Source organism: Dendrobates tinctorius, unplaced genomic scaffold (genome assembly GCF_039654945.1).
Source record: "Dendrobates tinctorius isolate UK_male_01 unplaced genomic scaffold, ASM3965494v1 ptg000104l, whole genome shotgun sequence".
NCBI classification, from domain to species: Eukaryota; Metazoa; Chordata; class Amphibia; order Anura; family Dendrobatidae; genus Dendrobates; species Dendrobates tinctorius.
Genome location: NW_027361772.1, coordinates 8150560 through 8272455, shown reverse-complemented (window position 1 = coordinate 8272455; position 121896 = coordinate 8150560). Strand labels below are relative to the sequence as shown.

General features: G+C 46.9%; 4 protein-coding genes across 4 annotated transcripts; 2 read left to right on the top strand and 2 right to left on the bottom strand.

Moving 5' to 3' along the window:
* Positions 1 to 2338: 2338 nt before the first annotated feature.
* CUNH2orf68 (chromosome unknown C2orf68 homolog) lies at positions 2339 to 10369 on the bottom strand. Its single transcript, XM_073588703.1, has 4 exons — positions 10179 to 10369; positions 6506 to 6621; positions 4641 to 4786; positions 2339 to 2860 (listed from the first exon to the last, which is right to left on the bottom strand). Exons 1-4 carry the CDS (start codon positions 10277 to 10279, stop codon positions 2738 to 2740), a joined length of 486 nt encoding a protein of 161 aa, XP_073444804.1. The 5' UTR covers positions 10280 to 10369; the 3' UTR covers positions 2339 to 2737.
* An 85-nt stretch (positions 10370 to 10454) lies between these two features.
* On the top strand, positions 10455 to 52235 carry USP39 (ubiquitin specific peptidase 39). Its single transcript, XM_073588702.1, has 13 exons — positions 10455 to 10617; positions 13463 to 13538; positions 14343 to 14437; positions 14525 to 14661; positions 20590 to 20742; positions 21016 to 21241; positions 22341 to 22415; positions 40078 to 40145; positions 40741 to 40929; positions 41878 to 42020; positions 42324 to 42459; positions 50396 to 50482; positions 51633 to 52235. Exons 1-13 carry the CDS (start codon positions 10560 to 10562, stop codon positions 51678 to 51680), a joined length of 1491 nt encoding a protein of 496 aa, XP_073444803.1. The 5' UTR covers positions 10455 to 10559; the 3' UTR covers positions 51681 to 52235.
* A 2114-nt stretch (positions 52236 to 54349) lies between these two features.
* LOC141100313 (uncharacterized) lies at positions 54350 to 60713 on the top strand. Its single transcript, XM_073588701.1, has 2 exons — positions 54350 to 56675; positions 58971 to 60713. Exon 1 carries the CDS (start codon positions 55396 to 55398, stop codon positions 56536 to 56538), a length of 1143 nt encoding a protein of 380 aa, XP_073444802.1. The 5' UTR covers positions 54350 to 55395; the 3' UTR covers positions 56539 to 56675; positions 58971 to 60713.
* An 8320-nt stretch (positions 60714 to 69033) lies between these two features.
* Positions 69034 to 82991, bottom strand: SFTPB (surfactant protein B). The gene is made up of 10 exons (XM_073588700.1): positions 82874 to 82991; positions 81512 to 81583; positions 78044 to 78163; positions 76896 to 77045; positions 76661 to 76747; positions 76370 to 76553; positions 76091 to 76254; positions 72221 to 72301; positions 69906 to 70013; positions 69034 to 69162 (listed from the first exon to the last, which is right to left on the bottom strand). Exons 1-10 carry the CDS (start codon positions 82910 to 82912, stop codon positions 69127 to 69129), a joined length of 1041 nt encoding a protein of 346 aa, XP_073444801.1. The 5' UTR covers positions 82913 to 82991; the 3' UTR covers positions 69034 to 69126.
* Positions 82992 to 121896: the final 38905 nt, after the last annotated feature.

Below are 121896 nucleotides of genomic sequence, written 5' to 3'. Positions count from 1 at the left end.
CTTCCACTACCAATCTGTGCAGCTGGCAAAATGCAATCAGGCCCCAACTCAGTACATCAGATGCCAGATAGAGACGCGTGATCCATTATTGCACAGAACACGTTTCCTCCAATCTCCAGTGGTGGCAGATTTACACCACTTCATCCGGCGCTCCGCATTGTGCTTGGTGATTTAAGGCTGCATGTAGCTGCTCGGCCATGACACTCCCGGCGGGGGCGCTGCGTTTGTGGTGATGTTCATACCAGAGCAGGTTTGGACTCTGCAGTTATGGAGTCAGCAGAGCGGTGGTGACTTTTCTGTCCTCTGCTCCTCAGCACTCGGTGACCACGCTCTGTAACATTACGGGGTCTCCACTTCCTGGCTGAGAAGCTGCGGTTCCTTCTATTTCCCAAAAATATCACTCACAGGTGATGGTGAATAATAAGGAGGGAAGAAATGTCATGTACTGCCTTGTTACACCAGTGACCCCTATTACAGGACTGTGCCGGTATCTGGGAGCTCTTTACCACCAGCCATTCTGGAACGTTAGAAGACGCAGGAGGCCGGAGGTTATACACAAGGGTCAATGGGACTGAAGACAAAAACTGAATTCAATGAATAAGACATGTGCCTCATACTTTTTGTCCAGGGTCTAGTATTTATTAAAAGGGTTTGGGGGCTGGAAAAAAAAAAAAATTCTGTGTTCACTCTATGTGACTATCAAATCGTAACATTTTGGGATGCTTTCCCCAAAAGGGTGGCGATGTGACCGCATGTCTTCGATCTCCATATTTGTGGTCACAAGCCGACCTTATTCTTTTCCTCTTCTCTCAATTGAACATTGTGCAAAGAGGCTGAGAACCCAGTCAGCAGGTGACCACAGGTATGTAAATTGCCACCTACACGGGGAATAGTCAGTGTGCTCATCACGGCCTACAATCACGCTGACTGCAGACTTTTCAGTCTGGAAAACCCCTTTAATATCAAAACCTCAGCGCAGGTGACCAGGGTGCCTCTGGTCGAAATACAACTGTCAGGAATCTACAGTATCTGAATGCGACCGTACTACATCTACAGGTACAACCCCCAGGGTCAAGACAGTGGACCTGCAAGTATCAAGATTGTGTCTTCAAGGCAGTACATCTGGATGAGAAGCTGAAGAGGTTATTCCCAATCTCAGGTATTCATGGGAATATCTGCCTCTATACTGTGTACACAGGAGCAAAGGACTTTGCCAACAGCCGAGCGGGCTCAACCATGATTTGTCTAGAACTCCTATTCACTTCTTTGATCACTAAGGATACAGCGGCTCTTTCTGTAGACCCAGCGGTGAGATTCATGGCCGTTTCACACAGTACAACACCTTGTCAGGACAATTTAGGCCCTGACAATGCGCTCTGCTTTGCGAAACGCTCTTTAGGCTTTTTTTTCCCACGTTCCTATACTGCTGATTTAATAAATTGTCTATTTATTCTCACATCCTCTCATCCACACTAGACCTTAATGAAATTGTGATTGTAGCCCAGACATCTTAAATGCAACCTGTCATGTCCTTTGTAGCATGTGAAGTGTCCCCAGTGCATTGTTAGTGATGCAATGTGCATCACTAACATGTTTTTTCCCATGAAAATCGCTGCTGGAATACTTATAAAATCCCACTTTATATAGTTATATCTTACCTACTCGTTTATTCACAGGGGCGCCCTTCATCGATCAGTCAGGCTTGTCCTCCCGCACAATTTGAATTGTTCCCGGGATTGCGCCGATGTTACTGTATATCCCGCGCATGCGCAGAGTTTATTCTTTTCCGTGCTTACATAGTGTGTACTGTGGACGCCGCGCTTGTGCAGCATGTTGTTGAACCGATCTTGCGCATTGTCCATTGGCGATCCGCGATTGCACTGCGACGAGCCGCTCCCTGTCGAACAGCTGTGAGACAAGCAGCTGCAGGGACTCGAACATATTATTCGAGCACGCCGAAGACACTCGGTTAGCACCCGAGCATGCTCCGATAACACTTTATCCCACTCATCACTAAATTCTTGGTTTCTTTTTTATGACTACCGCCATGTATAAAAGAAAAGTTTTATGGCAACCTCTAGTCTCGTGCTGATCATTTCCATCTTTGTCTGGTGGCCGGCTGAAGAAGACCCTCGTTTTATGGCCGAGAGTGCTGGCCTTCATGTTGGCATTTTGCCTTACTGTAAACAGTGCAAATGGGGGGAGAGGCTCCTGCTGCAGGTAGTTGTCTAACATACACAGGGCAATGAGAGGACATAGCTGAGCTCTGGAGACATATAGATTTTTTTTTAAATGAGATTGTTGCATGAGACAAAATGAAATAAAAAGATTAAAAAGGTAACTAGCACTGGGAAAGTTTTTATTTTTGTGCATTTTCTGTGACATGTCATATGTCCAATAGATGCAGGTTCCCACCGCTGAGCAATTTTGGAAACAGAAAAAGAAAAACTTGAATTAAACAACACAAACCAATGCATCACTCTTCCGGAAACTAGTGGACCATGTAAAGCACTACTGTGCCGATTCCCCCACACTTCCTAAGACTTAAACAGGGTCTTACTCCCAGAGCAGTAAATCTGACATAACACAGGCGCCCCTTCATTACTGGCACGGCGGGAGCGGCTCATATAGGTTCTCCGGCTCCTCGGTATATCCAACTCCTTTGTTTGCCCAACACTGGAGAATACGGCGGTGTCAACACAGGAATAACCAGACCCCCAATGATGGAGGAGGGGATTCAGCGATGTACACTTCTTTTAGCGATTTCCTCTTGAATCCGTTTTTTCAGAGCCTCCTTCATTCTGGTCTCCAGTTGGTTCTCCACTGAGATTTTTGTCGCAATCTTCTCAGCGTCATCATCCTGCATAAGATGGAATAAAAAAAAAAAAAAAATATATGGAAGGTGTATAAACGTATGATCTTTGGTGTCAGTGTGTAATACGTAGCAGAGCTCCGCTCTCGGAAGCAATATATAGAATATTCTGTGTGTGTAGAGCAAGAACCGACAGAGATTATTGGAAACCCAGGCTGACTCCAACATAAACCATCTTTTCATATATAACATGAATTTCTCCTTTAAGAGCAGCCCTTTGGACACACTCGCACGGAGTGATAACTTGCTATCTTACTAGAACCCTTTAAAAGGGGTTGTCCGATGCTGCTCACTTCCGTAACGGAAGATGAGCGGCGCCCACGACGATGCATTTGCACTGGTGATTGTGCAGGTGCCCACGCAGACAGGACTCGATCGGCACTGCTAACTTTACTTGTCCGTTTATATACCTGACACTTCTTGGTTCCTGCAATGTTCATTCACTCTTAAAAACTGCTCAAATCTGTCTACAGTTCTGTCTTCAGTGAGGGATCTAATTACACCTGCTGCCTATAAAAGTCTATTGAGAAGGGAGGGCAAGAAGCAGAAAAAACATATAATGGCCAGAAATAGTTTTATTCCTCATACACATCGCAGTCAGGGGACTCTCACCTAGCCAAATCTGATTTCATGGCTTTCAATGATGAGGGGCAACACCCTGAAACATTTGTCTGCAAATTGAGATTCTGGTTTGGCTTTTATCCTAGGTCATGTGGCAAGGCTCGATAAAGGGTCGATACTGACTTAGGATCGCTACTTACAATAGGTGGCCTAGAGTTCAAATCCTCCTCATCTGTGAAGAGGTCATTTACATATCCCTCACACACATGACAAGGTATATTTGAAAGCCAAAACCCAAGATAGAAACAAAATGAACATATACCCCGCTGTAAGTAAAGCAACAGTGCATATAAATAACATTGGGTACACCGATTTTGATTGAAAAAAACAAAAAAAAAAAAAAACTTGAAAGCCATCCCACCAGCGACAAGGTGACCCCAGTCGGGATGGTCTTAACCTCTACCACTTAGAACAGGTAAGGATGTGACCTTCCTTTCTTTCTTTGAGCTGGGCATTACACATATATTTATATAGCTTCCCGTTGCTGGGTGTCCTTAGTCGTGTCCCGATCCTTCTCTGCCATTATTCACATTAAGGTCGTTTTTGACACATGGTAAGGTTTTAATACTAGATATTAGGACCATCCTGATTGGGTCACCTTGTCGCTGGTGGGATGGCTTTTACTTTTTTTTGTGTAACCATAAGTATTGTTTACCCAGTTTCCCATGTTATATGTATGCGCTATTGCCTTTTATTACAGCAGGGTATGTGCTCATTTTCTTTCTGTTATGTATGGGGGGGGGGGGGAGGAAATGAGAAAGGAAATGAAGGGTCTTCTCCTCAATGGGGATGGTTTCCCCTTAGTTTTCAGCAGTATGATGGTTGATCCTAGTACTTATGAAGTCGGTCAACATATTCCTGCCGTGCTTAGATTTTATGAAGTGCAGCATGTGGACACATATGGAAATAATATGTATATAGGTCTATAGCAATCCGCACATAACAATCAGTACAGGATAATATCAGTGGTGCAACTCGACGTTTATAGGCCCCAACGCAAAATCTTCACCGGGGCCCAAAACCATCATGGATCCTTATTAGTACCGGGTCTTCTCATATGGGCCAGAAGGACCTTTTGGGCCCTCCTGGGCTCTATGACCCCTGCGCCCACTGTCGTTACACCCATGATACTTCCTACGACACCCACCTCATACACCACAACAGATGTGACTTTGCCTCCGTCGGCCTCAAACTCCAAGCAGAAGAGCTGATTTGCAGGGGTCTCGGGGTCAGTACTGGAGTCACTGTCGGTCAGGTCATCATCCGCCCGATCGGTAGTGCGGCTCGGCCTCTCTGAGAGAAGGGATGGGATGAAACACATTACTTCTAAATTATTAACTGGTCGGTTTCCAAAACTGTCTGCAGTCATTGACAGCAGAACATAGGGGGCAGTGTAGGTTCAGGACAAAAGGCATAATTTACTAAGAAATGCCCCAAAAGTCTGCTCTAATGGGCACCAAAAACGGTCTCATAATGCCAATGTGATAAAACTGGTGCGTTTTAAGACAGTGTAGTCTAAGTTTACGCCGTCTTTATTAATTCAGCCCAAATCTGAAGTGTAAAGTCCAGAATGAGCGGTCATGTGCGCTCATGAGAGAACACCATTTCTGGCCATTCTAGGACTTGTGTCCCTCATTATTATGAAGTTTTCCCCTCTTTAGGCACCAACAGCCGCAGCCTTTCTCCCTCCAGCTTATTCCCCCTTCACCGGTCCCACAGTCTTCTATTCTGATCCCTCACTGCAGACAGATTTGTAGACAGATTTGAGTAGTTTTTGAGAGCAGGATTTACTATTATTATTTCTTATTATTAAAAAGTTCAGATAAAGGGGTTGTCCAGTCAGAAGATATTAACGACCTACTCCTAGGGCAAGTCAAAAATAGCAGATTGGCACCACTAACTGATCAGCCTCCAGATGTAACCACATGGGACGGAGCGCAGCCCCATTCATTGTGTATCGTCCGCTGCCAAGTACTGCAGAGCGGCTCCTGTAGGAATAACTGTCCTGCGGTGCCTGGCGGAGGCTGTTCAGCAAATTTTCACGTGTTTACATCCAGCTCCCATAGACAGTTACAGCTGATCGGTGGGGCGGCCAGGTTTAGGACCCCCCACAGACCCAATATTGATGACTTGTCCTAGGGATAAATCATCAATACCCTCTCACTGGACGATCCCTTTAATGTTTAAAGCAGCAGTTCTTGCGGCTGATCGTACCAATTTCAGTGCAACTCAAAAAATGGCTGGGTTACCAGACATCTATCAGAAGGACTAGCCCTTCGATCGTACGAGATTATCTCCCCTCTATATAAAGGGGTTGTCTCATCTTAATAAAATTGCAGAGGCATCCCTGTCTTCATAAGACCAATGGGAGAGAGCAAAGTTCAGGCCAGCGGCAGCCGCACCACGCGCATGGATTGGCGGTTTGTTAGGCAGGTCGAACAGCTGTGTGACATGCAGGCACAGGGACTCGAACATATTGTTCGAGCACGCCGAAGACATATTGTTAGCACCCGAGCATGCTGAGATAACACCTTATCCGAGCACGTTCGCTCATCACTAGAAGTCACTTTTCAGACAAAGGGTGAAGGGTCCCTTTAAATACTGATCACACATCTTCAGGATGGGCCACTAATTTATGACCCCGTGTGTGTGCACATGCTGCGGATTGTCCTGAGGATTTTTCAGCGTGGATTTGTCAAAAACCGCAGGTAAATCCGCAGGTCAAAAGACCTGCGGTTTATCTGCAGTTTAGCCTACGGTTTTCCCTTGCGGTTTGACACCTGCCATGGAGCGCAGCTCCGGTATGAGCGCAGGGCGGGTATGGGTCCGTACATCCCTCTGTGCGTACGTACTCCTGCTCCTCCAGGTCTTGTTGCTTCAGAGCAGTGTCCCGAGACCCCACTAATTGTAACACGGTTATGTATAATGTCAAAAATAATTTCAAATGACAGGTAGACGCTAACACGGAAGCCCCAGAAAACCTCCGAGCCCTCATCTACATACAGCTCTCACCTCGTGGACGGGGGTGGTAGACCTGTCGGTCTGGCTTCCGAGGTCGGGACGGTCCTGGGGTGTGCCTTTTCCTTTGCTTCTCTTTAGCTTGTTTCACCTCCTTATCGTAATCATCTCTAAGAAAAAGTAAAAAAACCAAATCTTATTAAAAATGTACAATAGTCTTGCATGGGGCGGGCAGGGCGAGTAATCAGACATTACATTATATAAGAACTCATATTAACACAGGGCCAAATACACGGTGTAAGGGATCAGCTCTGTGGTAGGCGCTTGTGCACACACAAGGATCCGGATCTTTGGCTCAAAACAAACGAGCGGTTTAATAAATGTCCATAAACCGTCTAGATGAACAAAACAGCCTTATCCGCCACAAAGGGATAACAGTAAATATTCCTTTTAGAGGTACGAGCTCACTCGTCCAGACACACTCACAGTTTGTCAAGATCTGACTAACACCAACAGAGGTGTTTCCACCTCTACTGCAAGACACTGAGACAGATGAACTGCCTTGTAAAGCTCACTCCAAATCCAGAAACCGGAGGTAATGGAACGGCCAGTCCCACCCAGCTCTATGGCCGTTCCTAAAACCTGGGCCAAAAGTCCGGACCCATTAAAAAGCACCTCTTACCACTATACGAACTGGAGCCGGTTTCCCTGGGTCCTACATCACCGAATCTTGGCACTTCGGCGACACATACAGTCATGGCTGAAAGTGTCGGCACCCTTGAAATGTTTCAATAAAATGAAGTATTTTCTCCCGTCAAATTATTGCAATTAGACATTTTGGTATAGACATGTTTATTTCCTTTGTGTGCATTGGAATGCAAAAAAAAAAAAAACACGTGTAAAAAGGCGAATTTGACATAATTTCACACAAAACCCCAAGAATGGACAGGACAAAATTGTGGGTAAACAACTCTGTTTCAAGCATGTGATGCTCGTTCAAACTCACCTGTGGCAAGTAACAGGTGTGGGCAATATGAAAATCACACCGGTAACTAGATTAAAAGGGGAGTAGTTGACTCATTCTTTGCATTGTGTGTCTGTGTGGCCACACTAAGCATGGAGAACAGAAAGAAGACAACTGTGAGGCCTTAAGAACCCAAATTGTTGAAAAATATCAACAATCTCAAGACTAAAAGTCCATCTCCAGAGATCTTGATGTTCCTTTGTTCACGGTGCAGGTGAACAAGAAGTTTACAACCCATGGAACTGTAGCTAATCTGCCTGGACGGCAAAGAAACATTGATGAAAGGATGCAAAGCAGGATAGACCGGATGGTGGATAAGCAGCCCCAATCAAGTTCCAAAGAAATTCAAGAAGTCCTGCAGGCTCAAAGTGCATCCATGTCAGCGCAAACTATCCGTAAACATTTTAAGTAAACGCCACAGCAAGAGACCCAGGAGGTCCCCCCTGCTGGCACAGCGACATAAAAAAGCCAGTCTGCAGTTTGCCAAAGTGTACATGAGCAAGCCAAAATTCTTTTGGGTAAGCGTCTTGTGGACAAATGAGACCCAAGACAGAGCTTTTTTGGTAAAGCACATCAGCCTCCTGTATACTGAAAACAGATTGAGAAAAGAACACAGTACCTACAGTCAAATATGGTGGAGGCTCAAAGATGTTTTGAGGTGTTTATGTTGCCTCGGGCACTGGGTACGTTGACCGGTGTTATAAAGCTGGGTTTGCATCGTAGATCATGGGTCTTCCAGTAGGACAATGACTCCAAACATAGTTCAAGAAGCTCTCAGAAATGGAAGGAAACAACGCGCTGGAGAGTTCTGAAGTGGCCAGCAATGAGTGCGGATCTAAATCTCATTGATCAATTGTGGAGAGATCTTAAAATTGCTGTTGGGAGAAGGCACCTTGAAATATGAGAGACCTGGAGCAGTTTGCAAAAGAGTCATCCAAAATTCCAATTGCGAGATACAAGAAGCTTGATGATGGTTATAGGAATCTGTTGATTGCAGTTATTTATTCCAAAGGCTGTGCAACCAAATATTAAGCTGAAGGTGCCAACAATTTTGTCCAGCCCATTTTGGGGGTTGTGTGTGAAATTATGTCCAATCTGCATTTTTTTCTGTTTTTTTTTGTGTTGTTCCAATATACACAAAGGAAATAAGCATGTGTAATTGCAATAATAATCACCGCTAGCGTGGTGACTAGAGTTAAGTGACTTTGGTCGGATCGGGTTTCGTGAAACCCGAATGAAGCAAAATTTGAGTCGGATGAAACTGGTCCAACTAGGGCAAAAAAAAGTCGGAGTTTCGTCCGAAACCCGACCCCAATGCAAGTCAATGGGGAATAAAAGTCAGCATTGAGCGGAGTGGTCATAAACCACTGTTTGGGCGCACGGCAGGGCTCAGAAGGGAAGGAGCGCCATTTAACATTTTGAATGGAAAATATGCTGGAATATTTAGCGGTTGCCATGTAGCGTTTGGAGAGCCTCTGTGTGCCTAAACATTGGAGCTCCCCCACAAGTGACCTCATTTTGGAAACTAGACCCCCTAAGGAACTTATCTAGATGTGTGGTGAGCACTTTTAACCCCGACGTGCTTCACAGAAGTTTATAACGCAGAGCCGTGAAAATAAAAAAAATCATTTTTTTTCCTCAAAAATGATTTTTAGCCCGCAATTTTATATTTTCACATAGGTAACAGGAGAAATTGGACCCCAAAAGATGTTGTCCACTTCTTGTACAGGGCCCCCATATACCGCTCTTGTACAGGGCCCCCATATACCGCTCTTGTACAGGGCCCCCCCATATACCGCTCATGCACAGGGCCCCCCCCATATACCGCTCATGCACAGGGCCCCCCCCATATACCGCTCATGCACAGGGCCCCCCCATATACCGCTCTTGTACAGGGCCCCCATATACCGCTCTTGTACAGGGCCCCCCCATATACCGCTCATGCACAGGGCCCCCCCCATATACCGCTCATGCACAGGGCCCCCCCCATATACCGCTCATGCACAGGGCCCCCCCCCTATACCGCTCTTGTACAGGGCCCCCCCCCCTATACCGCTCTTGTACAGGGCCCCCCCCCTATACCGCTCTTGTACAGGGCCCCCCCCCATACCGCTCTTGTACAGGGCCCCCCCCCTATACCGCTCGGCCCCCCTATACCGCTCTTGTACAGGGCCCCCCCATATACCGCTCATGCACAGGGCCCCCCCATATACCGCTCATGCACAGGGCCCCCCTATATACCGCTCTTGTACAGGGCCCCCCCATATACCGCTCATGCACAGGGCCCCCCCATATACCGCTCATGCACAGGGCCCCCCCATATACCGCTCATGCACAGGGCCCCCCCATATACCGCTCATGCACAGGGCCCCCCCATATACCGCTCATGCACAGGGCCCCCCCCATATACTGCTCATGCACAGGGGTCCCTGCCTGTATCCCCCCTGCCCCAGAGATCAGCAGCGTTGTCATGGTGACACAGGAAGTCACCGTCTTGATATCTTTTCATTTTCCTTTATGTCTGCGCCAAAAAATGGGGAAAACTTGTGATAAAACCCGGCAGATGGGATGTTTCAGCAAGGTCTGAAAACTGCGAAATATTCCGCCTCACAGGAATATCTGTATGATGTGCAGTGAGAGAACTACAACTCCCAGCATGCCCCTCCGCCAATAGCGTAAGCACAACGACACCGAGCCGCTCACCGAGCTTTCTGGTTCCTCCGGATATGATGAACGAACCCATGATTCATGTCCAGCCGTCCGCCGGGCCCGGCTCTCACCCGCGACTCCGCGTCTTCCTCCATCCCCCTCCGATCATCACTGGCTGTCCCGCAGTCCCCAAATCCCCTTTCTGTGCGGGTTAATGCTCCTTCTGGCTGATTGGCTGGAAGACCCAGCAGAACTCAAAGATGATTGGTGACCGGGTCAAACGTTACACGAATCGAACCAATGAGAGGCCAGAACTTAACTGCGTTTCAAACCTCGCTTTAATTCTGCATCGACCAATCAATGATCTCTGCACTAAGGGGGCGGGTCGTTTAGCAGATTCGAGGCTCGGTACGCAACGGTGGCTGTGTGAGAAAAATGAACGTGGTGAAACGGCTTAAACGTGAAGCGGTGGAGGAGCAGGCGGTGGCTGTAGGTGTGTACACTGGGGTTATGACTCGGGCTGTAGTGACGTGCGGGTCCCTGGCATCTACCCGATCTAAATTATATCAACCAATAAGCAATCAGTTTGTAGTTTCTATGCTGTTGTACGCATATGCAAGCTGACCTGTGATTGGTTGTTCTGGACATCACTACTCCTGATGTAATAAACAACATGGCTGCTTACACTGCCACTCTACTGTGGGGGTAACCTGTGTTACAGGTGGGAGACTCGCTGCAGACTGTAGGAGGTGAGTAATGAGAGCCCCCACAATAATTCTAAGTGAAGATCACTACAAGTCCAGACATCATTTCTGGTCACTTTAAAAAGCTGTGGCGAGAATGGAATTCTTAATGAAGCCGTCGCCCTCCTCCTCCCATCAAAGGTTGTATCCTCCAAATGTATTGCAGTCCTCACATTATACAGCGCTGTGTACTTACAAGTGTTCATTTTGCCTTTCTACCCAGCTAATTCTTCTCTATTCTCTGCTCCATGTATAAACAGGAAGTCTCTTGTCCCAGCATTTATCCTTCCCCTCTTCACCTCCTGACCCAGCTGCTCCCTTCTCCTCCTGCCATTGACTTTTGCAGTGACTCATTCAGGAAAAATAGACCTCCTGTTTCTACATAGAGCTTAGACGGAGTCAGCTCATCAGTTATTAATCATGTGATGTCATAGACCTAATGGAAAAGAGAAGAATTATCTGGGTTGAAAGACAAAATGAGCAATTGTAAGTACACAGTGCCGTGTAATATGATGACTGCAATATATTAAGAGGATAACAACTGATGGCAGGAGGAGGATGAGGGCGGCTTCATTATATGGCATCCGTTCAGATCAATAAGTGACTATGTAATACTCGGTCTTACCAAATACCCCAGAGCAGGACTCGTGTTTTACAGCAGATCCACCATTTTTTATAATAGGGGACCCAGCAGCGCAATGGTAAAGATGGAAACAGCTTGTCCTGATGGGACATTTACTACTCTAGGAAAAAAATGTGACCCTGATCAGTGGTACTCCGGCTGTTGTACAGTCACAACTCCCATCATTCTCTAAGTCTGTTACTGATCCCATTACTTTCACGGCCTTTGGAAATGGAGCGTGATTTACCTGACAGGTTCCGTCCAGATAGGTCGTCAATATGAGATTTGTGGGGACTGATACTCAGCACCCCCACGAGTCGGCAGCAGCTCTGACCTAGCCAGACCTTATTCAATCTCTGTGCAATGTTTGCATCCAGCTGTCGGGGTCTTTTCACCTCCCCCCCCATTCTGTTACTGAAAACGTATCCTTAGGATAACTCTTGCATATTAGATGCCTGGACAACCCCTTTAGCGGTGGAGATCTAGTCACAAAGAATGGCTTCTGAAGGGTCTGTCATCGGGCTTTTAGACCCCTACACCAACTTCATCTATGGTAATGCATCTGAAATGTTGGTTATTTCTATAATTTTATATTACAAGTCTGATTCTTTGTTCTCTAGAAATACATTGACGAATGTTTATGCAAATGAGTCGCAAGTATCGGGGGCTTGGCGCTGCACTTACCGCTCTCTTCCGCGGTCTCTCTTTTTTTTCTGTGGCCGGCTCCCCCGCCCGAGATCTCATACAGGCGCCGTTATCAGGGGTGGCGTATGCGTAGATGCATATCTGGCTTTAACACCATCATCAAGACCTTACTGTGTCCCCCCCCCGGTAATGACGGTGGCTGCGCAAGCGCTCGTCCAAGCCCTTTGCACTTGTGAGCTCATTTGCATAAGCGTTCTCCAAAGAATTTCCAGAATATTACACCCATGGACTCATAATGCAAAGATGATGTCGGTTTAGGGTCTGAAAACCTGCAGACAGTTTCCTGGTGTGGAGGCCCCTGTACACACAGCGCTGGGGCTTCAGTCTTACAATTCACTGTTGCAAAAAAAAAAAAAGTAGCATTGGACACATTCCCCGCAGGTGCCTTAAAGGGGTTCTCCACTACTTTTTCACTGATGGGATATGTCATCAATGTCTGACCAGTTGGGGTCCGACACCCAGCACCGCCACCAATCAGCTGTTCTCACAGGTGGGAAATACTCCCTTGCGGAGCTTCTTCGTCTTCTGATATTTTCTGCCTCGGGGTACTGCACATACACCCCCTATTCGAATCAGTAGTAGGCAGATGTGCCGTACCCTGCCGCGACCACTGTCGGAAAACGGAACAGCTCCACTAGTGAGTATTTTTGGCCAGCGGCCGCCACCACCAACAACAGCTTATCGTCAGGGTTTGTGGACTCCCACTAGTCAGACATTGATGACCTATCCTAAGGAAGGGTCACCAGTGAAATAGTAGTGGACATCCCCTTTAATTATGTTTCTAGCATTAGCTGCCAGAAGAGCTCAGAGAAAGTTCACCGTGTTGACCGTATCTTACATCTTTATGAGGCATCTCCGTTAATAAGCTCTTGGGGTATATGAATATCTTAGGGGGTCACGGTTGGTTTATGAGACACATTGGAGAGAAGGTCGGCCACTTACCAACACTGTAGGGAAAATTCCTGTTAGGCAGCGACGTCTCCAGGAAGAATCGGCTGTTTTCCAGATTGCTGATAACATTAGTGGCGACTGTTAAATACGGATTGTTTGAGATGACAAATCCCCTTTAATTTAACGGGGAAAATCCGGTCATAATAATCTTGTGATTTATCAGATACATTGGTGAGGTCTCTGATCTTGGACCACCACTAATTTCCAGAATCTCCTAATTAAAGTGTCTCAGTACAGACTCCTCAGAGATAGTTTTGTATTGATTTCTATAATACTTCCTGTACATGAACAGAAAGTCGCTATGTTATATCTTTCAGTTAAAGCCAAGTACAGTCGTAATGAGCAAAAGGATCGACGCAGCCGGCATTGTCCGTATCTGGACACTATCAACAGGTCAGTATTAGGCTGCGCTCACACATCCGTGGGCAACATAAGGGCTGTCCAATTTTTATTTATTTTTTTATTTAATTTGTTTTTTTGTCAATGAATTTTACTTAGTGGGGAAAAAAGTATTTGGTCAGCTACTAATTGTGCAAGTTCTCCCACTTAAAAAGATGAGAGAGTCCTGTAATTGACCTCATAGGTAGACCACAACTATGAGAGTCAAAATGAGAAAACAAATCCAGAAAATCACCTTGTCTGATTTGGTAAGATTTATTTTTCAAATTATGATGGAAAATAAGTATTTGGTCACCAAACATGCAAGATTTCTGGCTCTCACAGACCTGCAACTCCTTCTTTAAGAGGCTCCTCTGTCCTCCACTCATTACCTGTAGTGATGGCACCTGTTTGAACTTATAGGTATAACAGACACCTGTTCACAATCTCAAACAGTCAGGGTTTTCTGGATTTGTTTTTCCATTTTGACTCTCATAGTTGTGGTCTACCTATGATGTCAATTACAGGCCTCGCTCATCTTTTTAAGTGGGAGAACTTGCACAATTGGTGGCTGACTAAATACTTTTTTTCCCCACTGTATATTTGATGTATTCAAACATGCATTATAATCACAGATTCAGGAGACTCGGATCAGGTCCTATTCTGATCCTATTTTGTTGGTCAGAATCGGCCCTTAAAGTCTGTGGGGATCCTGAAGACACGGATGTGATGTGTGACTGGTGCCTTACTGTGAGATGAGTGGACAGGTAATGTTGTAGAAGTTTCCGTTCCCACCTTACGCTCTGACTCTTCTTACAGGAGCGTCTTGGATTTTGACTTTGAGAAGTTGTGCTCTATATCCCTGTCCCACATTAATGCCTACGCCTGCCTGGTGTGCGGGAAGTACTTCCAGGGTAAGTGACCGGCTCCAGATGATTAGTGTCTGCCCCAGGGGGGACAGAGTGTTACCCCCTGAATCCTTCTCTCTTCTCCATCCGCAGGTCGGGGGCTGAAGTCTCATGCATACATCCACAGCGTTCAGTTTAGTCACCACGTTTTCCTAAATCTGCACACCCTAATGTTTTATTGTCTGCCCGATAACTACAAAATCATCGACTCCTCCCTGGAAGACATTACGGTACGTGGCTGCAATGTTGGGGGTGGGGGGGGATATAAAAGGAGTTTGTCTTTTGGGTAGACCCCTTTAATGTCGGGTACCAAACAAAAGCAAGTCAGTGATTTAACAACTTTTATAGTCCACACCCAACATAGAAATAGTGTCCAGCCTGGGTTATTGAGGTCCCAAGCACAATCAGCCATTTCCATTGAGCACCTTCCTTTCCATGGAGCCCTGGACCGTTCAGAGGATGACCGAGGGGCTTAACTACCACAACAACACCCAATTATCTCATTACATCCGCATTCTTTTTTTTTTTTCTTCAATATTTTTCTCCTTATCAATCCATTTAACCCGTGGCGCGTACTCAAGAGTCGAGCCTGCACTAAATCCAGGAGATAACTGGAACGGCAATAACCGGAACTTGCTGTACAACCATATAATTGCTGATGGGTCACAACAGCCCCCCCCCTCACCCGACCGCATGATCAGAGGGTACCAAAGAATTGTCATGGCAACCAAAGGCCTGCTAAAGACACCCTTGGCTGCCATCTTAGACACCCTTGGCTGCCATCTGGCTGCCTGTGGCTCGACTTCATAAGGGTACAGTATTTTCTGTATTGCTGTTTGTACCTTAGAACAACCGATCAAACAATCGTAAGTTCAAGTCCTCTAAAAATCCTATAAAACAAAGAAAAAAACACATCACCCCCCCCCCCCCATTCCCTTAGAAATAAACAATGAGAAATACATATATATATGCGATATCACCATGTCTGGATAGGTTCTATCAAACTATAGAGCAAGGAGAAAAAAAAATCCTTTTTCCTGCACAATAAATTCTGTAACAAAAAAAAAGCAGTGACAAAAAAACACACACTGGCAGAATTGTGCGTATTTCTTCAATCCCTCTCATAACTCTTCACTTGGAATTTTTTCCCATTTCTCAAAACATTATATGGTAAAATGAACAGTTTTCATTCAAAAGTACAACTCTTCTCACAAAAGAGGAAAAAAAAGCCCTCATACATCTGCGCCTGCTGATAATAAAAAAATAAAACAAGTCATGGCGCCTGGAAGAAGGGGAGGGAATTTTTTTTGCAAGTTTTCCCACCTACAAAGAATATAGGTCTGTAATTTTTATTGTAGGTACACTGCAACTGTGAGAGACAGAATCGTAAAATAAAATCCAGAAAATCACATTGTATGATTATTACATAATTAATTTGCATTTTATTGCATGAAATAAGTATTTCAGTAGAAAAACAGAACTTATTAAACAGAAACCTTCTGTTTGCAGTCACAGAGGTAAGACGTTTTCTGTAGTTTTTGACAAAGTGGGGTTCATGCTGGAATCCCCAGCCACAACCCATCTTCAATGCTCTTACTGAGGGAAGGAGGTCGTCTGACCACTGTAATTGCAAACAAAAGGTTTCTGTGACAAATATTAACTTTTGTTTTTTTTACTGACATGTCGTATATACTCACGTATAAGCCGAGATTTTTCAGCCCATTTTTTGGGGCTGAAAGTCCCCCTCTCGGCTTATATGCGAGTCATATATGCCAGGGTGTCGGCGGGGGAGGTAGAGCGGGGGTGTCAGATCATACTTACCCCCCTGGCGCGGTCTCTGCAGCCCCCCGCATCTCCCACGGTCTCAGGCTCCTTTCTTCAGCAGTCACGTGGTACCGCTCATTAAAGTCATGAATATGCACATATTCATGACTTTAATGAGTGGTACTACGTGACCGCTGAAGGAAGGAATAGCTGCTGGAGACTGCGCCAGGTGGGGCTGCAGAGACCGCGCCAGGAGGGGGTAAGTATATGCGATATTCACCTGTCCCCAGTCCACTGCTGCGCGCTGCTCTGTCCTCCGCGTCCTCTGGCTGTGATGTTCAGGTCAGAGGGCGCGGTGACGTAGTTGGTGTGCGCCGTGCCCTCTCCCTGAACAGTCACTGGCAGAGGTACCCGGAAGACAGCAGCGCCCTGGGATGGTCCGGGGACAGGTGAATATCTCAGGTGCTGGGGCCCTGAGCCAGCGGTGACAGCGGCACCTGTACCCCATAGCGCGCCAGTGTCCCCGCCTGCTTAGGACACCGGCACCTGGCTCCCTGCGACAAGAGGTATGTTTTTTTTTTTTTTTTATTTGCAGCTGCATATGGGGGCATAATCTATGGGGCATTTTATGGGGCAGCATTTGGAGCATAATCTATGGAGCATCTTATGGGGGCCTATTCCATGGAACATCTTATGGGGCCATAACCTTTATGGAGCAGCATATGGGGCACATTATTCTATGGAGCATCTTATAGGGGCATTATTAACCTTTGTGCTGCATTACATGGGGTGTATTTTGTATGGAGCATCTTATGGGGCCCATCATAAACTGTATGGTGCATTATATGGGGCTCCTGATGGATGTTCAAAAACATTTAACCTACTGATGTCTCAATTAATTTTACTTTTATTGGTATCAATTTTTATTTTTGAAATTTCCCAGTAGCTGCTGCATTTTCCACCCTAGGCTTATACTCGAGTCAATAAGTTTTCCCAGTTTTTTGTGGCAAAATTAGGGGGGTCGGCTTATACTCGAGTATATACGGTACTTATTTCCTGCAATAAAATACTATGTAATTATGTAATATTCATACAATGTGATTTTCTGGATTTTATGTTTAGATTCTGTCTCTCACAGGTGAAGTGTACCTACGATAAAAATGACAGACCTCTTCATTCTTTGTAGGTGGGAAAACTTATAAAATTGGCAGTGTATCAAATACTTCTATTCCCCTCTGTATAGGTTCTCAAGAATTATTTTCTGATCTCTTGGAGGGACAAATGGTGTTAAAAAAATAAAATAAAAAAACTGTGCTTACCCACAAACAATATACAAAAAAAATTACTAGTTTTGAGCGAATGTGGTCTGATAAGGCATTATCCAAGCATGCTCAGGTGATAACCGAGTGACTTTGTGCTCGAATAATAAGTTCGATCCCTGCTCCAGCACGTCTCGTGGCTGTTCGACAGCTGCAACACATGCGGGGATTACCTGTTTGTTAGGCAGTCCTTGCATGTGTTGCAGCTGTCGAACAGCCACGAGACGTGTAGGAGCGGGGATCGAACTTATTATTCAAGCTCAAAGTCACTCGGTTAGCACATGAGCATGCTCAGATAACACCTTATCCAAGCACATTCGCTTATCACTATTCATTAAGGTACTTTCATGCCTGGTCATTATGGAGTTAATGTATCTCACTAAAGTGGATTGTTACACTGGGTTCAGGAGACAAATAGGCAGAAAATTGGCCGATATTTTTAATTTTAACATGACCATTAGTGATGAGCGAACATGATCGGATAAGATGTTATCGAGCATGCTCTGGTATTATCCGAGTATCTTGGGAGTGCTTGTATATCATGTTCGAGTTCCCACAGCTGCATGATTTGCGGCTGTTAGACAGCCCGAACACATGTGGGAATGGCCTAACAAACTGGCAACACCCTTATCTGAGCACGTTCGCCCATCACTAATGACCATGCATCCATTACAGTTGAGCCCCAGTTACAAGGAAATACTAAAGCATCCATTGGAGCCCCAGTTACAGGGGAATACGAAAGCATCCATAGGAGCCACAGTTACTACTGCATATCATGAGCGTTCGTTTGTGCCTGTTAACCATGTGCACACTGCAATATGTCTGAAAGATGAAGGTCATTGTATGACCGAAACGTTACTTAATTTTACTTTGTGCAGGCAATCCAAAAATAATCTGCTTACATTTACCTGAGTGCCAAGTTTTCTACAAGATTTACATGGGATAGGATCCTACTTGGACACCATCCACAGCAGTGGTGTAATTACCATTTTTGACAAGGAAATACTAAAGCATCCATTGGAGCCCCAGTTACTGGGGAATACAAAAGCATCCATACTTGCCCCAGTTACAGGGGAAATACTAAAGCCTCCATAGTTGCCCCTGTTACCGGGGAATGCTAAAGCATCCATTGGAGCCCCAGTTACTGGGGAACACGAAAGCATCCATTGGAGCCCCAGTTATTGGTGAATACAGCCCCCAGCTGTACCATACATCGCTGATATAATAGGACCCAGCAGTTCTGTTTGCCAGAGACCTGATCTGCTCCTTGATTTCAGGCACTGGTGCGCCAGGACCAGTTGCTGTAAATTTATAGCGTCTGACCTCCCCTTCTCCACCTCACCTACCACTAGGGGGTGCCATAGTTTTAGGAGCCCTACAAATGGAGTAAAATGGATAAGCCAAAGACAATATTTATCAAATATCAACAGGATAGATGACACATGTATGATAACTGGGTCACAAGAACGGGGGTCCCATCTCCCTGGGAGCCATGGTCTGCATGTGTGACCACAGCTCCATTAATCTAGGGAAGCGGAGGTCAGGCACATGCTCCACCTTTACCTTAGGCCACACATGTAAAACTCTGGGCCATCTGGGCTATCATCGGCATTCTGGATGCCAATACAGTTGAAAGCAATGATGGAGGAAGTGTCAGCTGAAGCTCCCTCCACCATCATTCTCCCTCTGCATCTGACATCTCAGCGCAGTTGGTGCGATGTCATTACAATGCACCCGCTGTGCCGAGCAGTGCAGAGGATCAGACGATGCACTGTAGAGAACAGAGTTTTTATTTATGGAGTACTGTTGGCCCATTATAGTGCATGGAAGGCAATGCTGGGCCCATTATACTATATGTAGAACTATGTAGGACCATTATACTGTATGGAGAACTATGTTTGCACATTATACTGTATGGAGAACTATGTGGGGCCATTATACTGTATGGAGAACTATGTAGGGCCATTATACTGTATGGAGGACTATTTGTGCCCTTTATACTGTATGGAAGGCAATGCAGGACCCATTATGTTGAATGGAGGACTATGTCGGGCCATTATACTGTATGGAGAACTATGTCGGGCCACGATACTGTATGGAGGACTATTAAAAACACATGTGACATGCGCAAATGTGAACAAGTCGGTCGGACAGTGTTCACGCCACCCACTGACTGAAACACAAAAAGAAAGCACAAAATAACAAATGTGCAAAAATGTTGCAAAATGTTATTCTGTGCGTTCTTTTTGTTTTTTGTATGGAGGACTATGCAGGGGCCACTATACTGTATGAAAGGCAATGCAGGGCTTATTATACTGTATTGAGGACTATGGGACTATGTGGGGCCATTATTCTGTATGGAGTACTTTGTGGGGTCCGTTTTATTGTGTGAGGATTTTAGTTGGGGAATCATATTGTGATGGGGTCTCCATACTTTGCCTTGGTGAGGGGTTGCTGAGGGCGGTATAGTAGGGTCATCATACCGTGCGTGTGGAGGAACGCACTGTGGGGATATCATACTGTGTGTACGGGGCTTTTTTGTTAGCATCTTACTTTATTTGCATTATTAAAAGTTTTTTATCCTTTGTTATTACAGATTTAAAATAGGCCATGGGCCATATGCTTTTTACTGTTTTTACATAACATTATATTATTCCAATATAAAAAGATCTATTAATTAAAATGTACTTTGTTCATGGGACAAGCTCTTTAAATTTGTTTCCATATGAAAAGTGTCATCGTTATATTTCGTAAAGAAAACCTTCCTCAATTGTAGACATTTTCTTAATATATTACAAGGTTGGCCCACGACTTGGTCCAAGCTGTTAATTTTGTCCCTCTGTATATTTAAATATGCAAGTGCTTTGCTGCTCCATTTACGCTGGAATTGGGGACCCTTGTTCTCGTTGGTGGTCACAAAGATTAGACCCCCCCCCCCCCAGTGATCGGACATTTATCACCTATCCTCATGCTACCATTTTGCCGCGACTGCTAGGTGACCAGAAGTGACCTTTGTAGCCATAGCCCATGGGTCCCACTCCTCCATGATCTGTGCTTTTTTCCTATCTTCCTCAGTACGTATTGAAGCCAACATTCACCAAAGCTCAAATCAGTCATCTGGACAAACAAGCCAAGTTGTCCCGAGCGTACGATGGCACCACCTACCTACCAGGCATTGTGGGGCTCAACAACATCAAAGCTAATGACTACGCCAATGCCGTACTGCAGGTGAGTGTGAGATCATGACTGATGAACTTGTAAGGGAGTTGTAGTTATGAAAGAGCAGGAGAGCCAACACTTGGAGACCTTGGAATATAGGGAAAAGGAGCCTGATGTCAGGATCAGTGAATGACATTCGATAAAGGAGAACCAGCTGTCACAGTTGGTTCATCAATTATTATTAATCTAGTTCCATTATGCCAGATGCCCGGTCACCGGCACAGCAGCTTCCGCGTTTCTTGATGCTTTGTTTTCATTATATGTTTTGTATATCTATTCTAGGCATTATCCAATGTTCCCCCACTGAGGAACTACTTTTTGGAGGAAGAGAACTACTGTGGAATTCAGCGCCCTCCAGGGGACATAATGTTCCTTTTGGTGCAGAGGTTCGGAGAACTGATGCGTAAATCGTGGAATCCCAGAAACTTTAAGGCGCACGTGTCCCCACATGAGATGCTGCAGGCTGTCGTTCTTTGCAGCAAGAAGAACTTTCAGATCACCAAGCAGGGTGAGTCTGGAGCACTTGCGTCGGCGCCTGTGAGTCTGGAGCGCTTGCGTCGGCGCCTGTGAGTCTGGAGCGCTTGCGTCGGCGCCTGTGAGTCTGGAGCGCTTGCGTCGGCGCCTGTGAGTCTGGAGCGCTTGCGTCGGCGCCTGTGAGTCTGGAGCGCTTGCGTCGGCGCCTGTGAGTCTGGAGCGCTTGCGTCGGCGCCTGTGAGTCTGGAGCGCTTGCGTCGGCGCCTGTGAGTCTGGAGCGCTTGCGTCGGCGCCTGTGAGTCCTGGGCGCTTGCGTCGGCGCCTGTGAGTCCTGGGCGCTTGCGTCGGCGCCTGTGAGTCCGGAGCGCTTGCGTCGGCGCCTTCTTGTTTGTCCAGATACATTTTAATTTGACCATGTAACACAATTTTCTATTCTCTGCGTGACCTGAAGCTTCAGCTGTTGCAAGAAGCTGGTTTCTATGTTACCAGTAATTATGAAGTCTTCTCAGAGACGCTGTCCATTCAGTTGGTTTTATGGCAGTGAAAATGCTAGTTAGAATTGAGCTCGGCCTCCTCTCTCTTTTTGCTCAAACCTTCAAGTTACAACATCCCCAGGTTAGATTGTTTTCAACGTTAAATTGCTCCTTGGAAAAGAAAACCACATTCGTACTGCTATCTAGTCTCATCAGAACAGGGCTACGTGCGCTACTGTGTGCCTGCGCCACTGGGTGCCTGGGCTACGAGTGCCGCTGGGCGCCTGGGCCGCATGCGCTGCTGGGTGCCTGGGCTATGTGTGCCACTGTGCTCCTGGGCTGCGTGCGCCCCTGGGTGCCTGGGCCGCATGCGCCGCTGGGTGCCTGGGCTGCGGGTGCCACTGGGCTGCGTGCGCCCCTGTGCTCCTGGGCTGCGTGCGCCCCTGGATGCCTGGCCTACGTGTGCCGCAACACTTTTCAGGACACCAGCTGTGGGTTTTTATTATGCTTGTACTGTGTGAAGACTGCGCAGCACCCTAACACGCTCCTGTCCTCCTGCATAGAATATAGCACGATGGGTCTGGCTGGTCCCGGGCCTCGCAGCCTTTAATGTATAGCATTTGTAATTGGAGCCTTGCTTATTGTTTGTGTGTTTTCTAGGTGATGGCGTCGACTTTCTCTCTTGGTTCTTAAATGCTTTGAACTCTGCTCTCGGTGGCACCAAAAAAAAGAGAAGTAAGTAAATGCTCTTCATACAGTTGGGAAGGCAGTGTAATTTGGCTGAACACATCCTAGTATATAGATGGACAATATTTTTGTGGCTTTTCATTATTAACCCCTTCATGATGGGGCCAATGTCTGTTTTTCTTCCCAGAGCCAAAACTTATATTTTTCAGTCCACACAGAGATATGAGGGCTTGTTTTTTGGAGGGATGAGTTGTACTTTTGAATGACGCCATTAATTTGTCCACATGGTGTAAATTCCAGGTGGGGAGAATTTTTGAGGAAAAAAAACTACAATTCTGACATTTTTGGGGGGATTTTTTTTTACAGTGTACAGTTTGTGGTAAAAATGACCTTGCAATATGATTCAGCTCATCAGTACGATTACAGTCATACCAAACATGTCCCGTTCCAGGTTTTTTTTTTTGATCATTTTAGTAATGGGAAAAAAATGTCACAAGTTTGCAAACAAAAATTTGCTTTTTTTTGTGTGTGTGGGGGGGGGGGGACAGATGTTTTTATTGATACCATTTTGAGATAGATATGACGTTTAATCGCCTGTTAGAGCATTTTTTATGGGATTGCAGCAACCAAGAAAACATAATTTTGGCGTTCTTGATTTACTTATCTTAAAGTGGTGATATCACATGTATTTTTTTTATAACTTTATTTTCAATGGGGGGAAAGTGGGTGATTTGAACTTTTATTGGTTTATTTTCATTTTTTTTTTTTTTTTTTTTTTTTTTTTTTAAAACATTTTTTTCCACTGTTAATGTTAGCCCCCTTAGGGGACTGGAAGCTGTGACCTTCTGATCGGCCACAGGCTGGGTGTCAAAGGAGCTCTATAATAGTAACATAGTTTTGAAGGCTGAAGGAAGACCTTATGTCCATCTAGTTCAGCTGAAGGAAGACCTTATGTCCATCTAGTTCAGCCTATTTTTAGTGCAGCTGTTCTGCATTGTTGATCTTGGGGAAGGCAAAAAACCCACAGAGTAGAAGCCAATTTTCTCCATAGGGAAAAAAATTCCTTCCCCTAAGCTGGGTCAACCATCTACCTATAATATTCTGTTATTGGTAACCTTCTATACTGTTACTCACAAGAAAAGCATCCATTCCTTTCTTAAATTCATTCAGTGAGTTGGCCATCACCACTTCCTCAGGAGGAGAATTCCAGAGTCTCACTGCTCTTACCCTGAAGAACCCTCTTCTATGCTGGTGCAGAAATTGTCTTTCCTCCAAACGAAGAGAATGCCCCCTTGTTCTTGTCACAGTCCTTGGTACAAACAGTTCATTGGAGAGATCTCTGTATTGCCCTCTGATATACTTGTACATATATATTAGGTCTCCCCTAAGTCTTCTCTTTTCTAGAGTAAATAGACCTAATTTTGATAACCTTTCTGGGTATTGTAGTGAACCAACTCCATTTATCATTTTAGTAGCCCGCCTTTGAACCCTTTCAAGTTCAGTAATGTCTTTCATGAGCACCGGCGTCCAAAATTGCCCACAATACTCCAAGTGTGGTCTGACGAGTGATTTGTACAGAGGGAGAATTATGTTTTCATCTCGTGTCCCCAGACCTCTTCTAATGCATCCCATGACCCTATTTGCTTTGGTGGCAGCTGCCTGACACTGCGCACTCCAATTTAGCTTCTTATTGACTAAGATGCCTAAGTCTTTTTCCATGTCTGATTTCCCCAGCAGTTTCCCATTTAGTAAGTAATTGTAGCATCTGTTTCTCCTTCCCATGTGCATAACCTTACACTTATCTGTGTTAAACCTCATTTGACATTTTTCAGCCCAATTCTCCAATTTGCTCAAATCTGTCTGTAGTTGCAAACTGTCCTCCTTTGTGTTAACTACCTTACATAGTTTTGTATCATCTGCAAATACTGATATTTTACTGTGTAAGCCATCCACTAGATCATTAATAAATATATTAAATAGTAGGGGGCCCAATACAGAACCCTGTGGTACCCCACTAGTAACCCTGGCCCAATCTGAGTATGCCCCATTAATAACCACTCTTTGTTTTCTATCACTAAGCCAGCTACCTACCCATCCACACACATTTTCCCCTAGCCCAAGCTTTCTCATCTTACTTACCAATCTTTTATGTGGGACAGTGTCAAATGCTTTAGAGAAGTTGAGATAAATGACATCCAATGATTCTCCTTGGTCCATTTGAGAGCTTACATCCTCATAGAAGCTGATCAGGTTAGTTTGACAGGAGCGATCCTTCATAAATCCATGTTGATATGGAGTTAAACATTTATTAACATAGAGATATTCCATAATGACAAGCACAGCGGTCTTTAGCAGACCCCCAGCTGTCATAGCATCCCGCAGTCGCGTCACATTCAAATGACGCACCCCAATGTGCCGCTTTCACAGAGTTTGACAGCAGCATTTAACAGGTTGACAGGTGGGCTCCACTCCACCTGTGATTGTTAGAGGCCGGTCCTGACTGTAACACCCAGCCAAGATCTGCCGGTTATGGGGCGGACTCTCCCTGTACCTGCTTAACAGGAGCAGCGGCTGCAGGGAGAACTTTAAGTCATTTCCTCCCTGCAGCCACTTGTTTCCAGTTATCGGGCGGTAAGGCGAGCGGTTACAGTCTCTGCTCTCTTTACAGTGAGCGCGCTGTTATCACTCCCCAGCATATTGATTGACATTCTGCTTTACAGCCCATCTGACTGTGTGCAGTGCCGGCTGTCAGTCATTATACCAGGGAGAGATTCTGGCGCTCTTAGGCTGGGTTCACACGTAACGGAACTCTCGCGGAAATTACTGCGCGAATTCCGGAATTCCATTCCACGGGAAAATCGCATTTTAAATTCCAGCGGAAAAACTAGCATTTTGCAAGCGTAATTAACTTGCAGAATACTAGCGTTTTCCAAGCGATCTGGAGCATCGCTTAGAGAACTGATTGACAGGTTGGTCACACTCGTCAAACATAGTGTTTGACGAGTGTGACCAACTTTTTACTATTGAGGCCGCAATATTGTTATTCTCACCTTCCGACGTCCCGCGCAGCCTTCCCGCCTCTCTCCACGCTCCTGATCCCAGTAATCCTTTGTGCGAATTACCGCGATGACGTCCGTTCTCGCGGGATCGCGATGTTTCGCGATGACCGCGAGACTTCGCGATCCCACGAGAACGAACGTCATCGCTCGCAAAAGCTGACTGGGAACGGGAGCGTGGAGAGAAGCGGGAAGGCTGCGCGGGACGTCGGAAGGTGAGAATAACAATATTTTTTATTTTAAATTCTATTTTTTACAGGGATATGGTACCCAAAGCCCGGAGGACAGTCTCCTCTCGTCCGGACCGTGGGTACCATCCGCAAATGTTCTGCTTACTTTTCGCATGGTGTGCACAGCCACATGCGGAAAGTAAGCAGAACAATGCATTCCTATGGGTGCGGGATCTCCGCGATTCCGCGAAATTAATGAGCATGCTGCGTTTTTTACCGCGAAGCGATTCCGCCGCGATAAAAACCGCAGCATTAACACAGCATTGCGGAATCCCATAGGAATGCATAGGATGCTTATTTTTCGCGGCAAAATCGCGCGGTTAAAACCGCCGCGGAAACGCGAAAAAACTGCAACGTGTGAACTCAGCCTTACTGTATAGCAGGCGGAGACTAAACACTCTATGATTCCTGGATGCCAGCGGCTGCAGGGAGGTTATAATCTCATTTTCTCCTGGTAGCTGAGGGATTTTAAAGCAATTTACCTGTAGAGTAACCCTATATCTGCAGGAAAATACACTTTTGGGACATGACAGATTTCCTTTAACTAAATATGAAGGTTCTTGTTATCTAACTAGCCTAAAGTGACAATCTGGTGATCCATATGGGTCGTCATCTGTGCTCCTGGTACTGTACAAGTATCCCATATTTTCTGACAACGTTGCCCGACCCCTGATTTCAACTGTAGAGTGAACGAAACCACATGTTGATTTGTTGGTGTACTGTCTCTTTAAGTGAATCTTGGGGGAAAAAAATGTTTTCTTAAAATATGTTTGAAATGTGCGTCGTTCAATATGATCCTCATTTTCCAAAGTAGTGTTTTATGACCCCCATGATGGTGGACGCTTCCTACATCTAATAACTGGTGACGGCTGCTGGCAGGGATGGTCAGACTCTGACTTATTCCTCCTCACATTGCACCCCCCACTGTGGGGGTCTCGGATCATGCTCGCGTCCGCCATCACTTCCCCTTACATTCATATTGCCCGGGTGATTAGGACTCTTGTCGGGAGACTCCATGCTGACATCCATCCCCTGCCCAGTGAGACGCAGCCATTTTGTTCACACTTCGTGGCCCTTACGTCCGCAGGTTATTTTTACAAATGAGCGATTGAGCCGGGAAGGACATTTTCCTCTTTATCTCAGATATAAACTTCTTTGTCGTCCTATGACGAGTAAGTATGCCAGTCATGCCACAACGCGATATAACATTTTTGAAAGGGTTAATCTCCTCTACGTAGATGGATAGTACTTGGAAAAACGTACAATTTTGCCATTTACTGCATGTCAAAATTTGTAGCCATTCTGAAGATATTAACTGTTTTTCTTTTTTGTTTTAACCCCTTGACGACCAGGGGTATTTTTGGTTTTGCATTTTCGTTTTCTTTATCGCCTCATTACCATGGGTGTATGCTGCTGCTGCTGCTGCTAGGAGGCTGACACTATGCAAAACGAGAAAATTAGCTCCTCCCCGGCAGTACACACCCACCGACAGGCACCAAGCACCTCAGTTTGTGCTTAGTGTCTGTAGGAGGAGGACCGAGATCTACCCAGATCCGCAGTTAACTATCCTTTTTTCCTTACAGGTTTTAGTTGTGTTATTAATCTTTTCCATTTGTTTTCCAGATATAGCGTCAGGAAACAGGGTGTAATTTCTCACCCTGCCTTCCCATATCAGGCGGCTGAGCGAGCAATGTGGTGTCGCCCACATCGCACCTCTCAGTACCGCAGGCAGGACCCTTTCCCTATCACCGTTCGGGTGCTACGGGCTGATGTCAGGTGGCTGGTCCTAGCCAATTCCCCTCCTCACCTCTCTAGCGGGACAGGGCTGAGAGGAAGATGGTGGTCACCGGCGGTGGCCTTCCCCCTTCTAGCAAGGGGTTGACGCCGTCTTCTGCACTGCTCGGACGCAGTGCGGGTATAGAGGATCTTCCTTCCCAGCGGCCTTTCCCCTATTCGTGGGGCCCCTGTGGTCATCCTCTTCGCATTCAAGATGTGGGCGTCAGGTAAGTGATCTGACTGCCCCCACCGGCCCCGTGCTCCTTCACATAGAAGCCATCGGCGCCGCTGTTAACCCCTCAGTGCCCGCACTTCCTTTTATTTAAAAAAAAAAAAATAAAAATTTGCGCCCTTTCTTTTCCCAGGCACGAGCTTCACCAGATTCTTTGTTCACCGGCCGCAGCCAGGAGCTCAGCAAGGGTCCCCCACAGCTACTGCCAGTACCTACTGTCATCGGGGGCAGCAAGCCAGTCTCCGGGCGGTTTGTAAATTTCACTTTCGTTTGCGGGCGGGCAGTGTCATCAGCTCACGCCCCCCGCTCTGCGCACGCTCTTTTCGCGCTTCTTTTTAGCCTATCACAGAGCTGCTTTCGATTTGCAGATTCCTCTTTCCCCTTAACCGCGCCCCCCCGTGTTGTTAATACAATCGCGTGGCACGGCCGCTAAGCTCTGCCCACTCGCGCGACACGACCGCTAAGCTCTGCCCACTCGCGCGGCACGCCCGCTAAGCTCCGCCCACCGTTCAGGTCCTTCTTCTGGAATCTCGCGTTCCTCTTTGCAAGGAGCTCTGCTGGGGGACACATCTACTCGGCTCTGCTGCGCATAAGGCTACGGTAGGCTCTGCTTTTCCTGGGGCTCTAATTTGCTCCCCTCGGCAGTACTCACTCCCCTCCCTGCAGTACTTTCACCAGATACGTTCTGCTATACTGCCGCAGACTCCACATATGCCCGACCCTGCAAGGGCTCCCTATTCTAGGCCCACCGCTACTCACTACGCCTGCGTGCGCTGTAAAAAGAAGTGGGCATCTGGTCAGTCGTCACCTTTCTGCCCGTCCTGCAGTCCTTCTACTATGTCTGCCCCTCAGGAGCACACCGAATTCCGGGATGAGAGCTCCCCCCCCGCCCCCAGAGTGGGCTGTTGCAATGTCTCAGTCGGTCGCGGACCTGACTAAAGTGTCTCAGTCCCTGGACCAGGTCTTAGAACGATTACCTCAGCTATCTACAGCCACCTGTGCTCCGACCGCCTCTCACGGTGAGTCGTCCGCACCTGACCGCGACCTCCAGAGGGACAGACCGGTTAGGAGTTCCAGGAAGCGGGCCCTGTCTGGCTCTTCTTCCAGCTCACAAGGCCCCTCCGCATCATCCAGGCTGCTCTCCTCGCCTCCGTCCCCTTCTTCAGAGAAAGACATTGGCTCAAACGTAGACTTCCCAATCGGGGTCTGACTCAGATTCGGACCACATGTCCAAAACACAGGACATGGTAGATAGTCTCATATCAGTGATTACCCAAACAAGAATGCTCTGTCCCCTTCAAACGAACGAAACCTCCCCCCGAACCTATCCTAATCACAAGGAGTTCGAGACTACGTTAACCAAACACTGGGAGCATCCTGAAAAGCGGTTCCCTGGACACAGGCACCTAGACGTGCTATATCCCTTTAATGCGGACCTTCTCGCGAAATGGGCCAAAGCTCCCGAGGTGGACCCACCAGTCTCCCGTCTTTCCTCAAAAATGGTTCTATCCCTTCCGGACGGCGCATCACTTAAGGATTCAAAGGACAGGCAGATCGAATCACTGGCCAAATCGATTTTTGAGGCAACTGGCGCCTCTCTCTGTCCCAGTTTCGCCTCCGCATGGGTAGCGAAAGCCATTTCATCCTGGGCAAAAATTCTTCACAAGGGCATTTTAGCATCAGCTCCTCAGGACGAGCTAGCGGAGCTGGCTGACCAAATTAATCATGCTGGTAAATACCTCTTGGCCGCCTCTTTGGATGCAGCCGGGTGTTCAGCAAGAGCTAACAGCAACATAGTTGCCATACGCCGAATCCTTTGGTTGAAGACATGGAGTGCAGACTCCACCTCTAAGAAGTCACTCACTAACCTAGCCTTTCAGGGATCTAGGCTCTTTGGCGCCAGGCTGGATCAGATAATTTCTGATGCCACCGGAGGTAAAAGTACCTCCCTTCCTCAGTCTCGGCCTAGACGTTTTTTCCTCTTCGCCACGACAGCACCCACTGAGAGAGGGGATCCGCCCCAGGAACAGGAAACCTACAGAGAGATAAATGGGGCGGTCCCCCTCGCTCCCTCAGTTTGGTTTCCTGTTCCTAGGAAGGAACCCGCAGAAGAGGATACCTGGTCTGGTAGCCGCCTGCCTGCATAATATGAGCAGCAGGGGCCCCAGGACCGGAGGCAGCGTCGGGCGGAGAGGTGATGGTTCTCCCCCCCCCCCCCAGAGCTGGTAATGCAGGTGAGGCCGGAGGTAAGAAGGTGCCAAGGCTCACTGAGGGGACAGGGGCGTATATTTCCCCCCCCCAGGAAGGGGACGAATCGCATCACACAATGCCATTAGGCATATCACGGATGGTGGCCGCGCGCCCCCCCCCCCCTCCCCCGAGAGAGACAGAAGAGCCTGAGCGTTGTGCCAGGCAGCGCTACCGGGGGTCATACCTGCAGGGGTTAACGTGTGGGCCGTGTGCGTGGTGTCACTGTCGGGGCCGCGGCATCAGCGCTTCCAGCGGCGCTCCCAGGCAGGCAACCCGGAAGTAAGGGCATGGAAGACTTCCGGGATCAGCGCAGGAGGCGGCGCTCGCGAGAGAACGCCCGCGCAGGCGCAGAAGAGGCTAAAAAAAATGGAGGATGAGGAAAAAAAATGGTAAGGTTATAAAAGGAAGCCACGGAGGCAGCACCAGTGCGCAGTCATGTCATCCATAGATGACCCAGCTTCGCTCCCGCTAAGTCAGCCAGTGGAATCCCCACATGGCAGCAGACAAAGCGGTGCTACTAGGAGAAGCAGCAGCACCAGAAGAAGTGGCAGCTCCAGGAAAGAATCTAGTGGACCTTCCAGGCAAATTGAGCCCCTGGAGAAAAAACGGAAGGAGAAGAAATCATCCCACGCCTCGCCTCAGCTTGAGGCGTGGACCCCGCAGCCGGTAGTTTGCTGACGAGACTCATGGGTGAGTGTGTTTAGTCAGAATAAATAACTGATGGCCCTCTTTTTTCTGGTCCATACCCCCCTTTAGGCCAAAAGAACAGAGAAGGCGAAAAATAGAGAGTGTGCCTTATGTTCTCAGCCCCTCCCAGACGGCCACCCTAAAAGATTATGACAAGCGTGTATTGAGGAGGCCTTACAAGAGGAATCCTCACGGAAAAAAGAGGATATCCGAGCGATAATTAGGGAAGAGTTACGGGCCTTGGGCAGCACCAGTAGTCTGGGGGGGTCACTCCTCCGTGAGACAGATAAGTTCACCAAGAGGAGGAGCTTCGCCGGCGTCAAGGTCGCCATCAGAATCCGGGGAGCTAGACACTGATAGATCCCAGGAATACCCTTCCTCAGAGGATGAGGAGCAGGCGTGTTTCCCTACGGACAGCGTCAGTAACTTAGTTAAGTCTGTCCGAAATACCATGGGGCTACCTGAGAGTAAGGACCCCAAGACTCCACAAGACATAATGTTTGCAGGCATTTCCCATAGGAAGGTCCGAGCATTCCCAGTGGTCCCAGCTATAAAAGAGCTGGTGAAAAGGGAGTGGGAAAAACAGGGGCAGAGAACCTTCCTGCCCTTAACGTCAAAGCGTAAATATCCGTTTGACGATGAGGAATTGACAGCTTGGTCGAGAGCCCCCAAAGTGGATGCGGCAGTGGCCTCTACCTCTCGTAGATCCTCCCTGCCGGTAGAGGATTCAGGAACTTTGGCTGACTCATCAGATCGTAAGACCGATACACTACTTAAACGATCCTGGGAAGCATGTGCGGCAGCTTTTAAGCCCGCAATAGCAGCCACGTGCACAGCAAGATCATTGTTGGTATGGCTAAATGACCTAGAGGACAATATTAAAAACAGAGTGGCCAGGAATAAACTCCTGTCCTCTATGCCCCTCATAAAAGGAGCAGCGGCCTTCCTCTCCGATTCCTCGGCGGACTCTCTCCGTTTATCGGCTAGAGCAGCGGGGCTAACCAATGCAGGCCGGCGGGCCTTATGGTTGAAAGGGTGGAAAGGGGACACGCAGACAAAAACTAAACTGTGTGCTATACCCTGCCAGGGTAAGTACCTATTTGGCACGGAACTGGACGAGATTTTAACAAAAGCGGGAGAGAGAAAAAATGGTTTTCCTAACCCGTATATTCCCTTTAATAGGAGGTCCTACAGGAAGCCGCCGTTTGGCAAAAAGAAGGACTTTAAACCCCAGGATCGCTGGGGAAATAAGGACCCCAAACAGAGGGGCAATCTATTCGGGAAGCGTCCCTTCAGAGGAGACAGGTTCCGCTAATACCAGTACACCGGTAGGTGGCAGACTACTGAAATTCAGCCACCAATGGGGGAAGGTAACATCAAACCCATGGGCCATTGATATAGTCTCATCAGGCCTAAAACTAGAATTTGTTCGGCATCCACCGAACTTCTTCCTATTGACTTCCATGAAGTCCCAGATACAGCAGGAAGCACTGGAGATGGAGATTGCAGTATTACTAACTAAACAGGTCCTAATAGAGGTCACAGGGGACGAAGAAGGAATGGGCTTTTATTCTCCTCTATTTTTAGTCCCAAAACCAGATGGCTCTTTTAGGACCATAATAAATTTAAAGAAGCTTAATACCTTCTTAAGGCTGAGGCCATTTAAGATGGAGTCAATAAACTCTGCAATAAAACTTTTGTTTGCCAGGTGTTACATGGCAGTTTTGGACCTAAAGGATGCCTATTACCATCTACCCATATACCGAGAGCACCAGAAGTTCCTGCGGGTAGCGGTCTGGTTCAAGGGTTGAGTTCAGCATTTCCAGTTTGTGGCAATGCCATTCGGGCTATCCATGGCTCCTCGGGTATTTACCAAATTGATGCTGGAAGTGATGTCGTATGTAAGGCTGAATGACACCCTAGTGATCCCTTACTTGGACGACCTACTGGTAGTGAGGAATTCTGTTTCTCAGTGCAAAACAAGAATGACCAAGATTATCTCATCCCTACAAACGCTAGGATGGCTAATCAACTGGGAGAAGTCCAGACTAGAACCAGTTACCTGTCAGAGGTTCCTAGGCCTGCAAGTAGATTCTGTAAGTCAGAAATGCTTTCTGCCAGACGCTAAAGCAGTGGCCATAATCAATAAGATACGGAATACTACAGAAAGACCCGTAATATCATTAAGACAGGGTATGTCTTTGCTGGGGTCCCTGATATCGTGCATCCCAGCGGTGCAATGGGCCCAGTTCCACTCTAGAACACTACAGTGGGCTATTCTGCAGGAAACAGAGACTGCAGGGGCGGTTGGAAGGGAGGATGTCCCTATCGCCAGAAGTTGTTAAATCCCTAAAGTGGTGGTTAAATCCTACCAATTTGTCTAAGGGAGTGCAATGGTGGGTAACTCCCTCCAAGGCGCTCACCACGGACGCTAGCCCCTGGGGCTGGGGGGCCACCTGGAGGAGCACATGATACAAGGCCGGTGGGGTAAACATGAGATAGAAACCTCCTCTAATGTAAAGGAGCTAAAAGCAATTTACTATGCGATCTCAATTTCTCCCGCAGTTAAGAGGAACCCACGTGAGAATCCAGACAGACAATACCACCGCAGTGGCCTATATAAACCGACAGGGAGGTAAGCGGTCGAGACCGTTGATGTCTATCGCGGAAGAGATCCTAGAAATAGCCGAGGTACATCTTCACTCCTTGTCGGCACTCCACATAAGAGGAGTGGACAACTCTCAAGCAGACTATCTCAGTCGCCAGGTCCTATATCAGGGCGAGTGGGTCCTCAGCAGGCACGTCTTCGAGACGATAGCGACAGAATGGGGCAGACCGGAAATAGACCTGTTTGCTACCAGAGCCAACAGACGCGTAAAGAGGTTCGCTTCGCTCTACAGGTCAGACAACCCAGACATTCTAGATGCCCTCCAAGCACCCTGGGCATTCCGGCTAGCCTATGCCTTTCCTCCAATGGTTCTACTTCCATCGGTAATCAGGAAAATAAGACAAGAGAGGGCGAGGGTCATCTTGATAGCCCCGTTTTGGCCCAAAAGGCTGTGGTTTTCATGGCTGAGAGCCATGTCAATAACCGACCCGTGGATCCTGCCGCTGCACCAGGACCTTCTCTCGCAGGGACCCTGCTACCATCCACAGGCCAAAGCCCTACACCTAGCGGCCTGGAATTTGAAAGGGAACTATTGAAGCAGAAGGGCTTTTCTGAAAACCTAATTAATACCCTGCTACAAAGTAGGAAAGAGTCTACTACAAGAATATACGCTAAGGTGTGGAGGAAATTCCTAGCCTTTCACCCAGCAGAGCTAGCCGGTGAAGTACCCATTACGCCCATCTTAGAGTTTCTTCAAAGAGGCCGAGAATTGGGCCTCTCAGTTAATACTCTAAAGGTCCATATATCGGCCCTAGGAGCCCTATTTAACTATAACGTGGCAGCAAATAGATGGGTAAACCGTTTTGTTTCAGCTTGTCAACGGTCAGAACCGGTGCATATTCCTCGGCTTCCGGCATGGAACCTTACTCTGGTCTTGGATGCCTTTACTCAGGCCCCGTTTGAGCCCATAAGCTCGACATCAGTGAAGTGCCTCTCATTAAAAACTGCTACATTAGTAGCTTTAGTATCAGCTAGAAGAGTAAGTGATCTTCATGCTTTATCAGTAGACCCTCCGTTCCTGTCAATAACTCGAGACAGACTGATTTTGAAGACAGACCCGGCCTACCTTCCCAAACGGGCAACTAAGTTTCATAGGTCTCAGGAGATATGCCTACCCTCCTTCTATGAGAACCCGTCAAACCAGGACGAGCTGAAATATCACACCTTAGATGTAAGAAGAGCGGTACTAGCCTACCTTGATAGGACCAGTCCCTGGAGGCAGAGTAGGTCTCTTTTTGTCTCCTTCCAGGGCAGCAGAAAGGGGTCTGGAGTCACAACAGGCACATTATCCAGATGGATCAGAGATGCGATCACAATGGCATATCTGGCTAAAGGAGAAGAACCTCCGCTGGGGATTAAGGCGCACTCTACTAGAGCCATATCCTCCTGGGCCGAGAGGGCAAACGTCCCAATTGAACAAATATGTAAGGCTGCAACCTGGTCTTCTCCATCTACCTTCTATAGTCACTATAGACTAGATTTGTCCTCTACAGAGGATTTGACCTTTGGTAGATCGGTCCTTAACACGGTGTGCCCTCCCAAGTGATTATCTCTCAGTGGGTGCTGTCGTGGCGAAGAGGAAAAACCGGATTACTTACCGGTAATACTCTTTTGTAGAGTCCACGACAGCACCCGCTCACTTCCCCCCGTAAAAATTTTTCACACATGGGTCTCCTTGGTGGTGGAGATTGTAATTAGAATTTAATATGTGATTAAACTTAGCGAATCTAAAGGCTATATGGGTAAGATATATGAATCGCCCAAGCAAAATGACTAAAACATGTATGGCGGTTCCTCCGTTGTTCTCGGTAATACAAACTGAGGGAGCGAGGGGGACCGCCCCATTTATCTCTCTGTAGGTTTCCTGTTCCTGGGGCGGATCCCCTCTCTCAGTGGGTGCTGTCGGGACTCTACAAAAGAGTATTACCGGTAAGTAATCCGGTTTTTCAACAGAAAAGCTCCTCGTCAGTTTAGGTCCTTTCGCCCCTTTCCTTCCTCGGAAAATTCCTCCCAGCAGGACCGGCCCTCTACCTCCGGGGGAACGGAGAAAACCATCGTATAAACCCACACCCTGCTGGAGACCAAAGAGCTGACCCTCCAAGCCCTCAGGATCCCGCTCCGGTAGATTTTCCTCCAAGTGACGGGTCACCCCCACCTGGAAGTTCTTCCAGGGTGGGAGGCAGGCTTTCTACTTTCAAAGATGCTTGGCTGTCTGTTGTCAACGACGCATGGGTCAGGGAAATCATCACATCCGGCTACAAAATCAAATTTTCTTCCCTCCCAAAGAGACGCTTCTTTCTGTCTCATCCTCCCAAACAACCGTCCCTCACCCCAGGGTTCCTCCAGGCCGCCTCTTCCCTCCTATCCACCGGAGTAATTGTTCCCGTTCCTCCAAACGAACAGTTTTCGGGGTTCTACTCAAATCTCTTCGTAGTCCCGAAAAAAGACGGCTCGCTTCGTCCAATCTTGGACCTCAAACTACTCAATCGCCACGTGAGGATCCTTCACTTCAAGATGGAGTCCCTTTGCTCGGTAATCGCCTCAATGGAGTTTCTCTGCTCTGTAGACATACAGGATGCCTACCTCCACATCCCTGTTTGTATGCAACATCAGAGGTTTCTTCGCTTTGCGATTCAGGAGGATCACTACCAATTCACGGCCCTCCCCTTTGGCCTAGCCTCGGCTCCTCGCGTCCTCACAAAGGTCATGGCAGCCGTCATGGCCATCTTTCGCTCCAGGGGGATCCTCATAATGCCTTACCTGGACGATCTGTTGATCAAGGGCTTGTCCCGCCGAGACTGCCTTCAGATTACCCTGGATACTCTCACACGTCTCGGTTGGATAATCAACAGAGAGAAGTCCAACCTGCTCCCAACTCAGCGTCTGACATTCCTGGGCATGGAGTTCGACACGAACCTGGCGCGGGTGTTCCTTCCGAGGGACAAATTTTCAGCTCTCTGCAAAGGAATCCGATCGCTGAAGCGGACAGTCCCAGTTCCCCTTCGGTTCTGCATGAGGGTCCTGGGGAAGATGATAGCCTCCATGGAGGCCGTCCCCTTTGCCCAATTCCACACTTGTCCCCTTCAGCTGTCCCTCCTTTCATTCTGGGACAAGACTTCAGTCTCCCTGGACCGCCCCATACTCCTGCCTCCCAGAGTGAGGCAATCACTAACTTGGTGGACAATGCCTTCGTCAGTCCTGCAAGGGAGGTCCTTTCTTCCTCTTCAGTGGCAAGTCATCACCACCGATGCCAGTCTTCTCGGGTGGAGAGCGGTTTTCCATGGAAGACCGCCCAAGGGCGTTGGAACACCCAAGAGTCTCTACTCCCCATCAACCTGCTGAAAATCAGAGCGATCTTCCTTGCTCTCCTCAGCTGGCAGCCTCTTCTCGCGGACAAACCAGTCCGAATCCAATCAGACAACGCCACGGCTGTGGCGTACATAAACCATCAGGGTGGTACTCACAGCAAACAAGTAATGGCTGAAGTAGCAAAGATTCTACATTTAGCAGAGCGTTACGTTCCGGCAGTCTCCGCCGTTCACATTCCAGGGGTGGAAAATTGGGCAGCCGACTTCCTAAGTCGTCAGGGCCTAGCATCAGGCGAATGGTCTATCCACCTCACGGTCTTCAATCAGATGCCAGCGTTGGGGCACTCCAGACGTCGACCTCATGGCGTCTCGGATGAACCACCAAAGTTCCCCGCTTCGTAGCCTGGTCCAGGGACCCTCTGGCCGTCGGTTGCGACGCTCTGGTAATCCTGTGGCCTCAGTTCCGACTCCCTTACTTGTTTCCTCCACTGGCCTTGCTTCCAAGGGTGGTCAAGAAAATAAAATCAGAAGGCATCCCAGTAATTCTGGTAGCCCCAGACTGGCCAAGACGTCCTTGGTATGCGGAGCTGGTGAATTTGCTTTCGGACGTCCCCTGTAGACTTCCAGACCTTCCAGATCTTCTCTCACAAGGCTCCCTTTACCACCAGAGCTCTCAGTCTCTGAGTTTAACGGCATGGCTGTTGAGGCCGCGATTCTAAGACAATCAGGTTTTTCCAACCAGGTCATTCAGACCATGATTAGAGCTAGAAAACCAGCCTCCTCCCGCATTTACCATAGGTAGTGGAAGGCCTTTTTCCGTTGGTGCGACGACAACAATGTTTTTCCAATGTCGTTCTCTATTCCATTCATACTTGGCTTCGTTCAATCCGGCCTAGATGCAGGCCTGTCCCTCAGTACTCTCAAAGGCCAGGTTTCAGCTCTGGCAATTCTTTTCCAGAAGGATCTGGCCCCCTTGCCTCAAGTCAAGACCTTTATCCAGGGAGTTGCCCACGTTGTCCCTCCTCACCATTCTCCGATAGATCTGTGGGATCTTAATCTCGTTCTCGGCGCTCTCCAAAGTGCACCTTTCGAGCCTATCCAGGACATTCCTCTTTCCCTTCTCTCATGGAAGGTGACTTTTCTGATTGCCATTACATCCATTAGGAGAGTTTCTGAGCTAGCGGCTTTATCCTGTCGTTCTCCGTACCTAATCCTTCATCAGGATAAGGTCGTTCTCAGGCCCGTTCCCTCCTTCCTTCCCAAGGTGGTATCTTCCTTCCACATTAATGAGGACATCACCCCCCCCCTCCTTTTGTCCTTCGCCTGTTCACCCGCTGGAAAAGTCACTCCACAAGCTGGATGTGGTGAGAGTCATGCGGGTCTATCTGGCCAGGACCGCTTTTTTTCGTCAATCCTATTCCCTGCTTGTCATCCCTGAAGGTCGCCGGAAAGGATTCCCGGCATCCAAGTCCACTAACTCTCACTGGGTTCGTTCTACTATCCTGGAAGCTTACTGCGTTCAGGTAAAACGGCCCACTCCACCCGGGCTGTAGGTGCTTCTTGGGCTGTCCGACACCAGGCTTTGGCTTTACAACCTTGCAGGGCCGCGACCTGGTCGTCCTTGCACACCTTTGCGAGGTTCTACAAGGTTCATACCCAGGCCTCGTCTGATGCAGGCTTAGGTAGGAAGGTTCTGCAGGCGGTAGTAGCACACTGGCCGACCTAAGTCCTGTCTTCACGTTCCCCTAAGCTCTCTTCCCACCCTTGGGACTGCTTTGGGACATCCCATGGTAACCTGTGTCCCTCAATGAGGTGATAGAAGGATTTTTGGTTCTTACCGTAAAATCTTTCTTGAAGCCTTCATTGGGGGACACAGCAACCTCCCTGTTTAAGTTGTACCGTGTTGGGCCTACGAGTCCCTTGTTTGGTTGGTACATATTTTCAGAGTTATTTGTTGCTTCTCCTACTGCTTGTTACACCAACTGAGGTACTTGGTGCCTGTCGGTGGGTGTATACTGCCGGGGAGGAGCTAATTTTCTCGTTTTGCATAGTGTCAGCCTCCTAGCAGCAGCAGCATACACCCATGGTAACCTGTGTGCCCCAATGAAGGCTTCAAGAAAGAGATTTTACGGTAAGAACCAAAAATCCCTCTTCTCCCTCCCCTTCTTCCCATAGCCATATCTTTTTCTATTTTTCCATCAATATGGCCATGTGAGGGCTTATTTTTTGCGGGACAAATTGCTCTTTTGAACACCACCATTGGTTTTACCATGTCGTGTACCACAAAACGGGAAAAAAATTCCAAGTGCAGTGAAATTGAAAAAAGTGCAATCCCACATGTGTTTTTTGCTTGGCTTTTTTGCTAGGTTCACTAAATGCTAAAAGTGACCTTCCATTATGATTCTCCAGGTCATTACGAGTTCATAGACACCAAACATGTCTAGGTTCTCTTTTATCTAAGTGTTGAAAAGAAATTCCAAAGTTTGTTAAAAAAATAAATAAAAAAATTGCGCCATCTTCCGAGACCTGTAGCATCTCCATTTTTCGTGATCTGGGGTCGGGTGAGGGCTTAGTTTTTTGGCACCGAGCTGGCGTTTTTAATGATACCTCTTCTGTACAGATATGATGTTTTGATCACCCGTTATTGCATTATAATGCAATGTCACAGTGACCAAAAATAACTTAATTCTGGTGTTTTGATTTTTTTTCTTGCTACGCCAGTTAGCGATGGGGTTAATCCTTTTCTTTTTATTGATAGATCGGGCGATTCTGAAGGTGGCGATACCTAATATGTGTGTTTTTTTTTTTAATTTTATTTTATTTTGAATGGGGCGAAGGGGGGTGATTTAAACTTTTATATTTAATTTTTTTCATATTTTTTAAAACATTTTTTAAAAAATGTTGGCATGCTTCAATAGCCTGCGCCTATTGCGGGCACGTCAGCTGTTCAAAACAGCTGACATGTCCCCGCTTTGATGCGAGCTCACCGCCGGAGCCCTCATCAAAGCGGGGGGAGACGTTCATTGGACTTTAAGGGGTTAATCTCGTTGTCTAGGAAACTGACCACTGCTGTCTAGCTGGTAAGCACTGCTCTGTACCGGGATTAGGAAGTAAATGCGCACTTCAAAGATCCTGTCCAGCTTCAAAACAATGCTTACAAGCTCAAAAGAATTTGTAAGCACTGTGCATGTTCTGCTCTCCAGCAACGGTGGTCGGTCTCCAAGGCAACTAGCTGTAAACAAAAGTGTTAATATCTCAACAATGGCTAAAAATTTTAACAAGCAGTAAATTGAAAAAAGACTTCTGTTTGCAAGCACTATCCGACAGTACCCATGTATGAAGATGGGAAAAGACCTTTATAAGTCCTAAGACGAAACTGTGGACATTAGAAGAAAACAGCCATGCTTTCCTAGCAGCGACCTGGAATGTAATGATGGTTTTATTTTACGTTGCTGTCACCCACTAAACGTGTGCAATTCTGCATATATTTTTAATTTCTGCAGCCATTGTAACAGACGTATTCCAGGGATCGATGCGGATTTTCACCAAGAAGCTGCCACATCCTGATCTGGTAAGAATTAAAAAAAAAAAAAAATAATAATCAGTTTCTTCTGTGCACCTGGACTTTCCTTTTTCCAGAACACTCAATAATTGAAAAATTCTATTATTACCCATTTTGGACATAGGACTTTTTCCATCTTTCATAATTACACCACTGTCTGAATTAAAGGGGTTTTCCAGCCCAAACTAGTGACCACTTATCCAGTGGTGATAACTATTAAATCTGTGGACCCCTATGATCACCAGAATGCCCCCTTATTCCCTTAGCTGCATGAATGTCAAAGAGATGTTTAATGGAGCGGCAGCGAGCGAGGATGTCAGTGTGTGGGGTCCCCTGCTGCAGACCCTCTCTCTGTCAGCCAGAATGACAAGCAGCAGCTCTCCTACTGGCACTCATGAGTCATTCATATATGAGATCGACGGCCACATCGATCAATGGCTTCCATGCAGTACTACAGTAACCCTGCAATGGAGCTGTCTGGGAAAAACAGCTGTTTACTGGAGGAATGTGTGACCATCATCTGCTCCATTATTGAAAGGGTGACATGAATACAATGACGAGACAAGCCCCATTAGCTTCCATAACTGGTGTCTTCTGCCCACAGCCAGCCGAGGAAAAGGAGGCGCTACTGGACAACGAAGAGTACCATGAGAAAACATTGGAGTCACCCTTTATGTACCTGACTCTGGACCTTCCCACTGCCCCTCTCTACAAGGACGAGAAGGAGCAGCTCATCATCCCCCAAGTGCCGCTCTTCAGTATCCTGGCCAAGTTTAATGGCATCACAGAAAAGGTATAAAGCGACAAATGGCGCCCTACTCTGTTGTCTGTAGGCAGCCAATCATCAGCTGGAGGAACAGAGGTCACCATTACACCCACACCCGGCTTTCACAACACTGGTCACTTAAAGGGGGCCATAGAGGTTATGAGAAAAACGTTAAAAGGCAAGAGTAGATGAAATTCTAAGACTTTTCTCCATTACATGTCATTAGTAAAAACGAGAATTTCCCTCGGTATCACAGGGATGTAGGTTTTACTTTCATTTTAACAGAGTACAAAATCTAGTGAGATTCTTTTCCCTCAGAGATGCCGGCTCTGAGGGGGGGCTGATTGTACACAGCATCTGAATGGTAAATGGGGTCCTGTGCTCAGATCTGGCAGCAATTAGGCCGTTTTGCTGGGTTTTTTTTTTTTTTGTTGGTCCATAGACTATAATGGAGAAAATCAATTTGTGATTGATTTTGCTTTTATTAAATATATGAGAAAACAGATAAACAAGGAGAATTATTATTTCACTATTGCATCCCAATGTAACTCCAACCAGGAGCCTGATACAGAAAGATGTCCCTTTTGTAAAGAAGTAGTCTAGAGCTGCTTCTAAAGAGGAGGACATAGCTGCTTATAAAGGATTAATCTGCAAAATAATGATTCAGAGTTAATCTGAGTATCTCACTACATAGGCACACAGGAGGCTGTGACAAAATTCTGTTTCTAGGCTTTGCTTCCTTCAGCTCCATAATACACAGGAATCCATCTTACATTGCCCCTGTATAATAAATATAGGTGTGAAGTATGGCACATCTCCCCTGTATTTCCATGCTGCACACTACCACTAGAGAGTGATATCCTTCAGCTCAGTCTGAACAGTGAGCCCAATTTCAGCCCTTCTTAAAGGGCCAGTGCCATTATGTTCTTCCTATAAGCCCGACAGGTGGCCTATTAATCCAGCATGTCTTTTCAGGAGTACAAGACCTACAAGGAGAACTTCCTGAAGCGTTTCCAGCTGACCAAGCTGCCACCGTACCTGATATTCTGTATAAAGCGTTTTACCAAGAACAACTTTTTTGTGGAGAAAAACCCAACTATAGTGAATTTCCCCATCACGTGAGTATCTCGCACCGTATGGTGGCCACAGTGCCGTATTATGGCGCTGGATGACTGAGCGGGGCCGTGTATTAATAAAGGCGGCTCCCTAGTGATGGGTGATTGCTCATTCATTGCACGGTGACAGGTGGAGTCTGATCCATCACCACGGACCACATTGTGGCTTTTGTGTGTATATTTTACCACGAGGAATATCGCCATTGAATCACTACAGATTTATTAGGCATTTTAATGTGAAGAGGATGTTTCTGGGTTTTAGTGATTCCCAATGTTGGATTCTTACCCCTTTATTTGTTTTCCTAGGAACGTGGATCTCCGAGAGTATCTGGCAGACGAATGTCAGACTCTGCACAAGAACACGACATATGACCTTATAGCAAACATAGTGCATGATGGGAAACCCAACGAAGGCTCATACCGGATCCACGTTCTCCACCATGTGCGTATACTGTGACTTTCACTTTCATATTGTCATGTAGTCACCACATGTTATTAGCACCACGTCTTGTGCAATCAAAGTTGTCATGGAGGTCACAACAACAGTACAATATTGCAAATTAAACTTCCGTAGAAAAACAATAAATGGAATCGGTCAGCAGGATTTTGTTATTTAATCTGAGAGCAGCGCGATGTAGGGGCAGAGACCCTGATTCCAGCAATATACTGCTTAGTTTATTGGGTGCAGCAGTTGTGATAGAATCACTGTTTTCTCTGCTGCAGAACTAGCAGAGCTCAGAATGCTGAGCCCTGTTTATCCCTGCCCACAGCACTGATTGTCAACTTAGTGTGCAATCAGTGGTGGGGGTGTGCTGGTACCCGGAGGCATAAGACACCTAGTCCTGTGGTGATAATGTCCTGCTGATAAAACACTTGATTGTATTGAAATAACAGTAAAACACAGCCTAATGAGTGATACATCTCTGGAATCATGGTCTCTGTGTCAAAATCACGCTGGTCTCAGATTACATAGCAAAAAACTGCTGACAGATTCCCTTTAAGAAAAAATTTAGTGAAATGGTGAAAAAAAACTTGTATTATAGGATTTTTCTTGTGCAGTGAAAACAACTTAATAGCGTGATTATTGGGGTAAGCACAATTATAGTGGTTTTAAAATATTTCCAAAAAGAATGGCTCATGTTGCCATATTCCGAGACCCATAGCTATTCTTTTTCTGTCAACGGACAGGTGTAAGAAATTACTTTTTAGTGTGCCGATCAGATGATTTCAGTGGTACCATTTTCGGCTACGTGCGACTTTTTGATTACACTTTTTGGGGAAGACGAGACCAATTGGTTGTCTTGTGAGATGCCCCTCTGCCCTTGGCTGTTGTGAATTCGCTTTCTGGCCTACCTCTGGTTACTGCTGAAGGTGGTGGAGCTGGTCAGGTTGACGGAGGGGTTGCAAGTTCTCTTTCTGGGCTCCCTCTGGTGGTTACTGGAGGTAATGGAGCTGATCTGATTAACAGAGGCTTGCCACCTGATAATGATGATGACGATTGGAGATCTGGGGTTTCTGACTGGATTTAAGATTGCCGACTCCCTCTATCCCTGCTGGTGATTTTTTTCCTGCCTCCTGAGGTCTCCATTTCCAGCTCAGTCCCTGCATGCTCAGCTAAGTGTTCTTTTGCTATTCTGTTCACATTTGATCTGGTTTTGTCCATTTTAGTTTTGTGTGGTCAGCCAGCCCCGGCTGGGGCTGTCCTGACTTTCCATCCTTATGTTACTGCTTGTGCCAGTTTGTTTTTGTCCCTTATTAGAGTGGCCTCTTTTTGCTCTGCTTTTAGAATATACCAGAGTGCTGATATAGTGGGCGAAGTCGTGCGACTTCAGTATTTTTGCATCAGACGTGTTGGACCTTTTCGCAGGTTTTTTTGCAGACAGTGTCTTTCTTTTCCTGTCCTGTCTAGTCAGTGTGGGCCCCATCGTTTGCTCAGTCTATTTTCCTACCTGCGTTTGTGTTTTGATCTTGTCTCACCGACAGTATATGTTTGGGGGCAAGCTATTCCTTTGAGGTCTGCTCTGGAGCAGTTTAGATTTCCCCTTTCTTGCTTTAGGCTTATTTAGTCCTCCAGCCGTGACGAGGCGTCTAGGATCATCGTAGGCACGCTCCACGGCTACTGCTAGTTGTGTGGATAGGATCAGGGGTCTGCAATTCGCTTAGTTACCAACCTCTCTGGTTTTCTGTGGCTTAGCTTGGTCTTGCTTACCTCCTCGGTGACCCAGTCATAACAGAATCACCAACCTAACCGCAGATTCTAGGGTACTCAAAAGAAGGAAAGAATTGTAAAAAAAAAAAAAAAAAAAAAAAAAAGTGTCAGAATTTTTTAATATATTTTTTTTCTCTGGGGCCGTAGGAAGATTTTTCCTTTAATGGAGATTAAGCAATTGTCTGATCGTGTGGAGCAGCTCGCTGCTGAAGTGCGGGGAATTGAGCGAGATAGGCGTAAATCATCTGCTGTTGAACAAAAAATCCCTACTCCTGATGTGTTTTCTGGGGATCGGTCTAAATTTTTGAATTTTAAGAATAATTGTAAACTATTTCTTGCCTTGAAGCCTAACTTATCGGGGAGCTCGGCGCAGCAGGTTAAAATTGTCATCTCCCTGCTGTGCGGCGATCCCCAGGATTGGGCTTTTTCTCTGACACCTGAAAATCCTATTCTGACTAATGTGGATGCATTTTTTCAAGCCCTGGGGTTGTTGTATGATGAACCTAATGCTATTGATCAAGCTGAGAAAACCCTGTTGGCATTGAACCAGGGTCAGGATTCTGCAGAGTTATACTGTCAAAAATTCCGAAAGTGGGCGGTCCTTCCTAAATGGGATGACAATGCCCTAGCAGCTCTCTTTCGGAAGGGTTTGGCAGAAACTGTAAAAGATGTTATGGTGGGATTTCCTGTTCCCTCTGATCTCGACGATTCTATGTCCTTGGCCATTCAAGTTGATCGGCATTTACGTGAACGTAAAACTACACGAGAGGTGGTGGCGCCTTTTGAACGAACGTCTGAACCCATGCAATGTGATAGGTTTTTGTCTAGGGCGAAACGTCAGGAGTTTAGAAGGTGTAATAAGCTGTGTTTTTTCTGTGGAGACGTCTCTCATACTAATTCTGTCTGCCTTAAACGAGAAAAACGTTTTGCTCACGCATTTGCGGTGGGCAGTGTACAGCCTAAGTTCCTTTAGGTAATTACTCTGATCTGCTCCTTGTCTACATTTTCTGCTAAGTCTTTTGTAGATTCAGGAGCAGCTTTGAATCTGATGGATTTAGACTTTGCTAAATGTTGTGGTTTCCCCATGATATACCCCTGCGGACTCCTATCCCTTTGAGGGGTATTGATGCTACTCCTTTGGCAGAGAATAAACCTCCGTTTTGGACCCAGGTGACAATGCGAGTTGCCCCAGACCACCAAGAAATTGTAAATTTTTGGTGCTGCACAATTTGCATGATACTATTCTGGGTTTTCCTTGGTTGCAAATTCATAATCCAGTTTTGGATTGGAAATCTGTGTCTGTGGTGAGTTGGGGTTGTCAATGTGTTCTTAGGGACGCTCCTGTTTTCTCCACCTCTCCCCAGTCTCAAGATGTTCCTGACTATTTGGCTGATTTTTCTGATGTATTTAGTGAGAGTAAGTCTGCGTCTTTGCCTCCTCATAGGAGTTATGACTGTGCAATTGAGTTAATGCCTGGGTGTAAATTTCCCAAGGGTCGGCTTTTCAACTTATCTGTACCCGAGCATGAGGCTATGCGATCTTAAATCAAGTCGTTGGAGAAGGGTCATATTAGACCATCCTCTTCACCTTTAGGTGCTGTTTTTTTGGTTTTTTTTGTGGCCAAGAAAGGTGGTTCATTAAGACCGTGTATTGACTATCGTTCCCTTAACAAAATCACTGTTAAATATCAGTACCCATTACCCCTGATTTTTGATTTATTTTCCAGAGTTAAAAGTGCTTGTTGGTTTACCAAGCTTGACCTCAGGGGGGCGTATAATCTTATTCACATCAAGCACGGGGATGAATGGAAGACGGCGTTTAATACTCCGGAGGGACATTTTGAGTACCTGGTGATGCCTTTTGGGCTCACTAATGCCCCTTCTGTCTTCCAATCTTTTATGAACGATATTTTCCGGGACTTTGTGGATAAGTTTTGGATCATTTATCTGGATAATATTTTGATCTTTTCCAGTGATTGGGATTGTCAAGTGGAACATGTCTGGACTCTGTTCCGGATTTTGAGAGAAAATTCTCTGTATGTTAAGGGATCGAAGTGCCTCTTTGGTGTACAGAGGATTTCATTTTTGGGATTTATTTCGTCTCCGTCAACTATTGAAATGGACCCGGCCAAGGTACAAGCCATTTATGATTGGGTTCAGCCCACTTCTTTGAAGGCTCTCCAGAAGTTTTTGGGTTTTGCTAATTTCTACTGTAAATTTATAAGTAATTTTTCTGGTTTTGTTAAACCACTGACTGATCTGACCAAAAAGGGCGCTGATGTGGTGAATTGGTCTCCAGAGGCAGTCTCGGCATTTCAGGAGCTTAAGCGGAGATTCACTTCTGCTCCGGTTCTACGGCAACCTGATGTCTCACTCCCATTTCAGGTGGAGGTAGATGCTTCTGAGATTGGTACAGGAGCCGTTTTGTCCCAAAAAGATCTGGTGAATTCTAAGATGAATCCCTGTGCCTTCTTTTCTCGAAAATTCTCCCCATCTGAACGTAACTATGACGTGGGGAATCGGGAGTTGTTGACCATGAAATGGGCATTTGAAGAGTAGAAACATTGGTTGGAGGGAGCTAAACATCAAGTTGTGGTCCTCGCCGACCACAAGAATTTGATTTATCTTGAATCAGCCAAACGCTTGAATCCTAGACAGGCTAGGTGAGCCTTGTTTTTCACACGTTTTAATTTTGTGGACTCTTTTCTTCCGGGCACTAAGAATGTTAAGGCGGACACCCTTTCTAGGAGTTTCTTTGCGGATTCTCTTATTGTGACCGAGCCTACTACCATTCTAAATGAAGGGGTAGTTCTTTCCGCCATCTCACCCGATTTGAGACGTGCCCTGGAGGAATTTCAGGAGGACAAACCTGAACGTTGCCCTATTGGAAAATTGTATGTTCCAGATCAGTGGAGGAAGAGAGTAATGTCTGAAGTTCATTGTTCCCCGTTGGCTGGTCATCCAGGTATTTTTGGTACCAGAGATTTGGTGAGTTGGTCTTTTTGGTGGCCTGCCTTATCTCGTGATGTCAGGAATTTTGTGCAGTCCTGTGGGACTTGTTAACCCTGTTCTCATTCTAGTGGGTTGTTGATGCCCCTGCCGGTGCCCAAGAGGCCATGGACCCATATCACAGTGGATTCTATTTCCGATCTTCCTGTCTCTCAGAGAATGACTGTTATCTGGGTGATTTGTGATAGATTTTCTAAGATGATCCATCTTGTACCACTCCCAAAGTTGCCATCTTCTGAGTTGGTGCCCTTGTTTTTACAACAGGTGGTTCGGTTGCACGGGATTCCTGAGAACATTGTGTCGGACAGAGGAGTCCTGTTTGTTTCCAGATTTTGGAGAGCTTTCTGTTCCAAACTGGGAATTCAGTTATCTTTCTCCTCTGCATTTCATCCTCAGACCAATGGGCAGACTGAGAGAACAAACCAGACTTTGGAGTCCTATTTGAGATGTTTTATATCAGCTGATCAGGATGACTGGGTCTCATTTTTGCCCTTGGCCGAATTCACGCTAAACAATAGAGCTAGTTCTGCCACTTTGATGTCGCCCTTTTTCTGTAACTTTCATCCTCGATTTTCTTCAGGGCAAGTTGAATCTTCGACCTTCCCAAGTGTGGACACTGTGGTAGAGAGAATGCAGCAGATTTGGGACCAAGTGATGGATAAGTTGTCCCACTCTCAGGAAGAAGCCCAATGGTTTTCCAACCGGCATAGGACCATTGGTCCCCGGTTTAAAGTGGGTGATATGGTTTGGTTGTCGTCAAAGAATATTCCTATGAAAGTTGCGTCTCCAAAGTTCAAGCCAAGATTCATTGGACCTTTATCAGATTTTGGAGATTCTTAATCCCGTTTTTTTCCGATTGGCTCTTCCAGCTACGTTTAAGATCCATAACGTGTTTCATAAATCTCTGTTGAAGAGGTTTGTGGAGCCAGTAGTTCCTATGGCGGCGCCTCCTGACCCTGTATTGGTTAAAGGCAATGTGGAATATGAGGTAGAGAAAATATTGGATTCTCGTTTGGCTAGATGGAGACTCCAGTACTTGGTCAAATGGAAGGGTTATGGCCAGGAGGATAATTCTTGGGTCTCTGCTTCTGCCATTCATGCCGATAGATTGGTTCGTGCTTTTCACCGGGCCCATCCTGATCGGCCTGGTGGCGTGGATGAGGGTTCGGTGACCCCCTCCTCAAGGGGGGGGGTACTATTGTGAATTCGCTTTCTGGCCTACCTCTGGTTACTGCTGAAGGTGGTGGAGCTGGTCAGGTTGACGGAGGGGTTGCAAGTTCTCTTTCTGGGCTCCCTCTGGTGGTTACTGGAGGTAATGGAGCTGATCTGATTAACGGAGGCTTGCCACCTGATAATGAGGACAACGATTGGAGATCTGGGGTTTCAGATTGGGATTTAAGACTGCCAACGCCCTCTATCCCTGCTGGTGATTTTTTCCTGCCTCCTGAGGTCTTAGTTTCCAGCTCAGTCCCTGCATGCTCAGCTAAGTGTTCTTTTTGCTATTCTGTTCACATTTGATCTGGTTTTGTGTGGCACTTAGAACAATGAGGGTAATGTACTAATTAAAAATAATAAAAAAAAAAAAAATGAAAATCCACAACCCCTCTAGAAATATGGATGGCAGACCATCCGGTAAAAGAACCCAATACCAATGAGTATGGTGGAAGATGATACTGACAGAGTGCCAAGAAGAAATAATATACTGTATACAGCAACACGTGAGGATAGATAAAAACACCTTTATTAATATATAAATGGGTGTACACTTAAAATAAAAAATAATAAAAAGGCATCCCAAATAAATGCGTAATATTGGATTATGATATCCTACAACATAGGGTAAAATGTATACCCATAAGGCAAGGCTCGAAAGGAATATGAAAAAGGAAGGAAGGAAGTTTTATTCCGAAACGCGCGTCGGGGCGCGTTCACAGGCATCCCCAGGCATCATTCTCCGGCTCATTAGGTATTATTTTATTTTCCGCTCCCATTACTTCTTTCCCCTCTCACATTGTGTGACACTCTCGTAGTGTCTTTTTTTTGTTCACTGCACTATTTTTTTTTTTTTTATTATTGCACGGTTCATTTTACACATTATTTGCACAGCTGTTGTTGTTTTTATTCTTTATTATTTTTTGTATACTGTGTTTACACAATTTTTGGATATTCATTATTACATGGTGCACTGTATACACAATTCCTTTTGGGGGATTTATTAAGGTTCCATTATTATTTATTTTAATTTTCTTTTTTCATATTCCTTTCGAGCCTTGCCTTATGGGTATACATTTTACCCTATGTTGTAGGATATCATAATCCAATATTACGCATTTATTTGGGATGCCTTTTTATTATTTTTTATTTTATTTAAGTGTACACCCATTTATATATTAATAAAGGTGTTTTTATCTATCCTCACGTGTTGCTGTATACAGTATATTATTTCTTCTTGGCACTCTGTCAGTATCATCTTCCACCATACTCATTGGTATTGGGTTCTGGTTTTGTGTGGGTCAGCCAGCTCCGGCTGGGGCTGTGCTGAATCACCATCCATATGTTACTGCTTGTGCTTGTTTGTTTTTGTCCCTTATTAGATTGACCTCTTTTTGCTCTGCTTTCAGAATATACCAGAGTGCTGATATTGTGGGCGAAGTCGTGCGACTTCAGTATTTTTGCATCAGACGTGTTGGACCTTTTTGCAGGGTTTTTTGCGTGATTGCAGACAGAGTCTTTCCTTTCCTGTCCTGTCTAGTTAGTGTGGGCCCCATTGTTTGCTCAGTCTATTTTCCTACCTGCGTTTGTGTTTTGATCTTGTCTTACCGACAATATATGTTTGGGGGCTATCTATTCCTTTGGGGTCTGCTCTGGGGCAGTTTAGATTTCCCCTTTCTTGCTTTAGGCTTAGTTAGCTCTCCGGCTGTGTCGAGGTGTCTAGGATCATCGTAGGTACGCTCCACGGCTACTGCTAGTTGTGTGGATAGGATCAGGGGTCTGCAGTCCGCTTAGTTACCAGCCTTTCTGGTTTTCTGTGACTTAGCTTGGGCTTGCTCTCCTCCTCGGTGACCCAATCATAACACTCGGCTCTTTATTTAAAGCTTTAATGAAAGTGAACCGTGCGGTTCTTCAATATCCGGGTAACTTATTCCTTCCTCTGTATTTAGGGAACTGGGAAATGGTACGAGCTGCAGGACTTGCAAGTCACAGACATCCTGCCACAAATGATCACACTGTCGGAGGCCTACATCCAGGTACGTGCTTCCCGTTTGTGCGCGGTCACACTGAGGAAACCTCGTACTTCAGACGTGGAGAGGTCTCATGTCTGAGTAATATCTCTGGAATGTGGTTCCACTATCTGAAGAGACCCAAGGAACCGGCACTTCGGGCCGAGATGTTTGACTGCTCAGGTCCTTTATATGCCAAAAATTGAGCAATAGTTCTTTGCAAAGTGGAAAAACAAGTCACTTTTGCAATTTATCGCTTATTAAAAATCAACTTTCTCAAGAACCGAAGGATTTAATTTTACAGTTTTATTTCTCATTGCAGAGGTCACCGACCATCTTTAGTGTCCGCTTTTCATGGGGCATCGTTAGTGTCTCCATGCTTCTTTTGGTGCTGCATTAAATAGCCTGCAGACTGGGGCAGCGGCTCAGCTGTGCCCTCAGTCCTTACTGTCTGTCTCCAAGAGCATAGCGTTCCCCTGGAGGCAGAGGAGCAGTTCGTACCTGAAGAATTGAGATGTTCTCTTTAATAGAGCCTTCTTTTTTTTTTTTTTTTTTTTTAACTTGGTCCTCGCATGCTTTAAAGAGGTTTGTCCGGCCTTTGAGTACAAGTCTGCAGTCACTCCGTGAGTTCAGTCTTGAGTCCTCTCATCGCACATACTGTACACTGTAAGGATTCTCCAGTGCTGGCGTTGAAACCAGGCGGGCACGTGACTGCAAGTATGTGATTTGCATACATGCAGCTATGTGCCGACTAGACGTACACAGCCTCCCTTAATGCAAGTCTAGTTGGAATGTGACCGTAAGTATGCAAATCACATACTTGCTGTCACATGGCTGACTGCTACCTGCACTGGAGAATCCCCATAGCACATAGTGAGAAGTTGTACCCAAACGCTGGACAACCCCTTTAAATCATTGAAATGCACAAAAAACTATGTACAAATCCGTATCCGAGATCAGTAATCTTCAGCACTCGACTGTTGTCAAACTACAACTCCCAGCTTTCCGTGATGGCCATAGGCTGCCGGGGCACGATGGAAGCTGTAGGTTTCCAGCAGCTGCAGCGCCGAAGGTTATAAATCCCTGTCCTCGATCACGCTTCATCAGATGGAAATCGTACACTATTCTGCCGCCACAGACGGCTCCTTGGTTATGAGCAGTCATTTCTCATCTACAGATCTGGAAGCGACGAGAAGATGGTGACCAGAACCAGGACGGAGCATGAAACGCGCACATCTACCGTACAACTATGGAAGGTTGAGGAGAGGGTCGCAGGAGTATTCTGGCAGCTGTACCCCTGTCCTCTACTCATCCACCTCCTCTGGTGCCATGGCTTTAAAGAAGGAAATGAACCTGTTTTCCATGCTGGATCCTGGCTGCCCTTCTTCTGTACCTGGAAGCCCAGAATATTCAGTGTGTTCCCAATGCAGGTGACAATGGCGGACCTACCCAAGACCCCCGGGATGTCTCTCTGCACCTGCGTCACTTGCTGTTGAGCAAAGGCCGGAACGTTTTCAGGACGCTGCTTAGTTTCCCGTGACGTGGCTGAAACTTTATTCATCAAGGAATCGAAAATATTCCCTAATGAGTAACTACAGCGGGAAACGCCTGAATTCATCTACTTGGACAATGGAGGGGGGGTGCGCTGTCCTTATTGTCCCACCATAGATGAGCCGACCTGATCCCGTGCACCGTGTGATTGTATATATTTGTATCTAGGAGGAGACATGTTCACATTATATTTTTTGTTGTTTTGAACATTAAACCTGTTTTTCTTCCAGTCTTTTTTTGCTTCTTTCCCTCCGGTTCAGAGGTCACACTATCACCCTGAGGTTTCCTTGATACTATGTGCAGCCATAATAGTCGTATGTCGTCCGGTAATACAGGGAGACTGACAATCTCGCACTTGTTCATAGCATTGAACTGTTGTTAACGGGAGACTGTCAGCATAAATTGACTGTTCAAACCAAGCACACACTCCCTATTAACTCTAGCCTGGCCGGATTAAGAGAATAGTGCTGCACAATTGGGTTATATCTGATGTGCTGGGACACTAAATCTAGTATGAATGAACTAGAAGCGGGACACTAGCACTAGTTAGTTGGCCCCATGTCCCTAAAATGCCGAGTCACATAATGGATGATCTACAGGCACAATGTGAATTTACCCTCCTTATAGCTGTTCTTTCTGTTGTATTTTAGGTATGTGAATAACAAGAAATGGGATTATATCACAAAAAGAGGTCATAATTGCTAATAAAAGGGCAGGGCCCGGCTCACACACTGATTCTCAGCAGTACTCAGAGACCGTAGAGCTACATTGGAGAGGTGACAAATAGTGATGAGCAAATGTGCTTAGATAAGGTGTTTTCTTGGCATGCTCGGGTGCTAACCGAGTGACTTCGGCGTGCTTGAATAATATGTTTGAGTCCCCGTGCCTGCATGTCGCATTGCTGTTCGACAGCCGCAACACATGCAGGGATTGCCTGTTTGTTAGTTAATCCCCATGCATGTGTTACAACTGTCAAACAGCAGTGCGACATGCAGACACGGGGACTCGAACATATCACGCCCGAGCATGCTAAGAGAACACATTATGCCAGCACACTCAATCATCACTAGTGAGGATGCAAATGCACACACCTATCATCCATGGTGGCGGGATGCTTGGTGTTATACTCGCATATAGATGAGGCTTCTTTGGTGTTCTGCTGTATGTCGTGCACCATGCCGGCTTACAGCCTATTAGGGACACCCATGCTATTAGATCAGGTGGGCTTCCGAGCCCCTACCAAGTGCACTACACACAGCACTGATATTACAGGAACAGATTACAGCCTGTTAAAATTAGAAAGCTTGAAGCTGCATTAACTTATATTGGCTTATATAGCCAGGACATGTTGGGAAAGAGGCCCGAAATACGCAGGATTATTGTTAACCTTTTGTAGTACTGCGAAAATCAGAGTACAGGTTTAAACATCTGGGTGCTGTGGTCTGGCATAAGATATCATGACCCGAACTTGACAGTCTCATATACAGTGGGTACGGAAAGTATTCAGACCCCTTACATTTTTCACTCTTTGTTTCATTGCAGCCATTTGGTAAATTCAAAAAAGTTCATTTCTTTCTCATTAATGTACACTCTGCACCCCATCTTGACTGAAAAAAACAAATGTAGAAATTTTTGCAAATTTATTAAAAAAGAAAAACTGAAATATCACATGGCCATAAGTATTCAGACCCTTTCCTCAGTATTGAGTAGAAGCACCTTTTGAGCTAGTACAGCCATGAGTCGTCTTGTGAATGATGCAACAAGTTTTTCACACCTGGATTTGGGGATCCTCTGCCATTCTTCCTTGCAGATCCTCTCCAGTTCCATCAGGTTAGATGGTGGACAGCCATATTCAGGTCTCTCCAGAGATGCTCAATTGGGTTTAGGTCAGTGCTCTGGCTGGAAAAGTCAAGAATGGTCACAGAGTTGTTCTGAAGCCACTCCTTTGTTATTTTAGCTGTGTGCTTAGGGTCATTGTCTTGTTGGAAGGTGAACCTTCGGCCAAGTCTGAGGTCCAGAGCACTCTGGAAGAGGCTTTCATCCAGGATATCTCTGTACTTGGCTGCATTCTGGCAGACACCGTACTGAATAAGGATGGTGCCTCTGACTGTAGAGCCCCCATGGATTTGATGATAAGTAAACTCTGTGCAGTGCCTCCTCCTCTCACACTAATCCCCCTCCCCAGGTGATTAGGACGCCCCACGGACCAATGGAAAGTGAATGGAAGGGGCGTCCGGCCATACCCCCAGGGGTTAAATTCAGATGCTGGGTGGGGGTCTCTCTCTTTCCTCCCTGGCTGATACCTAGAAGCTTTTAAAAAAAAAAAAAAAATGTTTTCCTGAGGACCCTGGAGCCATGTCTGAGGCAGTGATTGCGGCCCTGCGGCAGAGAGCAGCACAGGTGGGTGATCCATGTATTTTAGCTCTTTTATCTGAATTAGATTATCACCCACCTGTGCCCTCTCTTAATCCCCTGTCACCGCTGGCCTCTCCTTTATCCCCCGAGGCTCAATCCACTCCAAGACCACAGGGTCCTTTGTCTCCCCCCGCTCCGGTGATGCCTGCAGCACACGCAGCCCCTGTGTCTCCCACTCCTTCTTCCCTGCCTCTGCATGCCTCCCTTGTAGTCTCACATGCGCCGTCCTCTGCTGGCCCGTCCACTGCGTCCCCTCCGGCTCCTTTGTCGGCCCCGGCGCTGCCCTTTGTACAAGCCGCCCCTGAGTTACCCACCACGCCTGCTCTGCCTCCGAATGCTTCCCCTCTATCCTTGCATGTCCCGTCCTCCCCTGGCCCGTCCACCTGCCGCCCAGTTCTTATACTGTCCTCTCCCCTGCCATCTCCAGTTAGTCGGGCACACGCTGCTCCCACCACCTCCTCTCAGAGGCCGCGCTCCAGCAGACGCTCATTCAGAACTAAGCGCCAGCCTGAGCGTCTGCATGTGGGCGAGATTTCTGCTGTTCGGCGTCGCGCCCGGGCTGCTGCTCAGATACAGGATTCTTCCCCACTTGTATCAGCCCGGGGCGTCGCATGTAGGCCGCAGAACCGGACGCCATTACTGTGTTCTTCTAGTGGTGTGAGTCGGACGGTGGCTCCGCCCACTTCTTCCCCCGGCGTTACGCCCACCAGTTCTCTCTGCTCGGTCCTGGGCGGGTGCATCAGACAGTGGCTCCGCCCACTTCCTCCCACAATCGTCCTCCCACTCACACACCCACCCCTTCACTTTTGCTGGGACCTGGGCATCATAGCCGGCCTGTAGCTCCACCCACTTCAGCCCAGCGTCACCGTATAGGCCCGCCCATCTCCAGTCCCACCCCTAATCCTTTGTTTAGGGCCAGGCATCTGAGCCGGCCCCTAGATCCACCCAAACAGCGTCCCATCTCTACTTCCTCTATGTCTGCAGCAATGGCAAGTCCTGTAGAGCAGCCTCTACAGAGGAGGCCGCGCAGCCACTCCAATAGCCAGCCATCTCAGGTACACCCGGTCTGCAACATCATCCCTGCGGGCGCAGCTCTGCCGCCCGTGCGGGACGACGTGGGATGCAGAAGAAACAATGCTGCGGCCGAGCGCGCTGTCCGGACCAATCCGACCGTTCAGCGCGCTCTGCTCCAACAACAAGGTGAAACATGTATAGCAAGCACAACACACTATACACCGCCGACCCCTCCAATGAGCCAATCCCGCTCTGCACACCCCACATTATTGGCGGATATTACGCCATCCTCCCTGCTAAACGCCACACAGACAGCAATCGCCCAGAGCCCTCTGAATATTCCTCTTCAACTGGTACCAGAAACTACCCTTAGGCAAACACCAAGTCAGCATATAAGCTCTAACCTTGGTAGTCGAAATTCCATGCACCGCAGGTCTTTATCCCCCTCCTCAGGGGATTCCCATCACCATTCTCGCTGTCCCTCTGTCTGTCGCTGTTCCCGTTTCAGTCAAAAGCGAAGCTCCAATAGAAGCCGTCACAGATCGCGGTCATCCAGGTGGCGGTCACCTTCTACTTCTGAACAGTCCGACGCACCCGAGAGTTGTCGCAGCAGGCGGTCGGGGGCATCCAGAAGACGGCGTACGAGATCTCCGTCCCAGTCAGCCAGACGGAGGGCCTCCTCAACACCAATTGGGACCTCCGGTCAGATAGTGGTCGGAACCAGTGCGCAGCTATCATCGACAGCATATCCACCACGGGCAGACAGCAGTCATCAGCTGCCACATGCTCCAGCATCATATCCACCACGGGCAGACAGCAGTCATCGGCTGCCACATGCTCCACCATCATATCCACCACGGGCAGACAGCAGTCATCGGCCGCCACATGCTCCACCGTCATACCCACCACGGGCAGACAGCAGTCATCGGCTGCCACATGCTCCACTATCATCCACCACGGGCAGACAGCAGTCATCGGCTGCCACATGCTCCACCATCACATCCACCACAGGCAGACAGCAGTCATCGGCTGCCACATGCTCCACCATTGCCCACAAGCCGGGAAGAGCTATCACTTCAACCCATTTCAGGTTCCGTTTCTGAGATGGAAGTCCAGCAACATTCAACGGGTCTTGGGAGCGCAGAGACATCAAAGGTCACCAGTCATGGGCAGGACATCACCACCACCGGAGTCGGGGTACCTCCATCTCCTGGAGACTCTCGATCAGCGAGGAACAGCGGTGAGTTTGGCGTAATCAACGCATCTAATAATACACATGACGCTGTGGAAAACAGCCTGGTATCTGCTATCAGGGCGCTAGTTGACCACTTACACCAGCCGGGAGGTCAAACCGTTACTAGGAATATACCTCAATTAGCTAGTTTACACAAAGATGCTTTTTTCTGTGGAATTAGTCCACTAGGTACACACATAGACCAAGATACAAAAGAAAAAATTTGGAATAATGATTACGTTGACATATGGTCTCTGTTATCAGCAGACCAGCAGTCAGTAGATAAGGAAAGGAGGACTGGCGAATGGTCATACGATAGAAATAGAGGTAAAATAGCGCATACCATGAACAACTGGCTGCAGGCCTTCGCAGTCCTAGGATGTATTATGGGTCAAAAACACCCAGAACGTTGCTCTGAGTTATTTATATACCAGGATTTAATATATAACTCCTATAAGTCTCATGGCGGTGTTGCTTGGAGGCGCTATGACGAGGAGTTCCGCAGGCGGCTGGCCCTGCAACCAGATCTAGGATGGGGAGTAAAAGCCACAGATGTCTGGCTACGATTAATGCTTACACAAAAACACCCCCCCTTTTCATCATCGGCCACTAGTTTGTCAGCAGCCGCAGGCCAGAACTCAGTGGTCGTACGGAGACCAGGGGCCTGCTTGTTATACAATGAAGGAAACTGTCGCTTTCAGGCGGCATGCAGATATAGACATCATTGCGCAACCTGCGGTGGCGGACACCCTGCATCAAGGTGTACACGCTTCGCAAACGCAAATTCTACGAGGCAAAACCCCGGTGAGCGTAGCCGCCATGGGCCCCTGGCTAAGCCTTTACCCCAATAAAGAAGCTGCTCAGCAATTATCTGACGGTTTTAGGTCCGGTTTTTTCATCCCCTTTAAATTTAACCAAGCACCAACATCAGCTAAGAATCTAAATTCAGCTCGGGAGTTCCCGGAGGTCTTACAACAAAAAATCATGAAAGAGGTCGAACTCGGCAGGATGGCGGGCCCAATTCAATCATTACCATTTAAAAATTTCAGGATTTCGCCCTTAGGTATTGTGCCCAAAAAAGAACCCGGTAAATATCGGCTAATTCACCACCTATCTTACCCAAAAGGCGATTCGGTCAACGACGCAATTCCCCCCGAAGACTCGTCGGTAACTTACGCGTCGTTCGACAGAGCAATTGAGCTTGTGCGAGCAGCGGGGCCCGGTGCCCTGTTGGCAAAGACCGATATAGAGTCAGCTTTCCGTCTATTACCCGTGCACCCCGAATGCTTTCATTTGTTGGGTTGTAAGGTGGACCAGCTTTTTTATTTCGACATGTGCCTGCCCATGGGCTGCTCCATTTCCTGTCACTATTTCGAACTTTTCAGCACCTTCTTAGACTGGGTAATACGTCACGAAACAGGCAGCAATTCCACAATCCACTACCTCGATGATTTTTTGTTTGTGGGTCCCAAGGAATCTAAACTCTGTTCTTTTCTGCTTCAAAAGTTTAAATTTATTTCGAGGCTTTTCGGTGTCCCACTATCGCCGGAGAAAACGCTCGGTCCGTGTAATGTTCTCCCTTTCCTTGGTATTGAAATAGACACAAACGAGATGATTTTTCGTTTACCGGCGGATAAAATCGAAAAAACACTCCAAATGGTTAAAAGTTTCCTCGTGGTAAAGAAAGTCACCCTCCAGCAGATGCAGTCCTTACTAGGTCTACTCAACTTTGCTTGCCGGGTAATGCCAGTTGGCAGGGCTTTCTCACGCAGGTTATCATTAGCTACAAAGGGCATCGCCCAGCCGGGCCACAGAATCAGAATTAATCGGTCAATGAGAGCGGATTTGTCCGTGTGGAATGCATTCTTGGAATACTACAATGGGCATACATGTGTCATGTCTCAGGAAACGCTAAACAGCGCCCTAGGTCTACTGGTGGGCGCAGATCTCACAAATGGTTTTGTTGCAATCTATCGCAACCAATGGTGCAAAAGCAGATGGCCGGACATATGGACCTCTGCCAACTGGGGCTGCAACCCCGTCTTGTGGGAGATATTTGCTATAGTTACATCTGTCGAACTATGGGGTGACAAACTAAAAAATGTAAATCTCAGATTTCTAATCAAAAATCCGGGAACTGCCAAATGCTTGAACAGTATGTCTTCCTCATCACCACCGATTCTTGCGCTGTTGCGCCGCCTTGCACTATTATGCCTTAGACACAACATCTGGTGCCGAGCCAGAGTGACGCCTACTGTGGATGATAAAATGGTTAACTCTCTGTTGTCTTCCGATTGGCAGGCCTTCAAAGTCTTCCTTCCCAGCGCAGAACCAACGGGCCTACTGTGTCCTCCCTCCCTCTGGGACACAGTGGCCAATCACTGATGCCCTTGATTCGAGCCTCAGTGACACCGGCTACCTGGCAGGTCTATGGTAAGGCATGGGAAGAGTGGTGCTCGCTAGTAAAAGGGAGGCCAGTTGATACGTGTGTTCGGGCGAGATGCGACGTGGTGGTAGAACTCCTGAATCTGCTCAAGAGTAGAGGTGCGTCGGGTACATTAGCGCAGCGTAATTTAACGGGAATAGCCTTTTTCTTTCAGCTAATGGGATGGGCCGACGTAACTAAATATTTTTTCATAAAGCAAGCCGTTAAAGGCTGGAGAAGGCTCCAACCCAGTCAGGAATGTCGTCGCCCCATTTCTTTAAGTCTGTTGCACGATATTATAACAAAATCTGAAACGGTGTGCAAGTCTCAATACGAATCTGCCCTAATATCTACAGCGTTTGCAATCGCATTCTTCGGGGCGCTGCGGATTAGTGAACTGGTGCCGCATTCTAAAACAGCACTAATAGGCGGGTTAATTAATGAGGATCTCGTAATATGCAGCGACGCTCTGCGCATTTGAGTGCGGAAATCCAAATGCGATCCCACCGGTAGAGGGTCGTGGGTCCTGGTCAAGGCTCTAGAAGGCCCCATATGCCCTGTTAAAATAGTAAGACACTACGCGGTTATAAGACACGAAAGTCGTTTTTTCCTCTCACACACCGACGGGTCCCCACTTACTAAATTTCAATTTCACACAATTTTTAAAAAATGTCTACAAGCTGTCGGTGTAGACCCCAAAGAATACGGAACACATTCTTTTAGAATCGGAGCAGCCACTGAAGCAGCTAGGGCCGGTGCAGCTGAAGCTGAAGTACAGAGATTGGGTCGTTGGAAATCCGCATGCTTTGCAAGATACATAAGATCAGACCTGCTCTAACACATCTTGTTTCTTACAGGAGATTATAAGCCCACTGTTTGGGTGTTGGGACATTCTTTTATTTATTGGGCGTGCAAAAGAGCCGAGATACGCCCCGGTGGAAAGAATTTTTACTTCCCACAACTAGAGGTCAACTGGAGAGGCATCCGAGGGCTCCAGTGGGAGCAGATTTTCCCGGAGTTGGTTAAAATTTCTAAATCGGCTAAAGGGCCGCTGATATTGGTATTACATGCTGGTGGTAATGATTTGTGCAAGACAACAGAAGCGGAGCTCTTCACGACAATGAAAACCGACATAAAGCAGGCTGTTTGTCTTATACCAGATATGGTGGTGGTGTGGTCTGATATAATATCACGAACAGTCTGGCACGGAGCTAAAGACCCTAAAGCCATTGACAAGTCAAGGAGAAAGATAAACTCGAAAATGGCAAAGTTTGTCAAAGAGAACTTCGGCATCGTGGTTCACCACCACAATCTGGAAGAAAACATCTCACCCCTCCTGAGACCGGACGGCGTTCATCTAACAGATAACGGGCTAGATATGTTCTAATTAAACTTGCAGGACGGGGTTGAACAGGCCTTAATGATGTTGTGTGGGGGTCGGAGTCCTGTGTAGGTCATACACATGATCCTCCGTGGCGGTAGTGTAGAGGGGGGCAAGGTTCGTAACCTCTCATCAGCCGACGTGCCCAGCGGTCGCGGGCCTACAGCTGTGAGTCTGTTGCGAATTGTACTTGCCTCACTCTGCTTATTAATAAACTGTGACCGACCTGTTCAACCCATCCATGCTTGTCGGTGTTTTGTTATTACGGGATTGGTGGGAGGCGGGATGGCACTGCTTACGACACACAGGTCTCTGCAGTCTGGCAGGCACCGTACTGAATAAGGATGGTGCCTCTGACTGTAGAGCCCCCATGGATTTGATGATAAGTAAACTCTGTGCAGTGCCTCCTCCTCTCACACTAATCCCCCTCCCCAGGTGATTAGGACGCCCCACGGACCAATGGAAAGTGAATGGAAGGGGCGTCCGGCCATACCCCCAGGGGTTAAATTCAGATGCTGGGTGGGGGTCTCTCTCTTTCCTCCCTGGCTGATACCTAGAAGCTTTTGTCCCACCCTCCCTCCCTTAAAGATTAGAAGATATGCGGTGGTTTTGTATTAAAATCTATAATTTCAACAAAAAAAAAAACACAATGTATATATATTTTTACATAATTGGTTGTGCACATATATTATTCATGTTATCTGGTTACTATGTCACAGCGGTAGTGTAGAGGGGGGAAAGGTTCGTAACCTCTCATCAGCCGACGTGCCCAGCGGTCGCGGGCCTACAGCTGTGAGTCTGTTGCGAATTGTACTTGCCTCACTCTGCTTATTAATAAACTGTGACCGACCTGTTCAACCCATCCATGCTTGTCGGTGTTTTGTTATTACGGGATTGGTGGGAGGCGGGATGGCACTGCTTACGACACACAGGTCTCTGCAGTCATGTTTCCTTCAATTGCAACCAGTCGTCCAGTCCCTGCAGCTGAAAAACACCCCCATAGCATAATGTTGCCACCACCATGTTTTACTGTTGGGATTGTATTGGACAGGTGATGAGCAGTGCCTGGTTTTCTCCACACATACCACTTAGAATTATCACCAAAAAGTTCTATCTTCGTTTCATCAGACCAGAGAATCTTATTTCTCATAGTCTGAGAGTCCTTAACGTGTTTTTTAGCAAACTCTATGCGGGCTTTCATATGTCTGGCACTGAGGAGAGGCTTCCTTTGGGCCACTCTGCCATAAAGGCCCGACTGGTGGAGGGCTGCAGTGATAGTTGACTTTCTCCCATCTCCCTACTGCATCTGTGGAGCTCAGCCGCAGTGATCTTGGGGTTCTTCTTTACCTCTCTCACCAAGGCTCTTCTCCCACGATTGCTCAGTTTGGCTGGACAGCCTGGTCTAGGAAGACTTCTGGTGGTCCAAAACTTCTTCCATTTAAGGATTATGGAGGCCACTGTGCTCTTAGGAACCTTGAATACTGCAGAAATTCTTCTGTAACCTTGGCCAGATCTGTGCCTTGCCACAATTCTGTCTCTGAGCTCCTTGGCTAGTTCCTTTGACCTCATGATTCTCATTTGGTCTGACATGCACTGTGAGCTGTGAGGTCTTATATAGACAGGTGTGTGCCTTTACTAATCAAGTCCTATCAGTTTAATTAAACACAGCTGCACTCCAATGAAGGAGTAGAACCATATCAAGGAGGATCACAAGGAAATGGACAGCATGTGACTTATATTTGAGTGTCTGAGTAAAGGGTCTGAATACTTATGAACATGGGATATTTTGTTTTTTGCTAAATTTGCAAAAATTTCTACATTTCTGTTTTTTTCAGTCAAGATGGGGTAGAGAGTGTACATTAATGAGAAAAAAATGAACTTTTTTGAATTTACCAAATGGCTGCAATGAAACAGAGTGTAAAATGTAAAGGGTTTGAATACTTTCCGTACCCACGGTATGCCTATGAAGATGTTGATTTCTGGTTCAGAGACCATGACACAGATGTGTGCAGCTGCAGTATCTCTGCAAGATTGTATTTTGTGAGAGAGGAAGGCATCTGACTTAAAGGGAAGGTGCCGTGTTTTTTCAGAATTTAATGTAAAAAAGAAAATAGTATATGTAACACCTGCTCAGGGAATTGTCAGAGCATCTACCGACATATTGGAACTTACAGACCCTAAGAAGAGTTTTGCAGTGCCTGTTAAACAGGGACCTACAGACACTAATCGTTTTTCTCCTGAGTGGCAGAAGACTACAATTTCCAGATACCCTTGTTTCAGTGAGATGATGGAAGAAGAGAGGAGGGACTTGGGGGAGGACGCTGTGAAGAAAGTGAAAGTAAATGTGCAGAGGAGGGAGAATGTGGCTGCTGCTTGCTATGAGAGACAGAGCGGTGTGGATCTTGATTCCCCTAAGTTGCAGAGTGTGGGGGACCCCGCGGAGATACCTGTGTTGCTGGAGAGAGCAAAGATCCAGAGTCCGGTCAGCACTCCCATTGCATAAAGGTCTAAATCCTGTAGCCCCCAGCTGGAGTTCAAAGAATCCTCCGGCCGTTAGAGACACAGTGAGTGCCCTTCTGAGACTTGTGGTTCTATCAGGGCTATTTACAGTGAGTACACGGCAACCTAGACAATTGACAGCAACATTCATCTAAGTGCACCCACGGTTGCTATTTTGCGCGCCAACATCCGCGGCAACTGGGTCCCAATGTTTGGACTGAGTCAGTACAAAAGTGGGGGAACCTGCCACGTTATAGTTGCAGGGTTGGAGTTGAATTAAATTGTGATGTGTATATGACTTTTATAGAGCACCGTTAATTGCATTGTATGTTTATCCCTTTAAACACACCTCAATTCTGCTGCATAGCAATAAATCTGTTAAACTGTTTTACTCCTGTTTCCTGAGTGTGTACCGAACTGTGGCAGGGCTTCCCGAATCAGCCCCTGCAGCCCAGAGACAGAGCTCCAATCAAGATTCGGGTGGAGGCACAGCGCCCTAGAGAGGTGAGACCCCCCCATAACACCCAGGGTACCGTGGTAGCCCTAAAGGGGTGTTACAGTGGAGGCACTGCTGAGATCAGAACTAACACAGGAGTATTTACTATGGAGACTTTAACAGAGCGAGAAGCGTATTTGTGGTGCAGAGAGATGGATGTTACAGCTAAACAAAGCTTTGCAGTGAGTGGTGAGCTCCGTGATGCGTCTGATGAGGAAACACTGAAAATAGTCAACCGACTCACTGTACTTGCCCACCCTAACAGATTTATTGCTATGCAGCAGAATTGAGGTGGGTTTAAAGGGATAAACATACAATGCAATTAACGGTGCTCTATAAAAGTCATATACACATCACAATCTAATTCAACTCCAACCCTGCAAATATAACGTGGCAGGTTCCCCCTCTTTTGTATTGACTCAGTCCAAACGTTGGGGCCCAGTTGCTGCGAATGTTGGTGCACAAAATAGCAACCGTGGGTGCACTTAGATGAATGTTGCTGTCAATAGTCTAGGTTGCCGTGTACTCACTGTAAATAGCGCTGATAGAAACACAAGTCTCAGAAGGGCACTCGCTGTGTCTCTAACGGCAGGAGGATTCTTTGGACTCCAGCTGGGGGCTGCAGGATTTAGACCTTTATGTGATGGGAGTGCCAGCAGGACTCACTGGATCTTTGCTCTCTCCAGCAACACGGGTATCTCCGCGGGGTCCCCCACACTCTGCAACTTGGGAATCAGGATCCACACCGCTCTGTCTCTCATAGCAAGCAGCAGCCACGTTCTCCCTCCTCTGCACATTTACTTTAACTTTCTTCACAGCGTCCTCCCCTAAGTCCCTCCTTCTCTCTTCTTCTATCATCTCACTGAAACAAGGGTCCCTGGGAGTTGTAGTCGTCTGCCACTCAGGAGAAAAACGATTAGTGTCTGTAGGTCCCTGTTTAACAGCCACTGCAAAACTCTTCTTAGGGTCTGTAAGTTCCAATATGTTGGTAGATGCTCTGACAGTTCCCTGTGCAGGTGTTACATATAAAAAGATATTGTCCCCAAGCTTGACTCAGTGGTGTGTATGTTTTTGCTTTTTTTTTTCTGTAGTAATGCAGCCACTGGGGGCTGCCATCTTACCTTTCTGGCTGCTGAACGACACTTTCCATGCTCATTTACGGAAGCTCAATTCACAACTGTAGGTGTGGCCAGGCGCCATCTTATTAGAGCCCAGTGCTTTCCTTTTAGCTCCATTTACACTCAATTGCAAGCCCTGGATGCTGTACTGTTCCACCATAACAGGGCTTGGATGTTCACTCTGCACATACCAGCTGCAGGAGAGGGATACAGGATGAGCTCCTGGAGATCGAGCTGCTCTTTCCAAAACACCCGACCAGCTGCTGCCCCTGCTCTTGCAAAACATAGGAGGCGCTGCTCCCTGCTGTTTCAAAACACTTGGCAATCTGCTGGACATCTAATCCTCTCCTGTGAGATACTGACTGCTGAGCCGTGTATCTAATCCTATCATGTGTGTTACTGACTGCTGAGCTTTGTATCTAACCCTATCCTGTGTGATACTGACTGCTGAGCTGTGTATCTAATCCTCTCCTGTGTGATACTGACTGCTGAGCTGTGTATCTAACCCTATCCTGTGTGATACGGACTGCTGAGCTGTGTATCTAATCCTCTCCTGTGTGATACTGACTGCTGAGACGTGTATCTAACCCTTTCCTGTGTGATACTGTGTGCTGAGCTGTGTATCTAATCCAATCCTGTGTGATGCTGACTGCTGAGCCGTGTATCTAATCCTATCCTGTGTGATACTGACTGCTGAGCCATGAATGTATTCCTATCCTGTGTGATACTGACTGCTGAGCCATGTATCTAACCCTATCCTGTGTGATACTGTGTGCTGAGCTGTGTATCTAATCCTATCCTGTGTGATGCTGACTGCTGAGCCGTGTATCTAATCCTATCCTGTGTGATACTGACTGCTGAGCCGTGTATCTAATCCTCTCCTGTGTGATGCTGTGTGCTGAGCTGTGTATCTAATCCTATCCTGTGTGATACTGACTGCTGAACCGTGTATCTAATCCTATCCTGTGTGATACTGACTGCTGAGCTGTGTATCTAATCCTATCCTATATGATTCTGACTGCTGAGCTGTGTATCTAATCCTGTCCTGTGTGATACTGACTGCTGAGCTGTGTATCTAATCCTATCCTGTGTGATACTGACTGCTGAGCCGTGTATCTAATCCTCTCCTGTGTGATACTGACTGCTGAGCTGTGTATCTAATCCTATCCTGTGTGATACTGACTGCTGAGCCGTGTATCTTATCCTATCCTGAGTGATACTGACTGCTGAGCTGTGTATCTAATCCTATCCTGTGTGATACTGCCTGCTGAGCCATGTGTCTAATCCTCTCCTGTGTGATGCTGTCTGCTGAGCCGTGTATCTAATCCTATCCTGTGTGATACTGCTGAGCCGTGTATCTAATCCTATCCTGTGTGATACTGACTGCTGAGCCGTGTATCTAATCCTATCCTGTGTGATACTGCCTGCTGAGCCATGTGTCTAATCCTCTCCTGTGTGATGCTGTCTGCTGAGCCGTGTATCTAATCCTATCCTGCGTGATACTGCTGAGCTGTGTATCTAATCCTATCCTGAGTGATACTGACTGCTGAGCTGTGTATCTAATCCTATCCTGTGTGATACTGCCTGCTGAGCCATGTGTCTAATCCTCTCCTGTGTGATACTGACTGCTGAGCCGTGTATCTAATCCTCTCCTGTGTGATGCTGTGTGCTGATCTGTGTATCTAATCCTATCCTGTGTGATACTGACTGCTGAGCCGTGTATCTAATCCTATCCCGTGTGATGCTGACTGCTGAGCCGTGTATCAAATCCTCTCCCGTGTGATACTGACTGCTGAGCCGTGTATCTACTCCTCTCCTGTGTGATGCTGTGTGCTGATCTGTGTATCTAATCCTATCCTGTGTGATACTGACTGCTGAGCCATGTATCTAATCCTATCCCGTGTGATGCTGACTGCTGAGCCGTGTATCTAATCCTATCCTGTGTGATACTGACTGCTGAGCCGTGTATCTAATCCTATCCTGTGTGATACTGCTGAGCCGTATATCTAATCCTATCCTGTGTGATACTGACTGCTGAGCCGTGTATCTAATCCTCTCCAGTGTGATACTGACTGCTGAGCCGTGTATCTAATCCTATCCTGTGTGATGCTGTGTGCTGATCTGTGTATCTAATCCTATCCTGTGTGATACTGACTGCTGAGCCGTGTATCTAATCCTATCCTGTGTGATACTGCTGAGCCGTGTATCTAATCCTACCCTGTGTGATACTGACTGCTGAGCCGTGTATCTAATCCTATCCTGAGTGATACTGACTGCTGAGCTGTGTATCTAATCCTATCCTGTGTGATACTGCCTGCTGAGCCATGTGTCTAATCCTCTCCTGTGTGATACTGACTGCTGAGCCGTGTATCTAATCCTCTCCTGTGTGATGCTGTGTGCTGATCTGTGTATCTAATCCTATCCTGTGTGATACTGACTGCTGAGCCGTGTATCTAATCCTCTCCATTGTGGTACTGACTGCTGAGCCGTGTATCTAATCCTATCCTGTGTGATACTGACTGCTGAGCCGTGTATCTAATCCTATCCTGTGTGATACTGACTGCTGAGCCGTGTATCTAATCCTATCCCGTGTGATGCTGACTGCTGAGACGTGTATCTAATCCTCTCCCGTGTGATACTGACTGCTGAGCCGTGTATCTAATCCTCTCCTGTGTGATGCTGTGTGCTGATCTGTGTATCTAATCCTATCCTGTGTGATACTGACTGCTGAGCCGTGTATCTAATCCTCTCCTGTGTGATGCTGTGTGCTGAGCCGTGTATCTAATATTATCCTGTGTGATACTGACTGCTGAGCCGTGTATCTAATCCTCTCCAGTGTGATACTGACTGCTGAGCCGTGTATCTAATCCTATCCTGTGTGATACTGACTGCTGAGCCGTATATCTAATCCTATCCTGTGTGATACTGACTGCTGAGCCGTGTATCTAATCCTATCCTGTGTGATGCTGACTGCTGAGCCGTGTATCTAATCCTATTCTGTGTGTTACTGCTCTCCTGAAATACTCTGTGCTGCTGTCACCCTGCTCCTCCACCATATATCTCCCTCTGTGCCCCCTATAGACCAGTACACTGCTCTCCTGAAATACTCTGTGCTGCTGTCTCCCTGCTCCCCCCGATATATCTCCCTTTGTGCCCCCCATAGACCAGCACACTGCTCCCCTGAAATACTCTGTGCTGCTGTCTCCCTGCTCCTCCACCATATATCTCCCTCTGTGCCCCCTATAGACCAGTACACCGCTCTCCTGAAATACTCTTCCTGGTATAATGTCCCCCATCCTGGGCCCCTTCCTGGTATAATGTCCCCCATCCTGGGCCCCTTCCTGGTATAATGTCCCCCATCCTGGGCCCCTTCCTGGTATAATGTCCCCCATCCTGGGCCCCTTCCTGTAATGTCCTCCATCCTGGGCCCCTTCCTGTAATGTCCTCCATCCTGGGCCCCTTCCTGTAATGTCCTCCATCCTGGGCCACTTCCTGGTATAATGTCCCCCACCCTGGGCCTCTTCCTGTAATGTCCCCCATCCTGGGCCCCTTCCTGGTATAATGTCCCCCACCCTGGGCCCCTTCCTGTAATGTCCTCCATCCTGGGCCACTTCCTGGTATAATGTCCCCCACCCTGGGCCTCTTCCTGTAATGTCCTCCATCCTGGGCCCCTTCCTGGTATAATGTCCCCCATCCTGGGCACCTTCCTAGTATAATGTCCCCCACCCTGGGCCACTTCCTGTAATGTCCCCCATCCTGGGCCCCTTCCTGGTATAATGTCCGCCATCCTGGACCCCTTCCTGGTATAATGTCCCCCACCCTGGGCCTCTTCCATTTGACTCCAGCACATTTTTTATAAGAAACCTATTCTTCTTACTTTTCTATTTTCTCCCAGTGGCTGCACTTTCAGTAAGGTGACCGGGCAGCCATATCTGCAGGTAAATAATGTTTTCTGAGGTGACCGGTTCCCTTTAAGTAGCCCTTATGCATTAGAATAAGTGGGATCGGCCGAGTAATGTGTATGCATGGGACCTCTTGCCTTTAGCTGGACAGGTGATGTTGGGGGAGGGAAAGATCCCAGACATTGGAATTTCAGTGGCTGATCCCTTTTATTTGCTGAGGACCCTGAGAACAGAAGAGTGCACGGCTCGGCTTCCCTTTGTATGGGAGAGATGGCTGTCCGGTGAATGATCATTTGACAGCCGATACGCATGAGGGTCATAAGTCAGATGATGGTGCAGGAGAAGAGAGATAAGTTGGGATGATTCACTGGAAACCCCTCCTGCCGGACAGGACTGCGGTACGTCAAGGCTGTGGAAGTTAAATGGTCCAAAATTTTTCATGGAAACCCATTACAAAAATAAATTGTAGCTAAAAAAAAAAAAAAACCATGTCCCAAACCCATGATCTGATTACAATGAAGACGCAATAGAGGAGATTACTGATCTTATTGAAGAGATAGCCGTTTATTGAGATATCAGGGGTAGAGCCGTTTTCACAAAGGATTGGGTACAAATGATTGGAGAGCAGGATGGACTTCAGTGCCAAACATGTGTCAGACAGTGCCCGATGGCCTGGAAGATAAAACCAGGATTTATTACAATATCAAAAAAATTAGCATTTCTGCAGGCCAGTCTATCTTGGTGCCAGTTTACCTATCCAAATCTGGTCCTTATAACCCAGTAGCCAAAGGCACCACCTGGACTGAGGCCAAGTGGTCGTGGGCCTTGAATTTCTCTCACCAGTCGGACGTGACTAGCTCCATGTACTTGTCTGCATAGTGGACGGCCACAGGAGCGTTCTGCATTTACATGCATTAGTCTGATCCATAAATCGGACCAGACTGGCTCATGTGGCGATTAATTCATGTGGACCTCCTTGTGAGCTGTAGCCCACCTGCTTAACGGTTAGGCCAACGTTGGTCCATGTCTGGTCCATTGTTCACACAGACCAGAAACCTTTGTAAACTTGGCATTTGGCCAAATTTAGAAGTTCGTGAGACTGGTGTACGGACCGTGGTGTACATACGGCTGTGGGTCTCCAGACCTAAACTTAGTTTCCTAAAGGCCTGAGGCTGTTGAGTTTGGAATGGGGAGACCCTCAGCTCGTCAGTGTACATAGATATCTGAATTTGGCTGAAAGCTGCTCGCTAATAGTGATGAGCCAGTGTGCTCGTGTCGACAGCTGTTGGTTAGGTAATCCATGCATAAGCCTTATGGTTCCCATGAAGACTGGGGTTTTGTCTGGGACGATGAAGATGATGTTTGATATTGCTTTGGACACTCTTGCTCTTTCCTCAGTCTCAGTCATCACGTACCTTACATTCTCTTGCATTGTCCAGGCTTTGGCACCAGTATGAGGGTCCAGCTATGCAGGGGGCGTCCACCGTAATGGTTGTAGAAGGAGCTGGACAGGCGCCCAGTGTCTACAGGCATGAGATAGGGATTGTATAATATATACTACAACAATACAATTTAACCAGCTCCATTCACAGTCAGTTAATAACTTCAGCCCCTTTGGTTAATATGGCTTAAAGGGAATCTGTCACCATGTTTTTGCTACCTCATCTTAGAGCAGTATGATTAGGGGTGGAGACCCTGATTCCAATGATGTGTCACTTAACAGGCTGCTTGCTGTGGTTTTGATAAAATCCCTGTTTTATCTGATGCATATCTACCAGCTCCCTGAATGAGGAGCTGTGTATAACCCTGCCCACACTGTTGATTGGCTGGTTTCTGTGTAAACTGTGCATAGACAGAAAGCTGTCAATCAGTGGTGGGGGTCTGGTTATATACAGTGGGTACGGAAAGTATTGAGACCCCTTTAAATGTTTCACTCTTTGTTTCATTGCAGCCATTTGGTAAATTCAAAAAAGTTCATTTCTTTCTCATTATTATACACTCTGCACCCCATCTCAACTTAAAAACACAGAAATTTAGAAATTTTTGCAAATTTATTAAAAAGAAAAAAGAAAAACTGAAATATCACATGGTCATAAGTATTCAGACCCTTTGCTCAGACATTCATATTTAAGTCACATGCTGTCCATTTCCTTGTTATCCTCCTTCAGATGGTTCTACTCCTTCATTGGAGTCCAGCTGTGTTTAATTAAACTGATAGGACTTGATTTGCAAAGGCACACACCTGTCTATATAAGAGCTCACAGTGCATGTCAGACCAAATGAGAACCATGAGGTCAAAGGAACTGGCCAAGGAGCTCAGAGACAGAAATATGGCAAGTCACACATCTGGTCAAGGTTACAAAAGAATTTCTGCAGTACTCAAGGTTCCTAAGAGCACATTGGCCTCCATAATCCTTAAATGGAAGAAGTTTGGGACCTCCAGAAGTCTTCCTAGACCTGGCCGTCCAGCCAAACTACGCAATTGTGGGGGAAGAGCCTTGGTGAGAGAGGTAAAGAAGAACCCCAAGATCACTGTGGCTGAGCTCCACAGATGCAGTAGGGAGATGGGAGAAAGTTCCACAAAGTCAACTATCACTGCAGCCCTCCACCAGTCGGGCCTTTATGGCAGAGTGGCCCAATGGAAGCCTCTCCTCAGTGCCAGACATATGAAAACCCGCATAGAGTTTGCTAAAAATAAATGAAGAACTCCAAGACTATGAGAAATAAGATTCTCTGGTCTGATGAAACAAAGATAGAACTTTTTGGTGATAATTCTAAGCCGTATGTGTGGAGAAAACCAGGCACTGCTCATCACCTGCCCAATACAATCCCAACAGTGAAACATGGTGGTGGCAGCATCATGCTATGGGGTGTTTTTCAGCTGCAGGGACAGGAAGACTGGTTGCACTTGAAGGAAACATGAATGCGGCCAAGTACAGAGATATTCTGGATGAAAACCTCTTCCAGAGTGCTCTGGATCTCAGACTTGGCCAAAGGTTCACCTTCTAACAAGACAATGACCCTAAGCACACAGCTAAAATAACAAAGGAGTGGCTTCAGAACAACTCTGTGACCATTCTTGACTGGCCCAGCCAGAACTCTGACCTAAACCCAATTGAGCATCTCTGGAGAGACCTGAAAATGGCTGTCCACCAACGTTCACCATCCAACCTGACGGAACTGGAGAGGATCTGCAAGGAAGAATGGCAGAGGATCCCCAAATCCAGGTGTGAAAAACTTGTTACATCGTTCCCAAGAAGACTCATGGCTGTACTAGCTCAAAAGGTGCTTCTACTCAATACTGAGCAAAGGGCCTGAATACTTATGACCATGTGATATTTCAGTTTTTCTTTTTTAATAAATTTGCAAACATTTCTACATTTCTTTTTTTTTCAGTCAAGATGGGGAGCAGAGTGTACATTAATGAGAAAAAAAATGAACTTTTTGAATTTACCAAATGGCTGCAATGAAACAAAGAGTGAAAAATTTAACGGGGTCTGAATACTTTTTGTACCCACTGTAGACGCCATGAATTATAAAGACTACGTGGCAGCAGGTTTACTAGTCCTCTAGTGATAATCACCTGCTGATAAAAGCCTAATAAGTGACACATCGCTGGAATCAGGGTCTGAGTCTCTACAGTATGCTGCTCAGATTAAATGGCAAAAAAAACTGGTGACAGATTTCCATTAAGTGATGTAATTTGCAGTATTATTTAAGTGTTACAAACCTGACAGGTGATCTTGTGATCCCAAGGTTTCTGGAGAAGATCTAATAGTTTTGTCTGGTGTTCTTGGATGAATGCGTAACACTGAGAACATAGAAAAAAAATTGATGGAACCCTCCAGAATTGATGTGTTGTGGTAACTACGTATATAGTTAATTACTCAGCTGATGTTTTGCATTGAAATATGGCCACTAGGTGGCACCATTTTGATGAATTTCAGTAAAAAAATGTATCCTATGCTATCAGATATAAGAAAGGATTGATCAGTATTGGTTTGGCTGTCGACACTGCTGATCCAGAGAACTAGGCCATCCAATTACCTGCCCTTATTAAAAAGTTGGCTAAGCCCCTGCTAATAAAATACGAGGAAATTAGAGAAGCTTCCATCTGCTTAGGCTCAGAGTTTTCAGTAACTTCTCTTCATGTTATTCTGGTGCTTTCCTGTGTAAACCACCTTAGCTATGGATTGTTGTGTCCTTGATATGGCGTCACATCACCGCCTGGCACCGAGACATTGATTTGTATAAAAGGATGCAGCTTTAGGGTTAATGCACACGCGTAATACAGGACTAGCTGATTAATGAGAATATAAAAGAATTATGGAAATTTTTCGCATGTAAATTGATCTGAAGCTGTCACTTTCAGGTCAGGAGATGTGCGGCCGGTCATTGTGATCCGACATCAGACCGATTATCACGGGCGTCTGAAATGGCCCTAAGGGGCTGTAGAGGCCCAGTCCACCAGAGTGCCTGTCGTCACACCACAGTGACAGACAGCAGAGGCTACCAGGACGCCATCAAACGTGGCTCAGTGGGAAGATGGGAGAGGACCCAACGGGAGCGTGGTGGGAGCGCCATTAGTGGTCCTAAGACTGCTGTGGACTGGACAATGTCACCTTCATACCAGAGGTGAATTACAAGTTGCCAACCTAATGTGGAAGATTTGGAGAAGGAAGTTTCACTCTTGCCTCCTGGGAGCATCTGGAATGGCAGCTGGTGTGAAGAAAGTTGTAAAGACGGAAACTAATGACTGAGAAATTGTCTTGGGAAAAAAAAAAATGTAAAAGTGCCACCATGTGACTCTGTCAAGTCCAAGTGGCCATCTTATTCCCGTTATGTCTGTTCAGATTTTACCTCAGTGAAGGCCTCTGGTTCTTCCTTGTTCATTCCCTCCCCCACACTACATCACAGGCTGACGCCACCGGCCCCCAAGGAAGCCGTACCGATAGTGTGACAATATCTTCCCTCACACTACCACGTGTTTCACTGGTTTTTGGGGTTTCCAAATCACACTCGGCCAAACAAAACCTTACAGCCCCATGCCACGTCTCTGATACAGACCTCATAGCAGAGATGGTAGCTCATGTGCATGGCTCTCTACACCAAGGTGTATGGAGAAAGCAAAGTACATATCTCTGAAAAGAAAACCCCAAACTACTTGTAAAGCACGCCATGAATTTTGGGCGTCCATTTTTTTTTTGTACAATCCTAACAAACAGCTGCAAAATCCTCTGAAGCTCGAGTAATGTTCTCACATCATAAATGCTGTGCGCAGAAAATTAATGGCCACTGTGAGTTTAAAGATTTTGCACTTTAAGCTTTTATGGGGAGCCTGAAAGATGCATGTAAAGGCGCAGTCAGACGGGCTTATAGATCGGACTCTGATTAGACCCCAGTGGTTGGACTGGCCGGCGGCTCTCCCGATACAAATGTGACAGCTGTGTAAAAATATATGAAGCTATCACGCTCGGGCCAGAAGAGCCGCCAGCCAGTCCGAGCACTGCAGTCCGATTTATACGGCCGTCTGACTATACCCTAAAAGACGTAATTATCTTTATAGGTGTAGAATTATTGGGTTTCTGTCCAAAAAAATGCATTAAAAACACATCATGTCAAATCCGCATAAAAAAAAAGGTAAAACAAAGCAAAAAAAACCACATTAAGGCTATGTGCCCACGTAGCGTTTAAATCCGGACACTGAAAACCGGACTCCTTCCCAGAAATCGCGCATTTTTTTCCCGCGCGATTTTACAGCGATTATGTTCGCGATTTTGCCACGATTTTCGCGTGCGATATTCAAGCACTTTCCAAGCGATTTGAAGCATCGCTTGGAAAGTGATTTACAGGTTGGTCACTCTCGTCAAACATAGTGTTTGACAAGTGTGAGCAGCTTTTTACTATTGAGGCTGCCTATGCGGCCTCAATAGTGAAAGAAAGAATGCAAAAATTAATTAAAAAATAAAAAATCGGGGTATATTTACCTTCCGATGTCCCGCGCTGCCATCCCAGGCCACAGCGTTCCCAGTAATCCTTGCGAGACCTGTGATGACGTAGTCTCGCGTTGCTATAGCGATCTCACGAGACCGCTAGTCACGCAAGACTACGTCATCACAGGACCGTGCCGCAAGGCATTACTGGGAACGCTGAGGCCGGTAATGCAGCGCGGGACGTCGGAAGGTAAATATACCCCGATTTTTTATTTTTTATTCTTTTTTTTTACAGGGGTATGGTACCCAGAGCCTGGAGGACAGTCTCCTCTCCTCCACACCGTGGGTACCAACCGCACATGAGACACTTAACTTCGCGCATGGTGGGCATAGCCACATGCGGGAAGTAAGCGGTTCTCATGCATTCCTATGGGTGCGGAATTGCGGCAATTCTTTGCGATTCCGCACAAAAGAATGAGCATGCTGCGATTTTTTCTGCAATGCGATTCCGCCGCGGAAAAAAGCGCAGCATTAGCACAGCATGTGCGGAATGCCATAGGAATGCATGGGGGGCGTTCTGTACACGATTTTTAAACGTTTTCATGCCGAAAAACGCTTAAAAATCGCATCGTGGGCACACAGCCTAAAGGGAACCTGTCACCAGTTTGTGGCATAGCAGCTAATAATATCGCCTTATTCAGCGTCTACGCTGCATTCCCTATATCCTTATAGAACCCCTTGATTCTCCTTGTATACTCACGAAATTGTTTTTTTAACGTCTCACGGGCTGTATGGTAATCTCAGTCCAGTCCGGTGGGCGTGGTTTCGGGCCTCTACGTCATTCCCATCGACTGTCGCTCGCCGTCCTACTTCATGGATAACGCCTCTTGCGCCACGCGACATCTCGCGCCTGCTCAGAAATATTGCATTTCGCACCTGCGCAATACGCTTTGCCCAACTGTGGGCAAAGCCGAAAAACAGAACTGTGCATGCGCTGGCAAACATAGTTCCGGTACATGAGCCGGAAGTACGTGTGTCGGCGCATGCAAAGTTCTGTTTTTCGGCTTTGCCTGTAGTTGGGCAAAGCGTATTGCGCAGGTGCGAAATGCAATATTTCTGACCAGGCGCGAGATGTCGCTTGGCGCAAGAGGCGTTATCCATGAAGTAGGACGGCGAGCAATAGCCGATGGGAGTGATTTAGAGGTCCGATACCACGCCCATCGGATCGGACAGAGAAAGTTACCATACAGCGCAGGAGACATTAAAAAATGTTTTCATGAGTTTACAAGGGGAGTCAGGGGGTTCTATAAGGATGTAGGGAACGCAGCACAGACGGTGAATAAGGCGATATTATTAGCTGCTATGCCGTAATACTGGTGACAGGTTCCCTTTAAAAATGCAATAATCACAGCAGATTTCTACTGTGGATTTTGGTGCAGGCAACGGAAAAAATGTAGAGAAGTGGGAAGAGGGTCCTAGAGGTCTAACCTAAGAGTCAAGCACACATGTATGTCTGGTCACCTCGTCTTTGTTGGATACGATGACCAGATGGATAGTAGGGAAGACAGGAGGTGGAGATTCTTGAATTTGTATCCCGGGGGCCCTTCTTATAATCTGGCCCTATTAGCTATATCTTAGCTCCTTTAGTCACACCGCTGCTTTCTTACCTCCTTCCAGTCGTTTGCGGAGGTGCACACCCTGGAGAGAGCCACACTGATTCCTTCTTGAGTCATGTTGGCACCATGCGTACTCTTCACAATGGAGGTGATGGCCAGACAAGTGTCGCAGGTGATATCAGATTCCAGCGCTGGCATCACCGCGGGGTAATTATCTAATAAATGAAATAAAAGAAATATGGATCTGTAGGTAACATACCTTAAATTGACCTTTACAAGGGGAAGATCATCATATCTTCTGGAATATAGAAATGTCTAGAGAGCACTCACCTGCCTCACAGTTTTCTTCCGAAACACACATGAATAACAGTCCGCACACCAGTTTTGGTCCCAGTTGTCCCAATATGGTGTCCAGTATAATAACTACATACTTCTCTACCAAGCACTGGCACACCCCACTCAGCTTCAGCGGCAGTGCGAGGCATAGCTGTGACGCACCCTTTGCAATGGCTTCCTGTATACATGAGATATCTATCAGCAGGCGGGTATGTAAACATATGTGTTCTTCTATTCATGGCCATATATGTGCAGTATATTTGGTACAGGGAATACTGAATTTACCTTTGGGATTGCTGCTTCGAATTTTTGCACAAATGATTTACACATCCAGCAAAGTGGCATGGGGATCGGCCATCCCTCTTTCATGTCCTGTGAATCATCAATACAGATTGGGAAACTCAATAATACACAAAATAATCAAAATACCAAAGTGTACGGGGAAAGGTAGCCATCGGTGGTGGGTGTAGCCTACGTCAGGTTTATGAGGGTCAGACACAGCCCCCAGACCTCCTCTTACCTGTGTCGCCTTGGCGTGCATGGTCTGTATAGTCTGCTGGATGAGCGGTAAGATGATCTCCAGCGATGGTGTGATGAGAAGATCTGGATCCCAGTGAGGAGATTCATCGGATTGGCATATTCTTAGTTTAGTGCAGATTGAGGTTGGATTCTGTAAGACAATGGATGATTATAATAAGACATTAGCTGTACTGGATTTACACTCCCGGGGATTGCGGCACAGTTTTCCTTCTTAAGCCTCGTACATTTTAGATAGCTGCTGGCCGAGCAATGGTTCGGTCAATCTTTCAGCTGGAAGCTATCTTGCCCAGCTTTCCTATACACTGGAACACTCCCTCTGCCGACTACTCCTGCGTCCTCTATGAAAGCCGCGGCCAGGCATCTCTAGTGGCACCTTATCTCTTTGGGAACCAAAGGAGCACCGGTCTGAAATTGGACATGCTGGATCTTTACAATCATCTGTCGGGGGGGCACGGTACACATTAAAATGTCAGCTGAACTCATCAATATTGGCGGGTTTGTCTGATGTCAATTTATTTTGTATGAGGGCTTTTAGACCTAAAGAGGTGAACTGGGATTTAAGTTAATATGCATGCAGCATGTAGGCGCATGGTCACACCAACCAATAAACAGATAAAAACTGAGGCAAAATAAGCAAACACCCTGCAGTAAATAAATAGCTATAGAGCATGAAAATAATATAGAGTGCTTAGTTAACTTAATTTTGATAAAAAAAAAAAGTAAAGCAATACAACCACGTCAAGGTGACCCTATTTGGGATGGCCCTAACCTCTAGTATTAAAACCTTACCATATGTCAAGTGACGTGCATGTGGATAAGGGCTGAGAGGGACTGAGACCCGGCTATGGACACACATTTGTGAAATAAGGGTGTGGTCTCCCTTTTCCTTGAGATGGACATTACCTTCATATAGTTCCCTATGACTTGGTGTCCATTAGCCGGGTCATGTCAACCACATATCGAACATTGTCATTAATAGCGTACAAGGCATGTGGTGTCCTATGGTGCCCTCTGCAGCCTTCTGGCAGGGCCTTCTAGAGGCAATGCCTACTATATACCTCTTGGTAGGTGTGGCCCTGTGTATCATTAATGGTTATGTGGTGTTGCATTAAGCAGCTGGTTACTTACAAACTGCTTTTCCAGAACTGTTAACAAGACATCTTCATACTCGTCCACCATTTTAATGCATTCTGCCTGAAATGGAGGGATTCTGGAACATTGCTCATGTAGAAAGTTTTTGATAAAGGACTGCAGGCAGAAGACATTGCATAAGATTAGAGGCGCTACCTGGTGTATTTAATGTCAGGCATAGTAACATAATTGGAAACATAACTCCTCTCTTTCCCTTTAACTATATAACCACTTCTCAACATTTTCCAGTTTACATATAAAATAGAGTAACTTTTTTTGTATTCATCCTTCATTCCAGCTTGTAGAATAGTCCAGAGCTGTGTTCAGAATTTTGGCTTCTGAGTGTAAATAGCTCCTTGCTCACAGACTGCACTTGTCCTGGTGATTGTATTCTTTATAAGGTCTTTATACCAGGCACTGCACCCTGATCTAATGTCGGAAAATCAATCAATGTCATATAGGAATTCAGATAATCTAACATCCAGACTTCCAATTGTTTTTAATGGCAACTACTATCCGCCCAAACCTGCAGTTCCCACTACGATTATGCAACTTTCCCTGATTGAGACTTCCATTGTTAGAGCAGCCATTACTCCAAATTAAAAGTTTCTGGGATTGAATTTACATCTGATGAGAATAAGAAATACTCAGGCTTGGGATTTCCACTAATCTCCAAAGATTAACTGAGTGTTTATTTTATACCCTTCATGAATATTGGTGTTCTGTACATAAATTTAGGCAGTTCATACATAATAGCAAATAACCGCATAAATAGCTGCCTAATAAATAAGATACTCCTGTCCTATAGGTTTAGTCACTCCCCTCAACAGTTCTTTGTTTCAGTCTGTCCCAGTGAGAGCTACCACACCCTGCAACATTTTGCAAGCCTGAAGCCACTAAAGGGAATCTGTCAGTAGGATCAGTCTTCCTTAGCCTTTGTATGGGCATACAGTTCATAGAAGGTTGAATGAATAAAATGATACCTTGATATCTGTGATCTGATGTCTTATTCCAGAGTAAACGACTTTTGACTAACCTCTGCACTAATCCGTACCTCCCACTCCCGACTCCAAGACTTCTCCTGTGCTGCACCAATCCTCTGGAATGCTTTACCCCAAGAAATTAGGACTATCCACAATTTGCATAGTTTTAGGCGCTCCCTCAAAACACATTTTTTCAGAGCGTTGCCTAATCAGTCATTGTATGTGTAAGTGTGTGTGTGTAGCCCATTCCCTATATCCCCCACTCCCTCAAGATGGCTGGTCCATCATTGTAAATACATCACTGTAAATACACACCTGTACTTTGTATCCCCCCCACCTCATTGTAGATTGTAAGCGCTCACGAGCAGGGCCGTCTTTTTTTGCTTTAATCATTTTATTATTGCTAAAGTTGTTACTTTTGACTATTGTGTTTGAAACTGTTAAATTGTAAAGTGCTGCGGAATATGTTGGCACTATATAAATAAAGATTATTAATCCACATTTCTCTTAATATGTAAATGAGCTGTTAAGATCTATGGGACGGACATAGATCTCCCCGAGAATCCACCTTCAGAGATAATTTTACACGAAAGGAGGAGTTACCAGTGTTAATCAGGTGTTACTATGAGAGGCTTTCATTAACGATTTTCCCCAACCCCTTCTATTTATCACAGGAAGCTGAAACTGCGCATGTGTAATGATAGAAGTCTCTATAGGTTACGTGCCAAATTGCAACTCAGAACTGATAACGGTCTTGAATTTATGGGTGTTTTTGTGGTGTGAGGTTTAATAATGGACCTAGTGGAATACAGAGCAGTCATCAAGTTTCATTACTTGAAAGGCCGCCGACCAAAGGAGATGTTCGAAGAGATGAAAGAGGTTTATGGTGAAGACTCCCCATCACATGATGTAGTCAAGAACTGGCATCGTCAATTCAAGTATGGTCAGACTTCGGTGTAAATGGCTCCAATTCCAGGGCGACCCCACTCTGCTATTGATTAACACACCATCCAGCAAGTGGAGGTCATAATTTTGGAAAATCGCCGCGTAACCATTTGCCACCTAGCCCAAAATGTCAAGATTAATGTGGGGTCCTTGGAAAAAATAAGCCAAGACCATCTTCACATGCATAAGGTAACTACTCGCTGGGTTCCCCGGCTGCCCCCACCTTTCCAGAAGCAGGAATGAGTCGAATGCTCTCAGGCTCTATTGACGATGTGCCATGGAAACCAGGAGGACTTTATCAACAGACTGATCACTCAGGATGAAAGCTGGGTCCATCACTATGATCCTGAGACTAAAATCCAGTCGATGCAATGGAAGCCTCATGACTCATCGCCTCCAGTGAAGGCACGTGTCCAACCCTCGGTCATGCTCACTGTATTTTGGGACCAGCACAGAGTAGTATTGATGGATTTCCTAGCAAAGGGCACCATGACCACTGGGGCGTACGATGCTTCACTGGTACGGAAGTTGCGGGAGGCAATCAAAACCAAGAGACGTGGCATGCTCACCAAAGGTGTCCGCCTTCTGGAAGACAATGCACCAGTTGACAACTCACATGTTGCCCAAATGGAAGCATGCTCCTGTGGCTTTGAAATTCTAGCATATCTTATTCACCCGACCTCGCACCATCGGATTTCCACCTCTTTACAACAATAAAGTTATTTTTGATGGGCAGGTATTTTACAAATAATGGGACTCTGATTTTTGAAGTCACAACATGGCTTTTGGAGCAACCTGTCGACTTCTGCAAGCGAGGTATTTACAGTTGCTTCAAGAGATGGGAGAAGAGTGTGTCCCTAGGTGGCACCTATGTAGAGAAGGACTAATAACTGTGCCAAGTTTCATTGCTCTCAGTCCACAGGAAGTGGGTCAGGGGAAATCTTTAATGAACGCCCGGTGTTCTCCTGACATTTAGATCAGGAGAGCAGACTGTCAGTCATTACATGTCTCAGACAGGTATTTCTCCCTTTCATTTACAATAATCTTTGGAGGCAGATTTTCAGGGAGATCTATTTCCAGCCCATAGATCTTAGCAGCTCATTTACATATTAAGAAAAACGTGCATTTCTCTGGAACAAGACATCGTATCACAGATATCAAGATATCATTTTATTTTACTTTCTATGACCTACATGTCCATATACTGGTGGGACCCTCATTTATATCAAGAATGGGGTCCAGTTAGGTGATGCTGGAGATGGAGGGTTGGCTGCACTTGCACAGCTCTCCCAATTCATTCTTATATAAGGTCCAAAATTTAGGAGCAAGCGCGCTTTGCAGTTTTTAATTCCCCGATATTTGGACACAGAACTGTCTGACATTTATAGCAAATCTTATGGATATGGCATAAATCTCCCAGGATAACCCCTTGAGAGGGATTTTATTGGTTAGATTCCTTTAAAAGCTTAGATGATGAGATCATCATTGATTTCTACAAGCTTTAAATGGTGGTCCGGGCGGTCAGTATACGCGATACCTGGATTGGGGATGACTTTGCCATGTTAATGAGGATGGTGACGATCTGCTTACACTGCATGCACAGGACAACCTGTTTGGAGGAAGAGACAAATCATTGAATAGTAGGATGATCCGTTACCTGGTCATTTATATAACGGCATCATAACCTGGCAGTTGTAGAGGCGCGGCTGTGACTGGGCCAATTTTGGAGAGGGGCCCGCTGACGTCAGCACCTATTTCAGCTGCCATTGTGTCTGATGACACATATTCAGCTGAAATGTATTGTGGCGCACTGACATGCATGACCGCAGCTGACATCGGCATGTCAATCATGGGCAGAGCCTTGTAGTGACAGCTATGAGAGAGGATGTGGCATGCATGCCGTAGGAGCAGGGGAAATAAGAAGAATGTTTATTTTATTTTTTTTTTATATATATATTGGAGATTAGCTTCAGAATAGGCTACATTATTATTTGTAGAGGCCCAGGAGGGAGATATTAATCCAGGAAGGGACCCAGGATGGAGGACATTATAACAGGAAGGGGCCCAGGATGGAGGACATTATTACAGGAAGGGGACTAAGATGGTGATATTATTACAGGATGGAGCCCAGGATGGGGAACATTATTACAGAAAGGGGCCCAGAATGGGAGATATTAATCCAGGAAGGGACCCAGGATGGATGACATTATAACAGCAAGGGGCCCAGGATGGTGACATTATTACAGGATGGAGCCCAGGATGGGGAACATAATTACAGATAGGGGCCCGGGATGGAGGATATTATTATAGAAAGGGTCCCGCGAGGGAGGATATTATTACAGAAAGGGGCCCGGGATGGAGGACATTACAAGAAGGGGCCCGGGATGGAGGACATTATTACAGGAAGGGTCGCAGGATGGGGGACATTATTAAAGGATGGGGCTAGAATGGAGGACATTATTACAGGAAGGGGCCCAGGATGGAGGACATTATTACAGGATGATGCTAAGGATGGTGACATTATTACAGAATGGAGCCCAGGATGGGGGACATTATTACAGGATGGAGCCCAGGATGAAGGACATTATTACAGTACGGGGCCCAGGATGGAGGACATTATTGCAAGAAGGAGATAGGATGGAGGACATTATTATAGGAAGGGGCCAGGATGGCATTGGCAGACATTACTACAGGTTGGGACTATATATTAAACTGCACTGTGTCTTTATTCAGCTAGAAATGGTCTGTGGCTTTTTGAGTAAAGTTATCACATATGGATACAAAGAATCTTTTATCACATGCAGATCATCTCACGTCTTCAATAATCTAAATACTATGTTACTGCCGGTATCGCATGAAATGATTGTCATGTGAATCCATTGCTGATCTGAGATCTTACGTCATCTTCCTTCCATACATTCTGTTTACAATGCTCCATGGCTCCACAATGCACCGCTGTGTCCAGATCCCGGCACCAGTACTCTGGACCCTGGGCGCATTCCTCCTTCACCAGGACTTTGCCAGACACAGCTGTGAAAAGACAGAGAAGAGACCTTAAGGCCACGTTCACTATTTTACATCAGTATTTGTAAGCCAAAACCAGCAGTGGAACAATCAGAGGAAAAGTATAATAGAAACCAGTCACCTCTTCTGTATTTATCACCCACTCCTGGTTTTGGCTTACAGATACTGAGGTAAAATACTGACCAAATACTGAATGTGTGAACGTGGCCCAATAGTCATGTTACTTAAAGAGAACCAGATTTATCACTAACACACTTTGACTTATGATACAGTTTATCTTCTAAACGACCCACATGCAGAGCTTGTTTATCCATAAGACATGAGCGTAACATAAAAGATCACTAAAATTAGAAGAATACAAAAAAATAAAACTACCAGAGCAATTCCTTTCTTCATCTGTGTGTTTCCTTCATCTTTTCTTGTTAAAAACAAAGAAATTTTCTCCATCATGTCCCACTCATCCTTCTCCTCATTTTCTGTGTGTGGCTGTAAGACAGCTGTCTGCAGCAGGAGCCTCCCCCCTCTGTCCTGTCTACTGCAGGGCAAAAAGTACTGAGATCCGTTCCTGCTTCTATCTGCCACATCTCAAAAAATGGAACTGACCATCAGATTAACACCTGGTCTCTGCAGGATTTTTACTATTTTGTTTCAGGAGAAAATACTGCAGACTAAAGAACAGAGATGGCAACTACATTTCTTCATTCTTCATTCATTTCTAGGTTTAGTATGTGCTTTTCCTAATTCTGTGATTTGGCGTTTGCATGCCTCAATTGTGATTAGCATGTGGATGAATTTGCTTGTGTGCCTATGAGCTCCTCCTCGATAAAGTCCTATATGCACCTTTGGATGGCAGTTTGGTCAGTTGCAAAACTAGTGGAGGAGACATGGGAAAGGCTGTCCCACACCTACTCACATTGAGGGGATCATTACCAAACTGGGGGCGTTTGAGATTCTTCCTACTGAGCTCTGTTTTTATTTTCCGGCACTGGGTGCCCTTCCCCAGGCAAACAGTATACTCACTACTTCCATATATTCACTGTCTTCTTGGTCACTCCTTACATTCAGTTCATCCGCAGGGTTGACTATCAGATCACTGCTACTGTCAGTTATTGGCTTCATGCTGTGACCAGATGCAAGGAGATTCTGCTCTGCACACACACTGCACACACACTGCGCACACACTGCGCATACACTGCACAGAAGGCTGTCAATTACCGTGCCGGAGAGTAATCCTTTTAAGCATGGTCCCCTCACCCCCCAATCCGGGTAAGCATGGTCCCCTCACCCTCCAATCCTGGTATGCATGGTCCTCTCACCCCTCTTTCCTGGTAAGCATGGTCCCCCTCACCCCCCTTTCCTGGTGTGCATGGTCCCATCACCCCCCTTTCCGGGTATTCATGGTCCCCTCACTCCCCAATCATGATATGCATGGTCCCCTCACCCCCCAATCCTGATATGCATGGTCCTCTCACCCCCCAATCCTGATATGCATGGTACCCCTCACCCACCAATCCTGGTAAGCATGGTCCCCTCAACCTCCAATCCTGGAATGCATGGTACCCCTCACCCACCAATCCTGGTAAGCATGGTCCCCTCACCCACCAATCCTGGTAAGCATGGTCCTCTCACCCCCCAATCCTGATATGCATGGTACCCCTCACCCACCAATCCTGGTAAGCATGGTCCCCTCACCCTCCAATCTTGGAATGCATGGTCCTCTCACTCCTCTTTCCTGGTAAGCATGATCCCCTCACCCCCCTTTCCTGGTATGCATGGTTCCCCTCACCCCTCTTTCCTGGTATGCATGGTCCCCTCACCTCCCTTTCCTGGTATATATGGTCACCCTCACCCCCTATCCTGGTATGCATGGTCACCCTCACCCCCCCTATCCTGGTATGCATGGTCACCCTCACCCCCCTATTCTGTATGCATTGTCACTCTCACTCCCCTTTCCTGGTATGCATGGTCCACTCATCCCCCAATCCTGGTATGCATGGTCACCCTCACCCCCCCAATCCTGGTGCGCATAGTCACCTTCACCCCCCTATCCTGGTATGCATGGTTCCCTCACCCCCCAATCCTGGTATGCATGGTCACCATCACCCCCCCTTTCCTGGTATGCATGGTCACCTTCACCCCCCTTTGCTGGTATGCATGGTCCCCCTCCCCCCATTGCTGGTATGCATGGTCCCCCTCCCCCCATTGCTGGTATGCATGGTCCCCCTCCCCCCATTGCTGGTATGCATGGTCCCCCTCACCCCATTGCTGGTATGCATGGTACCCCTTCCCCCCCATTGCTGGTATGCATGGTCCCCCTCCCCCCATTGCTGGTATGCATGGTCCCCCTCACCCCATTGCTGGTATGCATGGTACCCCTTCCCCCCCATTGCTGGTATGCATGGTGCCCCTCCCTCACATTGCTGGTATGCATGGTCCCCCTCACCCCATTGCTGGTATGCATGGTACCCCTTCCCCCCCATTGCTGGTATGCATGGTCCCCCTCCCCCCATTGCTGGTATGCATGGTCCCCCTCACCCCTCTTTGTATGTATGGTCCCCCCCACTTTGCTGGTATGCAAGGTCCCCTTTACCCCCCTTTGCTGGTATGCATGGTCCCCCCCCATTGCTGGTATGCATGGTCTCCCTCCCCCCCATTGCTGGTATGCATGGTCCCCCTCACCCCCCTTTCCTGGTATGCATGGTTTCCCTCCCCCCCATTGCTGGTATGTATGGTCACCCTCACCCCCCTTTCCTGGTATGCGTGGTCCCGTCACCCCCCTTTCCTGGTATGCATGGTCCCATCACCCCCCTTTCCGGGTATTCATGGTCCCCTCACTCCCCAATCATGATATGCATGGTCCCCTCACCCCCCAATCCTGATATGCATGGTCCTCTCACCCCCCAATCCTGATATGCATGGTACCCCTCACCCACCAATCCTGGTAAGCATGGTCCCCTCACCCTCCAATCCTGGAATGCATGGTCCTCTCACCCCTCTTTCCTGATAAGCATGATCCCCTCACCCCCCTTTCCTGGTATGCATGGTTCCCCTCACCCCTCTTTCCTGGTATGCATGGTCCCCTCACCTCCCTTTCCTGGTATATATGGTCACCCTCACCCCCTATCCTGGTATGCATGGTCACCCTCACCCCCCCCTATCCTGGTATGCATGGTCACCCTCACCCCCCTATTCTGTATGCATTGTCACTCTCACTCCCCTTTCCTGGTATGCATGGTCCTCTCATCCCCCAATCCTGGTATACATGGTCACCCTCACCCCCCCAATCCTGGTGCGCATAGTCACCTTCACCCCCCTATCCTGGTATGCATGGTTCCCTCACCCCCCAATCCTGGTATGCATGGTCACCATCACCCCCCCTTTCCTGGTATGCATGGTCACCTTCACCCCCCTTTGCTGGTATGCATGGTCCCCCTCCCCCCATTGCTGGTATGCATGGTCCCCCTCCCCCCATTGCTGGTATGCATGGTCCCCCTCACCCCATTGCTGGTATGCATGGTACCCCTTCCCCCCCATTGCTGGTATGCATGGTGCCCCTCCCTCACATTGCTGGTATGCATGGTCCCCCTCACCCCATTGCTGGTATGCATGGTACCCCTTCCCCCCCATTGCTGGTATGCATGGTCCCCCTCCCCCCATTGCTGGTATGCATGGTCCCCCTCACCCCTCTTTGTATGTATGGTCCCCCCCACTTTGCTGGTATGCAAGGTCCCCTTTACCCCCCTTTGCTGGTATGCATGGTCCCCCCCCATTGCTGGTATGCATGGTCTCCCTCCCCCCCATTGCTGGTATGCATGGTCCCCCTCACCCCCCTTTCCTGGTATGCATGGTTTCCCTCCCCCCCATTGCTGGTATGTATGGTCACCCTCACCCCCCTTTCCTGGTATGCGTGGTCCCGTCACCCCCCTTTCCTGGTATGCATGGTCCCATCACCCCCCTTTCCGGGTATTCATGGTCCCCTCACTCCCCAATCATGATATGCATGGTCCCCTCACCCCCCAATCCTGATATGCATGGTCCTCTCACCCCCCAATCCTGATATGCATGGTACCCCTCACCCACCAATCCTGGTAAGCATGGTCCCCTCACCCTCCAATCCTGGAATGCATGGTCCTCTCACCCCTCTTTCCTGATAAGCATGATCCCCTCACCCCCCTTTCCTGGTATGCATGGTTCCCCTCACCCCTCTTTCCTGGTATGCATGGTCCCCTCACCTCCCTTTCCTGGTATATATGGTCACCCTCACCCCCTATCCTGGTATGCATGGTCACCCTCACCCCCCCCTATCCTGGTATGCATGGTCACCCTCACCCCCCTATTCTGTATGCATTGTCACTCTCACTCCCCTTTCCTGGTATGCATGGTCCTCTCATCCCCCAATCCTGGTATACATGGTCACCCTCACCCCCCCAATCCTGGTGCGCATAGTCACCTTCACCCCCCTATCCTGGTATGCATGGTTCCCTCACCCCCCAATCCTGGTATGCATGGTCACCATCACCCCCCCTTTCCTGGTATGCATGGTCACCTTCACCCCCCTTTGCTGGTATGCATGGTCCCCCTCCCCCCATTGCTGGTATGCATGGTCCCCCTCCCCCCATTGCTGGTATGCATGGTCCCCCTCACCCCATTGCTGGTATGCATGGTACCCCTTCCCCCCCATTGCTGGTATGCATGGTCCCCCTCCCCCCATTGCTGGTATGCATGGTCCCCCTCACCCCATTGCTGGTATGCATGGTACCCCTTCCCCCCATTGCTGGTATGCATGGTGCCCCTCCCTCACATTGCTGGTATGCATGGTCCCCCTCACCCCATTGCTGGTATGCATGGTACCCCTTCCCCCCCATTGCTGGTATGCATGGTCCCCCTCCCCCCCATTGCTGGTATGCATGGTCCCCCTCACCCCTCTTTGTATGTATGGTCCCCCCCACTTTGCTGGTATGCAAGGTCCCCTTTACCCCCCTTTGCTGGTATGCATGGTCCCCCCCCATTGCTGGTATGCATGGTCTCCCTCCCCCCCATTGCTGGTATGCATGGTCCCCCTCACCCCCCCTTTCCTGGTATGCATGGTTTCCCTCCCCCCCATTGCTGGTATGTATGGTCACCCTCACCCCCCTTTCCTGGTATGCGTGGTCCCGTCACCCCCCTTTCCTGGTATGCATGGTCTCTGTTAAAATAAAAAAAGGTTATTCTCACTTTCCGACGGCCTCCGACCTCCTTTCCACGCGCCCGGCCTTGCGGTCCCAGTAATGCCTTACGCGAAGCACCGCTGATGACGTCGCGCTCTCGCGAGAGTGACATCATCTCCGGTCTAAGGCACAAGGCATTGCTGGGACCGCGAGGCCGGGCATGTGGAAAGTAGATCGTAGGCCGTCGGAAGGTGAGAATAACCTTTTTTTATTTTAATTCTATTTTTTATAGATGGACTGCGCCGGATTGAGCGCTGCGCCCGACTGCACCTGCCTTTGCGGGATTTCGGTTACAGACAGACATCATAAGACGATTATATATATAGATGATCCCTAATATATATTGATTGGTTTTGACACCATTGTGCTCTGACAATTGTGAGGAATTGTTGCTTTTTATTATTGTGTATGTAAACTATATTATAATATACTTTGAATAAATGTGTGATTTTAGCTTGGAGTTGTATTGCATCTCATTGGTCTCCTTGGGATTTCTTTCCCACGAGAGCCCATTCTATGGTTTCTCATTTGATTGAGTTCACCCATACCATTATGATTAAATGGATCTATATAAGGCCTGTTTCACACATCAGTTTTTTCTGTCAGTTGTAATCCGCCAAAATGGCGGAAAACGGAGAGAGAGAGAGAGAATTTTCAGCCGCCCGAACAGAGTTTAGGGTTAAATTTGCGGCTGAGGCAAGTCATCCGGGCATGCGCAATGTAAAATGCGGATCCGGCCTCCCGAAAAAACGTTGCATTGTCCGTCCAGGCATGTCGGCGGACGCCAAAATTTTGGCGGATCCGCAAAAAAACGGATCCAACGGATGACCATCCGTCAAGATCCGCCGGTAATGCAACTCAATGGGAAAAAAACGGATCCGCCAAGCAAAATGGCGGATCCGTATTTTTTGCAAAACGGCGGATTTTGACTGATGGTAACATACGGATGTGTGAAACAGGCCTAAGGATTGATGTTGATACATGTTAGGCTATAGGTTGAACTCGATGGACTCAAGTCTACCTTTGACATTAAACTATGAAACCCTTCACTATGCCGCTGACGCTAGTTCAACAGACTCATGGAGGCATTTGACTTCTTTTTCACAATTTCCTTAGTTTATATTATTACAGCTTGGTATAAAGTGTGAATTCTGTCTTAAATGGATATTCCTAACTTCTATGATAGTAGCATTTTGCTGGTAACGGAGGAGGCGCAGCACCGGTGGAGCGCTGCATCTACTCCAGTGCTTCACCAGAGTTCTCCAAATTGATTAGGTACCTAGAAGATAAAGTCTCACCCTTCAAAAAGTGACAACAGATCTTAATAATGTAATATCATTTCATATCATGCGAATATCCCAGTAAGCATGTAAGACTGACTATAAGACTCATTAGTTCCTATCACATACAGGACTGTTTGTTTCTAAAGGTCGAGGAGTTTTCCAGAATATAAAATGTAATATATCATCCCTGAGGGTCTGTGCTTGGCCACAGGGATCCATAAAATGAAGCTTAACTTTGCTCTCTCTCATTCACGCAAATCTGCTAAGGGGAATCTGACAGCCGATTCATGCTGCCCGAACCACAGACAACTCTGTCATTTCAGGCAGGTTTGTTTTCCTCTGTAATGTTTGGTGTTTTAAAGAAAATATAATTTTAAAAGCCATCCGAGGATCATGCAAATCCAAATTACTGCTCAAAGAGGAAGATCCCTGACAGCTTCCCCCAACCCACTACCCTAGACTGACAGGTCAGTCCCTATAGGTGTGTATAAAGAGAGACCTGTCATTCAGAAGGAGCGGAGTGGAGAGAAACCGCCAGGGACCTGCCTTGGACTAGATTTCAGGAACACTTAGTTAATAGTCCCTGAAGAAGCATCATCCATGCAAAACGTGCGTCGGGGTACGTGGCCGCAGTCTTGGCATGAGTCACTATAAAATGGGTAGTTAACCTTTTGATTTCTTTACCATGTTTGGGCAGCATTAAGGTGATGTTAGGTTTGCTTTTAGCTACAGTAACAGCCACAAGAGTTGGAGCATCGTGATCCCTGAACAGGTGAAGTGGCACAAAGATGTCATCTATGATTATGCCATGTGTTGAAGTGAAGGGACTGTAATAATCTGGCCAAAAACAAAGGATGTTAAAATATAGTCATTCTTGACTAAGCTTCCTATAGGGATATATAGGGTCCAGATATCAAATTGTAATTATTTTATATTAGTCTTAGCTTGACAAATGTATGTGGACAGCATTACAAGCTGATGACCAGACCGCACAGAAGGCAAACTGTGATTAGTCCTAATCCTAAATTGTCAGCTAGAGATAACAAATAGAAATTCAGTGGATATTTATTCAAGATAGTTGGAAAAAAGTTCCAAAATCTTTCATAAGACTCATAATGGCACTATGAAATCCAACAGGATTTTGGACTGATGGTGAAGCTATGGACATAGAAAATGTGCCCATTAGTCAAGAGATACAGCCAAAGCTGGGACATAGTAGAAAAGAAAACAAGACATACAAGATCTTTCCATGCCGTGAATTATCCAATGTCTTGATAAGTAGGTTCCAAGGTAGAGAGTCATCTGTGGATGTGAAATCTGGAAAGATGGGCAAGCTAATGATACTTCTGAAGGTCAGAGATGGAGAAGACAAGAGGGATCAAACTAAGCCAGACCCTTCACCTAAGGGCTAGTGTGAAGAGCAGCTCTATGTTGGATATTCTATGAGCAGATCTAGATCATGCTTAGAAAACATGAAGGAAAATGAGATGATTCTCAAAAAAACACAGACTTGTCATGAGAACCATGAACATTACATAGAGAAACCTGAACCCCACAGAGAAGACCGGACATGGGGAGAATCACCAAGCAATTGGTTGAAAATTATTCCAACATTGATTGACAGTAGAGACAGGTCTCTCAGCTTTGCCTTCATGGAGACAATCCTTACAAATCCAATGTAATATTATCACAGAAAGTCTATCAACTCCATCCCTCCACCTCCTATAACCCAGAGAAACCACTCACCTGCGACCAGACACAGGAGACACACCAGGCTCAATCGTGGTCCTTCCATGATTACTGTAATGTTCAGCATCCCTTACCTGCTGACAATATATACCTGCACAGGAGGGGTGAGAGGAGGAAATGGCACTCCCAGAATAAACGCACCACCCCTACTGTTCTTAGAGATTAGGGCTATCTATCTATCTATCTATCTATCCATTATTTAATATCTATCTATCTATCTACCTGTCTATTATCTATCTATTATCTACCTATCTAATATCTATTTATTATCTATCAACTATCTATTATCTAGCTAATATATATCTATTTATCTATTATCTATCTATTTAACTATTATCTATCTATCTATCTATTATCTCTCTATTATCTATCTATCTACAGTATCTATTATCTATCTATCTCATATTTATCTATCAAATTGGACATTGCTTCATTATTTTTATTTGAGGACTATTGATATTAAGCCTCTGGTTTCCTTTAATAGATAACTGACGAGGTACAGACACGTGAGGGCAGTGAGCACTACTGATAATTTGGGTGAACACAGTTTTAGAGAAACAATTATAAATAATTTACTTCCCATTGCTCATGTAGCAGCAACATATTCTGCAGCGCTGTACAGATTCTGTCATCAGTCTCACAATCAATTCTCCCAATGTCAGCCACACTACAGCAAATTTCATATGTGCCAGTGGCACATATTCTGCATATTGTGGGCATTTCATAACACTGTGCACCCTGCAGGGAGTGGCATGTCCACAGTTAGGGTGTGTGCACACGTTGCGGATTCTGCTGCGGATAAGAAGCAGTTTCTGCTGCGTTGTACAGTACCTTTATTTTCAATGAAAAACAAAAACCGCTGTGCACATGCTGCGGATTTTTCCACGCGGATTTGCTGCGGTTTCAAATCCGTAGCATGTCAATTCTTTGTGCAGAATCCGCAGCGGTTTTACACCTGCTCCATTGTAGAGGTGTCAAACAGCAGGGCTAATCCGCAGAAAAACCGCAGGTGTTTTGACCTGCGGATTTTGCAAAATCCGCCCGGAAAATTCCGCAGCAGAGTCCGCAATCTGTGCACACACCCTAAGGTGGGCGAGGAAAGTAACGGCCCCCATACGCAGTAATGCAAAGATGGCAGAACCCACCGATGTCACCAGGAATGGTTGACTATTTTATGAGTATGAGGATTTCTTAACTCTCCCAATCCTTTGGTTCTCATAGAATATACATTGCCGTCACCAAAAGTGTCCAGCAGACGCTTACTCCACTCCCCCACTGAAAACATGGGCACCTTAAGACTTTGGGGGTTAGAGAGAGGGGGAGCAGTAAAATCTGGCAAAACTGAATTCTAGCTAGCCATCACCTGACGCATTTCACATCCTCTAGCACCTCTCTGCGGTATCCACTTTGGCGTTTCACACATTGACATATACGTCTGTCATCAGCACACAACACTAAGTGACGTCCTGCGCCATTATCTCAAGCACTCTCAGATTTAGAAATAAGTCCTCTAATGAAGTGGCCGGCAAACATCTCCGGAAAACCTTCCCGCATTACAGAAGAGTTAACCCTTAATGCCTTGCAAGGTCCAGCATACATTACATGCATTAAACACACACCAATAAGATAACTATATGGTGGATCTGTACAATTTTCATTGGCGCCATTTAGTAATTAAGGTAAAACATACTGCAATTGCCAACATTAGTTTTGGTACGTTAAGGTCGCTTTAGTCCCACCGTGATCCAAAAATGCTCATTTGCGAGCGGTATTTTTGTAATCTTCAAGCTTGCTGAAAACATTTCCAGAGGATAAAGGTATTTTGCTTTTTTTTTTTCCACTATAAAAATCACTAATCACTTATCTATTAAAATAGTTTCTGAAAGTAACTTAAAAAAACATACATTGTATATCTGCATTCATTAAAGTCTGATCAAAATGTAACATTAATTAGCTGGTAAACGACGTTACAAGAAAAAAAAAATCAAAATGCCAAATATATATTTTGGGTTCACTATTCCTCTCTAAAAAAAGCAATAAAAACAGATCAAATCCCGGTATTTTGCCAAAAATGGGATCAGTAAAAAACTTTTAGCTCATCAGGTAAAAAAACAAGCCCTCAATGAAAAAACAAAAATTTTGTGGGTCTCAGAAAATGGCAACACAAATCCCAACACTTGTTAATACAAATTTCTGATTTTTTTTTTTGTCCTTTTGTCCTTTTGAATAATAAAAAAATTGCTATTGTTGTAATTGTACTGACCTGGAGAGTCATGAATCAGAGTAACTTTTACTACAGAATGTATACTATTAAAACAAAACAAAAAATGTGGTGCATTTTTTCCCCAATTTCACCACACTTGGGATTTTTAGCATGTTTTCAGTACATTGAAAGATAAAACTATAACTAGTCATATAGCTATGTGGATCGCACGCCAGGGCAGTGGGGTACTCGGTACCGGGCCGGTATCTCAGAGGGAAGTGTCATAGTAGCGGTGACCTGGTCCGTGGCCCTGGGCGTCCATGTAAAAGAGGTTAAGCGTGGCTGATTAAAGTTTATAAGTGGATGATACGTGACGCCACCTGTGGTGCTCAGCAATGAAGGGGTTAAGCCAACGCTGCAGGCAGATCCTCTGGGACAGATGGTATAAGGCAGAAAGATGTAATAGCTCCCCACAGGTAGAGCTGTAGTCCCAGGGCAGTAGTGATAGGTGTTGAGGAAGAGGGTGCAGTGTTAGGCACAGAGATGTAGCAGTGCTGAAGGGGTTGCAGGAATAAGGCAAGGACACAACGGGGTGCAGTTTCCTTTACTTTGCTTTGCAAGTGCAGTCCAGGATCCAGATTACAGATGGAACAGGAGTTGGCCAGCCTGGAAGCAACTTAGGAATCTCTCTATGCAGATGGGTTGTGTAGTCTCCTTTCTAGCGCTTATCTGAGGTACATGCAGTACTGTGTTACACTGAAGTTCCTCTTGCTTGCTCTCTTTTAGAACCCCCTCGTATGGCAGACAGCTGTAGCCTTCTTCTTCTTCTGGCTCACACGTTGCTGTTGTGCCTCCGAGTCTTATGTGGGAACAGAGCATTTACAGCTTCCTATTCCTCCGGTTTCTGCTGCAGGAACATCAGTATCCGTACAACCTCGGAGATCGGACTCCGGACCATGCGCTACGCTAGAAGTGAGCCTGAACTCTGCTCAATCCTCCAGCTCTTCTTCTCCCGTCCACACACTTCGCCCTCCTCACACAAACTGACTAAACTTCCCCTTCCTGGCCCCCAGAGAACAGCTCTTCCCCCAGTTTTGGTTCAGAGCTCCCTCTGCTGCCTGGAGTGGGAACTGTGCTGTGTGTTGTACTTACCTGACAGAAAGACCCTTTATTGCTTCCAAGCATGACATCACACTCCCTAGGAGGAAGGTAATTCCACTGCGGCAGGAAAAATAAAAAAGTTATGGTTTTTGGCAGAAGGGGAGGGGAAAAAAGTACCAAAAATGAAAATTGGTTGCGGGGGGAAGGGGTTAAGTCGCCTCTCCCTCTGATGCAGCCTCTTGGTCCACCACACCGGTCTTCGTTCTTTGGTTCTTCCGATGCTGAGGTCTATGTGACTATATGAGTCTGCAGTCATGTGTGGGGGAGATACTCATTTTTAGAAATATGTTTGAATTTAATCCAGTTCAAACGTAAAAAATTCACATTTGCCAAAATGTGAAATTTTGAGGAAATATGCAACAAATTTAATTATTCAATTAACTGGACTGGCGAGGTACTGGTGAAATGCCTGGTGGGTCTAAGAGAGAGAAGAAGAAGAAGAAGGGAAAAAAAGTTTTTAGGGGCACAGGGGAGCGTACACGCAGACCTGTCCCGCCACGACGACTAGGGCCGGCATCACAACCCATCGCACCCGGGCAAGTGCTGAGGTCCTGGATGAACAGTGGGGGACCACTCGCCGTCGGGGGACACCATCACGTTATAGGGTCTGTGAGTCAGGGGAGCCCAATGTCTGCGCTGGCATCTGGCCCCCCTCTCAAATACTCACCTCTCCTTGATCCCTGCAGCTCCAGTGTCTTCAGCGTCTTCTGATTGTGATGTCTCAGGGCAGACAGCGCAATGACAGTGCTCTGCTGAGCACTGCAGAGATTCAGAAGACTGAACTCAAGACAATTTCCCCACTGTCGTTCCGTACTCTCACTCCCAATGACGTAGCGACCCCAGGTGCTGCATGGCCCCTCGTTGAGGAGGAACGTCTTCAGGTACCTCTTCTGTCTGTGACCTGATTCTGGAGACCGTGGTCATGATCCAGGCCCTTGGTCCATCTTCTTTGAGGAACTGAACCCTTCTTGTAGTCTTGGCCCCTTTTCGGAGGGATCTGGCGTTCACATAGACCTTGTACCCGGTTGCCTCCTCCATGAAGAAACTGGAGCCCTGTCTGTGGTCACAGTACCTCATGACTCCCTGGGTCATCTGTCAGACAAGCTCCTCTCTGTTAGGACATTCCAGCTGGGCTCGGACCTATTGTTCTCTCTTCTTCCTAGCCTGGATCACCCCCACAATTAATTCCTCTCGTGAGATGTGAGGTATATCCTCAGGGCTTAGCTTTACCTCCTAGTCAGGGGAAGGCGCCTCCGAGGTTGGATGAAAGACCATCAGGGTTGGAGGAGGAATCTCCTGGGTGTAGGACTAACAGGACACTGAGCCAACAAGGCTTTGAGGCGTTCAGCCAGCACATGTTTCAGAGCCTAAATATTGAGTAACCTGCTCCTTCAAGATGTCTGGCTTCTCCTCTGGCTGCATCAAGGCCATAACCCTCCACCACTCACTGCATTCCCATCCTTCCCGATTAGATAAGCTGTACCTGGGTTCGATGCAGTGTATCCACGTTCTCCAATCCGCTATTTCTGCTCTTGGCTGAGTTCGCCGACTTGCAACCCACAAATGGCATTGTCTCTTCAGCTTCTTGAGGCCCGTCATGGCCACACCTTTCACTGGGTGGAGTCGACCCTGACTCACCATTTCCCGAATGTTCCTGCCCTTTTCCTAAGGCCACACCTTACTGGACAGATCTTCTCCTTTCACCTCACTCTGCAACTATGGTCACTCCCAGCTGGTGCTTTTGGTTGCGGTATTCCCCTGGGAAGGCATGCATGATAAAAGGTTGGGCTACACTTCGCACCTTTTTGCCTCTGTCACACCCACGATAGGAGGGTCTGTGTCGCGTTTCACACCACTCACAGCCATCGTGCTGTCCTTGTTCGGCACCATCTTCCTCGTCAGTCTTCTTTGCACATCACAGTCCTCACAGATGCAAGACTTGATCCTGCTGACTACACCAAGTGTAGCATGGCGCGGGACTGTAGCCAAGGGGGAGGCTCTTGTCTCCTCCCTTTACGCCCACATGAAAGTGTGTGTCCTGGCTGGGTGGGTGTTGCTAATCATGCTGTGAGGGCCATACACCCGCGCAAGTTGCCTGTAGCCGCTGGTGTTGTCTGGCCAGGACCATCCGTTCCCCAGTTCAATAAAGAAGACTTCCATTAAAAAATAAAGTCTTTGCTGAACGGTAACTTGGTAAAGGTTATGTACAAGGGATAGTGGGTACAAAGTCTTATAGACGTTTCTCTTACAGCATTTTCATTCCCACAGTATCCTTCTTCAGTAGTTTACTCCAGGGCCAGTGAAGCACACTGTTTCACCCTACTTCGTTACAACCCAGCTTGTCACCACAGTCCTGATCAGTGAGTCTCTCTACTCAAGCAACAGTTCTGTGTCCTATTTCTTCCACTACTGGAGCCCTGGATCTACCAATCAGGACCTACACTAATCCCAGAAACTCAGTCCTGTTTTTGCCTGTTACCTTCGGCGTTTTGCAAGCTTGTGGTTCTCATGACTCGTCGTACTATCCAAGAACTCTTTTTCGGAAGGCCACTCTGTCTCATCGGTGACTTCAGGATCTCGCTATTCCCCTGTCCTTTATTCTCCTTTTCTTGTAGATCACCCCAACAACAGCACTGCTCACATTACACTTTCCACTTGCACTTGAACTAGAACTAACAATAGAAAGCTGTCACTTACCCTAACACTAAGCCCCTACCACTATGGGCTAGTCCCAACATTAACTCCTAACTTACCCTAATGTGACTACCTAAACTACAGGCAACTATCTTTTACTACCTACCTTATGCGCTAAGCCATAAACTATACATCCCTATGTTACCTATAACACTATGCATAACCATATCACAATACATTACAACACAATATATACAAAGAGTGACACAGGACACTATTCACACACAACACGATTGGTGTTTTCAGGGGTAGGAACACGACAGTCATTGTCCACCACTCTTACAAGAGCATTAATGGCATATTTACATGTATCAATTTACATTTTACATCCCAAATCACTAGACAAATTTGTTCCTGCCTCTGTGATGCCCCCAAAGCACATTAGTAAGCCCCTTTTAAATTTAATAATTTATAAAGGTTTATAAGTTTTTGAATGACATTCAAAAATAAACAATAGACGGAAACCAGACAGACCCTAAATAAAGTAAAGGGATCCTCTACTTCCATTTGAAACAGGAATCCACAGGATGCTATTTCCATTTATATGTTTTAAATGGAACAGACAAATGGAAAAAATATCTCTCCATGTGAACATAGCCTAAAAACGTTTTCTTACTCCTTTGAATCCCATGAGGGTTGCTAAACACTGTCAACAAATTTCTTTTGTGCAATGTCATGTTCCTTATAACTGGTAATAGAATAACTTTTAGTCTTACAAAACTGAGTCATTTGATACTTCCATCAAGTACAGAGAGTTGAAGTACATCACAGTAGTATCGGAAATGGGTCCAAGGTAAACTTACCCAGATGAGAGGTTTATTTATATAATGAAAAGTGACTCAGGTGCTGGCTCGACGTGCAGGAGTCATGTGAAGTGTCAGCTCTTGTGCAACAAATATCACTTCATGATTGCATTGCGACAGACACTTTTATAACAGCTCTGCCATACATTTCAGGGAAGTGAAGAGATTGCTAAATATTATAAATCTCTTAGTACGGAGCAACTGATATTATATTATTCTACTCTCTTAGAAGCAATGCAAAGTAATATTGTGGTATCCCAGTACCTGTTCTACTGCTGCTGAGTGAAACAATTGTCGTGTGGCCGTAGATTTGTTCCAGAACTACTTTGGGCTCTGTGAGTTAGGAGATGTATAATGCATTGTATGTGCGTACGCTGAGGACTGGTTATTGTGCAAGGTGCTTTGTACTTTGCCGCCATCTACTGGCTGATGTATGAGTATTAGTGAAGTGCAAGCATGCACAGGTGCTAACCGTGTGTCTATGGTGTGCTCAAAAAATTTGTTCAAGTCCCCATGGCTGCATATCACGCATGGTGCTAACCGAAGACACTCAGTTAGCATCAGAGAATGTTCCGATAGCAACTTTTCCAAGCACGTTCGCTCATCACTAATGAGTATGAAAGTTAGGTATCCAGTCTCCTCACAAGCTACCAAAGAAATGGCTGGGAGGAGTCTCCCAGTACAAATTTCCTATAAGCTGGTACAAACTAGTTCAGTACCGGAATCTAATTCCAGTTCACGCTGAGGGGACATCTTTTTTCACATAGTCACCTTCACAAATTAGTGAAGCCTCATGAAGTCAGGGGAGATAAGGCTGAACAAGTGCTTTTCTGCATACTAGTTTCTTTATGCGCCTCCAGACAGAATCAGTGCAACGTGTCTGTCATGCCACAAACTTTGTATACTTTTCCTGCAGCAAGAGGGAACTGTAGAACCTAAAATCATACTGCTAGTGTGTTGCCACGCGGAGCCAACCCATGAAGGTCCCGTCTTCAGTGAAGCATTACCTGGGCTGTGCTTTCCTGTAACAATTCCTCCAATAGCAAGTGAAGTGAACTGCAGATTAGACGGCCTGAGAAGCCCCAAACCTGCCACTTCACAAGGTAATGAAACCATCTTTCATGTGCAAAATACTAAATGTATCCTACGCTGTGGACTATAATAACCTGTTATTTCCTTCAGTAAAGAAGAGTTATGTTTCCAAGTTCACACGTGTGTCTGTTTTTTCTGTGTTAGGGACCTGTTTCACTTAGCGACGCACCAGCGATCCCGACAACAATACGACCTGGTAAGGATCGCTGGTGCATCGCTAAATGGTCGCTAGTAAGCTGCCAAACAGGCAGATCTCTTAAGCGACGCAGCAACCATCCAGCAATCCTTGGCAGTCGTTGGTACCTTGTCACACAGCAGCTTTTCTGAACGATTCCAGTCTGCATCCTTGAGTTCTGCGTTGCCAATGAGGTCGCTCATCGGGTCAAACACAGTGATGCATGCTGGCCAGCGGGACACCGACGATGAAAAAATGGCCCAGGACATTCGAGCACGATCAGCGATATCCAGCGGGCGGCCGGTCGCCGCTGCGTGTCACATGTAGCGAGATCGCTGGCGAGATCCCTGTTGCATCACAAAATCGGTGACGTTTCAGCGATCTCGCTAGCGATCTCACTATGTGAGACGGAGCTTTAGTACTAGGCAGATTAACAAAGGTAACAATAAAGTTGAAAAGGCAAAGGAAGTCTTTATCTAACGTTAATGTTCTGTTCACAATGGGGGTGCGCCCAGCCGTGGGAGCCACCACGTAAGTTCTCTTTCTGTAAATCTGGCCAAGGGTTTTCCTGCTAGGCCGCAAGTCTCACTTTGACGTACTCTATCAAAGCCCGCTGAGTCTCCAACGCACCAACTTGTACCCTCCCAACCTCAGACCCTAATCCCAGCTGACCCCAGTAAAGTGAAGGATAGATGGAAGTGACGGCTCTGCTCACACACACTCTTCTTCAGCAGTCACAGGCACATCTCGCCTGTTGCAGTCTCCTCACGGATCTTCTCGGCTTTACCGCCAACAGACGTCTCTTAGGGTTAGAGTGGAGTGGGCTAGGCATCTGCTCTTGATAGACAATGTCTGGTCTCTTGAGTTTTACTGGTGTGGAGCACTAATCATGGCCCCAACCTGCGCAGGCGGACCTCGGAGTCCTCATGTGCGGAATCTTGGCCTTGTCAGGTGATGGCCAACACCTTGCTGGTGTAGACTTTCCTTTGAGACCTGTTACGCTGGCCTCAGCGACATCCCTAGAGCACACCTGCTCCACTCTCTTCTCTGGTGCCAAATCTGGTTGCGGTTAGACTACAGGGTTTTATAACAAGGAAGTCCTTCCTGATCAGGTCCAGCGTACGAAGTTGCTCCCTTTGCAAATCTTCTAGCACAATTTAGTTCCGCTTTATTTCGCCTGACAAAGTTCAAAGGTAGCCCGAGTTCAGCAAAGAATTGAGCGCATTCCTTAGTTTTCTATTGTATCTGGGACCAGACAAATTCATCCTGAGCATACCAGTTAAGCGGAATCCCGGCATTGGTTCTCTTGAACTCTTCCTGTAGAGGTGCTTCTGGGGTACTTGGAGACTCAGCCACCAGAAGTTGTAAGTCGAATCCTGGTTAGTTTTTTGTCCCATTCGAGTGCGGCACTGGCATCTCCGGTGAACTCATCATTCCTACAAACAATTCTTCCTCTTCCTCTAAGATTCCCCTTTGTGGGACCTTGGCCACTTTACTTGGGGGCTCGGCTTCGGCACGGTCTTCTGCTTCAAAAGAGCAGGTTCGCAGCATATTCCAATGTAGTACCCAAGGTACCACGGCGTCATCTCCCTCAGGTCTGACCTGATAAACGGAGTTATTTGGGTGGAACTTCCTCACTACTCAATAAAGCAACCCTCCCAATGGTGATCCACCTTGTTCCCGGGTCGCTTGGCCCTCACTAACACACGGTCTCCTGGCTAAAGTTGTCCACCTGACATCGGGGATCAACTTGAATGTTCCACTTCCTGAAACTTCTGTACAACCATCTTCCTTACCATCTGAAGTCACTGCTGGTGCTCTCGGAACCAGACACGGGTTCTCTGAATCTAGTTTCAGTTCAGTGATTTATCATCCGCTTCACTCAAACAGTGGCATGTAAGGAATGTTGCTGGTAGTTGTATGGACTCTGTTGTTGTAAATCCACACCAACTGGAATACAAATTCAGGCTACCTCATCTTCTTGTCCTCCTCCAGAATTTGCAACATTTGTAACAGGATCCAGTTGAAGCATTCACAGTCCCAGCTCCCTTGATATGGCGTAGTTCGAAACTTTTCAATTCTGTAAATGTGATACAGCTCGTCCATCACTCGCCCCTGAAGCAGGCCTCTTGGTCGCATTAAATTCGCTTTGGGCACCAATATATGAGGTTGAAGTTCTGATAGTTGGCTCTGGCTGCAGCTTTGGCTGTCTGATCCCAAGTGGGGGTCACCACCTCAAACTTGGTGAAGTGATCGGTCATTACCAAACAGTACCCATAACCGTTGTGTGAAGTTCCAATCATCAGATAGTCGATCATCAGGACCTCCAAGGGCGCTGATGTTTGGATAGCCTGAGTGGGAGCTCTCTGTTCCTGGGGTTTGTTCGAAGTGGGCACCAGTCTCATTGGCTTCTTTAGCCAGCAGTACGACCAGTGCTTCTGGGAAGACTGCCTGCCAAGTGACATCATACTCTCAAGGAAGTTGAATCCTTCGACAAAGCAGGCCATCTTTGAGGAAGAGCCTTTCTCACTGACCCAAAATATGTAGGGCACTTTGGTGTAAAGCGGTCCTAGCCTTCTGATCGGGCCTTTGTACCAGAGCGACCCATTTCCTCAGCTTTCCCAGCTCCGGATAGGCCTGTTGCAAGGTGAATCCTTTCGTCCCTAGAACGAACCAGGATCTGGGTGGGTCTGGACTCTTCTCTGAACTCCTGGGAAGTTACTACAGCCATGGCAAACTGTCTAAAATTCAGAATCTTGTCACCTTCAAGTTCTTCATCTACAAGTGCTTCTCACTAAATTAGAATATCATCAAAAATTGTATTTATTTCAGTTCTTCAATACAAAAAGTGAAACTCATATATAGAATTATTACAAACAGAGTGATCTATTTCAAGTCTTTATTTCTGTTTATGTTGATGATTGTGGCTTACAGCCAATGAAAATCCAAAAGTCATTATCTCAGTAAATTAGAATCATTAACAAAAACCACCTGCAAAGGCTTCCTATGTGTTTAAAAAGGTCCCTTAGTCTGTTTCAGTAGGCTCCACAATCATGGGGAAGACTACTGACTTGACAAATGTCCAGAAGGCAGTTATTGACACACTCCACAAGGAGGGTAAGCCACAAAAGGTCATTGCTAAAGAAGCCGGCTGGTCACAGAGTGCTGGATCCAAGCATATTAATGGACAGTTGAGTGGAAGGAAAAAGTGTGCTATATTTTTCTTTGGTCCGGCCTGGGTGACTCGGGAAGAGAATTTGCATGATTGTTTTGGTCCTTGGAACGATAAGTACTATACTGATATTTGGACATACTCGCAAACTACTGCTGTTCTAGTGCGCCAAGCTTTACATTCTCCAAGTGGGCCAGGGGGTTGTCCATCCACACATGTATTTCTGACACTGACAAGTACTCTGCAAATTTCTTTGTCATGGCCCATACAAGTGCCAGCAACTCCTGTTTGAATGAACTGTAATTGTCTGGATTCTATTCTGTGCCTCTCAGTAAACTACTGGCATACGCGATAACTCTCTCTCTTCCTTCTTGTACCTGATCCAATACTGCCCCTAGTCCGTACTGACTCCCATCGGTGTACAGTACGAAGGGCTGAGAGAAGTCAGTGTAGGACAAGACTGGGGCATCGGTCAGCGTCATCTTCAGTGCCTGGAATGCCTCCTCTTGTTGTGGGCCCCACTGGATTGGCTGACGTTTGGCTCCTCTGGCTGTCCCCTGCAACAGCTCGTTGAGTGGTACCTCAATCTTGGCGAAGTCATTTATGAACCTGCGGTAGTATCTAGCTAGCCCTAGGAATGCTCTCAATTCCCTCAGGTTTGACGGCTTGGGCCACTTTTGCACTACAGACAGCTTCTCTGCGGTGGGGTAAACTACTGCACTAAACACAGGTACTCAATTTCCCAATTGAGTAGGTGACGCTTACTTGGCTTAAATTTTAATCTGTGTCCTTGAAGCCGCTCCAACACTTGCTCCAGCCGGTTAAGGTGATCTTCAAATGTGGCGGAATAAATGATTATGTTGTCCAGGTATATCAAAGTGGTTTTGAAATTCAGATCTCACAACCATCTTTCCATCAAATGCTAGAATGTTCCTGGAGTGTTCTACATGTTGAATGGCATCCGGTTGAATTCGAACAGACCCATAGAGAGAAAAAAGGCTGTTTTCGGGCAATCCTTCGCAGCCAAATAACACAATGGGGGCTTTCGTGAATCACACTGATGCGCAGCCAGGGGTTCACTTCTGTCTTCATGACTATCGAGCGACACCGCCAAGGTCCATGGATCTCCTCCCACAAGTGTCAGTCCTAAAGTGTTAGCTCTGGTGAGATGTTCCAGCATTATGCAAACTCGGGCCACTTCTTGACGGGGTGTCAACTGTAAACTTGCTCCACTCAACTTTATACATTGCACAGGTATGCGTTCTGGCCGCACTGTAGCCGGAGTGTGGGCAACCAAGATTATTTCCTTTCCATCGATCGGCTCAATCTGTATGTCCAAGCCCTCCTAGGACACATAGGCTAGTATCGTATCGAGTACAGTCTGTCCCAGTGGCAACTTCACGGTAGCTTTGGGCGGTATCAACAGTTTGCAAAGATGCTGGGAAGCAGCGGGTAACTTCTGAATTTGGTTGACTCACACGAGTTGCTGAAACACCTTCATACTGGCCGGATCATGAGTAGCGCAGGTCCAGTTGTTTTTATCCGGGCCCTCAGCCAATAATTGTCCTACTTCTTTTGGCACATTCATGCCCAGGCTTACAATGGGTCTTCCTCCTCCGAACAACTTGGTCAACACTATTCCCTGTCAACTCATGTTTTTTCCACACACCCGGACAAACATCCACACTACTTCCACTACTGGGGCAGGTAGTTGATGTACCGGCAACAGTCGGATGGTGTGTTCTTTTCTAGAGCAATCAACCTTGACCAAGTGACTCTGTAAATACGCTGGTATAGTAGTCACCTGGGACCATTAAACAGCAGATGCACTGCCCATTTAATTCAGCCTAGATAATGGGTCTCTCAGAAACAATATGAGGCGCAAAACTCCACTGTGTGCTCCACGACCATGGGACACGCTAGTTTAATGGGCATCTCCATCGACTCCTTTCTCAACTAATACAGTCTCTTGAGATATGCTCCCTTCCACCACAGGTCCGAAACTCTGGCTCATGTTCTGCTGATGAGCTACGTGCACAATGTGGTGGGGCTTGAGAGAAAAGACTTTCCCTCTTTGACCTCCTTTCACGTGGAGCCGTGTGATCGGCTGGAGGGATGTTGGCAGGGGTCTCCTTGATACTGCACAGCTCAACTCGAATCTTTTGACATATTTCCCGCACCCAGTCGGGCTCAGAATGGATTGACTCAGGGGTGACCTTCATGACTCCAGAACGTGCCGGTCAGGACAGGGGTCTCTCTTTCTAGGACTCTAGCTTTGGCCCTGACCTCAACAAAGCCAAGATCAGGATTCAAGCGTAATCGCTCCTTTAAGATCTGCCTCAGGGAGGAATCTCTCAGTCCAGCAACAAGTTGATATTGCAGCACTTCATCCAATGGACCTAGTCCTCTGTCCCCATCTTGGGTCTTCTTTGTGATTTGGGCCGTCACTTCCTGCAATGCATTAACATGGTCTCACTTTCCCTTTGGTCCCTCTGGAATAACCGCATGTGCAGGCATCGTAGGTTCGTGGTATCCCCATGCATGTCCTTTAGGATTTTTACCAGTATCACAGTCTTTAAGTGGGTGATACATAACCGTTTGCTGGGCCTCCCCATGAAGGGTCAGGAGGGCTAACTTGGCCTGAGTGGAAGGGATCAGGGGATACATGCGCAGCATGCTTTTCAGCCTTTCTACCCAGTCCCAGAGCGATACGCTGCTCCCGTGAACTTGGGAAGATTGCTTAGCAATATATGTCCCCAGGCGGGCTCAGCCACGGACTAGTCCGCCATCTCTGTGTCTGAATGTTGCATCCTGTCGACTATGTCAAATGTAATGCAGCTGTCTATATGCAACGCACAGAGGCCTAACAATGCCAATCCTCTCTTATACAGTCTACAACTCTATGGGAACCTAATGTGAATTCTCTCCTAGACTAAAGGCTAATATCTTCATGGAGGAGTAGGATCCTGCTGTAATTAAAAATGCCTGAGGCTAAGGGGCGGAGTGCTCAGTCAGAAGCTCAATGCATACAAATCAAAAAACTGACCATCACATCCAAACATGAACTAGATGGGAACAGGTGCCTACCTAGAGTCGCCAACTCATATACAATCAATAAGGCAGCACTCTGCAGTGCTATAGCATGCAAACATGAAACATGAAAATTGAATTGCATTACTTCACTAGAAATATGAAAAATTGAGAATGCTTAGCACATAAATGGGCCAATTCATGTGCACCTGGTAGCCACGGTAAGGCGATTTTTGAATACAAGGATCTAATGCCAATCCTCTCTCAGACAGTCTACAAATCTATGGGAACAATGTTGGACTGGGCCACTGGAGAACCAGAGGATTCTCCGGTGGGCCCAGACACTGACACCTGCTGGAATATAGGGCCAGCTGCCTAGGGCCCCTGCTGCTCCTGGGGCCCTCAGCCAGTGGTGTGTCGCTAATAGCGGCACACCACGCAGCTGATATGGGGGCCCCCAGTGCCAGCAGAGCAGCAGCGGGTGACAGGAAGCCAAAGCCTGTTCCTGCTGCTAAAGTGAAATGAATATTCACGCTTCCCCACGCCCCCATGGGTGTGGAGAGGAGTGAATATTAAGCGGGCAGTGTTTGCCGCAGGCTGTGGCTAGCACTGCCCGTTATAAGGGCCTGCAGACCAGGGCCCCTGCTCCGTCCACTCCCTCCAGGGGCCCCCAACCCACACGGCCACTATGGGGCCGAAAGACAGGGGGACCCGGAGTCAGCGTGGCCCCCAAGTACGCGCCGTAGTAATGAAAGAGAGAGCGTCACATGACGCTCCGACTCCCATCATTCCCCTCTTCCTCTGACACACAGCGGGTGCACGATGACATCACTTCACCGCGTCCCCGCTGTGTGTCGGGCTGACTGCACCGCAGCTCCTGACATCGGAGCAGAGCCGCCGGAATTAGCGTGGGAGCAAGCAGGAGAGGTGAGTATAGTGGATTTTTTTTATATAGTGAGTCCTGGTTGCATGATACCCCATATGAGGAGGGGCAGCATGATACCCATATGAGGGGGCAGCATGATACCCGTATGAGGGGGCAGCATGATACCCCATGTGAGGGGGGCAGCCTGATACCCCATATGAGAGAGCAGCATGATACACCATATGAGAAGGGCAGCATGACACCTGTATGAGGGGGCAGTATGATACCCCGCATGAGGGGGCAGCATGATGCCCCATATAAGGGGGGCAGCATGATACCCCATGAGGGGGCCAGCATGATACTCCATGAGAGAGCAGTATGATACCCTATGAGGGGGGGCTGCATTATATTCTGAGGGGGCTTCATTATATTCTTTGGGAGGGCTGTATTATACCATATGAAGGAGGCTGCATTATACCTTATGAGAGGGCTACTTTATACCCTATGGGGGGGCTGCATTATGCCCTATGAGGGGACTGCATTATATTCTATGGGGGGGGCTGCATTATACCTTATGAAGGAGTAGCATTATACTCTATGGGGGCTACATTATATCCTATGGGGGACTGCATTATACTCTATGATGTTGGTTGCATTATATTCTATGGGAGCTACATTATATTCTATGAGGAGGGCTATATTATACTATATGAGGTCTGCATTATATTCTGTGAGGGGGCTACATTATACTATATGAGGGGGCTACTCTATATACTATGAGGAGGCTGCATTGTACCCTATGAAGTGGCTACTTTATATTCTATGAGTTGGCTACTTTATATTCTATGAGGAGGGCTACCCAAACCCCTGCTACATAATTAAGACGTGTACTACCTTATATTATACCCTGATATTAGCGCATTTTACCGCACAATTGGTGGTTTTGTATTTATTTCTATGTAGCTACATAGTGGGCCCAAAGAATGATTTTCTCTGGTGGGCCCAAGGTGCTCCAGTCCGGCACTGTATGGGAACCTAATATGAATTCTCTCCTAGACTAAAGTCTAATATCTTCATGGAGGGGTAGTGATCCTCAGGCGTTTTTAATTACAGCAGGATCACTACCCCTCCACGAAGATATTAGAGTTTAGTCTAGGAGCGAATTCACATTAGGTTCCCATAGAGTTGTAGACTGAGAGGATTGGCATTGTTAGGTCCTGGTATACGAGAATCGCCTTACCATGGCTACCAGGTACACATGAATTGGCCAATTTAGGCACTAAGCATTCTTAATTTTTCATATTTCTAGTACAGTAATGCAATTCAATTTTCATGTTTCATGTTTGCATGCTATAGCGCTGCACAGTGCTGCCTTGTTTGTTTGATTGCTCACAGACAAAGACATGATCAGTCTATAATTTTAAGGGTAGGTTAATTTTAACATTGAGAGATAGAATATCAAAAATAAAATCCTGAAAATCACACCGTTCAAATTCTATACATTTATTTGCATTTTGCAGTGAGAAATAAGTAGTTGATCCCCTACCAACCATTAAGAGTTCTGGCTCCTACAGAAAAGTTACACGCTCCTAATCAACTCATTTCCTGCATTAAAGACAGCTTTCTTATGTAGTCACCTTTATAAAAGACTCCTGTCCACAGACTCAATTAATCAGTCAGACTCTAACATTTACAACATGGGCAAGACCAAAGAGCTTTATAAGGATGTCAGGGACAAGATCACAGACCTGCACAAAGCTGGAATGGTTTACAAAACCATAAGTAAGACGCTGGGCGAGAAGGAGACAACTGTTGGTGCAATAGTAAGAAAATGGAAGAAATACAAAATGACTGCCAGTCGACATCGGTCTGGGGCACCATACAAAATCTCACCTCATGGGGTATCTTTGATCATGAGAAAGGTGAGAGATCAGCCTAAAACTACATTGGTGGAACTTATTTATGATCTCAAGGCAGCTAGGATCACAGTCACCAAGAAACCCATTGGTTTCACTTCATGCCGTAAAGGTTTAAAATCCTGCAGGGCCTGCAAGATCCCCCTGCTCAAGAAGGCACATGTGTAGGTCCATCTGAAGTTTGTCAATGAACACCTGGATGATTCTGTGAGTGATTGGGAGAAGGTGCTATGGTCAGACGAGACAAAAATTAAGGTCTTTGGCATTAACTCAACTTGCTGTATTTGGAGGAAGAGAACTGATGCTTATGACCCAAAGAACACCGTCCCCACTGTCAAGCATGGAGGTGGAAAAATTATGTTTTGGGGGTGTTTCTCTGCTAAGGGCACAGGACTACTTCACCTCATCAATGGGAGAATGGATAGAGCCATGTACCGTAAAATCCTGAGTGACAACCTCCTTCCCTCTACCAGGACATTAAAAATGGGTCGTGGCTGGATCTTCCAGCAGGACAATGACCCAAAACATACAGCCAAGTGTGACATGCAGAAATAGTGCTAGCTGCTGTTGCTTCAAAATCATCCAGCAACTAGAGTGGTTAACACAGTCACATGAGACAGGGAGTGGTTAGCAGAACCCCAGGGGGATTGTGGGAAACTTGTTTACATTCTGGCAGCAACCATAAGGCATGAGTTGTGTATGATGTGTGTCACGCCGTGCTCACCTGGGGGCGGGACCTCGGTCCCGACGTCATCTCTTCCGGAGCTGCGGTCACTCCGGGGGTCCCGTAGGGTGCGCACGTGCAGCTCTCGTCCCCGGGCCTCCTCCTACATGTCACGTTTGCGCTTGCGCGCTCCTGTCAGTGCTGTATAGGGCTCGGTCCTCTCTATGGTAATGGAGGACCTGACCCGGAACCTGTAGTGGTCATGTGCTTTCTGGCTAGGTCCTGACCCGGAACCAGTAGTAGTCATGTGCTATATCAGACGACCTACCCCTAGGGGAGGTGCCTGATTACTGTTGTGCTTCCTGGCTTGGTCTGCCGTGTCCCTGCCTGGCTGTGCGCTGTACTCAGGTCCTCTGCCTTGCACTCTGTTGTGCCTCTTGGCACACGCTCTGAATCTGCACTCTGCTTTGTACTTGGTTGTGCCTCCTGGCACACGCTCTGACCCTGTGTTCTGTCTCGTACTCGGTTGTGCCTCCTGGCACATGCTCTGACACTGTACTCTGTCTCATACTCGGTTGTGCCTCCTGGCACACGCTCTTACCCTGTACTCTGTCTTATACTCAGTCGTGCCTCCTGGCACACACTCTGATTCCGTGCTCTGTCTTATACTCAGTTGTGCCTCCGGGCACACACTCTGATCCTGTACTCAGTCTCTTACTCTGTTGCACCTCCTGGCACACCTGCTGCCTGACTCAGTGCTCTGACGTGCTCCTTGCACGCTTCCTGCTTCACTCACACCCGGACGAACGAAGTCTCTGTATACCACGTGTTCCCGTGTCCACACTTTACACGTTCCTGCAGACACTCTCACCCACTCGTGTCTCCTGTGAGCCGGCCGCCTGGTGCCAGCAGTCGTGGTGCCTCACCCCCTGGGGCTTGCCCCTGACACTCCCTGTATAGGGGGTGGTCTTCACTAGGTCAGCTCGCCCTGGGAGGGTTGGTGTCACGACCCAGAGGGTCCACTCCAGGAGTCGTCACAATGTGTCTCTAAAATACATTCAGGCAAATGAACTAGAGGGACACAGGATTCCATTACAGAGTGGAGCTGGGCTACCCCTATATTGCTACTGGAGAAAGTCTATCAGGAGCAGGAAGATAAGTACAATAAGAAGTTGTGTTACAGAGATAATCTCCCTCAGCAAACCCTCCCCCTACTCCATCTCACTGTGCTAGAAGGAATGCTGTGTACTGCTGTGCCTTTGTAGAGTCTTGATTTGTGCTGAACTGTGCTAACAAAAGAGACTGTTAGTCAATGTGCCTCTAAGATGCAGCTGTACTGTTGTAAGGAGAGAGTTAGTTGAATGCAGTCGAGAGCCGGAGGCAGAGAAGGGGTTAACAGAGTTTTTACTGTACAGGAAGTTAAACAAGGAATACTCCACGCAGGGAGACAAGACTAATAACAGCAACTACGGAAATTAAGCACAACCACCATGCACAATAGGAAGATATGCAAAAAAACGGGGTAACTTATCGCTTGCAGTTCTTGCAGGGGAAAGACTGGAAAATCGCCCGACGGCGTCGCAAATCGTGAACAAAGTCTCTGGCTCTACTATGGAGGAACGAGAAGCACTGTCTTCAAACGATGCTGATGGATCCGGTCCTGGCTGGCTTAAGTACGCTGGGTTGTAGAAACAGTCCTTTGTGTGGATTCCTCAGAGATGGAGCCGAACACGAGCCGTGTGCGCGACCGCTCACAGACCGCGGTAGCGGGCGGTTCTGGGATAGTCTCTAGGAACGCAGCAAGTCAGCTTATCAGTCACCACAGGCAGAACTGGACAGTCCACAAGAACAGAGTCAGACGATAACTCAATAGCGGAAGTCTTCACATGCAGGACACACTTCCGGGGCATAGACCGCGCTGAAAAACACCGGCGCATGCGCAGTAACGATTATATGCTTTGCCCACAGTTTGGCAAAGCATACTGCACAAGCGCCGGAGGCCTTTGCAATGCGCAAGCGCTGTCCACTACATGAACGCAGGAAGAAAAAGAAGAAATGCGTAGAGCAAGACAGGGAGGGGGGCGAGCAGGCGAATAAGCCCCGCTCATCGGACCGGACCGCGGCAATTTACATACATCTGAACCGATATAAAAATGGTATTTATGCATGAAAGGTGCGGGGTCAGGGGGAAGCAAAAGTACTAAGAGAATCCTTATGTGACACACAATTGAATGATAACATTATATGATATCTCAAAAAAGGGTGACAGATTCCCTTTAAGAGACTTGAATTGTACTGAATGTTCTGTGACATTAAGTTACACTGTTCATGTTCAGGAGGACTCTATTAGTTGTATCTGTGTAAGCAAGTGGATCCATCTTGTGCCTGAGATAGCTGCAGAACATGGTCACCCATAGTAACGGTTCCCCTAGAGTTCCAAAGAATTCATGAGTCCTGTTCCACCCCTATCTGAACCTAGCAGCGTGCATGTAACACAAGGCGCACATTAAGGTCATGGAGTGGCCTAACCAGTCTCCAGACCTTAATCCCATAGAAAACTTATGGAGGGAGTTGAAGCTCCGAGTTGCCAAGCAACAGCCTCAAAATCTTAATGATTTAGAGATGATCTGCAAAGAGGAGTGGAGCAAAATTCCTCCTGACATGTGCGCAAACCTCATCATCAACTACAAAAACGTCTGACTGCTGTGCTTGCCAACAAGGGTTTTGCAACCAAGTATTAAGTCTTGTTTGCCAGAGGGATCAAATACTTATTTCTCACTGCAAAATGCAAATAAATTTATATAATTTATACAATGTGATTTTCTGGATTTTATTATTGATATTCTATCTCTCAATGTTAAAATTAACCTACCCTTAAAATTATAGACTGTTCATGTCTTTGTCTGTGGGCAAACTTAAAAAATCAGCAAGGGATCAAATACTTATTTCCTCCACTGTATATATTTAAAAAAAAAAAAACAGGCACCGGCGGTGGCACCTGCGCTTCAGCATAATCGCATCTAAAAGGTGTATTTAAGTATTCTTTTTGATGGTATCCAAAGATTCCCCCCAACCAAAAAAAAAAGGTCAGTTTGAAAGTGGTGTCAGCCATGCCTGCACAGTAGCAGCTGTCGGCGATCCGGCGGTGCCATCTTGCTAGAGAAAAAAGCCTCCTCCAAGATGGCACTGCCATTTTCAAACTGATTATTTATTTATTTTTTTAAGAATCTATGGATACCATCAAAAAGAATACTTAGGGTGGTTTCACATTAGCGCTTTTTAAGCGCACGTACGGCCGGGGGTAGCTCCGCCCTCGAGCCGGCTCTCTGCCCGGCGTGCCCGCCCCTTGCTTGTAGCGCCGCCTCCTAGCGCACAGCGGCGCCTGCGATCGGCGCACCCTATCTTTAGCATAGGGTGCGCAGATCGTGCGCAGGCCGTGCGCTAGTTGCGCTTTGACCTGCGCTGCGCACTTTTGACGGTGCGCCGTGCGCGCCAAAATCCGAAAAGTTTGATTTTGGCGCGCACGGCGCACCGTCAAAAGTGCGCAGCGCAGGTCAAAGCGCAACTAGCGCACGGCCTGCGCACGATCTGCGCACCCTATGCTAAAGATAGGGTGCGCCGATCGCAGGCGCCGCTGTGCGCTAGGAGGCGGCGCTACAAGCAAGGGGCGGGCACGCCGGGCAGAGAGCCGGCTCGGGGGCGGAGCTACCCCCGGCCGTGCCTGCGCTTAAAAAGCGCTAATGTGAAACCACCCTTATATGCACATTATACAGGGTGGGCCATTTATATGGATACACCTAAATAAAATGGGAATGGTTGGTGATATCAACTTTCTGTTTGTGGCACATTAGTATATGAGAGGAGGGAAACTTTTCAAGATGGGTGGTGACCATGGCGGCCATTTTGAAGTCGGCCATTTTGGATCCAACTTTATTTTTTCCAATGGGAAGAGGGTCATAGAATCATAGAATCGTAGAGTTGGAAGGGACCTCCTGGGCCATCTGGTCCAACCCCCTGCTCAAAGCAGAATTTGCTAAATCATCCCAGTCAGATGTCTGTCCAGCCTGTGTTTGAAGACTTCCATTAAAGGAGAACTCACCACTTCTCGTGGCAGCCTGTTCCACTCATTGATCACTCTAACTGTCAAAAAGTTTTTTCTAATATCTAATCTGTGTCTCCTCCCATTCAGTTTCATCCCATTGCTTCTAGTCTTTCCTTGTGCAAATGAGAATAAAGATGATCCTTCTGCAATGTGACAGCCCTTTAGATATTTGTAGACAGCTATTAAGTCTCCTCTCAGTCTTCTCTTTTGCAAACTAAACATTCCCAAATCCTGCAACCTTTCCTCATAAGACAGGGTTTGCAGACCGGTCACCATTCTGGTCGCTCTTTTCTGAACTTGCTCCAGTTTGTTGATGTCTTTTTTAAAATGTGGTGCCCAAAACTGGACACAGTATTCCAGATGAGGTCTGACCAAAGAGGAGTAGAGGGAAATAATGACTTCACGTGATCTAGACTGTATGCTTCTGTTAATACATCCTAGAATTGCATTTGCCTTTTTTGCTGCTGCATCACACTGTTGACTCATATTCAGTCTGTGATCTATTAGTATACCCAAGTCTTTTTCACATGTGCTGTTGCTTAGCCCTATTCCTCCCATTCTGTATATGCTTTTTTCATTTTTATTGCCCAGATGTAGTACTTTGCATTTTTCCCTGTTAAAAACCATTCTGTTAGTTGCTGCCCACTGCTCCAGTTTATTTATATCTTTTTGAATCCTCTCTCTCTCTTCTCTAGTATTAGCTATCCCTCCAGCTGTCATCAGCAAATTTAATCAGTTTACCCTCAATTCCTTCATCTAAATCGTTGATAAAGATGTTGAACAATACAGGACCCAGGACAGAGCCCTGTGGTACCCCACTTGAGACATTCTTCCAACTGGATGTGCAGCCATTTACGACCACTCTTTGGGTCCGATCACTAAGCCAGTTATGAATCCACCTAACAGTTGCCTTGTCCATTCCAGTTGCCTTGTCCATTTGATGTGTCACGTGACACATCAAATTTATTGAGAATTTCACAAGAAAAACAATGGTGCGCTTGGTTTTAACGTAACTATATTCTTTCATGAGTTATTTACAACTTTATGACCACTTATAAAAGTGTGTTCAAAGTGCTGCCCATTGTGTTGGATTGTCAATGCAAGCCTCTTCTTCCACTCTTGACACACTGATAGCAACACAGCAGAAGAAATGCTAGTCTAAAGGGGTCACATGACCCTCTTCCCATTGGAAAAAATAAAGTTTGATCCAAAATGGCCGACTTCAAAATGGCTACCATGGTCACCACCCATCTTGAAAAGTTTCCCCCCTCCCATATACTAATGTGCCACAAACAGGAGGTTGATATCACCAACCATACCCATTTTATTTAGGTGTATCCATATAGATGGCCCATCCTGTACATGCGACTATGGTGCAGTGCAGGTGCGACCGCCGGTGACTGCCTGCAGATGGGGATTTTTAAAAAAAACATATATAATATTCATTATGTAAACTAGGGGGCAGGTCAGTGAGGGATCAGGGACCTGACAGAAGCCGTACTGATGAATAGCTAAGCAGAGCACCACATGAAGACCCCCACCACCACCACAGGCCGCCCCGGGGCACGAGCATATCATTAACTCAAAACAGAAAATAAAGATTAAAAAACAACCACAAGACAGATGTAATCAACCCAGGTATCATTGTAATCAGTATATCAGCGCCGACCTGACACTGTGTGTAGGTTACTGTGCACAATCCTGCTGACAAGTTCCTTTTAAGATTGGACCGGAGTGGGTTGGGCCTCGACTCTGGCGGTTTAGGACTTTTATAATGAGGAAGTCCTTCCTGTGGGTCAGCAGATTGGGTCCAGCACACAAAGTCCCCCCCCTCCCCCCGCAACTCTTCCAGCACAATTTGGTTGCACTTTATTTCGCCTGTCACTAATGGCACATCCTGCAAACGGCTCTTCAGGGATTTCACTGCTTCTTATTACAAGTACAACCCCAATTATTGACAATTGTTGTGGATAAGAAGGCAGTGTTTTAGGCTATGGGCTTTTTTTGTGTTTTTTTAAATGCAAATTAAAATCTCCTGCACATAGATCGGTTTTTTCTGACTGTTTTTTTTTAAAAAACTGCATCATGTCACTTCTTTCAGGGTTTTTTTTCACCCATGAGTAAGAGCAAAAATGCAGCAAAAATGCAGGTATCAGGTTTTGCTACGTTTTTGGTGCAGAAAACTCAGGAACAACAGGCACTAAACTGTATCAGCGTGAAAAGCACATCAAAAAATACAGACGCCAGTGAAATTGCAGCTCTGACCGCTGGGTCAGAGCGACGTTAGCAGCTGATCAGGTCATGTGATCACGCTGCTGATGTCACTCCCCGGCGCCCAGAGAGAACCCTGGTGGTAAGTGTGCTCCACTGTGGAGCTGAAGAACCACCGAAGATGGGAGATGGGGGGATTTGTAGAGGGGATGCGGGTTAATGTGTGGGAGGATTTGTAGAGGGCATGGGGTTAATGTGTGGGGATGGGGGTTAATGTGTGGGGGCATTAATGAGTGGGGATGGGGGTTAATGAATGGGGATGGGGTTAATGTGTGGGGGGCGTTAATGATGAGTGGGGAGGGGGTTTAATGAGTGGGCATAAGGGTTAATGTGTGGGGGGGTTAATGAATGGGGATGGGGGTTAATGTGTGGGGGGATTTGTAGAGGGCATGGGGGTTAATGTGTGGGGATGGGGGTTAATGTGTGGGGGCATTAATGAGTGGGGATGGGGGTTAATGAATGGGGATGGGGGTTAATGTGTGGGGGGCGTTAATGAGTGGGAATGGGGGTTAATGAGTGGGGATAAGGGTTAATGTGTGGGGGGTTAATGAATAGGGATGGGGTTAATGTGTGGGGGCGTTAATGAGTGGGGATGGGGGTTAATGAGTATGGATAAGGGTTAATGTGTGGGGGCATTAATGAGTGGGGATGGGGGTTAATATGTGGGGGGTTAATGAATGGGGATGGGGGTTAATGTGTGGGGGCGTTAATGAGTGGGGATGGGGGTTAATGAGTGGGGATAAGGGTTAATGTGTGGGGGCATTAATGAATGGGGATGGGGGTTAATATGTGGGGGGGTTAATGAATGGGGATGGGGGTTAATGTGTGGGGGCGTTAATGAGTGGGGATGGGGGTTAATGAGTGGGGATAAGGGTTAATGTGTGTGGGGGTTAATGAATTGGGATGGGGGTTTATGTGTGGAGGCGTTAATGAGTGGGGATGGGGGTTAATGTGTGGGGGGGTTAATGTGTGGGGGCGTTAATGAGTGGGGATAAGGGTTAATGTGTGTGAGGGTTAATGAATGGGGATGGGGTTAATGTGTGGGGGGTTAATGAGTGGTGATGGGGGTTAATGAGAGGGGATGGGGTTAATGTGTGGGGGTATTTGGAGTGGGGATGGGGGTTATTTAATGTGTGGGGGGATTTGGAGTGGTGATGGGGGTTAATGAGTGGGGATTGGGTTAATGTGTGTGAGGGATTTGGAGTGTGGATGGGGGGTTATTTAATGTACTTGTGGGGGGATTTGGAGTGAGGATGGGGGGTTATTTAATGTGTGTGGGGGGATTTAATGTGTGTGAGGGATTTGGAGTGTGGATGGGGGGTTATTTAATGTACGTGTGGGGGGATTTGGAGTGTGGATGGGGGGTTATTTAATGTGTGGGGGGATTTGGAGTGTGGATGGAGGATTTAATGTGTGAGTGGGGATGGGGGATTTAATGTGTGTGTGGGGATTTGGAGTGGGGATGTGGGATTTAATGTGTGTGTGGGGATTTGGAGTGGGGATGGGGGGTACTTAATGTGTGGGGAGATTTGAGGACACAAAATGAAGAGTATGTATGAGGAAACAGTATGGGGGATGGGTGCAGACAGTATGGGGACCGAACGGGTTAATGTAAGTGGACACAGTATGGGGAGTGAGGGTGATGGGATGTGTGCAGACACAGTATGGGGAGTCGGGGGTATGTGTGAGCAGAGAGTATAGAGAGTGAGGGGGTAAATATATGAGGAGACAGTATGGTGAACAGGAGGGATGTTAGAGGAGACAGTATGAGGAAGGAAGGGAATAGTGTGAGGCGACAGTATATTGCAGATATTTGTATTTAGGGGCATTATAATGACACTTCTATCTTTAAGGGCATCGTGTGGGGATTTGCTGCAGAAGACCGGAGAAGATGGAAGTCTGCAGAGACGGCTGGTGATGAGAAAACTCATCATGGGGTCTGGACAAGAAGAAGAAAAGAAGGAGAACGACTCCAGAGATGACAACATCTATAAGGTACCTGGATGTAAAAGTTATTTGTGACACTGACTAATTCTCAAGTTTTTATTTATGTTAGGAACATTAAAGCGGTTGTCCAGGTTTGTGATGAGTCTGCAGTCATTCCTTGTGACTGCAGACTTCTGAATTCTCACAGTGCTCACTGAACGCTGTTAGGATTCTCTTGTGCCGGTAATTTACATACATGCGGTCACATGCTGACTAGACATGCGTGGCCTCACTCAATGAAAATGAACAGAGCAAGGCCGGGCACGTCTAGTCGGAGTGTGGCCAGAAGTATACAAATCACATACTTGTGCTGACATGATTGTACATCGGCAAGGGAGAATCCTAAAAGTGTGCAGTGCATTTGTTGTGAGAATTCAGAAGCTGCAATGTCAGGATTCAGCTCTGCAGGTTCCAGTAGTCATCACATGGACACTTCACTCATGTGCGATTTTCATAGTTATGGTCCTGTGACAACGAGCTTCTCTTCCTGCTTCTCTCAGTTTTTACTGAACACTGAGAGCATTAGGGAGAGCAGCTCGTGGGTACATGGCTAAGTGTGCAAGTCGCATATGTACTTGGGGGGAGGGGTGGGCGCCGAGCCGAATTCTTGCCCCGGGTGCCAGAATGCCTAGATATGCCTCTGCTGCCGGGGGCCTGTACGGGCCTGCCGGGGGTCTGTGCACGCCTGCCGGGGGTCTGGCGGGCTGCCGGGGGTCTGTGCGGGCCTGCCGGGGGTCAGTGCGGGCCTGCTGGGGGTCAGTGCGGGCCTGCTGGGGGTCTGTGCGGGCTGCCGGGGGTCTGTGCGGGCCTGCTGGGGGTCTGTGCGGGCCTGCTGGGGGTCTGTGCGGGCTGCCGGGGGTCTGTACGGGCTGCCGGGGTCTGTGCGGGCCTGCCAGGGGTTGTGTGTGTGTGCAGGCATTGTCCGATGGGACTACAAGTCCCATCGGGCTGTGCCTGCTACAATGACAGTGATTGACACATTAGCCAATGATGGGACAGTAGTAGTCCCATCATCCGGCTAATGCGTTGAATGTAAAAAAAACAAAAACAATATATATGTATGTTGTATGAATGTAGTATATATGTTGTATGTATGTACAGTAGTATGTATGTATGTATGTTGTATGAATGTAGTATATATGAACTATGTATGTAGTATGTATGTATGTTGTATGAATGTAGTATATATGTAGTATGTATGTAGTATGTATGTATGTATGTAGTATATATGTAGTATATATGTAGTATGTATGTAGTATGTATGTATGCTGTATGAATGTAGTATATATGTAGTATGTATGTACAGTAGTATGTATGTATGTATGTTGTATGAATGTAGTATATATGAACTATGTATGTAGTATGTATGTATGTTGTATGAATGTAGTATATATGTAGTATGTATGTAGTATGTATGTATGTATGTTGTATGAATGTAGTATATATGTAGTATGTATGTAGTATGTATGTATGTTGTATGAATGTAGTATATATGAAGTATGTATGTATGTTGTATGAATGTAGTATATATGTAGCATGTATGTAGTATGTAGCATGTATGTATGTAGTATGTATGTTTTTTTGTTTTTTTTTACATTCAACACATTAGCCGGATGATGGGACTACTACTGTCCCCTCATTGGCTAATGTGTCAATCACTGTCATTGTAGCAGGCATCGCCCGATGGGACTTGTAGTCCCATCGGACGATGCCTGCACACACACACAACCTCCGGCACGCCCGCACAGACCCCCGGCAGGCCCGCACAGACCCCCGGCAGGCCCGTACAGACCCCCGGCAGGCCCGCACAGATCCCCGGCAGCCCGCACAGACCCCCGGCAGGCCCGCACAGACCCCCCGGTAGCCCGTACAGACCCCCGGCAGGCCCGCACAGATCCCCGGCAGCCCGCACAGACCCCCGGCAGGCCCGCACAGACCCCCCGGTAGCCCGTACAGACCCCCGGCAGGCCCGCACAGACCCCCCGGTAGCCCGCACAAACCCCCGGCAGGCCCGCACAGACCCCCGGCAGGCCCGCACAGACCCCCCGGTAGCCCGCACAGACCCCCGGCAGGCCCGCACAGACCCCCAGCAGGCCCGCACAGACCGCGCATCATGATGCACACAGACCGCGCATCATGATGACATCATTTCAGCAGCCAATCACAGCCACAACACTGGCTCATTGCATTATGGGAACTTCCGATTCCGGTATTCGATATTGTAAAAATATCGGTACTCGGTATCGGAATTCCGATACAGCGAATATCGGCCGATACCCGATATTTGCAGTATCAGAATGCTCAACACTACTGCCAAGATATCAGGTTTTACCTGAAGAAGAAAAAAAAATGCAGCGAAAATGCAACATGTGAACATAGCCTAAGGATCCAGCAGCCCAATTCATCTGCCTTGACATTACCATATGCTGCCATTGGAACTACATGTCCCAGCTGGACCCTCTGTAACATCTGGCTCCTCCCTTTTGGCTAACCACAATATGGTATTAGATAGAGAAGACCAAGTTGGATTCTTTATGGATTCCCTGTATTTACATTTGTAATCTGAGGCATATTCTGGTCTAGGTCATAGAAGCTCAGGAAGACTTTTAGGCCGAGCAATGATTCCTTGTAAAAGGTATGCAAAATCACATCCACTTTGCCGGGACAGTTAAGGCCTCTTTCACACATCCGTCTGTCACCATCAGTCAAAATCCGCCGTTTTGCAAAAAAAACGGGTCCGCCATTTTTCTTGGCGGATCCGTTTTTTTTCCCATTGACTTGCATTATCGGCGGATCTTGATGGATGGTCATCCGTTGGATCCGTTTTTTTACGGATCCGCCAACATTTTGGCGTTCGCTGACATGACAGGACGGACACTGCAACGTTTTTTTGCTGGCCAGATCCGCATCTCTCTCTCCCCCCCCCCCCCCGGGCATGAGTTCCTTTAAATTTCTGCCTTCCCCGGATCCGTCAAAACAACGGTCCGCTAGCACACGTTGCTTTCAAAACAATTGCGGATCCGTGTCCCGCCATTTTCGCGGATTGCAACTGATGAAAAAAACGTATGTGTGAAACAGGTCTGAACAGGAGAATTTCTGTGCAAAAAATGTGAAAACATGCTACATGTGAACATGGTCAGAGTGTTAGATTTTTATTGCATTTTTTATCAGTTTAATAGAGATAAAAAGAAGCCAATCGCACCACTTTTTATACCATTTACTGTGTTCACCATAAATAAACTGATTGCTGTGTTGTAATGGTTGTTGTAATTACAGAGACACCAAATATGTCTGTTATTTGCTGATTTGTGGTGTTTATTATTTTTTTTAAAAAAGCACATTAAAATTGCCATTATTGTAATTGTGTTTCATTATTTTTTAGTACTTTTGTAGTAAAGAATACAGGTACATAGAAATAGAATGCTATGTACTGATGTATCTTTATATACCAGTGTAATATGCCAGTGCAGGCTGTGGCTCAGTCTTTTCTGCTGCCTACAATGGTAGAGGCTGGGTGTTTGATTCCTGGGAAGATCAGATTTTTAAGAAGAGAAAATTACATTGTTGTAATTGCTTTTCATTATTTTTCTTAGCAATTTTTCAGGAAGAAAAAAAAATCTGAATTTTATTTTCCATCTAGAGTACAGATACCTAGAAATACACTGATATGTATACAGTAATGTATTTCTATGTATCAGTATAATTTGCCTGTGGAGTCAAAGCCCGCAAAGCAGCTTCAAGTATACATAGTTCTCCTCCTGCTGTCAGTGTAGGTTCTGTTGCTGCTGTTGTAGGAGGAGCCGTCCCCGCTGTGTGCCCGGGCTGGAACCAAGGGGGCTGTCACCAAGGTTCCTAGGGAAACTGTTTCCAGGGGACAGAATTAGAGAACGGGACATAGAGAGTTCTAGAGAGGTTGGGGGAGGAGCCAGTATAAAAAGGTCTGAGGACGCCAGGAGGGGTGAGTCAGTAGAACAGGAGAGGTGGAGGAAGGAAGCCAGGAAGCACCAGAGAGCCCGAGCAAAAGCCAGAGCAGAGCGGCGAGAGCAGCGACCAGAGAGACTGCAGGGAGACTCACCACAGGCAGAGGGGAGATGGCACCTAGCCGTCCAGGAGGGAGAAGCCGACCGTTCAGCCACGCTCCTAGTGGCCGCCACCGCCCGACTCCACCCCGAAGGTGCGTCTGCTCCCATCCGCGTAAGCCGCCGCCCAACTCCACACCGAAGGTGCGGCCCATCCGCTCCCGCCCGCAGCAGCCGCCGCCGGCTCCGCCCCGCGGCAGCCGCCACCCCGCTCCAGTTCACGTCTGCAGCCTACCTGCTGCCACCCAAGGCCGCCGTCACACCATTCCAGCCTGCGGTGTCCGCTGCCAGCCGCGGTCCCTGCAGCTACGTTCAGGGCTGCAGCCTCCATTCTTTGTCAGATCCTCTTCGGCTGGGCCCAGCGGCTACAACGACGAAGCATCATCATTCAGGACCCTGCCGGACGTCAGAGAGGATAAGTGACACTTTTATAACTAAGGACCCAT

What these genes read in the sequence shown, in the direction of transcription:
- CUNH2orf68 (XM_073588703.1), bottom strand. Translation starts at nt 10,279, where the DNA reads ATGGAGGAAGACGCGGAGTCGCGGGTGAGAGCCGGGCCCGGCGGACGG. An exon ending in CGGAGGAACCAGAAAGCTCG is followed by an intron (nt 6,622 to 10,178) that starts GTGAGCGGCTCG and finishes ACTTTTTCTTAG; the next exon opens with AGATGATTACGATAAGGAGG. An exon ending in CATCTGTTGTGGTGTATGAG is followed by an intron (nt 2,861 to 4,640) that starts GTGGGTGTCGTA and finishes CATCTTATGCAG; the next exon opens with GATGATGACGCTGAGAAGAT.
- USP39 (XM_073588702.1), top strand. Translation starts at nt 10,560, where the DNA reads ATGAACGTGGTGAAACGGCTTAAACGTGAAGCGGTGGAGGAGCAGGCG. An exon ending in CTTTCAGATCACCAAGCAGG is followed by an intron (nt 21,242 to 22,340) that starts GTGAGTCTGGAG and finishes TGTGTTTTCTAG; the next exon opens with GTGATGGCGTCGACTTTCTC. An exon ending in GGATCCACGTTCTCCACCAT is followed by an intron (nt 42,460 to 50,395) that starts GTGCGTATACTG and finishes CTCTGTATTTAG; the next exon opens with GGAACTGGGAAATGGTACGA.
- LOC141100313 (XM_073588701.1), top strand. Translation starts at nt 55,396, where the DNA reads ATGTCTGCAGCAATGGCAAGTCCTGTAGAGCAGCCTCTACAGAGGAGG.
- SFTPB (XM_073588700.1), bottom strand. Translation starts at nt 82,912, where the DNA reads ATGGAGCATTGTAAACAGAATGTATGGAAGGAAGATGAC. An exon ending in ATGTATGGAAGGAAGATGAC is followed by an intron (nt 81,584 to 82,873) that starts GTAAGATCTCAG and finishes TCCTCCAAACAG; the next exon opens with GTTGTCCTGTGCATGCAGTG. An exon ending in ATCACAAGATCACCTGTCAG is followed by an intron (nt 70,014 to 72,220) that starts GTTTGTAACACT and finishes TCATGCCTGTAG; the next exon opens with ACACTGGGCGCCTGTCCAGC.